This window comes from Phaethon aethereus (genome assembly GCF_964289735.1).
Source record: "Phaethon aethereus genome assembly, chromosome: 15".
Lineage (NCBI taxonomy): Eukaryota > Metazoa > Chordata > Aves > Phaethontiformes > Phaethontidae > Phaethon > Phaethon aethereus.
The window spans coordinates 12385722-12529900 of NC_138591.1; the positions used below are offsets into that span (position 1 = coordinate 12385722).

The 144179-nt window shown below is 38.3% G+C and overlaps 3 protein-coding genes across 3 annotated transcripts; 1 reads left to right on the plus strand and 2 right to left on the minus strand.

The window, feature by feature from the left end:
- Positions 1–6563: 6563 nt before the first annotated feature.
- CLEC16A (C-type lectin domain containing 16A) lies at positions 6564–87588 on the minus strand (the record flags this gene model as incomplete). The annotated part of the gene is made up of 24 exons (XM_082006537.1): positions 6564–6904; positions 11385–11504; positions 17401–17547; positions 27947–28117; positions 29475–29679; positions 30408–30559; positions 45205–45325; positions 49116–49244; positions 51514–51564; positions 52199–52243; positions 52746–52855; positions 54493–54615; positions 58864–58964; positions 62630–62759; positions 64194–64422; positions 68944–69057; positions 71628–71681; positions 73288–73462; positions 74381–74504; positions 76400–76505; positions 77185–77333; positions 78098–78231; positions 79424–79552; positions 87509–87588. 24 exons carry the CDS (start codon positions 87586–87588, stop codon positions 6564–6566), a joined length of 3240 nt encoding a protein of 1079 aa, XP_081862663.1.
- Positions 87589–89672: 2084 nt separating this feature from the next.
- Positions 89673–89954, plus strand: DEXI (Dexi homolog; the record flags this gene model as incomplete). The annotated part of the gene is made up of 1 exon (XM_082006611.1): positions 89673–89954. One exon carries the CDS (start codon positions 89673–89675, stop codon positions 89952–89954), a length of 282 nt encoding a protein of 93 aa, XP_081862737.1.
- Positions 89955–104954: 15000 nt separating this feature from the next.
- Positions 104955–137062, minus strand: CIITA (class II major histocompatibility complex transactivator; the record flags this gene model as incomplete). Its single annotated transcript, XM_082006705.1, has 18 exons — positions 136024–137062; positions 126665–126808; positions 124822–124950; positions 124335–124394; positions 121409–121492; positions 120745–120804; positions 117589–117750; positions 116260–116382; positions 113874–113939; positions 111716–113423; positions 111429–111602; positions 110473–110544; positions 109071–109151; positions 107548–107640; positions 107153–107236; positions 106242–106325; positions 105670–105753; positions 104955–105027 (listed from the first exon to the last, which is right to left on the minus strand). The coding sequence occupies exons 1-18, from the start codon at positions 136322–136324 to the stop codon at positions 104955–104957; spliced, it is 3582 nt and encodes a 1193-aa protein (XP_081862831.1). The 5' UTR covers positions 136325–137062.
- Between the last annotated feature and the right edge of the window lie 7117 nt (positions 137063–144179).

The window sequence follows — 144179 nt, forward strand, 5'->3', positions numbered from 1 at the left end:
TGCCAGCAAACAGACTCAGCTACAGAAGTCTGAATTTCAGAAACATACACCAATATTTGCTAATTTCAGTCCCTTCCCAGACACTTACTTACATTTTTCTTTAAATTAACATAAGATATTGTCACATTTACTCCAAATGTCTAACATAACTTACATTAAATAATTAACACTTATTGCCTGTAGAAAGACATTTCAGAATTCAATTCAGCCTGCATTTGGGCTTTTTGCCATTTAAATGTAAATGCATGTTCAGGACTTGTTAGTTTTTTGTTTTTCCCAAATGAAGTACATTTCAGACACAACTTTATTGAAATATATTTCATGGGAGGACAGTCCTTCATGTTCATTACATGTTTTATGTAGTGTTTAAATCCCAGGTACATTCATTCTTCTAGAAAAATACATTTCCCCCTCTTTGCACTTAAAACAATCAAACTTTCAAAACAGCTCAAAATGAAGTACGAAGTTTGCAACAAAAATATCAACACACCTATTCACAAGTGGAGATGCCCAAAGTTATCCCCTAAAGTTTAAAATGCTTCCAGCACGTCCCCTAGAGCTGTAACAATGCATTATTCAGTGCTATCGCTGGGTGAAACAAAGCTCCTGGAAATTCTAATAAATTCACACTCTTGAATCTATTCTCAATCCTTTTCAAAATTACCTACATGTTCATTGTAAATATTTCTGCCAGTTGGTCCTTAAACACAAAACCTGAGACCTCCTACTCTCCTCATACGTACTTAAGTTATCAGATTGCAATTATGATGTCTTAAACTCACTTTAGAGTGAGTTACCAAAAGTAATGGAGAACAAGATGAAAAAAAACCCCACCCACAACTCACATATCTTAAGATTACAGTCTTAAAAGAATCCTGGGAACGCTATATACTAGTCTGAACCTTATTTAACTCTAACTTTTGTCATCAGTAAGTATTCTTAGTCATTACCTGCTTCTTAAGCCCTTTTTGGTTATTTTTTCAACAAATGCTCTCCACACATTTATTTATGCTGACAAGACAGTCACAACAATGACTCAAGTTTTTCCTTTTCATATTAAGAACCAATGAATTCAAGCTACCAAAACAGTAAAACAGATACCGCCACAGTGCACATTTATTAGACAAGCAAAACTTAGCTTTACATTTATAATACATTAACAAACATAAAATACATATTTTATAACACCTTGCAAAAGAAATCAAATCTGAGCAATGCACAAATCTAAAAATTTTGGGAGATCAAAATAGGGAAAATTCTGTACAAATGTAATATAAAAATAAGTTTCCATATGAAAGAACCTTCTGTTTGAGACTCAAGTCCAGAACTGCATCTCCCATGTCTTTTTTGCTGCTCAAAAAATGCTGAGCAGCAGGAAAAAGCCCCAAGCACTTTCCCCCTCCCATCCCCTAAAAACATCCCACCCTAGCAAGCCCTGCTTGGATCATCATCTGCTCTTCTGAAGCCAATAGAAGACAGTAAGAGTTCTTATATTTGTTTCTAATTCATGCTGCAAATGTTGGGAAAGGTCAGAGCAAGAGAGCAGCCAAGCACAAGGGAATCACTCCAAAGACTTCCAGATAACAGAAGTGCAGTGCCCAGGTTAGTGATATCCTAGGGTAGGCCAGTGACGGTTAAACAGTGACATACCAAAAAACTCTTTCAAGAAGAATGACAGTAACAGGAAGAGAATTTTCAACATATATTTAGATGCCTAACATTGGGTTGCCTGAAAATAAGTAGAAGACTCATCAAGGAGACTCGTTATCTTTGAGGCAGAATGTCTAGATCACACTGATGCTCCCATCTGATGTCTCTTTGCAAATCTTTGATTCGGCTATAGGATTAAAACACTTAGTTTCCTAGATACAGCTGCCTGTGCAATGTTCTTTTACAAGCAACTCCCCATTTACCTTTAGCTGGTTTGTGAAGACATCAGAATGTTTAGCATGGTGGTGTTTCGTTTTCTTTTTTTTTTTTTTTTTTTAAGAGCACTACATGCAGGTTAATGAAACTATTCATCAGGCTATTCTGTAGTTATTTACCTATAAAGCGTGCAGCGAAAAGAGTGACAGATTACACTACAGCGCTGACAGCACCATGTGATTAAAGTTTTTACTTTTATGAAGTGGCTTCATACTTACACATACAGTTTGACCTGCTTGTCTGATAGCTTACCTATGTCTTCAAGCATACAGTTTTAAGTTTAATTTACTACTAGTAAAGTGACACTCAATTGCAGGGCAATTAATGAATTACTAGATTTCTCCAAGTAATCATCCCAGGCCACTTGCAGTAAGTGTGGAAATTATAGTCACTCATGTCTTACTGCTTAATTAAAAAAAAAAACCCCAAACAACAAAAAACCCACAGTACTTTCAACCCTAAAGATTGCTAATTTTGCTATAAACAAACTATTTCAACCATCAGTTTTAAAATTCTACACACAAGAATATATCAAATCCAAAAAGGAACATCATTTCCCCCAGTATTCTCTCTCTGTTAGGCAAAGCATTCATATGAATGACTGGACATTGACTTAAACTCTGAATACTGATGTAGATTTGAGGATTTCTGGATACGGAAGAAGAGTTTTTAAATGTCACATACCTGTCCTTTAGCAACAATATTGCAAAAGAATAAATGAATTCTGGAAGATATTCCCAATTTTTCCTCACCAAGGACTTCAAGGATAATTCCAACTGCGTTGTAAAGCAAAGAACACTGAGGAGCTTCTTTAACAGGTGTAATTGTATATCTTTTTTTTTTTTTTAAGCTCAGCTTAATTTAAGGAAGAGAAGTCAGAATTTTAGTTTATCATGAATTAGCAGTGGAGAATACAAATGAGCTTAGTCCTTATATTGTGTATAATTCATTACTTCACACACAAAATACAGCTTTTAGAATTAATATATGTGACCACATTTCTAATGAATTTGGTTTAATACACACAGCTTGTAAAATTAAGTGTAGGAAGCTTAACCTTTGGTTTCTTTCTATATCAAAGAATTTCTGCAGAACAATTAATTTTTGCACACAAGGTTTACACTGCAAGCATTACTTCCATGGTGAAGCAGACATTAGAACTGGGCAGTAATGTTTCCTCCTTCCCCTTATTTACCAAATTACCAAGTGTATGCTGCCATTACTCTCTTCACAAATGAAAAGTTCAAGTCTTTTTCATTGTTGTACACTGGATGACAGAAAAGCAAAGAGGACCAGCAAGAAGCAGTGAGACCTAACAGTGAAGGCAACACATAGTCCTGTAAAACAGGTAATATCTTGGTAAAATTTGATAAAATAAGACACATAGATCATAAAAGAGCAAAGTAACATTCAATATGCCTTAGCTTCTTTGGCTTCTCTTCTCAAAAGAAAGAGAATAATAGAACTGTTTTATGTCAGAATATGGCTGAAGATAGGCATAGCCTCTATAAACAAAACACTGAGAATTTAGCAACTCTCCAAAATTTTGGCATTTTGCTCTGGAACATTGCTATATTTATTTTAGAGTGATCCTAACTCCCTCTGCAGTATTACACTGAAATAATGAGCCTTTTGAACGGTCAGTTTAGCTGCTGCTCTCAATTGCCACTTGATACTTGCATTTGGTTAAAGAGAGAGTGATGTTACAATAACTCAAATCAACTTTTGTTTAGAAAAAAATACATTTGTGGCTGATCTGCTAATGCTTTCTTGGTTGAGTTTCCTTTTTACAGTGAAAGGGGGATAAGGAAACAGCCCTTGAGTTTTTCTGATAAGGACGAGATAGATATGATACTCTTCAAGGAATTGTAGATGAGTAACACCATGCTTGCAAAGATAAAAGACTGACGATGACAGATTATTTCAGCATCTCTAGAGCTTTTACAATCAGAAATCTCCTAATGCAGCATCACAGTCAAATTGTATACACATAAGCCTTTAATATTAGAAGCAAAGAAGTCAAAAACCAATTGCCTCTGTGGCATAACGATTCAGAGATTTAGGTTTGTCTGTACCAGTTGTGGCATTTATATAACACCACAACATTGGTAGAGCTGGTGCAGACAGAGCTTTCACGGTGTAATTCCATCTTTGCAGAGAGATTTTGATAGAACTGCTAAAAAAATATCCCACCTTACCACCCGTTGACCAGCAAGGCTCTGCCAGCAGCAGACCAGATAGGAGACCCAGTCTTCTATTTTCCTAATAATAGTATCTATCTCAGTCATTTCCTGTGAAGCTCTCAGTAGACAACTGGTCATGAGATTTAAAAGCCACTGAAAGGCAATGAAAAGCACAAAGTCAGCTTTCTTTCCCTTTGTCCCATTTCTTGTGCAGTATGGCTCAAGGGTGAGATTATGCATACCCATTAAAAAGACTCCTTATGCATGGTCCTAATCTTGCTAGAACTGAATTTGAAGTTAGATAAATAAAGATCAAGGTTTTCCTGTCTAAAATCAATTCTATTTTAGGGAACTCAGCCTGCACAGTGGCATTTTGTGTAATCTAGGTCAAGAGTTAATGTTAAGAACTAACATAAAATGCTTTCAAATTAGGTAAAGCATCATTTTTTACAATGATCTTTAGAATATTACTGAGGCTACAGTGTAATGCTGCAAAATATTAGAGGAATCTAGACTACAATCAGTTCAGCTAATAAAAATTTATGTGGTCCTTGTGCCCAAATTGCTGCTGGTTTAGGAACACATACATTAGCTGCAACGGTGACTGCAGTGTAAACTCACCCTAAGCATATGACCAAAAAAGAAGGTAGCAATGCTAAATTCTCATCCCATCTCCATAGCAGCGCTCAGAACTCATTTAGAGTTTGGGCCACTCTGGAATGGTGAGAATACTGGCTAATTCAATTTGAGACAAAGTAGAATCACAAAAAAAAAAAGAAATTAACAAAACTGTATGTAAAAGCTAATAAGGGAAGAAAAAAAATTGCTGGCCTTCAATAGCAGACACAACCTTGTATACATGTTTTACAAAGATTAAGTTGGTACATGAAGGAAAAGATGGAAAAAGCAAGCAAAGTTATACTTGTGGATTAGTCAATCTCATATACAAATATAACATTTCAAATCACTGCCGAGTATTCCATCTGACAGCCACGAAGAGGTACAGTAAGAGACTGGGAAGTAGGTAATAACTTTTCAGATTCACCTACTTGGTATGAAATCACTGCTAGTAAAGACAGAATGAGAAAAATTGCACTGATGACTGAAATCGAAATACCAAGTAAATAGTAGTCTTCAATCTTTGAGAGACAGAAAGGACTCAATGTTATGAGCGGACTAATAATGACAATATGCTCATTTTACTACTAATTTAAATCAACACACATGGAAAGTGATGAGAAATCTTAAATTCCATTCACATTAAATTACCTATCAAATCAGCAAAGAACATTCCAAACTTTAATCAACACTTTTCCACTACTTTGTCAACTTGGTATCAAGATCTAGGAAGCAAAGTAAGGCAAGCATAAACTCAGAATCACTTTTATGTAGCAATGTTGTTTAACGGTGATACTATCCCAGATAGGAAAAAAACTACACAATACCTTTCCTTTTGAGTTTCAGACTTGCAAGTATTATCACTTAGATGTGGTGACCTTCTTCCTACATGAAGATGAAAAATTTAAAAAATCTCTTTAGAGTAAAACTGCTTCTGTCTGCTTCTAGAAGTTGTCCTTCAGCAGCAAGGATATCATCATTCCTCAGAGGTGTAGCAATTTGACTGTCAGAAGCAAACAAACAAGCTATAGCAATCTCTTAAAATATTTCACATTCCTCTGTAGCTGGTTAAGCAAAGACTAAAGTAGTCTCAAAAATCCCTTATGTTAATTTGAATAAGCATTTGTCATCAAATTTCAGGTTTTTACCTTTTGAAAAATTGATACGTATCTTGCTTTGAATGAAACTTTGAAATAAGTATTACACATGGAAAACACAATATTGATGTCTGGAATCTTACAAAGACAACACTGAAAGTGGCCAAGCCTGCTGGTATCATGCAGACCTCCAAAAGATGGATGAGATCAGGATTTAAAAACAAAACAAAACAAACAAACAAACCAACCAACCTGAAAAACACACCATGTCTCAAACGGAAATGTTATCTCTGTACTACGATATATAATTTTTTCAGGTCAATGGTATGTCTCCAGTTTCAGAGAAGTAATGATACAGTATTCTGAAGTCAGGTATCCAAAAGTTTCTTCACTTTGCCATAATACTGTAGACCTTTTACAATGAACTTAGTTCCTGCAGCTGGAACTCTGTAATAGAAAGAAAGGAGGTGCTCTGAAATACTTCCATGCTCATGTATAATACAAATTGGTAGGAAACCACCAGTCCAGATTCAAAAGTTGTGTTTTTCTTCTCCAGTTTAAATATGCTGAGCATCTGATGTTTACTCTAAAAGCTGCCCACATTCTCTTTCATCCGTGGGCCCTTTCTTGCGACCAGATGGCCTCGCAGGCTCCAGGAAGTATCTGCACTCCCCAAGTAAAAACAACGAAGAATTTGGTTGCATTTGCTTCACTGTTTAGCACAGTCTGCAGGTTGGCTTTAGTCAGAACATTCTTCCTCTACCTCTTTTACCTTGCAGACTTCAACTTCAGATTGCAAAGAGGACTGAGGAATGCAGCTGAATGTCCGAATGCTGTGTGGATCAACTGGTGGCACCAGTGTAAGCGACTCTACACTTAGTGCATCTGTATTGTCATCTGTTATTAATGATATTGTGGGCTGCTGTGCAGGAATCAGGCTAGGAGACAGGTTTGCTGTTTCTATGTCACTGTTTTTTATAGCATTCTTGCTAGGCCTTGAGACGGCTGAAAGAGTTTCATCAGTCAACATCATCTGACCAGAAATGGTCATCTGAGGCTGCTCTGGAGCTGAAGCATCATCTAATAAAAGAAACACCAAGAAACAATCAATGTTCAACTTAGTATGTACATTAAGCCTAACAGTATACTGTCATTTATGAATATTTAAGAATAATTGTGTGGAAAATGCAGTTCTGTGAAGCACTATGCTTATATATTCACTTTCTAGTAATTAGAAATAAAACAATTATGATGGCATAATATAAAATGCCAGCAGGAACCTGTTCAAATTAGGAACCAGAAAATTTTACATATTTAGTATTAGACTACACAGCAATATCAGAAATCTTCCTAGAGAGAGGAAATTGAGGGAAAGAATAAGAAAACCCCTCCAGTATTTAGTATAGACTAAAAGGAACAGCTACCCCACACCAGGAAGCTCTTTTGAAAAATAATTAAAAGAAAAAAAAGAACCCCTATATAACTGGTTTTCACAAGAGGTGGCTTGTTTCTTACAAAAATTTGGAAATCATTCTCTCATATCATTCTCCAGATTCACATTTAAGTGACACCTCAAACACAGAAAGCAGAACTATGGAAGAACAGGAAGGAGAATAATGTGCTTGCTGTAACTGAAAGGTACTGCAAAATAATTCTGGTTTTATACAGGCTTGTGTTGTATGATTTTTTTGTGCTCCTAAGCATGGAGCATACAACACAGATAAAATTGGGAATAAGCATTACATACCACAGAGAACTGATTGCTACTACACCTTCCCACGCAATGAAAAAACCCAACACATTAACAGCTATTCGTACTGTCCTTTTCCCCCTGAAAACCCTAGCTAACCATCAAGTAAACTGCTCATTTGGCTCAGATGGATAGTGAATGAAAGGGATGAGGCAACACAGCCTTATATGAGCAAGTATACACCAGAAAAATCAGAGTTTTTTACTTTTTAGACTAGAGCAATAAATGTCATTAAAGTAACAGGTATCCAGCTTCAAGACAGACCATTTTTAGAGCTCTTGTAAGAAACAGCATGTGTTCAAGTGTACAGGCATCTGCCGTAAAGTCTACAAGGCAATGTAGTGAATACAGAAGCCAAGAATTAGGTTCTGTTTTTAATACACAGTAACCTTAAAAATATTTCAGTTTCAATATGATTCCAATTAAACCTGTAAAAGAACAGAAAGCATGAACAAAAGGCAAAAAAAGAAAAACAAAGCTGAGAATGGAATGGATATCAGTAAGGTATCAGTGGGATAACAGTAAGATTATAATTTTTTTTACCTTTCTGCTAAGATAACCCAAATCAATGGTGTACTCTCATTTCGTAAAACCACTCAATTTTACTTTTTGCTGAATCGATGGCTAAACTTTCTCACTTCAATTAAAAAAAAAAAAATTATAGATTGTAAAAAAGTCTCCTTTCAAATAAAAGGGACATCACTGGTTATTCTTGAAAAATAAGGACAGATTCAAAGTAACTCTGCAGATTCTTCTTTTTAGCTGTCAAGAAGCTTCAGTGAGAATGTAGCGATTGATAACAGAGGAAATGATGCAAGACTTGCATGGAAAATGAACTGCTAAAAACACTGAAATGAAGTCTCGTTTCTCCGGAAGTTTTATAAAAAGTTTCTATAAGTTTTATAAAAACTTAAAAGAATATCAAACTTCTTTACCAAGATTATTTTTTATCTTAATTTTAGTATGAATATTCACCAAAACTCAAGGTTCAGAAACCTAAGATTCTGGTAAATAAAGTATTATCAATCAACAGCATTCTGCTCAGGAATGTTACATACATCACATTTCTACTGCAGTTCTGCTATTTCACTTCTGATTCTGCAGTTCATTTCTTAAACCATTCCTCCCTCTACCAACAAAATAATAATATATTTTCTCAATATTTTCATTTACTGAAATCATGACATACATTTTTTTTTTTATTATGCTGTATTGTCCCCAAATCCTTCCACGTAGGATCTAAACTAATGCTGAAGTGACTTCCTTCTTAATGCCACAAGTATTTGAAAAAAGGCTCCTTAAAAAAAATCTGGAGTCAACAAGCCCAAATTTCCTATCCAAAAGTCTGAAAAAACATTCAGAAAAAAGTTATCAAAAAATGTAAGCAGAACAATACTCTGTTTGGTATTCGAGCTACAGTATTTCTAGAAAATACAAAATTGAGCTATTCTGTGTTTCCCTCCTGCTTTTATTTACTATTGATAGAAGTAAGTCTCTCTCCTCTACTTTCAATATTTCATTAGTCACTGTCAGAGCTTCACTTCTGTTACTCTGTTACTCTATTTAAGGGAAGCAGTGACAGATTTCTCTAACCTAGCATGGCATTACAGCCAAAATGACTAGGTATTCACCAACTGCCACTAGTCCCTGCAGAGGCAGAAAGCAAATACCAGTACACAAAGGGGCAGGCGAGGAAGACTTTTTTACATTGTCTAGAAAAGGTCAATAGCTCTCAGCATTATTTTGCAATATATGATCTCTTCTGGACTAATACTTAACTAAAAATCTTACTCAGTCACAGCTAGAAACTGGCTGTGAGAGCAGTACTTAGCATCTTTGTGACCAAGCTCTCAAATCCATAGGCTACTTGAGGTGTATACTTAGCTTGAAACTGCAGCTATAAGCTTGTGCTAAGTAAAGTTTTAGGCATGATCATCTCCCATACCTTTTGGATACAAAGACAGAAGAAAACAATCCTAGACTACAGTTGAAAGAAACTAAACAGAAAAGAGAATATAGAGATACAGCATCTTGGAATGAAAATTTGGTATATAAGAGGCATTACAGTGAAAAAATCACATCACCCTCTTGATGTAAAATATTTTCACATATAACACCTCTGAGTTAATTGAATACATGGCTTCAGGACAATAATTACTAATGAGAAAATCTTTGAGGCTCAAGATTTCAAAGACTTTTGAAGTCATACTCAATTCAGAGAAGGATCCAAGTAGAGAAATATATATCTATGTATGATATGAATTTCTAAACTTTCTGAAACTGGAATAAACAACTGGCAAAAAGATGCACTCTAGCTGAAAAAAACCCCACCAAAACTGACAAAGGGATTATTACAAGAACGCCTGTCTCTAAAATCCAGATGGGTACCAAGCTCTTGACTCAAAAGAGTTTCAAGGCACCCAGTATGTTTAGAGATTAAGTTCTCTACCCATTATCTGGAACTTCTGTCTATGTATCTATAAAAATGGCTTTCAAAAAAACACAAACTCCTAACACTTGATTCCAGTTTGACTTTTGGATAGAAAGAGCAAAAATAATTGTAATTTTTACCCAAATAAAATCACCAGTCACTAAGATATGGTCTACTCTTGAGTATCAAAAAATTATCATCTAATATGGGAAAACAGCATTTCTATTTACCTCTCCCTAACCCCCATGTATTTCAGCAGTGTTCCGGCAAAAAATAGAAGCCAGATCTGCAACAAAACCAGGGAGAGTGAAGTCAGTTTCTTAAAACAGTTGTGATGTTAACATTTAGTTCTAACAAACACTCCCCACATACCCTCAAATTTAACTACCAAACAAGGCTTGAGAGTGTAATTTTGCAAGTTTTTGGGTATTACTAGCGCTCGCTGACTGAAGTGGCTTCAGCAACCTTAGGTGTTTTTCAGCGCTTCTATAATGCTACCAAGGTTATCATTACAGCAAAAAAATCCAAATCAAATCACTCAACTTCTGTTACATTAACTTAGGTAAGGGTGATTATTACTGAAAGAAGATAGAAAAGAACAGGAAAAGGAAAGAAAGAATATCATCTACAAAGAAGTGTCCTAAGCTGTACAACAACATACATGAAAAGATAACAAAAATATAAACAGGATATTAGTGAAAAGATACAAATTAAATCTATAAACATGAAAAACGGTATTTATATAATATTAAACAGAGTAAAATGTCTTCATGCCATGAGAGTAAAAAAAGAGAAATTAATTAGATACAAGTTAAAATAGATTATATAAATAATAAATTAGCCTGAAGCATATTTTAATCTTTTTTGCATCTGCTTCCCCTCCTCACCTCATCAGGCAATTAAACAGTTCATAAAGCCATCTGCCCGAGTTTGATGATCATAGAAATATTAGGCTTGTGCCATCACAGTCCAAGGACAGTCTTATGCTGAAGGCTTGTCCATTTTACGTGAGTTATAAATAGATTTCTTGCTGCTAGCCAAGTATCTGCATTACTGTCCATCCAGGAGCCTGTGCTTACTAAGTTCCACTACAGCCATGGCTGCCCCTGTGCAAATGAAGACATAGCTGCTTTGAAGCTGGAAGCTCGATAGCAGAATTTCCTTCTTGGGCAAGAGAGCCAAGACACATGGGAGAAACTGCAGATAAGGCTTTCAGAAAAAGCTAATTATTGCTTCATAATTCTCCCCCCAAAAACAGTAGAGACAAATATTTATAATGCTTTCTTCAGTCTCCTACCTCACTGTCATTGCTGTCAGCATGGAAACCAAACATGTTCTATTAACTATTACGGCTTTTGAAAGCTTATGGAGGAACCTGCCTGAATTGATATTGTGCGAGTTTCTGTTGCAGCTGCTGCTTGAAGACCTAAACCCAGTGTCCACCGTGACTGTCAGCCTCCGACAGACTAAACACCCGCCGACGTCCTTTCCTGCCAGACCTTACTAGAGGAAAACACAGCGATATATCATACAAAGGCTTTAACAATGAAACAAGGAAGGGAATTTGGAATGAAGACAAAGGATAAATGTTAGAGTAGCAACAAGAGTAAGTGACAAGGACACATCTGTAACTGCTGGTATCTTGAATGCTATTTGACACGACACCAAGAGTCTTACAAGTTTGGGAAGTACTTCTGAAGCTGGAAGTATTCTTTCTTTAGAAATAAGTGAGAGTAACGGAATTTAATTTTTTGCTTACCTATCTGGAAATGTTCATAATACAGTTCAGGCCATGTGTGGCAATACCAACAGCACTTAAACTGAGGAGGGGCTGGCAGGCATTTATGTGCATTACAATGTACTCAGACGCTTTAGATATCTTGAGAGAAGCTATTTATCACAAATTCTGGTGACACAGAATTATTCTGATTTCCACTGTCCATAAATTATAAGAGGTGCACTACCATGCAGATGACAATACTTCAGACCATTCAGCCCTACTATTCTATGATATGAAACTGAAGTATTAGATTTGGTTTATAATAAAGCCAAACACACTGTTTTAAAAGATAGCAGCAGTTCAGATGATGATGCTTGGTGCATAGGAAGTTTCTAGAACAGAAACTTCCTAGAAACAAAAGTACTCCTCACCTAGTTAGAAAATTACCAGCATCGTAGAACAGAAGTGATCAAACCACATTTACACTACTGATTATAGAGGGAAGAGACAGGGATGGTTTCAGTAAGATGGCAGGCACTGCTCTCACAGGCTCTCCATGCTTGATTAATCATCCTCTCCTTGGAATATATGAATTTTATTTTACAGCCTGGAATCCAATATATTCTCTGCAACAAGGGACAGCTATCTGTACTTATTTTAGACCTTTTATCATCAATATCTGCCAGAAGTGTGAAATACAGCATAAGTGGCATAGAAGATCAATGCCTTCTGAAGTCCTCAATATCCATTTACTCCAATGTAAACATTGTCTTAAGTATTGAAGCCAATTGCATTTTAAACCTTAAGACAACTTAAAAAGTGATATAGTACAGCACAGAGGACATTACACATACATAATTCTGGAAGACTGCTAACTTACAGTAAGAGAGCTTCTTTATCTTAATCCTTGGCATATATAAAAATAAGCACTTTAAAGAAGTGCATGGTTCCAGCAAGTGTAGCCAAGAAGAGACTGTATTCTAAGGTCAGAAGCTTGATGATTAAAATCTGCCCAGCAAAAGAACATTTTTATCTTATGCATAGCAACACTTCAATTGGAAATATTAAAAAAAAAAATCATGTAAATACAAAGAAAAAAACAACCTGACAGCAGCATATGCAGAATCTGATACTGCTTTTTCTGTCTTGCTAGGGATTCTGCTTTCTTTAAGGGATGACTTCTGCTTTTTCAATTTTAAGGAACAGAAATCTTGTAAAGGGCTAAGCTTAATTCCCAAATACTGCAAGTGGGGGAGCTGCTAGGCTTTAAAATATCTGTGCCATGAAGTACTGTGACAATTATTCGGTAGGATAGTTGATAAACTCAGGAATCATAAGCAGCTTATTTTACTCATGACAAAGCAGTAAATGCAATTATTGTTCTCTTACAATGACTGAAACATGCACAGCAGTCATATACTTTCATGTAAGTTCAGTTAACCTCCCTCCTCACGTTAAGATACTGTGTGAATGTTTGATGCAAGTAGGAGTGATAGCAAGTAAAGCATTTTTACAAAACAACAAATTAATTTTTTCCTATGATACATTTTTGAAAGATCTTTTACTGTTTAACTATTAATATATACTCTATCTTGTAACCTTGTTTTCTCTCAACTAACAATTATGCAGTTTGTCTTTATTTTGTTCTCATCTATTACTGTTTAATGTAAAAGTCAGTGTGTATGTTCCAAATCTGATCTCCTGAAACAACTCTGTGAAGATTACAGGTACCATCTCAAATATATCAAACTCTGAACAGTTTAAGTCTGTCAATTGACAGTAGCTTAGGACACTATAATCACAAGTTTACAGTAGAAACAGCTGTCATGGTTTAAGATGTTGCTCTTAAGGAAGGCAGTTGAGGTAGTTTCCTTCAAGTCCACAGACACATGTCCCCTTTATGTTGTCTGGCCTTGCTGACTGAAGTTCCTGAGCAACCTGACATGTTTCCCATGGTCATCAACCTGAACAGTTGCCAGAACAAACAAGGGAGCAGGGAAAGAGGGAGGGACAGAGAGCACTTATGTGTGCTCACCTGAGTGTGTTGAAAGTGGAATGGGAAATGAGAAGGGAGATTCAAGTGCGAAAAAAGGTGGCAGCATTCAAGTGCTACCTTGGGGCATAAACCAGATCTTGATAACCGCTTGTTGTTCATCACTACTTGTTACTTCCTCCTTGAAGGAGACACTTCACATCATGTAAGCCTCCTCTTCTGCTTCACAGCAGAGTAAGGCAGGTTAGTTTCAATTGTCCTCAACAGGTTAAGGGAAAAATCACATTGTTTTACATTAAAGTGGGTGAATACCAACAATTGTTTCCCTAACTCAGCTGAGTGGTCTGTAGGACCTGATATAACACAGACAGTGGTCAAGACATTCTCACTTATTTCAGCAGTGTACTACTTCTGTTCATGCCGAAGCCTATGGAACAGCTATCTGGACATACCAAACAGATAACTTCTTTCACAGTTATGTTCCTGGCAACATTGTCCAGTATAGATCACAATTACATATATACACTATAAAAGCGAGAGCATTCATTACAAACTTGTAGTAAACTGGTCAAATCAGTTAATGCAGAAACATTGTTCCCAGGAATAGACAACAGTACCGATCTGACACTGAAGATTAGCAAAAAGTGTCAAAGCAGCTCCCTAGGTTGGAGAAAACCCTCCCCATGCCCCCACCCCCAAAGACCCAGCTCCAGGGCTTTCAGAATCTTCCCTGGTCTATACCAAGGACCTTGAGACACCATCAGCAACTCTGCTATAACTATTTAAAATATTACTTGCTCATTATTGGCTGCAACTACATTAGCAGTTTGGTTCAGACCAATAGAGCAGCTTTGAAGAACTATGCAGACTTACTGCTTTAGTCTGATTTTAAGAACAGTTTCTGTGCGTTAATGAGATTCTTTCACATGGAAACCAAACTATAAGATACGCTGCTTCGAATATTAATAGCAACATACGTCTGAACTTATAATTGGTCCTTCTGACAATCATACATGGCATGGATGCTTGGTCCTAAAGGTCAGAGTAAATATGGTCCACAGCAAAATCCCTAAGCCACATGCAGAATAGATGCATGCACATCAGTACCAACTGTTCATTGTCCTATTGCACCAAATTACCTGCTCATGCACATACAGCCACTGTCTTCCTCTTTGTTACTGCTGTCTGACTAGAGTTAGCAAAACAAATACAGGAGCTGAGCTCAAAAGTCATCCCTGTAGCAAGTTAATGGAAGCTGCTGACTTGGGATTGGAGTAGCTGATGCAGAGTCTCATGTTCATTTCTACTGACTTTGCTGAAGGTTACTATGCTCATAGTGGTAAGGCACAGAGAACTACATCCTCACAACTACATTTGCTAAAACATCTTCATCAGTGCACCTAGATCCTGTGCAAAAAACCAAAACCCACCCAAAGACTGTTTTCCTGCATGACATGTGGCATTTTGAACATACTTTATGATTAAGCCACAATGAAGCAATGAAGGTCATACTAAGTGTGGACAGTTCATGCAACCTAACTGGTAAGGTGCAGACTGAAACCGGGCGTTTGTAAAAAACCTTTCCTCTGTTTATTGGGGGTGTTTAGGTTTGGTTTTTGTGTTGGTTTTGTGTTTGGGGGTGTGGGTGTAAGTTTGGTTTTTTTGTTGTTGTGGGGTTTTTCTGTTTGTTGTTTATTTTTGTTTTGTTTTTTGAAACAATGAGCAGCCTCCTGTCACCAGGCTTTTTAAAATTGCAGGAAAAATAAACATAAAGTTATGTTATAAAAACACCAACATACTGCGTAAGTAGATTTTAATTTTGTTAACTACAGTCTATGATTATTCTTCAATAAGGCACTATTTTTATGCTAGATGAGGAATTATGTGCTCTGGATCTACTCAGTTTTTCATAGAAGTCAGACTATATGCACTTCAAAGACCTCAGTTTGAAACGTAGTAGAATCCTGCATCTTGCTTGATATTTCTGTGAACTAGCATGTTGCTTACAGCAACAAAAATAATTTAGACTTTTTGCTTTCATTTACTTTACCACAGTTTTCTCTTAGCCACTGTTGCCAAGAACTTGTAGTTGCATTTCACTTCCTGACCACAGAGGATTCAAATACAGCAAAGGACACCATAGATGAGCCTTTTTACACTGCTAAGGAGAAACATGTAGTCAAACAAATGTTTTCCTCTGGTGCCAATCTATAGTGAGACTTTTGACAAATGATACCCCTTCTCTGGGTAGTCACCACATATTAGTTAGGCTGTCAAGACACTGGATAACAGCAATCCCTTACCGAGAGAGAAAATAAAATTAGGTCATTCCAAAGTTTTGACTAGACTGCATATAGAAAAACATTCCAAATTTTATTCTGAAATTACACATATTGCAGGAATAATTTTACTGTATGTTAGTCTCTCACAGTAATCAAGACTCTTTGTGCTAGAAAGCTTTACATATCATTCATAAGTTTCATAAACAGCCTTTGCTTACCCTTTCCAGCAATACTTCTTGCAGGGATAGTCACTTTGGACATATAATGGATATTGATCTCCTGGCACTGTTCAGTGAAACCCACAAAACACTAAATGCCTGACAAAGATTACATAATTTCCCATAGGACTGCAAAAAAGTTTAGATCTACACGAGGCTTCCAAATAAAGGCAAAATGTTGTGTCTTAGAAGGGGGAACCAGAACAACCACTTCAAGGAGCGATCAACAATGGAAGTGATTGCTAAAATGAGGGTGCTGTTTGAAATGCTCTTGAGAATCAAGTTACCTCTATTGTTTTATAATCAAAATGAGGCAGAGCAGGTCAGTTCTAGCCTGAAAGGATTTCACTATGCACCCTTCAGGATTTACTTCTTGTTTAGTCTCCATCTTAAGGCTTTACCTCACACATAATTTGCACTCAGAACAAACAGCATTACAAGATTCTCTACAAATACTACACAAAAAAAAGGAGGAATCAAGGTGTTCTAATGCAACAGGAGTCTCAGTATAAACATACCCACTAAATATACTGACCAACACAAATACATGGTAGCTACACTTATGAAAGTTTACTGTCAGTCTATTTATATAGCAGTTTCTTCTGCACCAATGAAACAGCCTCCTCAAATGTGGTGTTCAGCCAAAAGAGTGTTATTGCAAAAGCCTTACAATATTAACATCCTAAATAACTATTTTAAAATATTTCATATTTGACCCATTGTTACAAATTAATATGAATATCAGATAAACATACAAAAGCAAATGTCACCCAGTTCATAAAAAGATGCTTCATGTGGAGATCAACTTATCCACTGTGGTGAAAGGCTAACAGCTTACATTACAAATTTACCAAAGCAATACTTCAGTTTAAAAAACAAAACAAAAACTAACAATAACATTTTAAATTGTATGTGCTAGGAGATAAGTCAGATAAGCAGAACATTATTTCACCAGTACTTAAAAACACTGCTGAAAGATGCCAAGTATTTTTTAGAGTTCCAGAAAGCTGAAGAGATCGTTAAAAGTTGCAGCACAATTTACTTTAACTGGTTTAGTTGAATGATCAAGTTATCTAAAACCAAAAAGTCCTACTGTTTTTAATCCAATAACACAGTAACTTAATTTTACAATAAACTACTCTACATCCCTTAGCACCTAGGCCAAAAATCGCAATTTAATACCTGATGGGCTCTGTGCAGCAGAAGGAGTGGATGTTGAGCTTGCAGTCACTGAATCACAGCGCCCTGTACTCCCACTGCCACTGGAAGGTGATGGTGATGAGACCGGTGACGGATTGTGCTGATTTATACACTGGGCTACAGCAAAGCCTGCAAAACAGGACAATAAAGTTTATGACTTAATAATTAGCTTGACAGAGTTAACCTACACGAATGAATTGAGAAAGGATAAGAGCAAATATGGCAGCAAAGCAGTGCTAATTCACATAGAGTCCCAGAGGATGCACTTGCTCCCACCTTCATCTTGCAAGCCTGAAAATCTGAATGCATCTCACTGAAAACATGCTATACAAATGCTGATTAACGAACAAGAAAGTAAATGTTAAGGGATTAAAAACATTTTAAAACTTACAGCTTACAGAAACAGTCAAAACATGTCAAAATTCTTCAGTTTTTAATATATTCAATAAATTCATGGGTCACAGACCTTAATGTGATAAGGACATTGGTTAAGTCAAAAGTGAACAAAAAACCTCTTGGATAGAACCCTGGGCTACATTTTTTTATTGCAGAGATAACTTCAGAAAATTTTAATCAGTCAAGTCTAATGCTGGCATTGGATTTCATCCACCTCCTCACCAGTCAAACTTTTTCCAGTCTGAAGACTGGAAGGGTCTATAGAATGTCTGACAGCACTTATAAAATAAGTCATCTTCTGGCTTTCAGTCTAGTATTTCCTTAAATGCTTTACATTGCAGCTTCCTCTTCTTTCCTAACATAATCTTGCATTCATTCCTTTTTCCTTCCTCTGCAACCCTCTGCTTCAGTCTTTGACATGCCTTAACAAAATTTTCCTTTTAGTTCCTTCCCTCCTCACATACAATGACTCATGCACTTTCTCTTTCAAGATGCAATTTCAGAAAATATTGAGGACCTGCAGCACAGGGAAATCCATTGGAAGTATGCAATTTGGGAAAGAAGTCCAAGGAAGGAATTAAAATCCCTGGTTTCTCAAACCCAACATCTCAGAACTGAATAACCTAAGAATGAGGTACTTTGCAGTATTTAATTTCACTGATTTAGTCAAGATGAGAAGCCATCAGTACCCGGAATCTACATCATGCATTCACTGCATAAGACTACACTGAATCAGAAAGTAAACAATAGTTATTCCATTTAATGTTGTGCAAAATATTTTGTGCCGAAGCATCTTGTGAGCCAAAAGACAACTGAAATTTATTCTTTTGGTTACTCACGAATGTGTTAGTTTGCCATATGTTCAGTCACATCCTAGTAAAATAAGTGCCTGCAAAGGTTTCTCCAGTGGAAGTCCAGCAGCACTGTAAACAGATGCTGAACATGTAGTAGAAGTGAACAACTAGTACATTTTTCTTTTATGGGTAAGAACGATTATATGGTAACTTTGTACAAAACAGATACTACATTAAAAACTTATCTGACATAACTAGCTTATATATATGAACATTTTTTATATTGCCTTATGGCAATGTGTCTGGTTGACACGCTCTACTTGTGACAATTTTGAATTAAATTTAACACTAAATTTCAGACACGTACAGATGATAAATGCTGATGGCATACAATTGACCATTATTTCACCTCAACATAAACATAATACAAGAGCATCTTCGGAAGAGTTAGAACGCTTTACAACATCAGTCTTGTAAGAATGTAGTTTGTATTTGAGAAGAGAAGCTGGAATATAGAGCAAAAGAAGTAAATAAAAAAAACCCACAGTGTTTCAAGAGCCATGTTACTTTAACAAAGTTTTTTTCCTTTTCTTAAGTAGCCATGTTCTATTATATCTGAGAAATACACTATTGTTTGTTGTTTAAAACGTCTTGTGTTTTCCAGCAACTGTTAAAACTTTCTTAAAGCTTCTATTTTCATTTAACAACAAAATGAGTTTATCATTGCTGGGTCAAAAGCAAGCAAGCATGCTCTGGCTTTCAGCAGACTTCAGATCAAAAAAGTCAAAGCTGTTAACTTTTTTATCAACCCTCTGCCAGATTATCAGAAAAAATTTGTTCAGTGACACTATAAGGGGTTCAGGCTTGACAAGTTTGCTTTTGTGTTGAATAGTAAGACTTGCAGTGAAAATACTCCAGTTCTGAAAAACTTCACAAATTATTTTCACATGCTCTGTTGATCCCCATATGTTGAAGACCCCCACTTCGGGATGACCTGCAAACTCACTTGTGGTTAGACTGTTTGAACAAGTCAGGATATCTCCCATGAGATTAAAACCAGCAAGTTGCCCTTTATCTTTCACTCAGCAGTTCTTTTCCCCCTTTGCTCTGATTTCTCAGCTGAATTTTTAACTTATAGTTTTCATAGTTTTGTTGTTCTAGAAGTCAGTGATTTATCTTGAACCACACTGGTATTATAAAAATGCAGAGGAATCAAAACCTTAAAGGTCTAGCATCTACCAGCATAGTAGCATTCTGCCATTAAAATGCTATGGAATTACCTGCTAGAGTTTATAACATGCTCTGAAAGAAAAGTTCATGAACTGCCCTTCCCACACAAGTCCAGTGGAGGCAACTACTACTGCATGGTTCGTATTTCCTTGATCTCTTACGTCTTTTAGAAGATTACATCCTTCTTGTGGTTCTCAGACAACTTTCCTCACGACGACATGCCTATAGCAATTCCTCGATTTTATTCGTAAGGCTTTCCTTTGGCAGACATTCCTCCTCGTACCTGGAAGCTTTTAGTCATCTCTTCAGGTTTTGATAGCAAGCAGCTTTTTAGAAGTTGAAGCACTTCTTACAGCAAAAGAAATATCTTCAATATGGGCTGTATGTCAGGTGGTTTACGTAAGTTATCTCCTTCTCGAGTGAGCCCTCCTTGCTCTCCCGTGGGAAAGTATTAATGCAAAAGTTTACTTTTTATTGGCAGTCCCCTGAATTATTGAAAGTAGTCATGATGTCCATTATGAAACACCTAACAATATACTACTTCTTGCCTTCATTGCATAGTGAACAGTGAAAAGGAAAGTATCCAACGATCAGGTACAACAAAAAGCAAATGCACCACACAATTTTTTATTCTTTTATATGGGTAACCTCCCATGGCAGTGGATGGATGATTTGCTCATTATAGAGAATGTCCTATGTGGGGAATTTGCTGATGCCATGCAGCAGGCAGCCCGTCAAGACTCAAATGGGCTTGTTACAAGAAGCATATTAAAGCTTTAAAACACAGACATACCAAGTCAGGAAAATGCTGTTAGCAGAAACATATAATGACAAGTTGCATTACAAGGAAGAAAAAACCAGAACGTATGAAGAGAGGAAGACACAGGGGAAAAAAGCTAACAAACATCAGTCCTGTTAATAATTTGACTTAGTCTGTGGTCCTACCTGTTACAGTCTACATCCCATGCTTATACTCAAGAACTAGACACAAAACCACCTGCAGAAACACAAGGCTATCTGAATTGCTGTAGTACTTGCATAATAGTTTTAGATGGGTGAATGTCACTTTCACCAAGCTTTTCTCTTACTTTAAGTTACAATTCATTATGTCCAAGATGAACACCACTTGAAAGAATTAAGTACCACAAGAGCAGGAGACATCTATTTTAGTTAAAACCAAAATAGCTTGGTAAGTAGCTAATTATTCCATAAATGTAAATAAATCCATGTACTTTATTTCAGAAATCAAACTGATTGATCTTCTACAATCATTTAAATCAGTTAAACTGAGGTTACACACAGCAATGCCTGATAGTCTGCAAAATGTTAACCACAAACTACCTCAAACGTAAAAGTTTATAGCACTCAGGGACACTGATACATATAGTTTTTAATATAGCAAATGTGCATTAGGTTTCTCATACATACTTCATATTTCGAAATACCAGTTAGGATGGGAAACAAGGAATAATCTATGGGCTTGGGACCACAAAAGTGAGGCAAAGCCATCTGTTAAAGTGAATGAAACTTGTTTTTGGAACAGTTACTAAAAGCCACTGTTACACAAGTGCTTATATCAATATATTTCATCTCCCTTACGAGTGCTGGAAAAAGTTGTACCCATCCAAGGCATTCTATATCTACCGAAGGTTTGCACTTCAAGGGAGGAGAAATCTTCCATCCCCACCAAAATGGTAGAAATAGTAGAAAAAGTAAACAAGGTCTACTGTGACTATCACAGGAAAAGCTGGCCTGCTTCAGCAAGATTGCCTGCCTAAAGGTTCTGCAGAACGGTGCTCATGGCTTCATGTCCTTACGCTGAAGCATTTGCTTGCAAATGATCTTAACATACCTTCTCTCCCAATACAGCTCCAGAGGAAGGATTTTAAGTGTGTTACAGGAAGGTAATTTAGATAATAGGGGAAGGTAAATAATTCTTATAATAATAATCTCTAAATAATTCAAAATACTGTAACTGGGAAACTAATGACCAAGAACAAATACTCTAACCAGGAAACTCCTTCAAGAAATAACTGCAAAGAAAAGGTGAGCAGAATTAATCATGACTATGGGAAGTAAAGTAACACTCAAAAGGTTCTAGAGGTGCCTTTGTTACTGCTTTATGACTCTCAAGTTGTGATAGAGGCTAGTTACAAACACAAATATTTCATTTCACTAGTCATGATTCTGCTTCAACATAACTTAAATCTATTTAAGACTCAGCAAGGTATTACCGTAAAGAAGTACCTTCCCAGTTCCTTGGAGATGATCTTATTTCCATAATCACAATGTTTCATAAGGCTGTGTTTCTTTCATAAAATATGTATCAACAGTTATCCTTTTGCATGTTTTACATAACAGAAGCAAAATTTCATGCCAAAACCTGAAATAGGTTCTTAGCTTTCCTTTAAAGGAACTTTTTCTTAAGTAATTAATGCAAATCCTTCTGCTAAATTGAAGAAAACCTTCCTACTGTCTTATAAATTATTTAATGTGAAAGATGGCCTGAACTATAAGATTTCCTAAGAATAAAATTTGAAGGCAAGGGGAAGGGGAGAGGGTGGTGGTGGCAGAGAACAGAACAAGCAAGAAAAAAAAAAAAGCCTGAGATACAGAAAGAAAACCTTGGCCAAGAAACAGAAACTGTTTTCTCATTGTAAACAATATCTTCATTATCCCAGTGTCTTTTTTTCTGTATTCAGATTTTTTCTTTTTTATTCTTCTAAGTATAGTTGTCTCAAAAAATTCTCATGTCTCTCCATGTTTTGATCCCTAGTCAAATCAAAGCAATGATGAACTTGAGCTTTTTTTGCAAGTATGAATGAAAAAAAACACCCTCACATGCCTGAAAACTATTTCTTTCACTAGTTATTTTGCATTTTTGCAAAGTCCTATTCTGCCTCAGAGAACTTGATGCACTTTTTAAAAAGTTCAACTTGTAGAGATTGTTTACATTTAAGAAACTGTTACAACCTCATAAAACTGTTTTAGAATAGAAAGAGTAACTGTTTTAATGCAAAAAATGTTTTTGCTGCCAAGAAAAAACATGTACAAAACAAATTGATCACTTGAAGCTCTCTGCTGCCAGTAGCTGCTGCAACTTCCAACCAGCATTAAAAAATGGATTAACTGACATTTTTAGCCTCCCCATTTGCCATGCAATGCCAATATATGGTGACTGTAGCTTTATTCACAGTTCTTCTCAATGTAGTATACTTAACAGACTAGTTTCAAGTCCAGTGATCAGGGGACTTAATTCTTTGCTATGGCTGACACTGCTTATGCCTTGCCAGCACATCCTCATTATGAGTGATACTTTGTTGAGACAGCATTCATTTTGACTGTCCTTTAATACACAAAGGAACTCTAATATTAAAGCATGCCACAATTTCTTCCATCAACCAGAAGTCCTTTCTACCAGTTGAAAGAAATTAGAATAGTTACTGTAGTTCAACTGGCATGGAGAGAGCTAAAGCTTGTCAGCACTAAACCATAAGACTTGATAATTCTCAGTCTCAGAATGTGCTATTTTGAAGCGCTGTTTTTTTTGCTGAAAATAATCCTTGAGAATAGTAAACTCCCCAAATGGTAATAACCAAATATTGGTTTCAAACCTGTTTCTTCTTAAAAAATAAATCTAACTAGCAGTCCTGCATATTTAACTCTGTTTCAACGCTACCTTTCATTTCTTGCTCACAAGCAGTAATTCACATTACATAAATCAAGGTAGTTGTATCTTGTGTAATCTTAGTGCTGTCAAACTACCTTAATTAGGCACTTCTGCTTGAATACTTCTGCACAGAAATGATTTAGTTCTACCTCATTCTCATGACACAAGATTAGTATCTAGTTCATACCCCACAATTCTGATGACCAGGCAATATAAATAGTATTAAAAAGGCAGCAGAGCTGGGTCTTTAAAAGCAGCAGCCATAACTAAATATCAAACTTTGAATGGTTGAAAGAATATTAAGAATAAACAAACTGAGGTGATAAACTGAGTTAGCAGTTCTCCTCCATTATTCTTGGATAGAGCAAAGGAATTAAAAAATACTTTAAATATACTTATGCGCTATAAAAGCAACTGTATCCTAGAATCATGGAGCGCGGGACACTTCAACCACCTGACACTGGAAGTAACATAGTACTAAACTATCCCAATCTGATGTTCCTACAGTAGCTGTGGTTGATGATGAACATGAAAGAGTTGATCAGAGTCTCACAATACAGTTCTAAAATAACTTGCATAGAACATTCAAATGTGCTGAGCAATCTAACCTCATAAAATTAGTAACAAGTGCAAATGATCATCAGCTGTGAATGTCAAGCCCCTCAGTACTTTGATCAAAAGGATCTGAAGGCACTTAAATTACAAGAAGTTATACACATTTCAAGAAGGCATTAGTATTATTCTTTAAAAAAAAAATCTATCATTTTATACACACCTGTGGTGACCGGCTAAAGAAGGACATATCATTTTTTACAGTGTATAATATCCTTTTAGAGTGAATAATATTGACAAAACTAAAATAATTTTTATTCACATAAATCTGAACAATCTCAAAACACTGCTTAAACATTTCTCGGGCTTTGTTTAAAGTTTTCTTATTCCCAAGAAGTAATGCAAACTTTATATAGACTTCTCAGCTACATTTTCTTTTTCATTTGAAGCGTTACAAAACTATAAAGGACCATTTTCTTCCTCCAAATTTTAAAATATACTTTGCTTGCAATGGCTAATAGTAACAAGAAGTTTTTTCCCAAATTTCCCCCCCAAATCCTATCATCATCATCATATACTAAGGTATTAACAATGGAGAAAATAGTAAGAGTGATCTATTGATTCATTTTGCTTTCCAAAATAAAATTCCTCAGTAGGAAAGTGAGCACACTTTTAAAAATACTTGAGATGTAGGTTTTGCAGGAAATTGTTAATATTTCCCTTAAGACACACTCAGCATATAAATCTCAGTATACAGCTGGTATTTGAAACTAATATTTGCATTTGCTTGGAGAGGAAGTGATTATTTACTTTCAGTAGAAGACCTATGTTCACAGGACACTTATGAAATCTGATTGTTTCTTTAAAAACAATGTAATTATGTACATAAAGAGTGCTTCAAAAGCATCATATGAATACACAGCTAATACATAAGATGATGAACAGTCCAGCCAACTAAACTACCCCTAAAATGCTCTAACATTCTGGCAAAGGCCATTTACCTAAAATAGACCCTGAAGTATATTCATGGTCATGACTTCATGATAAAATTGATCAAGTGAAGGATTTTGCTCCTGTTCTTCTCTGATAAGAATTGCCCAGTTTATCAGGCCAGTCACCTGGGATGATTACATCATTACTCCATTTGCATAACCTGTACTTTTTTTATAAAGAGTATTAACAGGGATGTTCTGAAGCATGATATGTTATATTTGTCACCTTTCGCCCATCTTGCACAAAATCTGGTTTTAAGCTATAATAACTCTCACCCTCTTCCCCACAGATACCAAGAAGCTGGTATTTTCACTTTCAAATTGAAATATATATCGCTTTCAAAACAGACTTTAACTTTGGACCATGAAACAATAAAGTGAAGCACAGGTTGACTACAGTAAGGTAACTGTATGCTCTCTAGTGAAATACGCAGAGCTTTATATATGCACTACAACAGAAAATGAACAAGACCAGACTGAAATAAATGTTCTTTAGACTTATAAATTCATTGAGAAGATGTGTTGTGGTTTAGCCCCAGCCAGCAACTAAGCACCACGCAGCCGCTCACTCACTCCCCCTCCCGCAGTGGGACGGGGGAGAGAATTAGGAAAAAAAACCTCGTGGGTTGAGATAAACACAGTTTAATAGGACAGAAAGAGAGAAGGAAACAACAATGATAATACCAACAAAGGAATGTACAAGAACAGGTGATGCCCAATACAGCGATTGCTCAGCACCTGGCGATCGATAGCCTGTCCCCGAGCAGCGATTTTCGCCCCCCAGCCAACTCCAGTTTATGTACTGGGCATGAATGGTATGGTAGGGAATATCTCTTTGGCCAGTCTGGGTCAGCTGTCCTGGCTGTGTCCCCTCCCAGCTTCTCATGCACACCCATCCTTCTTGCCAGCAGGCCAGCACGAGAAGCTGGACTGTCCTTGACTGCTTAGCAGCAACTCAAAACATCAGCACATTATCAACAGTTTCTCATCCCAAATCCAAAACAGAGTCTCATGCTAGCTTCTGTGAAGAAAACCAGCTCTATCCTGGCTGAAACCAGGACAAGAGGGATTAGGGAACTGATTCAATAGTTGTACTAAAATTCTCCAGACTTAAATTTGCAGGAGGACTGAAAACGTTTTGATCATTGTCAATTTCTTAAAAACCGCACTGAATGTACAGCACTGACAGCTACATGGTCCTACTAAAAAAAGTGATTACTCTTCTAAAAATATTGCTAAAAATATATCTCTCCTTTAAATCTACAAAAAACGCCATCACCAAGGGAAAGCGTAGCTTGTTTCTTACATGTACAATCAAAAATTAGTAGACTATATGAGCTTTGCAGAACTCTTAATGCTACAACTTTAAGTGGTGTTTAAGAAATGAATACATGAAGCTGGTAATTTAACTGCAACTCATTCAATTTTTTTTTTTTTTTTAAAGGCACAAAATCTTCCTCTTAAAGTAAAAATCATTCCAAGACTGATTAAGGGATAAACACAGATTCCTATGAAAATCACTCAGAACTAGGAAACTTCATTCATACATTACTGAAGGTAAGAGGAGAAGGAAGAGGCATTTGATATTTATTTTGTAATCAGATATAAAGCAATATAATAATCCATTTCTATTATATTACTGGCTATCATAAAATGCATTTCAAAACCACAGCATTTGAAATACTTCACGTTCTGTGCCTAGTTTCTCATACTTGGTATAAAATAAAAGCTTCAAAATACTTTTTCCTCTGGATTTGCATGTGCATACAGTGGAAGTCTCCATTTCCTGGAATTCAATGTAGTTGGTTGAACAAACTACCATGTTGCACCACCTCCAATACCACCCCTCCTCCCTCCAAAAAATTAGTACATGAAGACACTTATTAGGAACGCAAGCTCACTCTTACAGAAGGTTGATTCTGAAACAGTAACATTGGCATCTTTTCAACCACACCTTTTCCATGGAAGTCATGTCAAATACGGAAATACATTCCAATCCTACAACAGACCCTTGTCTTTTGAAAAAGCTGGATGGCAGCATAAATGCTTTTAAGATTTCTGTTCCCCCAACTCAGGGAAGCCGAACTCCAATTTAGTCCTAAGAAACCAGATGTTTTACTGCCTAAGTAGGGCATTTGAATTGTGAATCACTGAATCACATTTAAAGAGAAATGTTGAGTATTGTGAAATGATTGGCAGAAAAGGGTAACAAGATTGCATCTTTTTGTATAATACAGCAAAATTAAGTACTTTCAAGCAGTATGAGATTCAACTTTAAAATGACTCAATCCAAAAGGAGAAATGTTCACCATCTGGAAAAGAAAAACTCTGCAGGTAAATTTGTGAAACAGACAATAAGGAGACAAAAGAGCAAAGAAAAATTTCATTGATTTAGAATAATTCCTTTAATCCCAATTCCAAGCTAATGTTTTAGGAGTAGCTGTGGTACTTTTCTGACTTACTAGCTCCAAGGCAGACAAAGCAGTGCACGGGGTTTTTTTTTTAGCTACTTTTTTTTAGCTACTTTTACAAACTGGCAAGAAAATGATCATAATCAAAGGAAGAACTATGCACAACTGACAGATGTGTTGCGTAAATACTGAGTATGTGAAACATGATTTAAACTAACTCAATTTGTAAAGGCAGGCAAAGTATTACACTTCCAGTGTATTTGGAGGAACTGCCATGGATGTATTGCTCCCAACATACCTGGAATACACACCCAGGTATTACTTGTTTCTCTAGGAGTAAATTTTTCCATAAGCCTCATCCTGGAGTTGTGTGTTCAGAAATGTATCACAGTAAGCTTTTCATTACTTGTACAAGTTACAGTTCAGCTTTTGCAGCTGCAAATCACAAAGCAAAAATTGCTTGATATTGAATGCTAATCTTACCTGGAACTTTGTCAACAGATGCAAAAACAGAGCGTTGCACTGTAGGATCACTGCTACCACGTCGTGACTGATCATAAAATCTAAACGGAAGGTGTTGGGCTGTAGCTGCAGAGCTGTGTCCAAAACCCATAACAACTTCAGTTGAAGGCTGAACAGGAAGATCCAGGAGAGCTATGTTTAATCACAATTGATAATTTTCGTTACTCAAAAATACATAAAAGGAAAAATAGAACTGATAGTTTGCTCAGGATCTTAAGACTAAACCAGATTGTTTAACATAACTTGCCTGCATTTACCTCTTAATTATGGTTACAATTGCATTGGAAAAAAAGAGACACAACATTTCTGGCAATCTTTTCTACCATTGCAGTCCACATCACATTCACACTAAGGAAGGCTCAGAATATAGTGGAGGAGAAAAAAAAAGGATTACAGTAAGTTCCTTGCATTAAACAAGCCATAGGAGTTATTAAAAAAATCTGGTTTTCCCTGTACAAATAAAGTAATTAATTAGCTACAACTAAATACCGCAGAAAGCCATTTAAAGAGACAATCTGCTTTAAACTGGAAAAAAAAAAAAGCCTTTGCATTACAATTCAACCTAAAATTTTAATATTAAAATAGATCTGTATTAATCTCAAACTTGCTTTAAATTTTTTAACATGAAGCAAGCCATAAACGTATGACATATCTACTTTGTAAACTCAAAGCATAAACCTCTTTTTAGTTCGCTTCCTACCCAAATGACACTAAAATAATCTTAAACCATCTACAATCAGAATAATTCTCTGGCCAACTCAGTAATTTTAATACCAGTTATGACTTTGTTTTTCACAACTCTGATTAGTTCATTGTTGCTCTTGGACAATCCAAGTACCCGAGATAAGAGGGCAAATGAAAAAGGACACCAGCTATTTTCCTTCCTGCATTTCAGAGTTTCCTTTTCTATACTCACTAATTCATCCAGTTTACCGGTAAGCTTGCATTTATTCTTCACTCTCAATATTCAGGTAATACTTGAAATCATGCTTCGCTATTTACTCAAATTAACATTTTCCTTCATGTCTTCGCATGCATTTCCTCCAAATACAGAAATCTAGCTGCTGATACTCCACTTAACGTTTTGGATGGTTCATCAGCACCACATCCAAGCATTAAGCATTATCATTGACACCATCCAACTCAGGAGTCAAACAAGCTGAGCTCCAATTTAGTCCTAAGGCAGTAGAACATCTGCTTTCTAAGTAGGGCATTTGAATTTTGAATCACTGAATCACATTTAAAGATAAATGCTGAATTTTGTGAAGTAATGGCAGCTAGGGGTAACAAGACAGGATTCCTTCTTTTTCACCCTTTCTTTGATTGTTTATCATTAAATATGAAAACATATTTTACTCCAATAAAACCTATTGCTTGGAAACTAGACACTGGTTTACAATTCTCTGCAGCACACCACTTAGATTTTTCTAATACATCTTTAAGTTAGAGTGACTTGCCATACAACTCTTGTTTCTCAGAATCAATTCACCTGCTATTCTCTGCATTTTCATACGCCGAGCTTGGATACGGCCTTTTGCAAGACGTTGTTTTGCAATAATGCAGCGAATGTGATCAGAAAAAATAAATGTAGCTTGAAGGATAGGGAAGGGCTTAGAATGAGGACTTGAGGCAGGCTTATGAATTATTATGTTCAGAGCTCTACTGTCATCCTCTACTCCCGTCACCTGCATATCCTAAAAAGAAACAGAAGGCAAGTTGCTAGTGAAAAAGTTAGCATTTTTGAACTATAGATTAAATATCAACATTAAAAGAAAACCTTATGAATGCTCCACCAAAGCTCCTAAAAACCCTACAGTTTTCATGTTAAAAAAACAAAAAAAAAGAGAGGACTATGCAAGTTGTACAACCTTGGACTTAGTTCTTCAGAAATTGGTACTTGTAGAGACTAAGTCAGTTCAAAATTCAATTAAGTTACTTGAGCATGCTGAATTTTCAGGAAATAAGTGTTGGCTAATGCAAGACAGACATAAAAGAGAGAGTTCTTAAAGCTTTTGAAATCAATTAGATAAGTGCAGATCATTTTGAAGTTACAGTCACCTTCCCTACCTGTGCAGCAAGATTAGAACTCTGGGAGAGTTCATTGCTGCGCCACTTAAGGAAACTGCTTGGGACTCAATCATAATTGTGTATGATTTCAGTGTTCAAATGAACACAGCCCAATATATATTGGGGAAGTTACCTCATTTTCAAGCGTGCCTCTAGTTAGCTATGTAAACTTCTTCAGAACACTAGAAATAGTTTAGAAGGAAAGAACTAGAAAAGCAACCAGTAACAAAAGAAACAAGTAAGCATGGCACAGAGCTTAAATATATAAGCTAATATTGGTATTACTATTTATCCAACATAAATGTAGATTTTCAGCTGAGAAAAGAGTAACCACCCAGATTAAAACTTCTCTTACCTGCAAAAGGCCTGCAAACTTAACTACCCCCCATCCAAGTCTGGCAACATCTGGCTCAACCAAACTCATCTGGTAAATATCCACAGCCAGGAATCTTTGAACTTGACCCCCATCCTTTGTTATGACTGTACAAGCAATTAGATCACTGTTATCTGAAGAAAAGGAAGGAAAAAAATTACATACCTACTGAAGTTAAGGATTCTGGGTTTTGGTTGTTTTATATAATGTAAAATGTTAACATATAAAAATGTAATCATCTTTACAACACATGTTTAAAGTTATTCAAGTGTTTTGGTTTTTTTAATATACATTTCGCATTTCCCTGTCACATAGTTACACAGAAAGGGCAGGATATATTTTAACAACAGTGTTTCAGATATCCTACAAGTTACATATCAGATGCATATTATATGCACCTTGCTTTCTCTTACCACCGTCACTACCTTTTAATATAAAAGGTCATTTCATTTCAGGGGTGAAATTGCAACAGTGTTGTTTTCTCTCACTAAGTGGAAGTCTTAAAGAGTCTTGTCGAAAGACCACACATACAATCTACACCACTGCAGGCAATTATATCCACCTCGTTATAAACTTAGGCTCCATTCTCACACAACTTACATTTCTACAGGTCTGAAACCTGATAATTCTGACTGTTGGAAGCCTTTAAATTTCAAGGCTATATGGACTCTCCAGGCTAATTGTAACAGTTTTTTGCCAATATTTGTTAAATGAGGTGACATTTTTTCCTTTACCCACCCATTTTATTCATTTATATTGAATAAACATATCCTCTTTTAACCATTACTCTAGGACCTGTCAAACAAGCCCCAAAATATAGATCTCAAGAAGTAAATGCACCATTCCCCGATCCTCCTGCATCTCCTCGTTGCACTGTTCAAGTTCAAACCCATCATTCTGGAAAAGTGACTAAATCACCTTCTTTACACCAGCTGAAGGCTACTGAGCACCCCATAAACTGGCACTGCACCTCCTAGCAAACCTTTGCTAATCTTACTAGAGTTGCTTTTTTCTTTGCTTCAGATTGATACTTTCACTCACATACTTAATACATGAAGGTCTTTTTCCTCTCATCCAATGTAATTTATAGCAAGTAAAAGAATCTATGACCACACACATTGTCCTACTGAGTTGATCATCTTTGCAGCTCTAGGTAGTACTCCACATGATTTGATGGATTTAGCCAGCTAAGTTGCAGCATTTTAACTATTTCCTGCAATAATCTTGTTTGGAGTTTGGTGGGGGTTTTCTTAGGTTTTTTTGTTTTTTTTAAGGACTGGATAGAAACCATCCAACTTGAAAGCAGTAAGTTCTATATTGTGCTTCTACCTCAGCCATAGTTTTTCAATACACTCATTCTCCTTAGCACTCTCATTCCTTAGAATTGCTGAGGCATTGATAGACTCAGCAGTTTGGAGTTATTCATTCACATAGCCGCTCCTAAAACAAAGGTTCAACGCTATAGACATCAATTGATGTTAAGATGTACGAGGCTTTTTTCCCCTCCTATTCCACATAAAAACATACTGTTTTTAAGGATGCTCTATTTTTAGACATGTGTCTATATACTGAAATCAGTTTGATAAATGGTATCATTTACAGTAAGGTAAGTACCTGTCAAAAAGACTGCCTTCTAAGTCCTTTTTTTTATACCTATCTGAAGGGAGCTATTCTGACACACAGAATTCAATGTATATAGAATATTTACAGCCGTATCTCCATACTCAACACTGATGTTAGGTGCTCTTGCAACTGAAACCCAGCTGTAGCATTTTTCACGTAATTTACACAATGCATTAAAAATAATCCTGCTAAAGTTCAAGTCTACGTTCAGTATCTGAATTAAAACAATGGAAAAAAATTCTGACTACTGTTTTTCTCCTCTTTAGTTTCTCATGAAAAAAACAACCCCTAACAATAAAAGTAGAATTAGCTAAATGGATAAGAATGAGGCTGTAGGTTATACAAAACAGTAAAACTTACATTTACTTACCTCAATATTTTAACAAGTAGTTAAGACCATATTTCATACTAGAAACATCTGTGGGATAAATATAAGCTACAAGTGGAAGCATACAGCTCTTCGCAGTGGCAGGTCATACAACTAGGGACAACAGTCATGAAGTACAGTTTGGGAGGTGGAAGAAATTCTTTTATGCATAATACAGCACAGCAGGTTACCCAGAATGGTTGTGGAATTTCTATCACCAAAAGTTTTCAAGTTTCAAAAAAATAAAAACAAGCACTCCTCCCAAAATCACCCTCCTCTTCCCCCCCAAAAACCCACACACCACAACCAAGAGGTCCCTTCCAACGAACACCTCTCTGATTCTACCAATTATCCTTCAGCAGCACGATCCATTCAGAATTGTTTGGGTGGTAGGAGAGAAAGGGAGCAAACAGGGAACCCTAATACAATTAGAGAGGATAATGCTAATCTAGTGTGAATTTCGTGTGAGCTTTTGAAATCTGAGAAAACAAGTTTAATCAATAAATACAACACTGCTACTTTTCTGCAGTACATATAAGACATGATTCAGTTACATGAGGATAGATTGCTATTACCTTCTCACATGCCCTAGAAGGCTCCAGAAATCCATATAGGATTGGCAAATATTACTATAGGAGCCTATGGGAGATTTATTTCTTTTTAGAGAAAAAGCTGAGACTCTAGGCAGAAAATCATAGATCTAAAATGTCAGTGTAGGCTACGTTTAGCCAACAATCCTACTCCAATATTATTGTACCAATGTCATTCTAATAATGTGAACAATAAAAGATAACAATATATGTTAAATCCATCAAAAGCTCTATCTAGATTTTTGATCCAAAAGTATATCTGTATTCGTATATAGTTTACACATACACATCTAGAAGTGGTAACAGAAGTATAGGTCTAATACACCCCTCCAGAAATTACTTTCTAATACCCAAGTTATTCCACCTTTTTGTTTATAACTGGAAAGCTTGAAGTTATTATCAATGTTTAAGTCATGGGAAAACAAGAATAATCTAAGTGTCCTTTATTCTGAACTGCCTGTGAATTTAGGCATAAAAGACCCAAACATACTTGATTGTTTTGAAATGTGTAATATTATATATGTCAGGGAATGAAAAAATAGAAGTCTTCTAGTAGGAAGGATTGTAGCCAGGATTTAACTTCTCTGAAAGAGACTTAGAATTAGTTGTGAACAAAGTGAATGTATTTCTACAATAAAACGGCAGACATGATCTCTGAATGTCCACAGTGGGGTAACTGGTATATTACTGTAACACTGTGCCAGCTGAAGTATGCAGAGTTTTAAAGACGCAGGCTGAAAGAAACTTGAAAGACCACAACAAAAACTGACATGAAAATTAGAAATACCTTTTTTTTTTTTAGCAAGCAAAAAGCTTAATAATTTGACTAACTTAGTTTAAAGAATACCTGGAAGGCAGGAAGATTTTAATCCATATATAAATAGTACAAACAGATAAGAAATCTAATACAGGGCCAAATCTAATAGACAAAAGCTACAAATGGCAGCACCAAGTCCATGGTGAAAATAGTTGACTGATTAAATTAACACAGTTGGTAGCCTGTTCCTTCACAGGACAAAGTTTGTAATCAAGAACTAACATTTTTCTAGGAATACACTTTTGTTCAAACAGTACTAGCTTCAGGGAAGTTGTACATAATGCACGGGATATATGCAATGTTTTTTTACGTGCCATAGAAAAAGAATAAAAGAAGAAAATCCCCTCACCTATTAACTGAGAAGGAATTAATTCTTAAACAGTTGGTATGCTTAAACAAGGATGAGTTTACTATATGGCCTATCCTCTATATCGCATAAACTCTTAACTGATACCTTTTTTGACGCAGTTCCAATAACAAGCATAAAGTGTAATCAGTGTTAATGAGCCTAGTTCAAAACAAGACTCTGAAACATGTCTGGCTGCTTAACTTGGGACCCTGTATTTATTGCCTCTTTTGTTCTTTAATCCAATAGTCCATCAACATATGGACAACATAGTCCAACCAACAAGTCGGTACGAATTCCTGGAACAGCCCTACTCTTCTCAAGACCTGAAGTAACTGGATTGGACCCCTGCAAATACATCATGTGAGGTTGCTGAATTTTGTGAATAATCTATTGTGAGATTCTCAACATATAGGTCACAACACCAAATAGAGTTGTAAAGTATCTCAAATACTTGGTTTTGTCCAGTATTTATACAGTTTTTAGTACAACAGCAAGCAGATTAGAATACTTTGAATTACTGCTGTACAAATTCAACTGCCTGACTACAAAAATGCAGTACTTAAGGTAAAGAACTCAAAGGGCTGAAGTTGTTTCCCAGAGCAGAAAGCTTTCATTTTAGATCTGACAAAAACTTAAGTAAAGCATTACGGTAAAAGTTTATCAAAGAACAGAAAGGAAAATTACTCATTTTTAGGCAACTGTTACAAGAATCTTTTGAGTTTATACAACTGAATGTACCCCATTTACATGACTGTTTCTAGTTCACAGCTGCTGAAGAGTTATAAGCTACAGTCATCCTTTATGACAAAAACAGAAGTGGTTAAGCACATTTCCCGTGAACTGATCTGAGCATACTTAACAGCTATGCTATAAAACACTTACAGATACCCAACCACATTTAGATGAAAGAATTTCAAGCCCAGTAAACTTCAGTACTATCGAAATCTGATCTGGGGATTAAAGAGAACCACAGACTGAATGGCTCACTGATGCAACACTGCTGCCAAAAAGTGTAGTGTCATTTTGGAGATCAACAGCAGTGCTTAGTTTTTCCTCATGGAAAATTAAGCTTGTAACCAGTTTGGACACTACACCTCCAAGACATGGATCCAAGATTTCTCTGGACCTTCTCCAAGAAAAATACAACTTTTAGGAAATACAGCCTAGGAAGGAGAGTTCAAAGACTTTGGCTGCTTGCAGCAAAAAAAATTTAAATTAGGTAAAAATATTGCACAAACACAGGCAACTATTTGCCTGGAAAGATTGTGTTATATGAAGTCTTTACAAATATAACAGCTACTTTAGGAGATGGTCTATGTACCTGACCTGCCTCAGGGCTTGATCTTTAATGATTTTATAATTTACAGACATCACAATTCTAGAAATCCTCTGCAGACATTTAAAAGCTCTTACAGAAAACTTTTAGCACTTTGCATGCATATCTGGCAGTCCAAGATAAGCATTAGGCTGCAGATAGTTACTGCACCACCTGTCTTTTAAAAATCACTTTAAAAACTATTGTTGACAAAGTATGTACAACCGTCACTGTAAGTGTGGGGGGAAAAAAACCCCAATAGTTAGACTGGATTTGAGCATACTCAAAAAGTGGAAGAAAGTAGCTAACAAATACATTTACAAAAATAACATTTACTCTAGTAGCAGTCATAGAATTTTGAGAACACAACTTTTCCCCATTACTGTTCTTGGTAATTTTTTTCCTCTGAATATGAAAATTTATTTCTGTACACCTCTAAATAGCTAAAAATAAGAGACAACTTATTATAAATGCTCATCACACACAGGGTACTGCAACCAAGCCCAGGCACACTTGTTCCTAGAACTTATTTTCCTGTAAACACAAGATTACTGATTACCAGTCAGAGGGACTCTGAATTGCACCATCGTTTTCTTGAATTGTCTCAAGATTGTCATGCTGTACTTCTGACAATATATTTAAAAAAATTATTTAAATACCTTGATTATACTTCTTTTAAACAGATACCAATTTGTTAAATACAAATCTAGCATTTGCTCCTACCAGGCAGGCATATTGTAAAAATATTTCAAACCAGTACTCATAAATCTAACAGATAAAAGATCACTATCACATGTAAAACATCAAATAATTACCTATTAGCAAACACAAAAACAATCCAATTAAGACACCATACACGCTACAGATGAGTTAGGCCACAAAGTCCAGAAAAAAATCTTGCCTCCGGATGTTATTCATGTACAAGTAGATGTTGGCATTTAAAAGGGGTATCTGTTGCAATTTCTTATTAAAGATGTGATTTCCTCTCAGATGCTTATCAAGTTTCAAGCATACTGAACATAAGTCATTTTATTGTATCCTGTGTACTAGTACTCAACCAACTTAATATGTAGTCTAGTGAAAAAATTTAGTTGTCAGTATCATGAAATCTTCACACTCATCTCAGTGTTTCATGACCATCTGGAAAATGTTCAAGACTAGTGTTTACTAGCACCTACAGTGATGCCGGAAAACAAAACCAGATATTATATTCTTTTCTGCAAAGCGTAAACCTAAAATGACTAGCTATTTTTGCTCAAACCGCTTTTTTTTTTTTTTTAACATCAGTGTACATGTCATTCTTGCGTGTGTGTATGCACGTATAAAAAGCATTTAAATAGATGCCTTTAAAAAGATATTTTGGTCTCAAATGCATTATAAAAATATTAGATGTATGCAGGAAAATAAGCTGCCATTTCAATTCATCTAAAAACCACATGATTCTGCAGCAAGTGAGAACCGATAAAAGCTTCATTTTCAGCTTGTAATGGGTATCTGGATTCTAACATTGGCATAAAGTTCAGACAGATCAGTTTTCAAATCAATAAATCCAATTCACTGATGTTTGCTTTGCCATTAAACACCTTCTTACTGAAAGCATCTAGCTGTGACACTACAGAGAGAAAAAAAATTGAACTGTGTTGTTTATTAAGCCATATATAAACAAACTTCAGTGCCTGAAGGTTCACAACACTGAACTGGAGAAGCACTAGACTGATTATGTTATTTTGCTGTTATTATACTCTGACACCAGAGGGAAAGGCTGTGTGCAAGAGAAATCACACTTGCCAAATCTCTCAACTGGACAGGATCTGTAATGAATTCCTGAATATGCCAATCCAGAGAAAAAAAATCAGAAAAACTTCTGGCAAGAAAGCTTTTCTGAGAGGAAGTATCTGCAGAAGCATGAGGAATGACAAAGACCTTGTTTTACATGCCGGTCGTCATAACAGCACAATAGCCTGGGAACAATTAAATTTTTAATCAGGAAATGTATGCTCGTCTTGCTCTGAAATAATCTCTTTAAGCCAATACCTCACTTTTAAAGTGAAAAGGAAATGCCACTCATTCACCTCTGAAGAAAGCTTAGCAACTGTACACTCTAAGACCTCCAAAGCATCTGTTAAACTTGGAAAACCCTGGTATTTCACTCACAGAAGTGCCATTATTCAGGAAATCAGGGGGATGGAGATCAGTCTGTTATACAGCTTTACCCTTCGTAGACTAGGCAGCTGAAAGACTATGCAGAAGCATTTGCATCAAGAATGCAACAAATCAAGCATCTACCTAGGTCTTCCCAAGAAGTACATTTAGTTGAAATTAGAGGACGTGTCTCTGGTCATACACTTGCACCGCATTCTGGTTTACTCTCTTTTCCTCAAATATGTCAACATGTTTAGGAATGAGATAGACAAACCCCAAACATCAGTACTTTGGAAAGAAAACTAAACAAAAAATCTCTTTTAGCATACTTAACATAGTTTTGAAATTAAGGGGGTTTTTTAAATAGTCATAAGAATGAAAAGCTAAAAATTTTAGTATTATTTACCCACAGTGAAATTTCTACTAAACTATAGAAGGAAGCTTTCATTTGCCTAGGCAGTTTATGTTCAAATTAAATGCTACTTAGGCAAATAAACTGAACTGAATTTCATTTTCCTGACCATAGGGTACTGTTTATGTTCACTGAACAGACCTGCAAAGTAACTGGATAAGGACTCAAGAGGTAGGTTATATTCCTTGGAAGATATTTAATAGAAGAAAAATTTATATGCCCTACGATAAAACCTCTTATCAACATCTGGAATATCTGTTTGGGAGGAGTAAAGAAGATGAAGCCTGTGTATCCAATAACAAGACGAGAAGCACTAAGCACAAACTGAAATACAGGAAATTCCATGAAAGAATTGGGGGGAAGACCACCAACAAAACTCCACAAACCTTTTTTTATTGTAAGTGTGATCGAACACTGAAACATGTTGCCCAGTCATGCTGCAAAATCTCCATCCCTGACGATATGCAAAACCTGACTGGTGAGGGCCCTGGGCAACTTGCTCTAGCTGACCCTGTTTTGAGCAGGGGAGTTAGACTACATGATCTCCTGAGGTTCCTTACAACCTCAACTACTCTATGATAAATTTTCCTTAAATCTTATTAAAAAAAATGTTGACTATGATAGCCTTTATAAAGCCTGTATATTTGGTAGACAGATGTTACTTATAATGTTACTTTTTTTAGTTTTAGCAAAGAAATAATGGTTTAAATGTATCATCATTTACCTCTTGGCCATTGCACTTAAAACATTCTCACTAACAGACCCAGCAGCCTGAAACCAAGCACTGAGGTGGTTAATTCAAGCTGCCAGTGAACTTCACACAAACAGTGTGCCCCTGAATAAAAGAAGCCACCTACATCAGACACCTACAAACCCACACGCAGTCTAAGGCAGGCAGTTATCACATGAGTGCTTAAAAACTATTTACAGTAAAAAAAAATACTGAAAAGTAACAGTATATATCATTCTGGTGGCAGCATACCCAGCAATACAGAATGAACCTTCTGTAGAATACCTGACTCATTACTAAACGTAAAGTCATATAGAGTGCTGACAACCTTGCAACTACACTTAAAGGTTTACAATTAACACGCATCAAAATATTAAAACGCCTCTTTACACTTTCTCATCACGCTCCCATAAAACATCAGCATTGCATTCAGGAAAAAAAAAAAGCCATTTTGATAAGGTCAGTTTTGCAGTTTTTTTTCAAAATCAAAATAGTAGATACACTAGTTACTGGATCTTGTTAACCTCTACTCTTTCTTGATATGTATACGAATGACCATAACCCATGGAGGCATCTCAATGTTCAGAAAAAATTAAAAAGTATTATGATAATAATATAGATTAAGGAACATTTGTTAGATCAAAAATATCTCCAAGTGATAAATCTCCAAAGTGGTAATTAAAAAAAGGCATACAGTTACAATTTTTGGGGTCACATTTTACAAACTGCTAAGTCTCCTACCAACAGCACCTATGCAATGGTGCGTATTCCATATGCTTTACGCTTAAATGCTGATATCCTCTTGTCTCTCTCAGGCAATGAAAAGATTTTAACTGTAAACTATGTCTTTATACTGCCACACACACTAGAACTTCATCACTATACTATCTCAATTCATGTAGTTTAAGTAACAATAGCCATAATAAGCAGTTTAGAAAGCGTGACCAACCAAACTACATAACCTGACGCACATGTAAATGGGGAACTTCACTCAACGGCCCCAATGAATGCAGAGTATTTGCCAATAGCCTTACAAATATTAAAATTAACAATAGAAATAAAAATCATAAACCAAATTTGATTACTTTGAACAAAGAGTATGCAGTGTTGTAGACAGGAAGAAGCGATGGAGGGGAAAAAGGTAAGCATCTTAAGGAGAAGGTTAAAAAAAACAAAACAGAACAAAACAGGAAAAAAATCAACAGCTAATACCAACCTCACAATTATGGATACCCAGCGAGCTACTTGTTAAAACCAAACAACATCTATTTGCTCTTTGGATCAGTCCAAATATGTGTATCTGCTACACAGTATTATTATAGCAGTTTTAGAAAAGCTCCTCCCAAGGAAACACTTGAAACATGGTCATATTTTGTGGACACAGATACTCGTGCCACTTCTTTGGAACAGGTCACCCTGACAGAACACCTGTCAACTTGATTTGAAGATGAAGTAAGTCTATGCTTTTATAGCTAAGCAGGAAAGGAAAGTCTTTTGAAGCCAACATATGAAACTCCACATCAGGCACTGATTGTTCAAGACAGATTCTGACTCAAAGACAGGATATGAGAAAACTCCACAGGAAGGGCTTTCACAGCCTTTTTCAGTTTATTTCCGTTTTTGGAAATAGGCTAGAACTCTGTTCAAAACTTTGAACAGATACCGGCTGCTTTCACCAATAGTCGGGTAAGCAATGTGTTTAACTGAACTTCTGTAATTCTGCCAGCTGTAGAAAAATTTGTGTTTATTAATAAATGCTGGAGTATATAGAAAGAGGCATGCTTTGAAAAGTCTATGGCTGTAATTACATATTATGGTCCCCAAAATAAAGACTAAAACCTTCTGTGAAAGCATCTCTGCAAAAGGTTCGGGTTTAACTCTGATGTAATCTATATATTCTGTGGACAGATGGGAAGCTGTTAAACACAGACACACATCTTTGTGCATTCAGACATTCTGCAGGTCCTCTATCAATCCTTCTGTCTTCTGATTTATGTCGTACTGAAAATTGCTTTGGTTGTTAACGCCTCGTTGGTAAAAAAAAAAGCAGTGATCCGAGTTCATAACTAAAGATTTTAATAAAAAAAAAAAAACAGCTCAAGGTTACCACTAAATTTCTAAAATAGACTGTCTTGGGAAAAAAAATTCTCTTTTCAAACTTTACAGTAACACACAATGAGTGGCAGGGATGCATAACAGATTATCTAGTTTTGAGTGACCTGTCCCCGTCCAGGAGCAGCAGTTTAGAGAGGTTTCTTCTGTAAAGGTAAACTCAGTTGCTTGAAGTCTACACTAATGAAAATTTAGCCTTCTTCTCCAAAGAAGAATGCATCTGTTGTCCAAAATTGTGTGTCAATAAATTGTAATTGCTATTTTCAGTGAGTTCCTGGTTTTGTAATCAAAGAGCTACCAGCAAATGGCAATATGCTTAATTCAAATTGTATTACAAAAAAATTAAAGTGAGTGTAGCCTGGCAGATGCTTATCTACAAGATCATTTCTAAGCACTACTCCACATTTTTGGAAAATGTCTTCCTGCTTTTATACAGCAGTTGTGAGACTTCATGAATGCTTTCCTAACACATCAGGTAATAAACAACGTAGTTAAGAATTCCACATTGTTACTATTATAATTTTGATACCAATAAAATATTAATTGTAGAATAATCAGCGGATTAAGATGAAAAGCTAGAAATCACTATCTAGAAATCCACGAGCTCTTCTAAAAAAGAACACTGGGAAAGTACAACTAAGCAAAGGTGTTGGGAAGACTATCAGGCAATACTTTAGAATAGAACAAAGTAAAATAAATTAAATAAAATGTTAATTAATATGAAACTATTTCAGTTCTCTCCTGGGACATACTGCAGTCATGTGGGCACCTCTGCTGCCTTCCATTAAGAAAGAGAAAAAGCACAGGTATGTAATTACTCAAAGAAAAAGCACCTTGAGTCCTTTAAATGAATCAAAGCTAAGTATTCAGTCAACCCCAATGTTGTTCTTTGACATACTGCCATTTACCTTCTCAAAAAGCTGAATGCTGACTCAAAGGAGAATTCTAATCTTATCTCAAAAAAAAAAAAAGAAGCTTTTTTAACTTCCATTTTTTATTTTAAACTTGAGTTTATGCTTACTGTAGTGGAAAGGATAAAGTATTCTGAAAGTTAAGATATGAGTTATCATATAAATTACAGGAAAAAAAAGATTCTTATATAAGGGTTTCTTCTCATATAAGGGGCTATAGACCCCCAGTACATAGGTTCCATGGATAGTGCAATGGAACCTGTTTTTCTTCTCTACTTCATACCGTACGTGTGCACACACCTATGAACGTATATACACATCAACAATATCTTCATGCACATGCATACAAGTACCATGTGACAGGCAGTTCAGTACTATTGTTGCCTTAGTTCATACTGGTCAGTACAAATTTGTATTTTAAGTTAATAACTGTACAGTTAAGGATTATTAATATTCCTTAAAGCAGAAAATAAGTTTAAACCTTAAAAGGGTGATATTCTAAATCAACAGTAAATTTTTAATTTAATACAACTTCTTAAAAGAAACTTTTTATAGTGGGCATTACATCTTTAAATTTTAGAACACTTTATTCAAATTGAAGCAGATGTTTTTCAGGCTAATAGCTTGGGCTTACATTCTTTCTATATATAGACTCCTTTAACCACTTATATCCAGCATCCCACACTGGAAGAAGGAAACAACCTTGGATATCACTAAATATAAAAAGCACAGACCACTACCTTAGCAATTAATCTGGCATTATGGACATGTAGTAAAAATGACAAACAATTATACATAACAGACTGAAGTATTAATAACCTATGGTCTAAACCACATGTTCCAAGAACAGGATACCTTGTATTCTGTATGAAAGCAACTGCCCTTTGAAATGAAAAGTCATAAATAAAACACCACCTGCAATGAGTTACACAATACCTGCGGTGCAGTCCACTAAGTTTTATAATGAGAGCGATCAGCATTTCTCTAGACTAACAGATAAGTAAGGACAAGAGGTGTTCTTTTTTGGGAGGAGCAGGGAGGAGGAACAAATAACATTTGGAAACAGTATTTCAATCAGATCTAACTTTTTTTTTCAGTATGTTCTTAAAAAAAATAAGAACTCCTTCATAATCACATTTCTGGTTTATTTAAGAAAAAACAAATTTTTTTCCCAGTACAAATGGATTCATTATTTCATCTCACCCTTGAAAAAGAGCCAACATTACAATAAATACTTAACTCATTTGAAACAGGAAACTGAGTTAATACTGTATTACTAATCCTTTAGCAAATCAACAGTAACTAAATTGTGGACATAATTTTTTACCTGATAATAACTGGGTAATGTAATTAACCAACATCTTGTACTTTTCATTCTCTTTGGGAAAGCCCGGAAGTGATGAGTTTGCATTAAGGTCATTCCACTTAATTCACCAAGCCAAAACAATACCAGTAGGAAGAAGACTGAATATAACTGTTGCAGAACACATTTTAACAAATCTTTTCCCTGTACATTTTCTTAAATCTTTTAAATAATACAGAAATTCAACACATGGAAATCGCAATGACTTGTCAGACGTCTTCCACATTATCAGCCATGTAGCTACCAAAAATACAAACATTGGACTAATATCTTGGTATCTTCTCAACTATTGTAGCCTAATGCTTACATTTACTTAGTAAAAGCCTGTCCATAGCCTAGACCTTGTACATATTTACAAGTTCAGTTAACTGCTCTGACAGCACTCTTTCCACATTTACAGATAAATGAATTTATTCTCAAAACCTTTCACTGCTCTAAGCTGCATGGCTTGGACTTTATGCCAGAGGGAGTGTCCTCTGACATTTTCTAAAAATTAAATGTAATAAGTTTTTAGTAATTTTGAAAATACATTATTTGTTTAAGGTTTAATCTGCATTTCATCCATTAAGCTACTGCACAGCAGCTCTGATATCACAAAACTTTTGCTTAGCTCACTTGATTTCAGTGTTTTCCCTTCACTCATATAATTAATATTCTTGATTGACTTGAGGCACAAAAAGGTCTCTCAGATACTGGACAGAATCCCGTAACATGTACTAAGGCAACTAGGGCAATTTTTTTTTCAGTTGGAATTAAGACCAACAAACAATTAAAGACAGAATCAAAAAAATCAACATCTGAAACATCAAGCATTTTTTCCTTCTTTTGTATTAAAAAAACCCCTTCAAAAATTAAAACCCTAGCAAATACATCCACTCTATTTTAGTGATCACATGCCCTTTAAAGCTACAAATGGTACCTGCAAGTTCTTAAGACAACTGGCCGAACAAAAGTTAACTACTTGTCAGCTAACACCAATATGTCAAATTCTTCTAGGTCTTGATTACAAGAAATAGAGTTAGTAGTATCTATATTATCATGCACTTTCAATTCTAGCCTAAAAGCACACTTCTCTACATACTCTAAACCTTTAAACAAAAAGCAAATGTCTCTCACTATGTAAGGTTAACAAACAGTAACTTGTCATGTTTTAAGTTAAACAATGTCAGAACTGGAGACAGTTATGATTTAGGCTAAAGTTACTCTAGAAGTTGTACTGTTTAGTAACACATAAGGTCATCTAGAGACATGTATTTTGATGTTAAATGAACACAGGTATACTGAATTTGCAGACAAATAGCATACCTCATGATTCTATTCCTTCCAACTTTTTTGTTTCTTCAGTATGGAGAGTGCAGCAGTATTCTATGATAGTGCAGAAAGAAGGTACTTTGCCTTTACTTCATAATAAGTACTACTTAATATCACAAGGTCAGACTGATGACCCCATAATACTCCAAGGTCAGTCTGATTTACAGACAGATTCCCCTTGGGAATAGCTCAGCATCCTGTTCAACTATGGGAGTAACAGCTCCCATATACCAACTTTAAAATGACAGAAGAGATGTGAAGAACAACAACTCCAGGGCAGGGGACAACAACATGATGACGACCAAACCCCATGGCTGGTAAAGACAAGCACGGTGCAGATGTTGGAGTAATTACCTCCAGCCTCTTCAAATTCATGAACGTGCATTTTGAATAGGTGAAAGCAGAAAGAAGAAAATCCTACTGGGATCAGTTCATTTAGAAAACTAACATACCGGGAAACCGGATGCAGGATTCTCAATCCTTTATGTGCTCATACTTAGACACGGGAATATTTATTAACAGTCTCTTTAAAAAAAAAAAAAAAAAAAAAAAAAAAAAAAAAAAAGGAAAAGAAAAAGCCAAAAAACCACAAGAAGTGTTCCAAATCCAGTAGAAGACAAAGTCATCCTTGGTAGTCAATTACACAAACAATATAACTATTTGTGGCTTTTAACTTAAAAAAAAGCCAGCAATTTTTCTATGTCATAGACTATTTGGGAAATTGAGGGACTACTTACTCAAGTCAAGAACATCATCTGTCTTTATCAGATCTTCCTCCCTTGTGAGTGGTAACTGAGTTTCTGGCTCATCTCGCAAGTGCAGTGATAGCGAACGGAGCATAAAGAAAACTCTGATTGCCTTGACAAATTAAAAAGAGAGTATTAAAATAATGCTGCACTCTGTACTACAAATCTTAACAAATGTATACTCACTTTTACAACCCCCGAATTGGTTGTCATGTGGTAAGTCTACTTTTTAAATTGAAAAAGTAGAATATAATTTCAAAGTTAGTTAAAAAAGGATATGGAGGAAATTTAAAGATGCTATTTATTTTCAGTGAAGTAGAAGTAGCAGAGCTTTTATCCCACTGGCATGCTTACACAGCTTGTGACTGACAGGAAATGATTACAGGAGCTGTTAAGCAAAAAAAAATCTTGGATTTTTTTTTTTTTTTAATCATTATTTTAAGAGTGATTGTATTTACAATACCTGTACACTACAGACAACTACACAACCAACAGTCAAAGACTCTCATATTTTTAAGTTAAAACAGTAATAACTTTTCTGGCTGAGTCTAGCTAAGATGTCTAGAGATTAGAAAGAAAACAGTGGGGATTTTTGAGTTTTAATTTGCTGTGTTCATCAAAGCTAACCATATGCAATACAGCATTCTCTAAGTTCTATATTCTCAGGTGGTCTGCATCAGGTCAAAGCATTCTGAAAGCTGCACCAGTCCCAAAGCACTTTCAATAGCTGCTCTGTGAAATTAATATTCTTGGTTTTATTTAGAAATTAATGACATATGGTATGCAAAAAACAGATAAAATGCCAAAGACCAGTCATAATTATTAGTCACATTTTATAATCCTCTTCCACTACAAGAACTGTATTTTCAGTACAGCAAATGAAAAATCATTTTTTATTACTTCCAGTGTTTTGTTTTTTTAAAACAGTTTTCTACATAGTAATTCTGTGGCATACTGTAAATTAACTGTAATTTTACTGTAATGCCTTACAGTAAAAGCATCAAACTCATGGAACAGCTGCAGTGCCCAGGAACTCTCAGCTTGCCAGAAGTATTAGGAAAAACAAATCTCGACTGTTTCAAGGCAAAATGCTTCATCCCTCTATTTTTAAAATCAACAGAACTGCGGCTTCTGTGAACCAGAGATGTGAGTGCTTGGCCAGCTGTCATACTGGTGGTGCTTCAGAAACTGCTGGCAAAACAGGGATGAAGAGAGAGAAGTCATGTATCTGCCTCTTCAATGAATTGACACTAAAGCAGATGAATTTGGTATGCCTAATACAGCAATATAATTATCAGAGCAAAAAATGTCAAGGGTATCCAACAAAAATACGGTATTAACACTACCTTGTGAATAAAAGCAGAGTCACTTTATAACGAGGCATGATCTTTCCCATTTAGGCAGACTGCATTCTAATGTATTGCAGATTTTGCCCTTTTTATTTTATTTTATTTATTTATTTTTATTTAGAGGGCAGCCATCATTCAGCCTGCCTTCACTTATTTTCCCCTCAATCCTCTTTCCCTCCTACACAGAGCATTACTTTTCCTCATGTACATACCCTATAAAACTGATGCCACTCATCTCCAAATATGTAATCACACTTACTGCAGGAGTAGGGAAGAAAATTAGGACTTTAGCCTTTGCAAGAAAAGAAGAAAAAAAATCACTAACATCAGATGAAAAAAGGGAACTACACCATGCTTTCTGCAGTACTGATAGACCTCATTTTGCTAGTAATATCAATATAAACCCAGAAGCATGTGATTTGTGACTTCCTGTAACATTTTATTAGATCTCAATAAAACAGCAGAGCAGTTCAGTGGCCTACAATTTTTTCAGTTGAAGTCCATTTTCTTGATTAAGTAGGAACAAATATGAATTCCTGTCTACATTAGAGCACTATGCATTATGATGAGGTATACTTCGTGCTGATTCCTTCATTTATATACCCATACCATGTGTAAAGAAATAGCAATTTGCAGAGAAACCTACCAGTATGGTATTACACTCCCACAAAATAGAGTTCTCACAGGTAGTTCAAAACCTTCTCCAAGGTGCAGAGTTCAAGACTCTGTTCATTACTTCCCAAATAAACAAATAAATGAGTTCACATTATTCTAGGTGACTGCTAAGCAGTGCCATCTTTAGGCACTATAGAAATCAGAAGGAAGTAATACAACCAACAAGCAGTAACTGAACTATCAACAATTCAAAACAGCATCAGATTCTGAGCAGAAGGCTTCATCAAGCAGCAGCAACTGATTTCAGAAAACACCCTAACAACTTCTGGTCATTTTAATATTTTAAGTCAGAGGGGTTGGCTGTCTGGATTTTGGAGATGTGCCTTTGATAACTCAAGAGATTATCGCATTTCTGAGAGTTCCTCCTAAACTTAAGAGGAAAAGATCTGCCACTTAGAGGGACTTTCTACAGCAAAAGAAGTGAGAGCCTAAAAAGATCTGATCTCTAAGAGATCAAGAAGAACTAAGAACTCATGATATAATCAAAGTATGGGACTTCTTCACTTGCTAGTAAAATAAAACTCGAGAACCTTTTTAGAAACATGCCATGGGATGCTCAGAATTGAATCACTACCCATTTGAAACTGTCAGCAAAAAGGACCTCCAGCAGGTAAAGTGGCAGCAGCAATGACACAAGACCTGAAGTTCAGCATATTGTTATAGCAATTCAACCTAAGAGAGGTAGCCTAGTTGGGAGAAAGTAGCACAGGAATTCTAAGAAATTCTAAAACTTGTGGAGCAATGCGATCAGGGGAAGGAGGACCAACAAGAAAGCATTCTGGGAGTTCTTGCTGATGAAAAAGATCCTTCCATCCCAAAGAATTTACAGGAATATTTGTATTGAATTTTGAATTTCCACCAACAGAAGTTAAGTTATTCCTTATTTAGCACATGAAAAACCATAGAGCAGTCAGTTTCCATTAACGTGCATTTCTAAGTATCATCCTGTTAAATGCCTCAGAGAGAATTCTAGGAAGCATTCTTGCTTTCTAAGAACAATACTTTTCAAGATAATTCACTGTACTTTATCAAACTTAACTTGCGATAAAAGCTGTGTGGCTTATAATAAGTAATGAAAACAAATGTTTTTTGAAGATTCCTAGAAATATGTTTTTTCTTCAAGAGTACTTGAATATACTTACATATACACTTACATAAATGCAAAGCTACCCGAAGAACACCACTTTTCAAATAATAATGTCATGCAGTAATATATCTTTAAGACTTACTGGCACTGCAAGACTTATAAGACACTGCTAGATAAGGGCCGAGAACTGATTATCCCAAGAATGCAGATAATGATATTGTTATTCAAGTCAGTATCTCCTCTACAGATTGTGTCAGTCATAAAAAACATGTATTTTTCTGTTTTTCTCCTCACTCTGAAGATCTCTATCATGAATTACTTCAGCAAGATGAACACTCCTGAGTAGAATTATATTTTTTGCTATGTCTAGAAACACAAGCAATATGAAGCCAGCCAGCCTTCCAGTGGAGATTCTTACTACAGGAATATAATGACAGATAGACTGAGATCACAAAAGAAAGATCACAAAAGGAAGCTGACAATACATTAATGAGTATCATCAAAATGCCTTTTTATGTAGATGTCTCCAAAGTCTAAAAAAATTAAAACCCCAGTGCAAAAACATGTTGAATTGACTACACACGAGAAATCACAGAGAAAAAGTTTCTCCACTGGGACAGGTAAATATTATATACTCTATACACAGATCTGTCTTCATCAAGTCTTTATGATTTTATGGATGAAGCTTCCCATCAAGCAGCTTTCAAGGAAAAACACTGGTATTTCTAGAATTGTTTAAAGCTTTTGGCATCATTGTCATGAATGAATGTAAGAAAAATAGTCTTACTCACTCTTCGTGTTCTCTCCACATCTCCACAAGGCAACCTTTTCACAAAATCAATACCAGTCAGTGGTGTTCCCGTTGGAGGCAACAAGATTGAGGCATCCATCATCAAGTACTCTACATTCATGGGTTTAATCTATAAAAATATTTTAACATTGATTACTATACAGAACAATAAGCATTTGCATCTTTACTTTCAAATACGACTCATAGTTGCATATTTTAAGAGGAAAGAACTCAGAGTTCTGAGAATTTTTTATACCATCCATCTTATTTTAAGGTCATTACATGCAATCTCTATTTTATATTTGCTCATCATTCCCTAACACACTTGAAGTTTCCATACTGAAAAAAACACACACAGTAAAAAACTCTGAAAGATTACAGAAGAAAAGCTATTGCAAGAGTACTAAAAACCAAAGTGTGCTAGGTTTGATTTTAAGTTTTGACTCAAACTTGTATGTACTTCAATCCTAAGAAGAAGTTTTCCCATATATTTTTCTCTCCAGAAAGAACTCTCTAGTCTCTAATAATGCAACAGCTTTCACACTACACCATTCCCTCCCACCTTGCCACTAAGAGAGTCTCTCCCTTACATGGTTGCTTATTTTTTGAATAAATGATGCCTGAAATATCTATCCTTCTGTGCCTTTGGGCAATTTCATCAAAATTCTGTTATATACACATGCACTGTAGACATCAGCTTCTTTTTGCCAGAAAGACCACTGGAATGGCTAAAATGTATAGAAGCCCTTCCCATAGCTTGAACAATATTCTGCACAGAAGAAAAATGCAGTCACATGGGCATTCCAAAATAGCAAACTCTAACTGGAATCATTCCTGGACACTTTGCAATGGTCTGATACCACTGAAGTAGCAGACTGAAACAAGGTCCAGAATTTTCACAGTACAGTCTTGAACTGCTGCCTTGCACACATACAACCTCAAAAAATAGTCTTTAGCAAATTTCTCTGATCTCAGAACAATTCATCTTCAGTGTCTAAAACACTGGATTAACAAATTCAATTAATGTGTATGTAGATTTTTCTACACATTTTCTACACAATAACAACACAGAACTAACATTTCTAACAAGTAAATAACTACTTCAGATGTAATTCATGTGAGCGTACCCCGATTTAAACAACATTTTACATCATAAAGGTGAAGAACATTAAAAAAGAAAACTCACTGCTGAAGGCAAAAATATTAAGGACTACACTGTTCTATTTAATTGCTTCTCTGAACTTCTCATTTATCATTATATGAAGACAAAATTTTTTCCTTCCTTTGTCATTCAGACAGAGCAAGTATACTTCCGCCTTCATAGAAGCTCTATACCATGTTATTTCCACAACTCATCTGATGAGACACCATCAGTGCTAATTAGCACTTAAATCAGCCCTCTCAGCAAGTCATTTGCTAGCTAGGCAAATAAATATGCTTTAAGGAGAACAAAGTTCAATAATATTCAATATTGAATTGAATATTCAATAATTCTAGGATGTAGGTCTGTCTTATGGTAAATAAAAAAATGCAGTCTCAGAAATAGACATACAACAGAAAAACCCACATGTATAGTGAACCTGCAACACAAAAATGATGCTAGTATCGGTGCCACTTCTCAAACTAAAAGTACAGCAATACTTAACTACTAAAAAAATTAAATGTTGCACTAAATATTTCTATTATTTAGGCTAGTAAGATACATGCAAGATGCTTCCCATATTAAACGACACATCAACTGCAGATTGTGCTTCTTCAAAAAAGACAACTAGTGGCTACTCATTAAATCCCTGTACCACTGTGGGGAAAAAACCTGTAACTGACTACCCATAATATTTTGATCTGAATTCTAACCTAAGGATTGAAACACATAATTAGTTTTAAAAGATTTACAGGTTAAATACGAACTAAGATTAAGTTTAGTAATCTGTTAAAACTTTCACAGCTGGTAGTGCGGTGCAAACAGCACCTCTCCTAGATGAAACAAAAGGCCCTGACATTTCCTCACGAGAACCCTATTCTCTACTAGTAAGTGAGGTGGTACCACTCAAATCTGAAACAATGTTGGGCTTTAGAAAGATATAGGAAGATTTTCACATTGTTTAATAATTAGAAAAAAATGAATCCAACGTCTCATTTCCCAGGATAAAGTAATTTTTGTATACTCACTTTCAGAAAGTAATGGGCTTTTCACAGCTCCTTATTAAATAAATTTCCTATAAACAAAGCAAGCATAGACACAACTCCTCAGACACACAAAAACAACACCCACATTTTGTTATTCTACTCCTGGAAATAAAGATACCAGCATACTCAGTCATTATCAGTAAGTACTTGTTCTTGCTGCTGTGCTCTATCTGGGTTTGAGGATTTGGCAGGGCAGAAGGGGTGTCACTTACTGTCATACTCCGGTATTCATCTTCAAACATATCCAGAAAAATTTCTTCTCCCTTCCAAAAAAAGGGATACAGACATACCATGAATCCTTACGGCTACGGAGCCATGTCTGTTTGGTTTTGTTTCGTTATGTACAGGGTGTTCCTGTCCAGGACAGGGCGGCAGGGCTGCAGGGGCCTCTGTGAGGAGAGGCCGGGGCTGCCCCGTGCTGGACACGGCCGGTTCCAGCCGGTTCCAGCCACCTCCAACAGCCCCACTGCAGGACTGGGCCCCTCAGCAACACTGACAGCACCTCTGGGAAAACATGTTTAGGAAAGGGAGGGAGATTCCTCTGCAGCCTGTGGAGAGGACCATGGTGGAGCGGATATCCACACTGCAGCATCAGAGCAGGTGGGTACGCCCTGAAGGAACGGCGGTCTGTGCGGGACCCACACTGAAGCCCTTTTTTTTTCCTGAACGACTGCAGCCAATGGAGGAGAGCACTCACACTGGGGCAGGGGAGAAGCGTGAGGAGGAAGAAGCAGCAGAGATGAACCGTTAAGGACTGACCCCAAGCCCCCATTTCCCATCCCCCTCGCACCACTCAGCAGGAGAAGGTGGTAGAAGAGGAACGAAGGAGTGAAGTTGAGCCTGGGAAAAGGGAGGGGTGGGGAGCAGGATTTTTCTTACAGCGTTCTGCATATATACCTTATAGAAACGACGAAGGAGATGAACACTTTCTTCCCTTGCACCCTAGAAAAGATAAAATAGCTGTGTTTCAGAGTAAGTACACCATTTACCCAAAAATCCCATTTAAAAAAACCACACCCAAAAACTCATACAGAAGAGACTGTCCGTTAGTATCCTCATACTCATAGTCTTCAGCCCAGAAGTTGATAGAACACAGATCTTGCACTTCTGAAAATACAGCTTATGTGAGCTTGTTGGTTTCAAAAGCACTTTTCTTTACATTGTTGAGATAGATAACATACAAATTGCAGGGAGAAAATTAAGCATAACCCTGCTAGAGAAGTTAAGACTTTAAATAGCAAAGTAACAGCAAAGCTGAGAACAGAACATGGGGTATTGATTCTTTACGTTCACCGCAGAGAACCCCCAGTGGAAAGATGTTCTAGAAGCTCAAATTTCACATTTATGCTTATTGCAATCAGAAATGAAACAATTTTATTCAACTATACTGCAAGACTCAATGACAAGTAATTCTGTGACTAGTAATTTGAAAGAAAATACTTACCTCAAGGCAAGCAAGGTGAACATCTTTTATGATGCTGCCATTTTTAGAAAACACAAGCTGCTTCAACAACAGGCAGCCAAGTTCTAAAGTTGCCAAACGAATTTTTCCATCTATGAAAAGAAAATTTCAATATAAAAAAATAGTAGCAGTTTAAGTATTGCTCTTCTCATTAGCCAATGTTCTTAAACGTTTCTACTCTTCTCTGCAACTGTCACAAACTTTGCTCCTCTGTCATACACACCCTATCTGACAAGGATGAGTGCTGATGCTGGCTTACAATGCTGATGGCTATAAAAAACAGTTAAAAAAAGCCCAAAATTGTAAGAATGATTTAAAGCAGAACCATGCAACAAGAAGGCAATAAAGATTAATACTATTAGAAAAGCAGCTGAAAACAATGCCTTTATCAATCTCAAATCTCAAGCACAGGTTGAATTACATTAAAATTACAAAAGAATCACAGACACTTGGCATGGATAAAGTTACAAGATGAAAGTAAGTTTTGTATACAGCATACTAATAAGGCATAGCTTTTCCTTAAAAAAAAGTCCAAAGGATTCAGACACAGCCTGGATGTGAGAATCTACCAAAGTCAAAGAATGCACTGAGATTTTAAGCTTATAGTTTCAGGAGGAGTAAAAAAAAAAAGTTATTAGAAATGTACAGTCTGAGCTCAGTGATCAATGCTAAGACAATATACCCAAGAGACAGACAGACATCTTAGCTTTTGACTCCAACTCCCATCTACTAATTTACAAGTTAGCACTATGCTGCCAGAAACTAAAGATACAAAGGTCAGTACCCCCAAAAAGAGAAAAGGAGATGTTCTGCAGAGAATTTAGCAAGCTTAATTAAAAAAAGCTATTTCCACACCTTGCCATAAGTGCTTTTGTTTAAATAAATGTATTTCCTCATCTTGCACTCTTTCCTTCTGCAGTATATACAAACTCTTTATACATAAACATGCTTTTAATCTGTGACTGGCACATCAGCATAGGAAGTTAATACTCCGTAGATCAGTCTTGTGAGTCAAACAAGCATTAGATTTTATTTTGCAGACACTCAGGAATTTGACAGTGCATCAGTTTCAGGGGAAAACCAGTTCTACTCATTTGAAGTTTTAAGAGGGGAAGTGCAGGGAGAAGAGCTGTGGCTTAAACAAAAAACATGTTTCCGTGGAACATGTCACTAAACCTTGCATCCCTCATTTCACAAAAAAGTTGAAGTCAGGAAAAACACCTATCTTTTCTGCAAAACAGTTGAGAACTGAACATACAATCTGCAACTAAAAAAAAATCATGGGAAAATTCACTGTCACCTCTAGAGAAAAAGGAATGCTATAAGCAAAGCGTACCATATAGTTTAAGATGACTACTCCACTGGAATTACTTTTTACAAGCAGAGGTGCCACAGACCATATTTTCAGGATGAAATGCTACATTAAGCTGAAATCACTATATGTATCATCATTTTTGTTTATTCAAAACCACAGAAAGCAGGAATTAAGACAACAGATCCCTGTTCTGAGTATAAAAACAACTATTCAGCAGAAATCCAGTTTCTGGTTCCTCAACAACCAATAAAAACCTGACAGTTGTCTTTCACAGATCACATCTACTTAGTGTTCATCAAAGAGCATGCTAAACAGGTGTTTTCCCCTCAAAGACAAGAAGCTAGGTAGCATTTTTTTTTTTTCATCTTCAAAAACTTCAGGTTGGCAAGAAAACAAATATTGGAAAAGTGATACCTGGTTGTGCAGCATAATTCATTATCCTGATGAGCCCTTCTGCAAGTACATGATTATATGAATTTCTCTCTTCAGCATGTTGAGCTGGAAGTTGAATTCTCTCCAGCTTGACTGGGTCAATTCCTTTTGTGGGGGATGAAGGAAGAACGGTAAGTTAGAAAACAGGAGTATGCCTCCTGAAATGAAGTATTTAATAGATCATAGCAGCTTTCTCAGAAGAGTGTAATTAGCAATATGAAACTGGGTGAGTTAGAAATTCAAAACTATTACAAGGAAAAGGAGGAACAACAGAAAGACTAAACACATTTATGTATCACTGAAAAATCTCATGCTTAAATGAAGCCTACTGGGTGAAGACACTCAAATCCCAAAGTGGTTGGTGACATCCAGACCATTTTGCTGCATCCGGAATTCTCAGACTATTTGTTCGCATCTAAATCAAATCAATGTCAAGCCATACATCTGAAGAGCATAACAGCTAAAGGGGAAAAGATGAAAATCTGATTTTAAATTCCGCTTTGGTAGTAAGTGATCAGCTCATGTATGTTTTTAGAAAAATAGGAGTCTTATTTTGTAACTAGTAGCCTCTTATTTAGTACCCTCCCCAACACAAATCACAGATCCTCACTGACTAAACCCATCTTTCTTCCACCTATTCCTCTAAAACAGCAGTTACTTCTCAGAATAGACAGTAAGACCTCTTAGAACAAAACATAGGTTGCTGAGGATCAACCTGTCCTTGTTCTAAAGAATGGTAATAAACAACCCCACAAAACATCAAATGACTGTAATTTCAGTTTATAGTTTCTTCCAACTCTGAACTTGTAGTTAACTCTACATAACAACGCCATTTGTGATATTCATTTCTTTACTAAGCATATGTATTTGGAACAATTAATAAAGGTCTGTTTGAAGATTACTGACAGTGACACAAATGTTCTCCATCATGATGAGACTGAAGAAAGGGGTGGGGAGGGAACAGAAGCATTTAAGGAACCAGGGCAATCAGAGTATTAGTGTTCACAACAATCTAACAGTTTAGTAAAGAGCTACAGTTTTCCTTCTGGAAAGGAAAGTTGCTTATGAGTGACATTTCTTAGAGAATATCTATATGCAGATTAAGCTCTCACAGAAGGACACAGTCATTAACCAGTAGAAAATCATTAAGGAGACTAAGAAAACATGGGGGAGGAATGAGGCAGGACCAGGCAGGTGTTCAACAAAGTGGCCACGTTGAAATCACTATAAAGGAATTAAAATTCAGCATCCTTCATTTGGTTGTCTGCCTGCCAAGGACACAGAGCTCTGCATTCTTGAGATGCAATACATGCTCTAGCAACATATATGAAGGGCTCCTTCTGGGATTAAAGATATCTCAGATACAATTTGCAACAAATCTATTTAGCTGCATGCATGTACCTCTTGGGATTCTTTCTTCCTGTTGACACGGATATTTCTTGCTGGTGAAAAACAAGCATATTTTCTTTAAGTTTGTTCAAGAATATGGTACAAAACGCAGACCCGGTATCCAAATGGAAGGAGTCATGATCAAAAGCCTTAATAGGGTGTCTACATTTAGTGACAGAGACTGAGAAGGCTGCACCCTTAGAAGTGAGGCCTGAAACCAACGTTCTTGGTAAAGCTGGGGCAATTAAGATTGTTCTGAATGTGTTCTGTTGTAGTCTTCTCCACAGTGCCAGAATGAGTAGGATGAGAGCAAAAGGTGAAATTCAGATTGCCCAGCTAGAAAATCAGAAACGTACCTGAAACAGCCAATATACTGAAATAGAAAACTGCAACTCCTTTTCCTGGGATGTAGAGAGGACAAGCTTGTGTTGCATTCAGTCACAAGAAATCATCCTAAATATCCAATTCATTACCTGGTTGTTTGAATGGATTGAAGTGCTCACTAGAGCATTCACTACCTCTGTCAGATAGTAAATAGATAATCAGATCCTAGACATACAACTAGAGATTTATTACTTCCTGAAACTAGGGAAACAACTTCGCCTCTCCGTGTTTGCAGAGAGACCTTCATGCTTTTTTGTAAAAGAAAAGGGTCATTGACACATACTTTGAGGAAGTCTGTAAGCAGACACGTCTCTTGCATTATACTGAATTCAGACATAAACATTGGCCCCAGCTCAATCCTGAGGCACCTTCCATGACTGACACTCAATTTGGTGTAGAAAGGAGCAGCTACACAGCTCCTGAGCTTTTAAAGAACACTTCACTCCTGCATCAAACAGGGGCACTAAATCAGCAGCTTGTAAAACCCCACCTCTACAAGACAGAGGCCCCCATGGCTGAAAGCAGTCTGTTACAGGGCACAAGGAGTGGGTTGGTGAAAGACAGTGAAGACCAAAACTGGATGTCATTATCTGTCTAGCACCTATGATCTAGGGTCAAAGATAGGGAGAGAAAGGAAAATAGCTTCCAAAGAGCAACAGGTTAATGTAAACTGTTAACAAGGAAAACCAATGAGTATAGCCTAAAGAATTTTTTCATTTAGAGAGGGTTGACGTGACCACCAAAGAATGAAGTAGATTCTGATCCCTTAAATGTATGTTATGTCCCATTTTAGGGCCAGGATACTTTTAGTCTCTTAAAAGGTAGATATTTCACTGCCTGTTGTATTTCTCTTGGTAACCCTGGATATTGGGTGAAAAATAAACACCACAGATTGCAGAAACTAAGCAGCAAGACGTTGCATCTGCTGCATTCCTCACTGTTTACAGCAATACTATAGATGTAAGCAAATAATCTTTGAAGCAAGAAAGGACGTAAGACTTTTTTCTGGGAATGGGATATTTAAGAGTGACTAATTACACTGAAAGCAAATATAGTGGTCTGAAAGACTATGGTCTTAAATAGAAGTATTCTTAAGAAAAACAACCCTAGAGTGCAGGCTTACTCCTTTACAATGATATTGAAAGACTTCCAGGGACTCTCTGAAGCTGCAACAGTGACAACTAATGATTTTGGCTATTCACAGCTTCAGCTAATAAATTTTAAAAGAAGAGACTCCATCTCTTACATCAAGATTTTCTAGCAGAGCAATGCTCAAAAGTCCCTTGGGGAAAGATATTTTCTGGAAGAAATATACTAGTTGCAGGGCAGGGGTGTGTGTGGGGTGCGCACGTGTGTGAAATCACAGATGCAAGTCAGAGGGCTACAGCGTGGCAAGGCTGTGGTGCTATCTTCAGTGATCCTAGTTGCGCTATTATCTCTTGTCAGAAAAGACTGTGAAAGCCCTGAAATTGCCTGCAAATTATGATCTCAGAGAAGCATTCCTTCATTCCTGGAAAAAGATAAAGCCATCAAGAGGGTGGAGGAGAACAGGAGGGACTCACCTTACCTAGTTCCCTCAAGACTCTCATATCCACTCTACTTGCCCATTAGAGGTACCTTGAAGCTAGAACAGAATCTTTACTTTTAAGCACGCCATCACACCTGGTGCTCTTTTTCTCAGTTTACTGTAGCAGTTGACTCATTTAAATGACTACATTATAGAAACTATCCTCATAAGCAGCAAATAAATTAAATTCAGCTCTCGATTCCTGAAACATGATTATTCACACGTATGAGATGTTTACATTATTGCTCCATAAGGAATGTATTTAAAATGCACACAAAAATAAACAGAAAAAAGCTAATCATAATCATGCCTTAGAAAAGGGATGTTTGAATTAGTAATGAAGTACACATTTAACATAGCTTTGCTAGTTTATAAAATAGTCCAGGCTATTGGAAGATTTACAAGATGTATTATGGCATAGAACACTGACAACTTAAACAAGCTTTCAATCGATTATGGCACAATGGATCAGAAGGCTGTTGAGGAACTGCACAGCATAAAAAGAATTACTGAAGGACTGCCAAAGCTGAATAGAACCAGGCAATACATGACTTCCATAATCACACCTGATTCTCAGGTCTTGTGCATTATCTGTATGTTTAAAGTATACTAGGATTTCATTTTAACATATAGGGACAAGTTTTACAACATTTTACACTTGGCTCACATGTAGCAGTCACAGTATATGCAAAGTGGGAGAGAACTGGATCCCATATATATGTAGATTGAATATAGTAGGCTTCAAGTGAAATTAAGAGATTAAAAATGAAACAAAATAGCCCTATTCCAATGCCAAGAAACCTATGGAAGAAAACTTATCTGATGTTCACAAAGCTTTCTACCAAATCGTTCTTAAAAAGCAACTGTTTTTTACTTACAGCATACTTATTTCTGCCTCCTCCATGTAAAGAATTTTTCACCTTTTAAGGCATGCATAAGTTACAAACAGATCATGCCTGTCTAAAACCATATGTCTCATTTAGTTTTCTGTGGAAAAAGAAAAAATTTCTTACCTTTGTTGTGTGACATTGCATATAGAAGACAGAGCACAAAGAGCGCATAGTAATCGTCTTCAGCACAGTCCAGTGCATTATAGACCATATCAAGAAAGGGCCTGTGGAAAGGAGTAATTTTAAAACGCTTAAGAAAAAGACCATATCTACAGAAAAATGAGAACTATCTTGTTTTACATGTAGCTAATAGAAGAGGCAAATTTACAATAGCGCACCTTTTCAGGCATTATACCTGTTGAACAGCCCTCAGATCATAGCTATGCCTTTTATTTACAGTCTCACATTAATTCTGATGTTTTAACAGGATTTGTTACATACGACTTTCCCAAGAACTGATTGTTCGCACATTTACCGAGTTGTTTGTAGCACTTTTAGTATGTATGCAGAAGCATTATACAGCTTGTTTTCACTGTGTACATTAGTAACTTCAAGGAACTGCTATCTCTGTTCCATAAAAAAAAAAAAAGACTACCTTAAAACTTGTGTACTAAACGGAGTTGAAAAGTTTTTACTATTGCAAGAAAGCAGTTTTCACCAGAAGTTTGGAGGAAGCTAGGTTATTCTAAGACAATCAGTCAAAGACTTTACTGTTGAACAGTTATAGGACAGAAAATATGAACAATGAGGGAACATGTGAATGGAAAAAAGCAAGCTTTGGACTGCAGATGAGCTTTGCTTTCCTGGGTTTAAGCATGTGTGACCTACGACACATATGCAGGAAGCTATGAACAGTGCCAAGTTCACCTTTCACCTGTACCCTGAACAGACCAGAAAAGGCAATTTAATCCAGAAGCCATTTGGACAGATCAGATATGGCTGAGATTCAGCTGATATTAGCACAAGCCTGATGGCAAGGCAACTTGGCTTCTTGTCTTAAGCTGGCTTGTATCCAATCAGTTCAGAGCACAAATAGAAATTAAATCCATTTTCACAGGTGGCCCAGACAGACAAAAAAAACCCCCCAAAACAGGGAGGTGTCAGAGTCACCAAAAGAAAAGAGTTTAGAACCTTAATTGAAAAGGGATAATTCCTACCTCTCTTTTTAACAGTGAAAGGGGATAAAAAATAAATCTTTACATTATCTAAATTACATCCAAATGAAACACATTAAAATAACATCTAAAGTCATAAAAACAAATACATTTTTCTTTCTTCAGACTTAGCAGACATGAACCATCCACTACAAACTCATCATTGTGGTTAGCTATGGGTCAGAAGGACTATCAATGATCAGAACACAACATACTTCTATACCTATTCCAGACCTGTTGTACTCTCATGGTCACACTTAGTGTATCCCAGTAAGCAACTCAACTGAAGTCATAACAACGTATTTAACACTTCCCATCAGCTCCACACACATTTCAACAACATGTTCTCTTTTACTACAACAAGACTATGAAAAGAATAACAGAACATGCTGTTCTTCTGCTCAGTTCATGCCATTGCAGTCATATGTTTGTGCATTTCTGAAGCTGGATTACAAGCACCCTTTATGATATACTTAAATGCCCCTGAGTTATGATTCCTCCTTGCCAAGTTCAACACTACTGTATGTACCTAAGCTAAGTTTCCTACATGATGTTCCCATTGTAGATCTCAAAAGAACGTAACTGTTAAAGCAAAAACAGCCTAAAAAATTAGCAATGTCAAAAATAAACCAAGAGTGCCTTCAGTCTTCCTAAGCATTAAACAAGCCCTACAGGCCTCGTAACATCCTGAAACAGAGCGCTTTACACATAGTGAAGGGAGTTCAGCTTCAAGGGCTACAGAAGAAAGAGGACCAAGATATCCAGTTTCAAGATTATTAAAATACTTAAATGCTAGATAATACTAGGTCTGTTGTCAGATGGTAATTACCATCAACAACAGATGGTAATTACCCTAAAAACTGACCTATGATATAAAAGTAATATTTATTTTCATTTTATTAAAACCAATGTTTTAGGAGCTCAAAGCTGCAGAAATATCAGTAGCTGTTCCATTAACACCAATAGTACATGGTATTAAATGATTTCTGTAATCTCTAATGCATTTTTCATTGTTTTTCCCCCCACATATTACTTAGATTTGTGAAGTCACATAACTTCAATAAAATATGATTACAGCAGTAAGAAATAATTTTCATTCCAGATGCTTCTTCACAGCATCTATCTATCTGCATTATCAGTGTCTCAATAGCAATAACCTGAAGCTGAAACAACTTCTAGGAACCCCACTCATCAACAGATCCTCATATAGACTAAACATAGGATAGACCCAGAATAACTTCAGCAACATGTTAGGAATGACTATCATCACAGTCATTAATGATTATTCCAGTTATGAAAGTCTCCCCCACTTGAACCATGGAAAAGATAACTGCATTTTCCACTACTACATGGCACCTTCTCCACATGTCTCAGTGATGCCAACCAGTTTAGGAAAGAAGCTATACACGCTTGAGCAAATTTTTTAAGAGAGTTAGCTACTGTTTCAAATACTACAGTTGGCATACAGAATAACACAAAATCTTTAGGTGCATAAGCCGCTATAGCTTTCTTTCAATAAAATTCATATACAAAACTAAGGCCAGAAGTGACCTACACAAGGTCTATCCTTATTTTTAAAATATTTTTAGCTCTGCACATTCTTTGATGCTGTTTATTTTTAGAAAAAATGCAGGATGCCATCAGATCATATCTGCAGATCAATAGAGTCCCGAAAAGCAGACATTTGCCAAATGCATTGGCATCTCACATCTAAGTATTTTGCACGTTTTGAGACCTGAGCATCCTAGTTGCTTTAGTATTCAATGCAGTCATTGCCAGTTTCTTTCTAAAAGCCATTTGGCACATATTTTAGTCAAAATATCAATAATTTAGAACAATGTATTTTAAAGCCAGTTCAAGTGAAGGTTCAATTTCACAATGAAATTAAATGTTACCTTTATTAATGAACGTAATCTAAGCTACATCAAAGCTATAATGGAGACAGAATGAAATTCTGGGAATACCGGGCAGCATTTCCCAAGTTTAAAAATAAATTTGAAATCCTATTAAACATGTGCATTTCCAAGGGACACATTTGCAATTACTTTCGTGTCAGAGATGGCACGTTCGGTTTCTTTTCTTTAGCATTCTAATAACATCACAACAAAATTCTTATTGAGAAAGTGTCTTACAGGTATTTATTATATCCAAGTTTAAATTTTGAAGTCAGGGCAATTTCTGCTCCCAGAAACACTTAAAAACTGCATTTCCAAGAAAAGTTTTCAATAGCCCTGAAATATATTAATGAACCTTAAAAACTGTACATAGGTTAGTAGGGTTTATTCATACGTACTACAACTAAAATTCTGCAAAATTCAGCCCTGAACTGAGGAATTTTTCTTGGCTTTTTCCCTATAGGTGTATACAAAATTGACAGATGTGACTATAAATATCTTTAAGAAAATTTCTTCTGGCTTAATTTAGAAGTCTAGAAAATTGTGGAATGAAAATGTTTTATATTCCTGGTTTATTGTGTTACTACTCTGTAATTTAACTTTACCGACTTAAGGCACCACAATTGCCATAAAGGCAAGCACAAGCTTTAGAAAAGGACAGGACCATTTCCGAAACTGATCAGCAGAGAAGCCATATCCCATTTTTTTGTTGCCTCACTTACTTGTGATCCACAATAATCCCTTAGTTTTAATTGGGGGCAGATTTGAAACAACCCTTAAGAAAAGTGAGAGTTAACGGGAAGGCAAGTAAGGAAGAAATCCAGCAAAATTCCTTTATACCTGTTCCAGTTTGTTATCTCACTCCCAGAGGCAGCTGCACTCTTTTCTTCATCTGTTGTATTCTGTTCGGTCACAGCAGAAATAGACAACTCTGACAGCTTACATCTCTCCATGATTACCATCTCTATTTCTAAAAAAAAAACCCACAAAAAACCAAACAAACAACAAACCCCCAAAATTTGATATTTTTAACAAACAGTTATCAAACTCTTTTGTATTTTCCGTTTTGCATTAAAAGAGACTGATGCAACTATATATAACAGGTATAACTATAACCTCAGAAAGGTTAATGAATGGATGCAGGCAAATTTTCTTCCCAATAAAACAAAAAAGTTTGCTTACATTTCTTTAAGGAATTTAACTGCTATAAGAAAGTTATACATATACGTAATATACGGGAAGAAAATATACAGATTATTTTAACATATAAACAAGCAACAGTAATCCCTCTCCCTTCCAAACCACAGGAAGAAAAAAATATAGAACCTCTTTCTGGAAAAAAAGATTCTTTGTGAAAATGCTGGTGACACTGAGGCATCAGTGGACATCAAGTTTAATAGAGGATGTAAATAGGTCTCTACAGTTACAGCAAAGAGGATACCTGGTCCTGAGTGCTTAATACCTATTGGCTTTAAGTAGAAGTATTAGGACCAAATCTAGGTTTTGGTTATGAATTTGGACAAAGATGACTACTAAATGCACCAGTTTAAAAAGTAGATCATGCCATATTTCCCTCAAATTATGATGGACAATACATCATCAATATTTACACCATTTCAGGAAACCCTTCTCAAAGAAGACTGGTCACCTAAAATCAAAATGCAACTATGTTTGGAGAGGCTTGTCAAAGCATAAAGGTCTTCTTTTCAATTGCTTGAAAAGCAATTCTGCCACATTTTTCTCAATTTATGTCTAATGTAAAGACTAATTTCTGGTGTACATCCTTCTAATAGTTACTAACTAGTTAAAATAAGCAGTTACGATATGCCGTAAGAGCACTCATCCTGTAGAACCCATTATTAAGGTTAGCATTACGTCAAATATCCTGAAAACATGCAATTAAAAAAAATCTAGAAGTTAGAGATATTAAATAGTTCAAAACTGACGAAAACACCTTCTGCCATGCACTGTCACTTTTAGCACACTTGTTGAATTTTATCATTGAAACATGCATAAAATACTCCCAATCGACTTAGAAAGGTAAAGTGCCTGCACCATTTGCCTTACCACAGAAGGAAGAACTACAAACGTGTGAAGGCTACTTATAAAGTGCCCCATAATCATGTACAGCCAGGTGCAATACATGCATTTGTGGTAAGGGCCAAAGACTACAGGAAGATATGAATACACTTTCATAGTTTTAAATCAGACTAGATGTACATGTTCTGACAGAATGATTTAATACGTGAAAAAAATACAGCCAGAGACTGAAACAAATTTAAATAGCCCCATGTTTACCTAGTGCAACAAAAGAAAAAGTCATGTAACGGATCACACCTAGGTCCATACAGTAAATAAAAGTATCCAAATTGTAAGCATCATTTTTATTTGCTGATATACTCACCTTCATTTTCACTGCTTGTTCTGATGCCCTTTGAACTCGCTTCTGTACCTTTAGTTTTATCTAGGTCATCTTGGTTATCTTCAGATGCTCTCTCCTCTTCATCTTCTTCACCAACATTTTTATAGTTGGGTCTTTTCTGCACCCTCTTCTTCCCCTTCTGTTTGTTAATTTCAAGAGACCTCTCAAGTGTTTCTGTTGGTTTTATGAAGCACCTGATACTTGACTTTGCCTGTAAATTTGAAGAGTTTACACTGAGTTACAGCAAGACATTTTTAACTCTAATTGATAAAGAAACTTCAGTTCATATAAAAGAGTTTTTAGAATATAAATTAGCATTACAAATATCAAATCCATTTTTAAATACAAGAAAGCAGACCTCAAGTTGTATCATATCATCATTGCTATGATGATATCATCAGAACAATTATCCACAAAGTAACATATCCTGAAGATCTATCATTAAAAAGTATGCCATCTTTGAGACAAGAAGATCTAGAACTACCTATTTCATCAATAAAAGTTGTGTGTTTTTTCCCTCCTTTGAACTTTCTTAATAGGCGAGACAACTCGTACATACAAAATTAAGATGCTTTTTGCAAAAAGGATAAAGGCAGCAAAATCCAAAGTGTGTGTTGACAGCAACGTATTAATGTGAAATACACTCCTTAAATGTCTTTGGCAGTAGTAAGGACAAAAAACAATGCTCTATGCTATGAGCTTTTGTTGAATCTTAAGCTTCCCTCAACAGCATACTAGTCCTTGTACCAGCTAGGAACAAATGGCACTGACGTCAACCTTTTTTGGACCTCCAGGCTTCTTAAGTCCAGAAAACCAACACCACTTAATTTGTTAGACTTTAATATACTTGTGTTCTACCCAAAGACACCAGTTTATCTTTCAAGTCAAAACCCTAGTTTTGGACAAGAAGGAAAACAGTATTCAATCAATACCCGATTTTCCTGATAATTAATTTATAGAACAAGAAAATAAATTTAGGTGACAAATTTCTCCCAGAAGAAATAAGTGTTCCCAAGAGTCTGTGCCATCCTAACAACAGAGAACAATGTATTCTTGCAGAAAGACACAAGACACTACAATAAGTTCTGCAACTAGCAGGACTAACAAAACTTGGTTTCCTACAATTTTGCAGATTGTTTCTGAGCTGTGATGCTTTGAGCTCCCTTCTCATTTGTTATGCCTGCCAACTGAATTACCAGAGAGCAGGCTCTCCCCCACCCAGAGCTATAAATACTGATCAGCCAAACCTCTCTGAGAAGTAAAACACATGGTTTGGGGGCTTCCTGCCAGCACAGGTTTATGCTGAACAAGACTGCTACAGAAATTTCATTACCTTTCAGACCTCAATATTTCAATCGCATTTAGCTGACGCTGGCTAAAGGGTTAAAAATCTAAGGGCAAGGGAGAGAAAAGAAGACTAGAGTAAATACAAAACTGATTCCTTGACTTAGGTGACTCAAGTACAATAAGCATTGAAGATGAGTGCAAAGAGACCTCAGTGAAAAAGTTTGGAAAAATCCCTCCTTTCACTTAATAAGGAGCACCTATACATAAAAAAAAAATAAGAGATTGGGGAAAAAAAAAAATCTGTGAAGAAGCCTTCTACAAGTCAAAAGGCCAAAATGTCTCTCTGAATCTTCTGACTTTTTAAAAGGTTTCGTAGAAATCTTGTATAAGTCACCTTATACTTAGCATGGAAACAAACCATATAGTAGGAAGAATCTCTCACAATACCACACAACATTAAATTTACCACACTTATGTCCCCCAGTAACCTCTTTGATATATTTTTAGTCTGATCAAACTGCAACATAGGAAGGTTATAGAACAACAAGAGTTACAAACAGCTTGTAACTTTTATTGATGGCTTCTGGTCAGAAAAGTCGTAAGGAAAGGGAAAAACATATTAAGTCCTATTCTTTAAGGAAAAAAAGAAAAGTAGCACGCAAGTTGCATTTTCACCTTCCTGTATTCACTTCTTACAATCGCTTCCTAGCATCCTGTAGCTACTTTCTTTATGAAGAATGCAGTACTTAACATCCTTGTATTTCTAATACACTGTTAGCCATATGAGCAACGTAACAGAAGAGACCAGCAGATAGTGATGTGCTTATAAACATTGAGCCATGGTCTAGTCCATCTCAAAAAAGGAATGCTGAGAAAAAGTCAACGTATATATTCTGTTCTGCTAAATATAATGAGGCTATATATTTAAAACATTCTAAAATCAGACTTAAAATTAATTTACATAGTATATGGTTTATCTAAGTTGATTATACAGTTTGAGATACTGCTACTTTGTACTTTTAAAATGTCTTTGAACTGTATTTTCAGTTATGGTTTATCTTGTGCAACGCCTGCTGGTAAAATAAGGCAGTACCAGTCACAACTTTTGCACGAAGGAGGAAAGGAGGTTAAGAAAGAAACAAAGAAACATGAAATAGGTAGAACTGGCCTACATCCAAATTATGAAGGAAAACAGATCTCACAGGAAGTAAAGTAAACCTTAGCGTGATGACTGCTAACAAGTTTAAATATATTCTGTTGGCTACACATATTCAACTCTCATCATGAGAGTTCATCAGATGAGCTTCTGAAATAGCTTCCGTTAGTCGATAAAGTATGTCATTTCTTTGCAATGGAATACACTACAGTAATAACTTTGCAATGACGCCGATACACCTTATAGTCCAAATAACAGCCCCTGAAATGGCTAACAATGCTCAAAAATCAACTTTCTGCTCCAAGAAGTCCTATCACAGAGCAACAAGAAACTGCCTCACCTTTAAGCTATCTACGCCTCCAAATCTACAGCTGACTTTAGCCTCACTGCATTGAGTTGTATTATCAGTAGCAAACACCATGCAATATATGCAGTAGTTACTCATATCCATCAACTGAGAGCAGGGCACTTGATAGCTCCCCTCATTGGAAACAGAGCATGGAGCTCTTCTGCTGAAGAGCTACTTCTGCTACTCCCTGCTCTTTCTGCAAATAACCAACCTCCACCAGTAGGCTTTCTGACAGTACAGGTTTTCCCCTCCAAGGTTTCATTGAAGAATATGGTTGAATTTACTAAAAACTGAAGTTTCTCCCATGGATGTCTTATCCTTATCCATCAGGAGTGCCACCACTCTGCTCTCCCTGTAACAAAGATCCACCTCGAGCAGTTTCGCTAAGTGTCTATCTTAGAAAGCCGATACCCCTCTGATTTACTACCTGTTCAGGTGTGACAGAACTGCCAGTTTACACACCATGAAGGCACATCTTTAAAACCAGTAAGAAGCCGCAACCTAAGCAGTATTACAAACATAAGAGAACAGATGAACAGAAGCTTATAGAAAACCCCTAATATTCCTAACATTAGTGCAAGCACACAAACGTATGCTACAGATATTTTGCAACTCTGTACAGTAACTATGACAGGAAAAGAAAATCTCACTTCTGCAACAACTGGTGCCCCACCCTCCTGCCACAAATTTCCTAGTAACAAAGCTGCTGCTGCACAAGTAACACAAACGACATTCAGTACACAGCCAGCAGAAGGTCATACATTTGCTAACAGAAGTCAGAGATTGCTCTACCTTAAAGCATTCAGTCAGCTCTACCATTCCACTAGTTTTTTTTCTAAAAGAGATTAGATTCGGAATATCAAGGTCAACAGTAAAAAATACCAGAACTCAAAAGCTACTGGCTAAGATCAGCCCACACAGCTTCCACTGCACAGTAGGAAGAAATCTGGAAAAGTTGACTCCTATCACAGAAGAGTTGAAGTGTATCTCCCCCTTGGAACTCTCAGAGCTATAGCCATTGCTGGGAAAGAATGCGTGTAAGAACCAATCTACTGCTTACTAGAAGTTAAACCTTCCGTCAGTAACTCTTTGCCTTCCCAGTCAGACATTAGAGGACATGTTCAATCTTTAGACAGAACTGAAGTCAGAAGCCTCTTAACCAAAATAAGGTCATACCCCCTTTCTTATTACCATCCCCAAACAGGCCTTTAAAAAGTTACAAGCAGCCATTTTACAAACTGTGAAACCCACAACAAAAGGGGAAAAAAAAAAATCATATACATGACACACTTAGAAAAAAACACTAATAACAGCGTCTAGCAACATCTACACAGGATTAAATCTGAAGCTACAAGGGCAATGACAGCACTCCCATCCATTTGTGGCTGGTCTGTATCCTCTTATGCACACTGACGCACACTTTCAGAGGTGACCAGTTTCACTGATAAAACACTGGGAATATTTCCTCCTACATCCAAAGGGTTTACCATAAGGTAATAATACCACCAGATATTTTTTTTAAGTCTCTCACTTCTACTACAAGCTGTGTAAGGAAATAATTTCACAGGAAAGTTGCAATGACTCGTTTTTATTCCGTTACCAAAGAGCTGATAACAAAAACTGAATACAGAAGACTGGATTACAAGAGTGTCCCATCAAAATGATGGAAGCCTTTGCAGTGTCTGACTCGCGCAGAAGCAACCAAGTATTCTAATTTGTATCCTACACATTCTTATACCACTATCTGAAATATATACGCATGCACAAAAATAGTGCAACTTTGACAAGAACATAACACTAAGTTGCAGAGCTGAAATCTATTGCTGCTCGTCTCCTAAACACAATCACCTTAGCTTACCAGTTTCCAGATACCCGATTTTGTTTTTAAAATATTTTCTTTGCCTCTAACAAAAAATATTAGAGATTAGTTGGCCACTTACCGAGTTTTTCTGTATATCTTGCTCAACTTTAGAAGAAAACACCGAGAGGTCACCATTAAGTATAACCTCAGCCAATGAGTTCACCAAAGGGGCGTAATGTATAATTAGAAAAACCTATTAAAAGAAGGGTGGAAAGAAATATCAGACATATATTACAGAACACATACAGTTTCCAAGTTTCAGTCACTGAACATACTTCTTTGACCTTTTAAAACTGGTATCTTAAGTTTACATATACAGTAAAGTACAATTGGCAACACTGATAGTTCACGAAATCTACTTCAAAACACAGGAGACCATAATCCTCTCTGCAGATGTTTGACCTTTTGCTACATTTTAAGCTACCTCGTTTTAGTAATTCTTCATACTCTTCCCATTCTAAGAAATGTAAATTCTCTCTCCTCATCAGCCTTGAGATAAATGTTGTATGATATTCTAGCAAGGAACCCAAATTAAAACTGCTCCAGAAAATTGTTTTTTTGAGAAACTACACAAACTGATTATGGTACACAGCATCCACTGACCTTGGATGCCAATGACTGGCAAGACGCCAGTTAAGTTCTGTGTGGGCACACAATTACTTTGCAGTGATTCACAAGTAAATGTCATGCGATAGGCCGAACTGGATCAGAAGCATTTTTTCTGGCTATGAAATCACAATGACTTATGGTCTAGCTATAAAGTTGCTACATAACACAGGAATAAGGGCCGCACTGCCTATAAAATGAAAGCACAAAGGGCTTTGGAGCTTTAACAGAGTTCTCTGTCTACACTAACCACTCTATTTTGAGGCAAGGCTTACATGGTTTGTCCAGCAAACAATTGGCTTCTGGACAGAACCGGCTCAGGCCCAGCTGCAATAGCCCTATGTCACCTTATATCCATTCTCTTCACAGGATGAGAAGCTGGATCCCTCAACAGTGGTTCTAGCTGAAAAATCCCCAAATAATTTCTAAATCAGTAAACCTAATCATTGTTGTGAAAAAATTTAGCTAAACATGACCTCCACAGGTGTTCTGATTAACATCAGAACCATTCCAGACCATGGAACCATTCCATTCAAGAGTAGAAGTAATTTTTAGCATGTGGTAGTGACCTGTGTAAAACTTTGAAAACTCGCAACACACTTCAAAAATACTTTGAACCACCTCACAAATCACTCAAGCTTCTTCTAATTCAAAAAGCATCTCTCGACTGTACACAGGCATCGTTGGGCGTAAGTATGTTACATCTTCACTTTGTGAGCAGTGGGTGAAAATTCTCATCTGCTAGGACGAGTCTCTCAAGCACTTGTCTCTAATATATGAGTAATGCCTAAAGTGTATGCCTGGTATCAATAACAGAAATAGTTAAGGTTTTTCAGATACTTGGTGTACACTTTTTCAGATCCCACTCCATCAAAAGCAGACTCTAGGTTAAAAAGAGGTGGAAGAAGTTGCATTTCTGCCAGTTAGAAAAAATAGCTTGATTTTCTACATCACATCCCATTCTGATACACAGAATTTGGAACAAATTCTTTATGGTTAGGAAAAAAAGTTCCATTTTCTTTATTAAAAACAATAAAGAACATAGATGCAAATCTTGAAGCGATACCTAGCCAATACTCCTGTTGAAATAAAAGAGGTTAAGAGACATCAACATATGCAACCCTGCGACGCAGATCCCTGTAGTTAACAAGAAGCTGTTGCTCCCAAAGTTTTATCTGTGGTAAATAACTCCCACACCATCACAATTTTTTAGGTTTAAATTAAGAAGCATCAAATTATATTATCCTGAAAAAAAAAAAAAAAAATCACATTTTTCAGAAAAGTTGTTAAAAAAAGATGAAATTATGAGCCACACCATAATAAAATGACTAACGTAAAATCCTAAGTTCAGAGAAAAAAAGAAGTATAATTTCTATGAATACAAGTCAAAACTATTTTCAGAAGATGTAATTTAAGAAAACCAGTCTCACAGCAGCGCACCGAAGACTACAGAGAGAAAACATTATTTTTCTCTACAATAAAAAAAAATCCACTGTAAAACCCTCTTCATTTGAAGGTTTCAAAAAGAAAAGGAGGTGGGACTGGTAAGAATAAGAAATAACAAGTACTTAATTATAGATTTAAGGTATAGGCATAATGAAATTCAAATTGTGAGAAAGTTTGACGTTTTGGTGCTGGTCGTCTTGCGTTCTGGGGGTTTAGTTGGTTTTGTTTGGTTTGGGTTTTTTTAATTAAAAAAAAAAAAGTAAAAAACCCTGAGATCATTGCTCCCTCTATCTTTCAAAGAGGAAAATTCAAACCTGGAATCTTCCATAGCTTAGATGCTATATTGCACTTTCAATCTGCCTATCTAAATTTCACCTGCAATTTTGCTAAATTCTGTCCTACCATGTTGCATGGCTCTTTTATGCATCATTTGTCAGGTGGTGTACATACACTATAATCACTGGATGCTCTAGAGGCTACCCGGTGCTATGGTACCCTCAGAAGAATGATACTAACTCAAGTAAGAAGCTGTCTGGTCTGTCCATAAAGAAGACAAAATGATCTTGCTTTTTCTTTTTTTTCCTAATGGAAATTGATAGGTTTAAAACTGTTTGCCAAATTTTCTTTAATGGCTTTGCCAAAATAGATGAAAATCATAATACTACTGCAAAACATGTTCTCAAATAGGACAAAATACTCCAAAATACTTACTTGAGAAAGAAGATAGAGAGAAACTTGGAGACTTATTTTTGGACGCTCTCCACCCTATGGAAAAAACATTGTGAAAAATGTTGATTTATTTATACAAACTTAAAGCATTTCTACTGTTTAATATTTTGTTTAAAACAAAACTTTTAATATTGTATTGTTCCACATTCTGCTACAAAATGTTCAGAAAGCACCATGTTCCTTAACATTCACTTCTTTTAAACTATTTCAAATGAAGAGTCTACAAATAAGCATATTCCTTACTCTACATGCTTAAAAAAAATCAACATTGATTACTGTCTTTCATAGTCACTTTGGTAACTTAAATGTAACAGATGAGTAAGTGAAAGCCAATGTACTTCTCACAATGTTACTATTCCTTCAAAAAGTACTTCTCAGTTAACATTCTTTAAAGTCTGCTCTAAAAATTAGCTTGTCAGAAACAATGAAATATTACCCACATAAAACCACATTTTTGAAAGACACTTCTCTAAATCAAGTAAATCACATTGGACAAAAGTATTTGAAGTATAACTTGAGCACAACAGTGCTAAATTTATATACCAGTAGTAATGAAAAATGTTTCTAAAAATAAATTAGTGGTGATTTAAAAACCACCACCAAATAAATTCATCAGTTATCTCAAGAAGTAAGAACAGCCCAATTTTATGATCACAGGTACCTCTGACCTCATGATAATAGACACGTGTGCCTGAAAACAGGAGGGCAAGCAGATTTTTTTCAATGTATAAACAGAAAGCTTTAGAACAGCTGAAATTAAAGTCAGGAAGTCTGCTTCACCCTATTTCAATGGCCTTACCAATGGCAAGAGAAGAGGCTGATTATTATTTAATCTTTAGGGCACATGCAATATGCTGAATTCATTAACCTGCAAGAAACCTGACTTCTGTTTAATGAAGGTATGCTGAAATTCAGAGCACTATGTATCTAAAGAACAAAACACCACTACAGAAGATTAAGAAGGGGGAAAAAAAAAAAAAAAGAAGAAAAAAACAGAAATAAATCAAACCGCTGAATTTTTTTTTTTTTTAAAAGACAAGTAAATACATGAACCTGTACAGGTTTTAAAAGAAAAGCTTCTATTTAATTAAAAATCAGCTTTCCACTAGTTGAAAGGTGATACTTTAAAAAAAAAATTCAACTACACCACATTCAAATACAGCTTATCTGAAAATAGAAGAATCAAGTATCAAAAGCAAAAGTTTGTATTTTCTACCTGGAGTGGATTTTTACACCATGGAAAATTTGCGCATATACTGGGAAAAGGTATTATAATCTGCTTTTGCCAGGAGACAAGTTACCATATCAGAAAAGGAAATCACACATGTCCCAATGTCAGAGAAATTTAAACCGTATTACAAATTTGCAGCTCTTCTCATTGCCACTATTGTTAGCATTTAACAACCATGTGATTCAAAACAGTATTTGTTTGGTGAATAAAGTTTCAGCTATTCTGTCTTTAAATTCAGTCTCAGGGTACTTCCACTACAGTCACCTTATTTAAGCTGTTTCATGTGAAACACACAAACATAGAATCAACAGTATTAACGGTACTACAGAATACACCTGCTGAAGAAATCATTATGCATACTGAAAGCAAGTAATACCTTTAAGACTTAATTGTTTGTAGGTATCAGCTTACCTTATCTTGATTTACTAAGGAATACACATAGAGGGGAAGAAAGAGCCTATTAAGCAGGTGGTCTGTCAACACATCATTTAAAAATTCGCAATTAATGATAAGGATATCATTAAGATAATGTAAATGATCAAGATGTTCCGCTACCAGGTCACTCAGTTTGCCCCTATTTCTGTGCCTGAAAAAAAGAGCAGAAAAAAATTCCCAGATATAATTAATTGTCAAAGTCTTATACACATTAATTCTTTCCCAAAGTTTTTAACTTTCACAAATCACCTTGTGCAGACTGACTGCCTAAAGCAGATGTTCTCAGTAAAGTTAACTAATGCAGCTAGCAAACAGTATTCAGGCTATATGTGCTTTAGGATGCACATATCAAGCTCTTTGCCAAGTTTTCAGAAGCAATGTTTTTACAAAACCTCACTTTCCACCGCCACAGTCTTTTCACAAGCCAACCATAAAAAATGGCAAGATTTGTTTCCAAAAATAAAAGAAGAAAACTATATTGTATTTAACACCTACCTCTTCACTTTAAGAAAGCAAGAAACAGCTGCCCATTTTAAGGGGTGGATGGGAAGGCAAACCAAGAATAACCTCAATCAACAAAGTATTTCTGTTAGTTGATAGTGGAATATTACAAAGGAATTTTAGGTCTGACAGTTCACATATTAAATAAAGTTCACCTTTCCAGTTTAAATTTCTTTCCTAGAGTCTTTTCAGAAAGCTGTTCTACTGAGATGATACACAGAAAAGAAACATTAAAAAGACAAAGTTAATAAGATTGAGAAGCACAAAATACCTTTTGTGTCTTCAGGTTATCTACTAATTTAGCAGAATTAAAACAAAGATGAAGCAAAAGCACGTTGCCAAACACTAATTTACTTGTACGGATATTAGCACAGATAGGGAACACAGCACTAACCACTATTAATTCACAGAATCACTAAAAAACTCCGCAAGAATTAAAAGCTTGAACTGTCTACAAGGGAATGTATTCAGAAACTAACTTAACCGGACTACTACAGACAAACTAAGGAGAGGATTAACATCTGGGAAAAGCATTTCCATTCAATACCCATCATTTGTAAAAGCTTACTCTTCATCAGTCTGCACACAGTTATCCAGTTCTATCACGTGGCTTCCAATGAACCAAACAAGGTTGGAGAAATAAGGGACTGCAGTTTTATCTCTAATGTAATGCAGCATAGGTTGGTTGTCCACTAAAGAGAAATTGTTAAAAAGAAAAATCAGTTGCCTTTTTTCAAAATTAATTTTTAATATAACAAAGTATCTTCTGAAATTTGATTACATGCTAGCTTTTCATACCAGTATATACCTGACATGATCTTATGCATGAAATGGATAGGTACAAAAGCATCATATCAATTTTTAATTAGCTTGAATGAGCCTAATATCAATATATTTACATAGGTCTGAAGATACACAAATCTAGTGGAATTCAAAAAGGTTTTTTTAGCACATTCTTTATTAAAAAGAAGAGGAAAAAAGCGTAAGAATAAAGCAGTAATGCTGAAAGCCAAGCTAGTTAGACTTACATGACACTGCATTAAGGAACACAGGAATCATCAGTGAAGGAAGGGCAAAAGAAACAGACAACAGTTAACAGGATTAGGAACTGGGATAGTGACATCCTCCAAAAGGGTTTAAAAAGCTAAAGCACAAAGCATCTAAACTAAAAGATACAGGGTAGGTGTTAGACCAGAATATATGCAAATGGATAGTCAGAAAATTATGAAACCTGAAAAACTGAGCTGTGTTTTTCTAACTCTAACCTTTATATCACTACAACATTCAATGAAAATTCTAGACAAGTACATTTATTTTACCATAAAAATATTTAGTTACATAAATATATAACAAATAGGATATGAAGCCTGCACTTTGTTCTTTTTGTAAGCTCATATTTGGTTTTACAGCTCCTTGAAGTAAAAAACAAGTACCAAGTACCCATTTCCCAACATACAAAAAAAGACATTTTGTACCTCACAGTCAACACTATAAAGAACCTATCTGCTATGCAGGCTATCCAGTTATTTACAAAGCCATGTTCGTTGTTTTAAAAAAGATCTTATATTCTTCTATGATGAAGACTGTCATCAAATCACTACTTCTCTAATTGAAAGTTGTGCAAATTCAAAATGTAATTTAATTTAAAATGGATTAAAGAAGCCCTGCATGAACGTATTCCATAACGCATACCACTTTACAGCACGCTGATTTCAGAGGTAGACGTTCTTTATCAACATCAATTTTTCTACAGAGATCACTGTGATATTTTCAGTATATTACAGATTTTATAGACCCCAAGAAATATTTAGGGGAAAGTGAGTTTTTGACATTTTCTAGTCCAAACCCGTTCTCAAAGTAGCGTTAACTTCAAAGTTCAACCAGGTTGCTAAGGGCCTTATTGAGATGTGAAGATCTCAAACATTGCAGGTTCCCCAGTTTCTCCAGAAAACCTGTTGCAGTGCTTAACTAATCTCACAGTGAAGTTTTTGGGGTTTTTTTCCTTATGTCCTACTGGAATGTCCAGTACAGGAACTTGGCGACTGCAGCCTCCTGGCCTTCACTGGGCACCTCTGGGAATGGTCTAGCTCTTCTTTAGACAGCAGTGACTGCAGCACCTAGGAGCTCTACATACCATATTCTAATGTACCTCAAAGCAAAAGCAACTGATGTAGCCAGCAAGGTTACATTATATATACATTATATAACACCCTATAAAACTTCATAAAGTTCATAAGTAAAAAATACTTGATATTCTTAAAGCACTTTGTTTCTGTTTGTTTTTTAAATACAGTCACATTCTGATCTCTGTGGGAAATGAAGCTGAAGTTCCTGGTGTACTTTTGATACTCTTGCTTTTTTTTAAACTAGTTTCATCTATGAGGAAACAATACTATTTACAAGCACATACTGTAGGACTGGGGTTCCGTTTCATAAAAACCGAAATGTGCATCTGAAGCACGTACACATACTAAGCTTTTCAATGTCATAAAACAGACAGAAAATCCTTAACCGTAAATAACAAAATTAAATTACAATGAAACAAGCATTTTATGCACATACCTTTTTTAATATATAAAAAGCATACCTTTGTAGACATTTAAAGTTATAGTCCTAACAGCAATCCTGACCATGCTTTCTGGGTGATTAAAAAATTTAATAGCTTCAGTGTACAAAGCGAAGTCATTAGTATGCTGTAAGAAGAGGAAAGAAAGTATTTATGAATTAACCAAAACACATACCAAATATTTGTTTGGATTCTGTATGAAAAATGTTTTCCGTGTATTACGTTGATATTTTTACCTTCTACAGAAGAAACTGAAATGATTTTACAATGCAGAGTCAGCTGCATTTGTAGCTCTGTATTAAAAAATGAACTGCTTTAAGAGTCAGAGCTTTCCATGTTAACTCCGCACATACTCAGTGCTTTAATGCCCTCTTCTGGCAAAAAGTGGAATGGAGTGAGGAAAAATCCATTTCAACTTTGGCCTTTGATTACTCGGGCTTTCTAGATTTTGACTAAGCCTCTTAGAACCTAGTGACGCAACAGAAAAGATCCTGCTTATAAAAGTACAAGAAAACAAGGCATAAACAGGTTGAATTCTCAGTGAAGTAGACTTCAGAACTACTGAAACAGTCCAATATAACACTAACTTCCAGATTCTGATTTTATTATATAGGAGGAGAAAGACCTTCTTTATCATGCTTTTGCAGAGATTCCCCACAAACTGATTCTCAATCACTGATATTACCGTTATAAAAATAAATGCAGGACATGCCTAGACAAGAGACTAAATAGAATATGTGCCAAATTGCTATCAATTTCTAACTAAAGTCCTCTTAAGATTATACTGCAGTTCTTTCTTCACTTACCTCATTGTAAAAGAAATGTACAGTATGATTGTTGAGTTTCAGGGAAAGAGTTTTCAAAAATGATATGTAATATGCCATGATCTCCTCATCAGAAAAGTCAAATTTGTGGACAATAATAGAATTTACATAGTTATTAGAGAGCAGGTAGTCTGAAAAATAAGAAACATTACACAAGTTAACAGAAAGAAAAAAAATCACTATGCTAGCTAGCTCTATTTAAAGTACCTGCTAGCAACAAACTACTTGATGCTTGAAGATCCCAATTTTTAGCCAAACTCAAGTGAAGGCTTCAAGCAGTAATATAAGGAAATCATTCCCTACAAAGGTCTTTGCTCCCAAGAACAAGACAACTGAGAATATACTTCACCTTCCTCAATTTATGTAGGCTTTGCAGCTAATAACACTTAAAACAACTCTCTCTTCCTCCCAAAGTCATAAACTCTCAAAGGCTTGTATTTGACCTTCTCTTCATGATAGCTGTGAATTAAACTATTAGTTCTCTGTCCTCTTTATACATTTCTAAAAAACTTGAAGTAAATGGCTGAATGCCAGCCCCAATGATGTCACAACAGTTCCAGTACAAACTATACAACAGAGTTCCACCACATAATCTGGGGCAGCAAGGCGAACATTTCAGACCACAACTAATTTGCTGACTTAAAGAAGCCCTTGAAATATGCTAAGTAAGTGTTTCAGTAGTACCAAACAACTACTTTTGTTCTACTGAAAATTTACATTAAAAGGTATTTTGTAGTCAAATTACACTGTATTTTCAGAGGTGTACAATTAAAAAGACTTCAGAACTCATTCACTTCTTGTGTGAAGAGGCACTAGGACTAAATTTCATTAAATGAAAGGGAAATCAATCAAATTTGATCACTTCATCCTTAACAGTTTAAAACTGTGCCCTTACACAGTGATGTTTCATGACTGATGTTCTCAAAAAGGATGTTCAAAGTCTGCAGCAGCTGTACACACACATAACGACCAGACTTCTGACGCAAGATGTTCAAGAAGAAAACAAACATATTCTTCTCCAAGAAAAAGCTGAAATAAAATAGAGGTGTCATTATATCACTTGCTGTATTTAACAGCAACATAACCTTACTAGGATCAGGGCAAGACTTGGCAAGTTTGACAAACAGCATGTTTTACATTTATGAAGAATTATTTTGCAAAGTTTTATCTGTATAAAAGAAGAATATCTTCCAAAAACCTTAAATGCTAACAAGGGTCCTTAAAAAATTATGCAAAAAAGGGATGTCAAGAAATGAGGGCCTTTTACATTACATATACTAAAAATAAAATTTATCAGGCAGCTTCCCTATCTTGCAATCATAATTTTGAAAGGGAAAGCCTCTAAATGAAGGTTCACTTGCCCCTTTTAAGCTAACATGTTTTTTGTCTTCAACACTGTAGACCTTATTTTTGATCCACTTGAATTATTTTTTTTCCCCACACCAGAAGCAAGCATTTAATGGCTTCTTGTACAATTCAAACAGAAGTGAATGCTTGCAATGTTTTTAAACCAGAAATGCATGCAACTTAGAGAACAGTGTGGACTCTTTCCCACCAGGACATGACAAATATGTATGTATGACAGTTGTTTTTACATTGATTGCAGAAAAAACTCTGAATTCCTAAAATTTTCCCAAGCAGAGAAGACAGTGAGGAACGTGTTGGAGTTATGGAGACATGAATAATCAAAATAAGTTGAATTTCTTAGTCCACATTATAACCCAATCATGCTGAAATGATCTTGTAAAAATAAAACCAAGCACTCCCTAAGTAAGTAATTAAAAACACCAAACACCTTATCTTTACCTATCTCAATCAAATTGCCTTTATAAAAAAAGCAAATGTCTTGAAGCAAACAGCCAAGCAATGGCTTGAAGTAAACAAATTAAAGTCATATGATATTAATAGATGTACTGGATAAATCTGGACCCCAAAATACATTAAATTTTGTAATTATATCAAAGATTTGACAGTCAAACAAAAGCAGTACATGAAAGGGGCTCTGGACTTGGAACACTTTTTTGTTAACAGAAGCAAATCCTCTGTTTCTTCATATGACAAGAACATGATCCTGCTTACCCGCCTACTACAGGACATAGCTTTCTACCCACGTGCATGAAATAGAGTCTTCGAAGACTTAACCCTTTGAACTAGCTCTCTATGCAAGTCTAATAATTCTTCAAAAACAAAACCAGAGTCAAAATTTCTTAGAAGTACTTACTCAAATACTGAGCTGTCATTCTGATCCCCCCATATAAGGATCTCTGTTATAGAACGGATAGTCTCTACCAGCAGGTTGCGGTTGTGATCGGTTACTGTTGTGTTTTTAGTCAAAACATGATACATGTACCTAAAAGAAAAAAATAATTACAAGTAATACAGTATCCTGCCACTTTAACATGCACCATGTTTGTCTTTAGTCGCTGTAACTTAATGTAGACACACACAATGTCTACTCATTGTACAATTTTAAAATGCTAAAATCATCTTTTAATAATGATGCAGAGAGAAAAGTAATTGTTAAACAGAATATGTGACAAACTAAACAAATCTGTAACTAGCCAGGTGAGTTATGAATGCTTATGCATATGTTAGCATAGGACTAGAAATTATGTAACACTTGCCCGGTGGTGCTTCTTATGGCAACCTAATGAATTTCTTTGGAAGCATGTTAAAGTCAAAGGAGTGATGAGCAAGAAAAAGAAGAAATAGAAGAAGCAGGTAAGCATGCAGTAGCTGATATGGGAAAGTGTAATTGTGGACAGAGGCACACGCAGATCTAACTAGAAAAGTTAGATCCCTTGTCTTGGCTGCAGAGACACTCCACAGAATCATGTCAATTTGGTGGTTAATGATCAGGACTGTCAAAGACTATTCATTCATCTTGCCAAAGCTTAATCATCAGGTCTCAGGCCCTTCAAGCATAGAAATACTGATCGGAAAGGTAGCAAATTCCAGCTTTACCATCTCAAAGGGCAAGAGTTTAAGGCTGGGTACTGAAGTTCAAAAAAACGTACATCTGTATTACAAAACAATATTACACAGCTAAATAAAATTTAAAAGGCTTGTATTGTAAGCCTCAGAATTTTAGTCAGTCAAGGAAGCACACTTCTCTTTTTTTTTTTTTTTCTCCCCAGAGTAAGATTTTACATAAAAAATTACTTCCCTTTGTCCTAAAAAAAAAAAAAGTGTGTGGGAATTTCTAAGAAAAGCCCAAGAATCACCACGGCTTTTTTCCCCTCTGTTTTTTCTTTTTTTGCTTTTATATAGTAATAAAGAAAAAGGGTTTCTCCCTCTGTTTTTCTTTTTTTTGGTTGTTTTTATATAGTAATAAAGAAAAAGGATGGATGTAAGAAAGGTGCACAATTATGAAAGTAATTAAATAAAATCAAAGAAAATCCATGCCATTTTAAAAGTGCAAGAGTTCAGATCACTAACCACAGACCATGCAATGCTATACTGCAATCTGTTGAAAACCAGGACTAACACCTGAGGATTCAGGGATATGTGGCCAATATACTCACAAGTGTTCAGGAAAGAAGACTAATTTTCTATACTATCAACCTTCCCATGAGAAGTGGAGTTCATCAAAACCCCCAAGATCTATTTTTGGGAAAATACCCTGCGTGTCCTGACTCTGCGACAGCCTATCATTACTGTTTCAGACAGCCTATCATTATTGTTTTGGATTCCATTCCATTCCAAGTTCGTTCAGTGACTCAGGTTGAAATTTTAGGAATCTTACTAGTACGATGCAAGAGTTTAGAAGTTCAGTAAGCCATTTTTTAAGCAACAGACTGAAAAGACCTCAAGCAGCTATTATGTAAAAGATAAAAATACCAATTTTGCCACGCTACTGTAGTGTTCCAGGAAACACTGGGCATTTCTAGAACAAAATTTTGGCGTGTCTGGTTTAAAGTAAGTTTCAGAAGTTTAGGTCAAAATGAGACTTGAAATCACATTTCAAAAAACAGTATTTCCATCAATTTTATCTACAATAAAAAACGGAATCACTGCACAGGGCAAACATGCAGTTGGAGACTAAAATGCCATTTAACTGAACACATATCAGGCTGTTCCAACTATTTATCAGTGTCCTGGTTTTGGCTGGTATAATTTTCTTCCTAGTAGCTAGTATAGTGCTGTGTTTTGCATTTAGAATGAGAATAATGTTGACAACAGACCAATGTTTTAGTTGTTGCTAAGTAGTGCTTACACTAAGTCAAGGACTTTTCAGCTTCCCATGCTCTGCCGACTGAGAAGGCTGGGGGTGCACAAGAAGCTGGGAGGGGGCACAGCCAGGACAGCTGATCCAAACTGGCCAGGGGGATATTCCAGACCACAGGCCATCGCGCTCAGTACATGAACTAGGGGAAAGCTGGCCGGGGGCCACTGCTCGGGGACTGGCTGGGCATGGATCGGCCGGTGGTGAGCAACTGCATCATACATCACTTGCTTTGTATATTCTTTTATCACCGTTGTTATTATTATTATTACTATTTTATTTCACTTATTAAACTGTCTTTATCTCAACTCACAAGTTTTTTCACTTTAACTCTCCGATTCTTGCCCCCATCCCACCAGGGGGAGTGAGTGAGCGGCTGTGTGGTGCTCAGTTGCCAATTGGGGCTAAACCACAACAATCAGACTTACGAAGACAAAGTAAGGTATTACCTAGTTTCAGAATCTTTTTCACACTTGAATTCAATTAAAAAAAAGTTTGACCATATTTTCAGTTTGCTTAAAATTTGCAAAATTTGGTTTGGGTAATCTTCTTCAACCCCTGAGCTGCCACTCAGTGGGCCAGAGCTTTGCAGGACTTGTTGCAAGACACAGTCTGTCCTCATAAGCCATGCAGGAAGCAGAAGCTATTTCAGAGAATTTTATTATGCTGTTATGGTAAAATGCTATACGCTTCCTGATCTTTATATTGCTTAGTCATCAAATAATGATTTTACTGTCTTGAGTACTGCACAAGGACAGCGAGAGGTCAACAACTCTCAGAAGTTCACAGTTTTAACAAACTTGAGATACCACATGCTTCCTTCTCTCCCCCCCAAAACCAGCAATGTGATAAAGCCTACATCATATTAAGGTTAACCTACCAGACAGCAGAGGAAAGAGCAGGAAAAAAGGGAAGAGATGGCAGGAGGAGGAAAAAGATTGGCTTTTCATGCTCAGAGTATGAAAAAAAAAACCCCCACCTCTCCCCCCTCTTCATACTGTTTCCCCGCCCCCGTAAATCAATACTCACTTTCCAAATCCAGAACAGAAACTGCTCAGATTGAAACAAGTTGATTCATAGCTATCTCCTAGAGTAATAACTGCCTGTTCACATGCCCTACCGTAACAGAAGTCACCAAATAGCAAGTCAAAGAGCACCCGCAAATCCTCTTTAACTAATCTGAGGATCACGGTTCAAGATTCCTTCTACGGAGGCTGACAGTGAGATGGCTCACACTGAAGACGCAAGAGTTCAAATCTGACCACCTATGAGAATCCCCGGGGCTTTCTAGAAGAGCACATGGCGCACAAGCCCTGCAAAACCTTCCGATTATGGCACTGTCTTTTGATTCGCTGCCTTGATAATATATACAGAGCAAAAACTAAGTCACTGGTCCGAGCAGGCATCAGTTAATGGAACAGTGAACAGCTGAAGAGCAGAAATTAAATCAGAACAGTTCATGCCAGAGCAATCTCAATATTTTTCCCAAGAGAGTTAAAGAGAGTAATTAAAACTACTTCACATATTTTAGCCTATTTATTTGTAGTCATATATAAATTATTGCATCTATGAACATATATTTCTCATGAATAAGTTATATCACGCAAACTTTGCAATAAAGTTTACTCCAACAGTGGAACTCTGGGAACAGAAAGCCGTGGGAAGAATTACATGCTACTACCTCACCTCGGAGTCTATGGAAGACAGAGCGTTACAGATGCAAAAAGCAAGAAACATTTAATAGTCAGGAATACATAAACTCTAAGTTAATTTACTTAATATCAACATTACTGCAAAGTTCCTTGATTTGATAACACACTGATGCGCTTAGAGAAAACTTGGGCTTCACTTTCAAGCTATTCCTTTATCTACTTACTTGAAAATGAATGAGAAAGCATGCACATGCTTGTTTCTCTTAGCACACATGCAACATACCATATCATGAGAACATCATAAACTATCACATAAAAACAGTATTTTTCTATTTACATAAATCCTTAAAGCTTAAATGCTGGTTACAAAGGGGTCAAGTTTGTGCTCCAAAATGCTAAACCCTCAAAGAGAAAGTTTTTGTCATCTCCATCTCTCTACATCTGAAAACTGGGTTCAAACAAACAAAAACCTAACAAAAACCCACCATGCAGGAAGTGTCAAAGCACCTGATACCACCAAAATCAGTGGGAGATTTTGCCAGAAAATTAACAAGACAAATAAAATTCCGAACATTTTCCTGGTAAGAAACCATGCTCAGAGGGATAACATAGCAACTCATGGATATAGAAAGTGGGCATTAATGACTTACTACTTACAAAAATACACTAAAATAGGTAGGAGTTTAGGAAGCCAAGCACTCAAATTTAAAAAACCCAGACTTAATCACAACATGCTTGCTTCTTCATGCTGCCTCTATGTAATTACATATTATTCTCAGAGGAAACTGGATGTATAGCAAGGACAGTACTTCAGGAAATGAATCAGCTGTGAAACAAGTTTTCAACCGTACACGTTTATGGATGCTGCATCTGACCAAGTCATGAGAAATGTTCAGCAGCACCCAACTCTAATGGTATAAAACCTTTTGTGCAATCGTTACGCAATTAAAACACCAATGTAAAAGCAACAATGGGAAACATACTTGAAGCGACAGGGCTATGTAAAATAACTCTTAGAAAAGTAGGGAGAAAATTGCATGTAGAAACAAAAATACTAAGCTTAAGTTCCAAAGCCTTTCACTTTAGCAGGAACACCAGAGATATTATCAGATGAACTCTTCAGAAATGGTTAAGATATCGCCACTTACATATTGGGAGAAATTACATAAATCCTCTTCCATCCACTCCAATGGGAAGTCAAAGTTTGTAGACGGGGAAAGAAGATACAGTTATGCTCTCAAGGAGATCCAACCACGCATCTGCTATCGTTAGCCTATCCTCAACTGGGCAATATGAAAGACTTTTTAGTAGTTTAACCACAGGTCACAGCTCCTATGGCGAGGAGCTGCAGAAGCAGAGTACAGCGACTGCCACAGTCAGCAGCTGCAGAGGTGTAAGAAGCCCTGACCGACACAAGAACGCCCAGCTTACGTGCAAAGGTAGGCCAACGAGAAAGAGAGGAACACGCAGCTCATGAGAAAGCGCTAACTTTTTCATTACTTTGCGTAGCAAGGCAGGCCATTGCCTAAAACTGCCTTGATGTATTTGCTTTTAGAACTGGAAGCATATAATAAACAGAGCAGAGGACTATATAAAGGGAGGGGAAAAAGGTCTCATTTTAAACTGCTGGATGACACTTTCAAGAAGCAGATTCTGGCCTAGTTTCAGATACAGTCTCCCGTAAAGATAAACAAGTCATTTCAGACGACTGTCACAAGCAGTCACTAACATTGTTCCTGTTTCCAGAATATTTAGGCTTTCTCCATTTAAGTTATTGACATTCCCTCAATTACTAACCAAAGGGCACAAAAATATCAAGTTCTCTAAAAAAATAAGTCAGATGCACTCAGGCTGCGCATAGTAGTGTTTCATAGACTCTCTAGATAGCAATTCAGCAAGGTATTAGAAAGCTGGATTAAGTTGTAACTGTTTTCACTAGACTAAGAGACTGTACACTTAATACAAACAGCCTCACAACGTTTGTTTGGCCAATCCATTCTACAGCATGTTTGCAGAAATACTGAATAGTAAAATTTCAAAAGCAAGCCTCAAACAAACACATTAAAGCTGATGGGAAAGGAAGTTCCAGATCAAACAGTTACAGACAAAAAGCAGTAACCTCCTCATAGTTACTAAACAGGTATATTGTTTACAATTTAGACTAAACTCTACATTATGCATGTTAAAAAAACGAAAATATTCCCAGGGCTAATTTCACTCTTGTAACATAGCATAATATGCTGTTATAGGCTCAGCTAACCTGTAATAGCAAGGTTGGTGCGTGCTACTCAACTCGTTCACATGGAACAGAATATGAGTTTTTGACAAGTTGAAAAGATGAGAATGCAGATGCTCACAAGGTGGTGAGCCTACCAAGACTGATGTTCTTTCATGACCCTCTTTGCTCTTTTTCCTTCTGTTGCTTTACCCACTTCAACTGCAACCTTAGAAAAGCCCTAAACTTCACGTTACCACTAGGTAAGCTACCTTTGCTATTGACATCTAGCTAGAAACTGCAATTCATACAGCCTAACTAACCACTTAAAATATACAGTCTAAACAGATTGGTCTTGGCTCTCCTTTACATACTACCATTGTAGATTTCATAATTAAAAAAATCACATGCAAAAAAGCAAAAGAAACCAAAGCCAATATTTTAGTAGCGAACTATATACTTCAATTCTCAGGTAAGTAGTCAAGCACAAGCCACAACACTTCCAGCCTGCTTCCCTTTTGCTGCAAATCAAACAGGGTATCACTTTTTCTACCCTCTGTGGCCCTGAGAGAACATATAATCACATTTTTCTTGCCTGAAAGATTCTAACGTCCTAAAGCCTCCCTCTCACCAGCCTACTTTTTCTAAACTTAAACTCAGTTTCTTCAAATTTAATCACCTATCAGCATTCTTGTGCTCTATCTTCAAGTGTAATATCAAAACCAGATAGATCTAAAGCTCCATTAGCATTGAGTAGTATCCAATGGCTACCCCTTATATAGAACATTCCCATGTTTATACCAGAGCATGACTTTTTCCCTTTTTCCTGCAATGCCAGATCATGTTGACTTAGTAGTCTGACCTACCATGCTTTCAAAATTACTTTCCGCAGTCCTACTGCCTCATAATTTTTGTATTTATGGACTTGATTTCCCTGTCTTTGGTAAAAAGTAAAACATTTCAATTAGTCTTGCTAGTTTTGAACATTTTTCCAGTTTAAAGGCAAGGACCAGAATCATCTTGATAAAGTAACTGCAAGATCCAAATCTTGTATAAGTGCATCCTGCTCATTACTGTCAGACCCCATTCACGTCCTCCTTGTAATTTGACTAATTGTTGATAACTACCAGCCACTTATTTCTCAATAAGCTATGTATTCACAGTGATTTCATTTAGAAAACACTTCCCCTCTTAATGACCTCCTTTTCTTGTTCAGTAGAAAAAGAAGCTATAACAGTGGATCTCATTTTTCTTGCAATAGTGGAACCCTTAAAATGGAACAGTGAATTTAAAAATGTTTTATCCCTTGCCATCCTTCCAACTCTCCAGTGGCAGAGCTAGAGAAAACTATTCCACCTTCTGCAGTCAGCAATAACGCAAAGACATCAGTCCCCGGAGGCGGATGTTACAATTCTCAAACTCAACAGCTTTACTTCTATGCCAGCTGCTGAGCCCTCTAACCAGGGTACATCCCCTGGACCTGCAAAACCACCATCCTGATTGCCATGAACTACTGAGTTCTGACTGGCTGACTACTAAGATCCACCCCCCAACCCCCCCCAAAAGGTCTACATTGCTTACGGGCTGGGACCAGGCTGCTCACTTCCCCATCTTCGCCACTACCAGGAGACAATCAAAGTCCTCCCTCAAGAGAAATGTGGTATTTCTTGTATTTTTCACGTCTTGCATTCTACTCCACTGAATGAGTCTGCGACATTATTAAAAATCAACCAAACAAACACGTATCGCAGCCATGAGCGTGACACGACATGACGGAATTGCGTCTGCCCTGAAGACATTTTGGGACGAAGGGGCAGACTGCCGCGAGGAAGACACCAGCCCACACCGCCCAGAGCGACTCCCGCGCCGCTGCCGAATTGCTCCGGCAGCTTTCGGCTCGGGAGAGCACGCCAGCACGCACAGGCGAGGAGGGCGCGAGCGACCGGGCAGCGCCGCCCGCCTCCCGCCTCTCCTCCGGGACGTCTCCGAGCCACCCCGGCGCCGCTCCGCAGCCCTCCCCAAGGGACAACCCTGCCCCAAGCAGCTCCGCAGCCGGAGTCCGCCCGCCCCCGCGCCGGCTGGCACCCTCCGAGTCCCCTCGCAACCTGGGAGAGCCGCCGCAGGCACGGCTCCCCGCGGCAGCCCCCGGCCCCGCCCGCCGGCTCTCTTTCCCCTCACAGCTGGCCCAGAGCCCGCGGCCGGCTCCGCGCTTACTTGAGGTGATCCAAGGAGTGGATGCTGCGGGCGGCCTTCCCGTGCCCGCCGCCCACCCAGCTGCGGGAGCGCCCGAACATGCTGACGGCGAACAGTTGCTACGGCCCGCGGAGCTCTAGGTCTTCATAGCCCCGCAGGGAAGGGCAGACAAGGGGTGAGCGGCGCCCGGGCGGGCGACGACCAGGAAGAAGCCCCAGCGGCGGCAGCCACCGGCGCACATAAACGCCAAGGCGCATGCGCGGGCGGAGCACGCTGGGAAGCGCGGTCCCGCGTCCCGCCCGCGCCGCGCGGACTGCAAGTCCCAGCAGGCACCGGGGCGGGGCCGCTGTCCGTCACCCGGGCGGGGAGGGGAAAGCGGGGAGAGGAAAGCGGGGCGCGCGCCCCCTCAGACTCCCGCCTTCGCCCGTCAGGCCGGAGCCCGGCGCTTTCAGGGGACGCCCGTTCTGCCGGGGCCCCGGGCTGGGAAGGCACCCGCCCGGGACCGGCACCTGCCGCGGCCCGCCACCGTCATGGCCCGTCCCCCGCCAGCCGCCGCGGCCCGCCACCCACCTGCAAGGAAACGGGACAGTCCCCGGGGACCCGGAGTTTTCTCTTTTCCCGTCAGGATTTCCACAGAAAAGTGGAAACACGTGCCCTAAGCCGCCCGCCTCTGAGGGCTGCGCTTCGGCAGTTTGTCTCGAAGTAAACCAAGTGACGCTGTCGGGCAGGTGCTCAGCCCCTCCTGCACGCCATGTCTGAGCAGGACAGCAGCGATGGGCCTTGAGGGCTGAGGGACGCCCGTGCCTCCCAGAGCCAGAGGCCTTGGATCAATTTTTTGCTTAATTGATTCCTTCCCTCTCTTCGGCAGTTAGAAGTTATATCTTGTCAGGTCCTGAGAGGACTGTTAAATTAGAAGAATATAAAGGATTAAACTTATCCTAAACAAAAACTCAGCCTTTTCATGTCCGCATGTACCTCCCAAATTCATGGTAATTTGAGACAAAAGTTGACGTTCCTTGTTCACCATCCGTAACTCAAAATTAAGCAGTTCTGGTGGGGTCAGTTCTGACCAGAGGAGAATGGGATGCTGCAAGATGCAGCGATGGAAATTCAGATGCTGACATCTCTCTTGCTAGGGTTTTTCCAATAAGGACTGCAACACTTAGTTTTGAATCGGCTTAAAAACTAACTTAATTAAAGCAGAACAAAGAGAACACGATCATTACTGACTGCCTTGACCTGGTTTTATATTTTTTTGCTTTAACCATTGATTAAATCTAAGTAAAGCTAAAGAGTTTGTCAGCCAGTATCAGAAAAACCGCCCTAATTTAAAAGCACACCTTTGATTATATTTTGATCCAGCTTTTGCTGACCTTGGTCTGCAAAGAAGTGCCTCCACCGAGGTGGGAAAGGGCCCAGGCCCGCCCAGCTGCCGCGGATGGGCCTTGTTCAGCAACCGGGGAACGGCAACAACTTCCAGCGGCCACGGAACAGACAAAACCCGCCCACGCTGCTGCGGGGTGCTGAAGTGCTCTGCGAAGGCGCCGCGCGGCTCGGGCACCGCAGGAAGCCTCCTGGCCCCTCAGCCCGGCGCAGCCCGCCCGCGGCGGAGGCGCCGGCGCCCGGTGCCGCTGCTCCCGGCCGGCCCGCAGCGCCAGGGGCGGGCGGCGCTGCCGGGGGACGCGGCGTGGGGCGGGGAGGCGAGGGGGCGGGCAGCAGGGGTCCCGCAGCGCAGACCGGGGCTGGCGAGTTCGCTGACGGCGGCGGGTGATCCGCGCCGACGCGCTTGTCGGCTGCTTCCGCAAAGTTTGCGGGCGGGAGGAGGAGGGGAGCCGCGGCGGGACTGCAGCAGCCGGGCTGGAAATGCCCCTGAGGAGCCTCCTGCCAGCGGCGGGGCTGCGGCAGCGCCGCTGAAGCCCGCGCTGGCTGCCCGCCCGCCGGGGCGCCTCTTCCTCCGGGGAAGGAGGGGACCGAGCGGGCCGCCCTGCGGCTCTGCCGCCCCCGCGGGGCTCGCCTCTTCCCAGGCTGCGGCTCTGGGGTTTGGCCCTCGCCTGCCACCGGGGCTGCGGAGTGCGGTCCTGCGCGCCCCGCTCCCGGCTCCGCGCCCGCCGCTCCCGCCGGACAGGCCGGTGCCCGCTGCGGCGCCCCCCCGCCGCCGGAGCCCGCAGCAGCCCCGTACGGCTGCATGCCCGCCGCGGTCTCGGCACGTCTGGATTCGCTGGAGTCCTGGGCCTTCCATGCGCTGCTGGTGCTGCCCTATATGTTTTACGTGGGCTTGTTTTTTGTCAACGTGCTGATCCTGTACTATGCCTTCCTAATGGAGTACATCGTCCTCAATGTAGGCATCGTCTTCCTGCCCGAGGATATGGACCAGGCTCTGGTGGATCTGGGGGTGCTCTCCGACCCCGGCTCCGTGCTCTACGAGACGGACAGCGAGCTGGATGTCTTTGATGGGTACTTGGAGTGACGCCCCGGGGCGCTCCGAAGCGACTGCGGGGTGACGCCGCCCGGCCCGGGGCTGGGGCCGGGTGTCCCGGCATGGCCGTAGCTCGGGGACCGCCGCGGCTCCGGGATAACCTCGCTGCGTCTCAGCTCCTTCTGCGCAGCATCTCCCCCCCGCCCAAACACCCAGCACGCCCCCCTTCCCCGGTGCAGGGCCGGGGGGGCAGCCGGGACCCGCTGCCGCCGGGAAGGAGTGCTCGCCAGGCCGGTAAGTCGCTTCCTCGGGCTCGGCGGGGCGGCGGCCCGCGGGGCGCTCCCGGCGCGGCCCACCGCCGTCCCGCGGGCAGAGGGCCGGGGCCGATGTCCTCCGCGCGCAGCCGGGAGAACGCCTGCCCCGAAGGACTGATTCCCACCGATGGCGCCGCTGCAGCGCTAGGTGTTGTGTTTCCAGCTGGTCAACAACTTCGCTAATCCGGTCCTGAAAGCAGCTCTGAATCTAAAGAACATCCAGGCGAATAGTTACTAGAACTCAGAGGCCGTACTCGAGCCAGGAATACTTCTTAGTCAGGTGCCCTTTAAAACCTCCGTCTCAGATAATAAGAAACCTACCGAGCTCCTCATTCTTCCCCTGTTAATCGTAGCACAAGGGTTTGCTTGGTCAATTTGTTGCTGTAGTTTTGAGTGACACTAAAACTCTGGAAATTTTGTAAGGCTTTAGCATTTTAAAACACTGAAGTGCAATTGGGAAGAAAATCTCTATTTCTAGCTAGGACTTTCTGTGCCAAGTATATGTTAATGAAAACATTCACAGTTTAAATTAAAATGTGTTAGCAAATCTGCCAGTAGAATTTTTAGCAAAATATTGTCTGTAAATTTGAAAAACAGTTCAGGATACCTTTTTATTTTCTATTTGAAATTATGGAAATAGGAAATTCTGTTGTAAGGTTACAAACAGAACAGGCCAACAGCATCCTGGCCTGTATCAGGAATAGTGTGGCCAGCAGGAGTAGGGAAGTGATTGTGCCCCTGTACTCGGCACTGGGGAGGCCGCACCTTGAATACTGTGTTCAGTGTTGGACCCCTCACTACAAGAAGGATGTTGAGGTGCTGGAGCGTGTCCAGAGAAGGGCAACGAAGCTGGTGAGGGGTCTGGAGCACATGTCTTATGAGGAGCGGCTGAGGGAACTGGGGTTGTTCAGTCTAGAGAAGAGGAGGCTGAGGGGAGACCTTATCGCTCTCTACAACTACCTGAAAGGGGGTTGTGGCGACGAGGGTGTTGGTCTCTTCTCCCAAGTAACTAGCGATAGGACAAGAGGAAATGGCCTCAAGTTGCGCCAGGGGAGGTTTAGATTGGATATTAGGAAAAATTTCTTCACTGAGAGAGTGGTCAGGCATTGGAAGAGGCTGCCCAGGGAGGTGGTGGAGTCGCCATCTCTGGAAGTGTTCAAAAAACGTGTGGACGTGGCGCTTCAGGACATGGTTTAGGGGACATGGTGGCGCTGGATTAATGGTTGGACTTGATGATCTTGAAGGTCCTTTCCAACCTAGTGATTCTGTGATTCTGTGAAACACAACCTTGGTGAACATACTACACAAATACCATTTAACATCAAGCTATTTTAATCAGTCTTCTAATTAAAAAAAAAAACAAACAAACCTTTCCTGTAGTGCTGTCCTTCATACAGGTTAAAACTATCTCCTAAATATTTCTATTCAGATTCCATATGAAGCAACAGTAGCTGATTTTGGTCAATAGTTTAGGAGGAAAAACGGAAAGTTTTGGTGCTGGAGTAGCACTGATTGCACAAACAGCTGAACAAAGCTTGTGTGTGTGTGAACAGATCTTTGTTGCTACTGAAGAAATCCCACTGCATATACAGTTACTGCAAATGAAAGTGACCGTGCCAACATTTGGTGGCCCATCCCAAGCAGCTGGATTAGAATCACTTCTGGATTAGAATCACTAGAAGGTCTGGAGCAAAACTAAACTCCCCACAAAACACTGTTGGCTAATTTTGTGGCTGTCTCCTCCTCTCCCTTTTCAGCTGGGCAAATAACACACATGCTCTGTATTGCAGGAAAGAAATTAATAAAAACACATGGAAATTTAAGCAAAATCTGTGGAGCAAAAAGCCTTAGCCATTTTCTCCCCCAAAATACCTTTCCCCAAATTCCAAATCCTATTACTCCAACACCATATAATACAGGGATTTAAAATATTTTTTTAATATTTTTTTTACTGACTAGGATTTGTCATGATGAGTGGCATCTAGTTTTCAGGAAGACCTAAGGAGGACAGACATAATTTTCCTCGGTGGATTTTTCCTACTACATGAACGCATAGTTTGATAGAGCATAGGGTCTGAGCACAATTCTGTTCAGTGTAGGTAAATGAGCTCCTTAAAATTTTCCTTCATGTTAATAGGATAAGCAGCTCTGCAAACTTCTTGATAGTCTAACTATAAAACCATGTCACCTCCCTGTGTAGAAATCAAAATGCAGAGGTCTTGACAGAGCTCAGGAATAAGTTTCAGTCTATATACACCTTGAGCTAATGGAGCTCTGCACAGCTACCAACTCCAGCCTGGTTCCTTTAATTTGGGAGTTACCATGTTAGATGGTGGTTTCCACTTTCTTGCTTTGTGAAATCACTTTGTGATTTCAAATCACAAATCCCTGAAGTTAGATCAATTATTAGAGAGCAAAAAATATACTATTACTGTGATTCATCTATTTATACATTTAATTATATTTATATATGCAGCAACCAGGCCACAAATTGCATAATTATTTAGCTACCAGGCAAAGACTCAGCGTGTCGCCATGAAAGGAAATTTGTGTTAATGTCCTGGTTACAGGTTCCTTCACTGTTCTGAAGAGGAGGCTGAGGGGAGACCTTATCGCTCTCTACAGCTACCTGAAAGGGGGTTCTGGTGAGGTGGGTGTTGGTCTCTTCTCCCAACTAACTAGTGATAGGATGAGAGGAAATGGCATCAAGTTGGGCCAGGGGATGTTTAGATTGGATATTAGGGAGAATTTCTTTACAGAGAGAGTGGTTAAGCACTGGAACAGGCTACCCAGGGCGGTGGTGGAGTCCATCACTGGAAGTGTTCAAAAAATGTGTGGATGTGGCACTTCGGGACATGGTTTATTGGGCATGGTGGTGTTGGGTTAATGGTTGGGCTTGTTCTTGAAGGTCTTTTCCAACCTTAATGATTCTGTGATTCTGTGCCATTCCTCCTCACGGGTTCCCTAGCAAGGCAGGCAGAGGGGGCCCTAATTTGGAGCTGTGTTTTCTGCTTTGGGAGCAGAAGTAAGGCACTGAAAGGGAAGATGTAAATCCCTTTGGTGCCTAGCCTGCAGCAACCCCAGTTCTGTACAAGTGTTAACCCGTGCTCTCCGTAGGCCTGGGAAGGCTCCCACCTGCCCCGTGCGCTTACATTCTGAAGTGCTGAGGATTCACAAGACACTGCAGGAAGAATAAGTCTCAGTTTTACCAGCAGAGATGAAAAATACATAGGTATACTCTTTGCATTAAATTTAAGAGTGTTCTTCATGTGACTCACCAGTGATTACTGAGAACAACTAAAAAGCTATGATTAGCCTTAGCTGAAACCTTGCAGTGTGCTCCTTGCATTTAGAAAGCGATGCCTTGCACCCAGGAGGTGAGTGGCATGCATGACAGGAAAACAAAGGGGAGAAATCCCAAGAGGCAATTCTGAAAAATGTGGAAAGGCTAATTTAGGTGTAAAAATAAAAGATCGTGTGGATCAGAAAAGCTCTGTTCCCTCTTGCAGCAAAACTCACTTGAATAAACTCAATAGGACCAAAATTATGTCCAGGTTTGTGAGCATAACTGGTGGCAGAGATTGAAAGCAGACAACTAAGCAGCTCCAAGAAGCTTCCTATCCTATTCAAATGGAGAAATCCACCCATGTAAACTAAGCAGGACTGAGCTTGCTCATGTCATCTACACTCTTTTAGTGTGAGTGTGCCAGGTTCTTTATCATATTTGAAGTCCCCTGGAATAGGGTGGTATGACTGTTCTCCTTGTACTTTCTTAAAATCAGATGTGACTCATCATGAAGTACTCTAATCAGAAAGAAAATGAGGAAAAGTAATCAATAATGAAAACTGAATAGGAAATACTGTCTTTATTTAACCTATATTTTTTCATCAAAGTGAATTATGATGAACATCTTCAGTGAGCAGAATCCAGCACTCAAAAACTTGTGACTCAGCACTTCTGTCAACTGCCAGCATCTAAATCCTGTATCAAAAAAATATCTTTACTCACTAGCTCATCAATATAGTGCCAATTAGAAATGCAGGGTCAGTGTGTGTAAGAGACAGCATGGCCCAATGGAGGCGGAAATAAGCGTGCTGGACTCTTTCATGTGTCTGCTGCTGATGTCTTCTGTGAGCCTAACTCAACTTGTGTCTCCATTCCATGTCTAAAACAGAGATGACACATGAAGGAACAGATCAGAAGAATGTTATCACTAGCGGTGTCAGGATACACATAAACACATCAGAATCCACCTTCCTTTTCACACTCTGAATCTTAAAAATAATGAGCACAGTGATCTGTTACTTATTTTACCTTGCCGTTTTTCACTATGCTCTTCCCTTATTTGTAGAAATCTCCATGTAAAAAAAAAAAGGTGGCTTGTTGACTCCATGATACAGATCAGCTGGCTATTTTATATGAGTTATAGTACCAGCAGGATTAAGAGCAATAGCTCTGATTTTTAGAACTGTGTTTTGAATTCTTAGATGTTACTAAAATTAATAGAAGTTGAGTGCTCAAATTCACCTGATAACTCTGCTTTAAAAGGGACTTTTGTACTCTGACTCTTAATAAGAATTCCATTCTAGATGGAAGAAAGACAGAATTGTGGTTAACTGTCCATACAGACTCATTAACCACAGTCCTAAATGATTTCCTACCAAATGCATTCATTTATATAATGCAAAGAGAGGAGGCAGATTTTTAGAAAAGTTTTCCAAAAGCTGCTGATAATAACATGAATTAAAATGAAGCATAGAAAATAGAGAGACATTCAATTTAGGATAGAAATAGTTCAGGCCTGAGTATTTAATGTGTTAAAAGCCCCAGTCACATGTGATTTTAAAGAATAATTAAAAAAAAAAATTCTGTGGTTCTTCTCTACAAAAATGAAGCTTACTGTAGTCAACTTGCTTCAATAGGTGGCAATAGCCAATTATCAGTTTAAAGCTGTCAAAGGAATTAAGCAGCGGATCCAATTTAATTCTTCGTGTTTGTTTCCTCTGGAGGAGGGGCAAAGTGACTCTATAGTTCAGCTAGCAACTAGCAATCCTAAAATAGAAGAAAAGAATAATTTGTTTAGAGACATGTAGTTCGTATATTTGGCCAATCCAACTGTTTGCGTTTGTCCCCTGGTAATGATTCTAGTTTATATGGAGTACAACTGTCCCAGAGAATTAATTAGTACACAGAAGTAGCTAAATCTTTCCATTTCTTCAGGGAAACTGTCAAACTGTCGTTCTTTTCCCAGTTGAGTTTTAGTACTTTGGCCACAAACTTGGGAAAAAAATAGCTGAATAGTTTGAATGATGCTCTCTGAGGACACAAACATGTTTCTAATATATGTGATAAAAAGGGTAAAGACTAATAGCAGCCATATATGGAAAATAACAGTATAGTGGAAAATGATGACGTGCACTGAATGATCTATTGCTGGGTAAAGCTGTAGTTCAGTTAATAGACTTAAGGCTATATGCTCTTTGAAGGGCCAGAAAAAAAGACGCAAGGCTTGCTCAGACAGTAGAGCCCAAACAGGCCATGAGATCTGAAACACACTCTTGCAGAAAGACAGGAAACAGAAAGCAGACAATGTCAGGGTGTGAAAGAGTCACGGTGTTTCTTTTGGTCCAGCCTGAATTGTGAAGAACAGTAACTTCACAGACAGAATTACCAAAAATACCATGACTGAGTTTCTTCTTCTAATACTGGAGTTATGCTATAATAGCCATACTGTTAAATGCTTACAGGTATCTTTGAGGCTATTGGAAAACTACAGTTCTGAGATTTTAAAAATATTTGCTACCTTTTCATTTTCCATTGGTTTTTGAAATTTTTGAAATTTTCTGTTAAAAATTAGGTTCACATGAAATTTGAAGGACAGACTTCTAATCAGCTGAATAGAAAGTCAAGACTGAATATCCTGGTCAATTGTATCATTCACACCCCATTTAGTATCTGCCAGTACAAATTACAGTCTTGGACTAGCAGCCCTACAGCAATATTTGAAACTTCCATTAGGCAGCTTTATACTTTGCTTTGGAGGCCCAATACGTTTTGGTGTGCTATTTTTAAGTCAGCCTAGAGTTTGATCTACAATACAGAGTACTAACAATCTCCCTGAACTGTCTGCTGTAGATCAGTTTTTAGTTCACGTTGGAAAGCAGTCATAAAAACATCAAATGAGTAACCTGTTAGAGCTGCTGTTTCCCCTTTTCTTGTTCTTAGTTTAAGAGACAGGATTTTGAGCATATGATTAATGTTAGCAGGGTACTGTTGCTGATAGACACTTGACAGGAATACCTCACGGGACAGATAAGTGCTCCTTGTTTCTGACCTAGCATCTACAGTAAGTGGCACAGAAGAATGTACAAAATGTCATGACGAGTCAGACCACCATCACCCAGCCCCGTGTTCTGCCTCCGATGGGCAGGGGATGGTCTCTGGGAGAACATGTGACCCTGACCAAAATCTGCAGTGCGTTCTCTTTGTGCTTTCCAGAATCCACAATGGCAGAATGAGAGATGTTAGAGGGCACATTTCTGCCCAGCCCTTTAGCAAATGTTTTCCAAAATCACCACCTTTTGCCCACTCAATGTTACAAAATCCTTCTGGAGTTCCTTGCGGTCACTACAGCATCTGAATTCCTGAAAGAATGCACTCTTCAAGATTTCTTCATTCACTCTCTTCTCTGGGTCACTAGTGGTGATGTTGAATAAAAATTGGTCCCTGGTATACCCTGCTACTGACTTTCTACTTACCAAGCCTTATTCTTTGCTTCCTATCTTAACCTGTTTTCAATCCATAGAAGAACCTTTCCCCCAGTACTGTGTCAACCTGTTTGCTTTCAGCTTCCCGTAAAGCCTTTGTTATTGATACTGTATCCCTCAGGCTATCCACGCTCACGCAGAATGTGACCATCGCATTTCATTCTTCATTCAGACTCCTCGTAGATTGTTACGCCTTCTGCGCCTGAAACGGTGGCAGCCCTCCTGCCCCAGGTCCCCTTGTGCCAGACAACCTGACATACGATCTGCTGAGCCTCCGCTCCACGCACAGAAAAGTGAAGACAGGAGAGAGGCTGTGTTTTGCCCTGCAGCCCAGTGAGAGCCTCTTCATAGCACTCCATGCTTAAAGCACATCCGTTAGCAGGTCCGTCACGGCTTTGTACCACAAACTCCCTTCCCATTATCCAGCCGGGTTAGGCCGTGTACTGCGTAGGTCCCCTGCCTTTCCATGCTGTGCAGGAGGCCTGTAACACCTATAAAGGGGAAGGAGGGAAGAACTGCTCTTCCAGAGACTTGCTCCACACAGTGCAGGTGATCTCCTGAGCTGCGGGCAGCCAGGGCACCTGCTCTTGGTCTTCTGTACCTCGACTCTTCTTCAACAAAGATCTATCCCCAGACAATCATGCTCTCTCAGAGCTGCACCGTTCTACACTGTATTTAGACATCTGTAAGATCACAAGACCAAATGGATACAGTCACTAGTGCCCAGCACCTCCATAATCCACAGCTCTGGTTCTACTTAAAGAAAGCTTCTTGGGCCTTGTGTTCACCTCTGATGATAGTAAAAAATCACCTTTTAGTAGCTGTCAGATAGTTTGACCCAGTCAAGTTAAATTAGATAAACTGGGATAAAGCGATATAACAGTAATTTATTCTTGTCAGTAGGACCAAGAAGTTACCCCAGCATGTTATTTAACTCTGTAACTACTCACCAGTGGATCCAAAATGCTTTGAACAAAGTGAGTCTAAAGAAGAAAAAGAGAAGGTGACCAAAATCAGAGACTATGTCAAACGTAGGCAATACATAATTGATACAATTATATAAAAAATAACAACAGTCTAATGAACAGTATCTGTTAAGAAAATGTAGGCACTTCAAACATCAGTTTTAATAGGTAGGTCTAATGATATCAAACCTAGCATAAAATAGGCTCTCCTACTGTATGTCACAGCTGGTTGTACTCTCCAAGAGCAACCCTTACTAGTTGACGTGATGGACTGCGGTTGACAGCTTATTCTCGTACCCCTCACACTAATATCTTCATGCTTCTGTTAAAATTACGTTAAGGACTAGTGTGCTCTGACATTAACAGAAACTGTTACATTCATTTCTGTGAAAGGTTGTTCAGGCCTTTACTTCTCAAAGAATTATTATCTATAGTCACAAAAGGTTTTGGTTTTCTTTTTTTTTTTAAGAAGTCAATGGCATGGTGCTACATCTAACATACATGGTGACTTCTCTGTTAATTTTAGGCATAGAGGGTTACTCTGTATTTATGTGTTTTCTTTTAAACAGATTCATTAAACACCTGAAATGGATTATGACCAGGGTAATGGATCAAGTCATGGAAAGAAACTATACTCTGAAATGTAGAGATGAAAAGAAGGACAAGGGGACAACAAGAAGAGTTGTCATCAGACCTTGTGAGTTGTGACTTTTCTCCATGGTCATTGCCTCTTGAGTGTGCACTAACTGCAGTGATTCAAGCACCGTACTGGGCTTCCATAGGTAGTTCTGGGATGGACTGTATAAACAAATAATATAAGCTATGTTCTATTATAACAGAAAATCAAGATGTTACTCAGATTTGATAATATTTTGAATAAATACCATGTCACCCGAATGGACACGCTCTACATACTGCTTAAGCAAGTTTTACAATCACACATTGAAAACTCTACCAGCCAGTAGTTCAAAGACAGTGCTCTCTCAGGGGAAAATATGCAGGAGTGACTGCAAGCAGGTTCTGTTCAGGGCAGTATTACGGCAAGAACTGTGCTAGTAAGGTATTTTATTTAAATCATGAGTTTTGAAATAGATCAGAGAGTGAATTTTATATGTCAGGTGGATTCATTATCTAACACAGGATACTTTGCAGATTGGTTAAGCTCATGTTCCTATGTACAGATGTGAAAGCAATACAATAAAGTCTGACCTTTTCCATGAAAAAGTTAAACAGTTGTGTTGGAGTGGTTATTCTTCAATTTGAACAGAAAATAATTGAAATATGCTTTCCAGGAAATTCCAGTTTCCCTACAGGTACCAGCAAATAGTTCCAGATTGTTGAGATGGCCAGTATGTAGGAAATCCTTCTCATGAACAACTACCTAAAAAATCAGACCTGAACTGAAACACCAGGAAATGCGTACTGTGGCGGGGGGCAAAATCCACATGTTATTGAGGGCAGGTGTTTTACTGGTTTTGTCTTCTTATATTTTTTAGAAAAGTCTAATTTTGGTAACTGTGCAATTGTTAAGCCAAGTTGATGTATCAAGAACATTTCTGATAAAGCAGAATTGAAAAACATTTCTCCCGAACTCCCTCTATGCATTACGTCTGTCCTTTGCAGTCTGTGTCTCTACCATCTGCTCCCAGCTCAGGCTTTCGCATCCAGACAGATGGAGTCATGAGTCTCTTGACAGCAAGTATGAGGGAACTGTTTAGATCTCCCTTGAAACAATGACAAAGAAACTTGCATATCAAAATCTTTTTTTCCTGATACTCTCAGCGTGTTGCACTCAAATGGCATTTTTTAACTCCTAGTGCAGTAGAAATTAGCTCCCAGTCCCCAAAATTCTGTGCCGCAGATGCACTTTTCAGCTGCTCGTGCAAGAGGTGAAGCACTGTAATTGAACTCAGTGGCTTTTTCCCACGATAAGTTCCATCAGATACAGTTTGGGGCCTTGAAACTCTGACAAGTGCTTTGTTCCATACAATCCCTGGCCTGCAATTCAGGGATGAAGTCACTTAGGGCACAATTTTCTAACATGTAAAAATACATTTAGGGAACTAAATCCCCATTTAGGCACCTATATAAAGAATAGCCCAGATTAAAAACTTGTTAAGCTTGTGTTCGCATGCCCGTTTGGTACTAACACAAGAATGGCTGAATTTTGCTACCGAAGGCGGCATTCCTGCTGCCTATATAATTAGAAATTCATCCTGTTCACAGAGATGGCTTATACTAATTCTTCAGGGTCACATGTATGCCATTTAAAGACATGGTTCAGTTTGTCGTTATAGGTACTTACTGCAGCATCTACTAGCTTGTAATCATTTCCCTGCAGTGGGTTTATGCCACACAATGCACAGATCAAACAAGACAAATTCCACCAAGTAATTCACTTTGACAATTCTGAATCTTAGATCAAGATTTCTGATTTCGCAGAACAGTCAGCTTCATACATTTACAGGATGGGGAGAGTACTCAGATTACAGGATCTGACTACCACCATAGCACAAGCCTTAGCATTTTAACAAGGCTGCTTTGACAACAAAAGGAGCGTGGGCATAAGGAGAGTAGCATTTTTCTCATCCTAAAAGATTTTTACAACACAGATTTGATCAGAACAGCTCTTTTAGGGTAGCCAGTGAATTCAGTCCTCTATACACAAGGCCCTCATTTGACAAAAGCATTTTGGATGAGCTTTGTGCTACAAGAATATCCAGATTTTGAACCTCGATTAATTTCAGAACTTTCAACTGCAGAAAGTCTAAAAGGATGAAAAAAACATTTTGCTGTGCAGTCAGCACTTCTGTATCTTCTAATTCTGGACTTAAATTGTGTCAGTTGGCATTGCAAGATCCCATTGCCTGCTAAGCAAGAATTATTTCTCCATTTCCAGACCACTGAACTGGTAAATGCCACCAGGACCAACCTGTCTCTCTCGCACACAGTGCTTTCTGTTAACCTACAATATGAAGCCCTGAGCATGTCATTATGTTCAGAAGCCAGCAGTGGTTTCATAGTGTTTCCAAGAGAAAAATCAAAATAATTTTCAACAAGTACTACTACAAATCTACTGTAAAAAGGAATACTCACTTTTATTAATACTTTAAAAAAGATGTGTAAAGACAGCCAAAACACTGTATCACAATTTACAATCTGTAATTTTGTATATGTACATTATAATGTACATTATAAACATACATGTCCCACTAACTCATAGAAAGAGAACAGCAGTGTACCCAACATGATTTTATCAGTCCAGACAGGGTCCTGTAATACTCAGCTGCCTGTGTAATATTTAGCACATTCTCAGTGCCAGTGACAGTGAAGTGTAGCTGCAGAGTATATCCCTAAAGGGGCATTTGTCATCCAAAGCTTAGTTAAGGGAAGCCAAGACAAGGGCTTACCATAGATCTGCATGGCTGGAATGCTGTAGGCTGATGGGAACATCACACAAGATTTGGTTCAAACTACCTCCCATTCGAGCAGCTGAAAGAGGGGAGCGTAGATGAGATTTTTACCATGACTTTGCCTAGAGAGAAGAACCATGCAGATAACTAAGAAAAAAGTTTTTGCACCTTGCTCTCTTGTACTATTTCCTTCATGTACTGTACTGGTTCCCTGCTCTCCTTTGATTAACAGAAACAACAATCCAGACATTCCTTCCTTCTTTCTTTAATTGGTCTGCCCTCCATCCCTGCTGTCAAGATTCCACAGGCACTGAAACTTTAGCAGAGAAGCATAATTTGCTGGAAAGAACATAACAATTGTGGTTTTGATCTGTTTAAATTGTGGACTTTTTAAAAGCCAAGTAACAGAGTATTTGAGAGGTTAGTTGAGAGCTTCTAGTTTGTATAGATCCTTGGGTCTATTGTCAATATTGTCAGTGCTTCCTAGCAGATGAGATTTCAAGGAGGTTGTTGAGCTAACCATGAAGTAGACACCTCCCTTCCCAATTTGTGGCATATCCAATATTCCTAGCTTTTTCTGTCCCTTTTTGGTTTTCTGTCTCCAGAGTATATCTGGACAGGGAGCCAGAATGCTAGTCCTGACAATTGTGTCTGTACAATTGTAAGTTCTCTCCATGTTCACAGAGCTGAAAAAAGAAAAGAAAAAATGAGACAACTGGTTTGCTATCGCAGTTAGCAGGGCCAGTATTTGGCCCACGTATCACTGAGATCAGCAACACAGACACATGATAATGCTTTGAAATATGTTATTGGCTGTCATTGCCTACTTATTCATAACTGTGTAAAAGAAGGCCACATAAACCACACACAGTAATGATTTCACTGTCAAGTATAAAATCGATGCTTGTACCTTTATGCTGCTACCTGCAAAGGAGAAACTAAATCCCAATCCAGGCATATGAATCTAAAGTTCACATGTGAAACAGTAAAAACCTTTGAAGATTGTCACTTGGAGGATTTTTGTGCAATAAACTGAAGCTATTTGTATGCATTTGGATTTCTGCCATAGTATCAGAAAAATCCTTAATAGTCTTCCAGTTTTAACTCCTTTCTTCCCTTTACTACTTTCTATTTTCCCAATCTTTTTGAAGGATTCTATAACAAGAGAGTGATAGAAAATATCTTTCTATCACTTGACAGCATTGGTGATTAGCATCAAGAAAAGAGCCACTTCCAGATTCTTGAGGCTAATCTTACAATATCAGACTGTTTTCTAAGACTGATCATTCTTATTTATGCTTCTGATCCTAATGCTTCCAATCAGTCCAGAGAGACAGGTGAAATCTGTAACATTGAGCTTTTGAAGTCCAAAATCACCAAACCAAATTTGATTGCAGCTATCACTGGCACCATGAAACAATTAGATTTGATCTGTCACTACTTCAGATGCTGCAGGTCCAGCAGCTTGCAGTCCACTCTCTGATGAATTAATGATTTTCGATGGAAATCAAAATGGAAAATCGATGGAATTTTATACTGTTAATATGCTGGTGACTCCTGGTCACCTTTAACAGTGATCACAATATCCAGATGCTCTTTTCATCTTTGAAACTTGGTGGTGTTTAACTCTTCATCACTTCAGTACAAACACAAGTGGGTCTTTGAATAGCATTTTGAATGACTTTAAAAAAATTGAACTCCATCATTCATGCATCACTCAGAAGCTTAAATGTGACTTTTTTTCATTTTGCCACTATCATGAACATCAGCCACCAATTAATAAAGCAGCAAGAAGATAGGAAAACACAGAGGACACCTTCCCCTCTTCTTCATGTTACCTGCGAAATGATGAAAATGGAATATTAGATGTATGCCCATCAGCTTAATCACCATTAATATCACCAAAGCCATATATTTGAAGTGCTCTAAAAACAGACAACAGTGACTCTTAGATGTTGGATGTTTCATGTTTGTGAGACAGGATCCAGACTTCCTGCTGCTACTTATCCTCAGTGCTAATGAAGAAGAAAGTTTCCTCATATGCTCAGATACTATACTGATGTAGTAACTGGTGCCAAAGGCATGTGCTGCAAACATGAGAGAACAGCAGCAGAGGAAGATGCAAGGGGTTGTTTATGCCGAGTTGCATTCAACACATCTTCTGCTTGGTGTGAAAGCTGACCAGTGTCCACAAATCACTGACGTTCATGGACCGGAGCTCTCTACCACTGACTGCCATCGCTCGGTGTCCAGAGGAGAACCAAAAAGTCATTTGAGAGCTGATCTGTGTGTTCAGAGGTTCATGCTCCCCTTGAATGACAGACACAGGAGGGTTACAGAAAGCTTTGCTTTTGTAAGGCAGTGTTCATATCCCTAACGTCTTCTTTCCAAAGTAGGTATGGCTATTCAACAAGACAAAAAGTTAGTTGTACTGCAGGCTATTAAGGATCAGTACAATTTTTCACTGCTGCTGCATAAAGCCAGTCTGTGAAGCTGGTATGGCACCTCAGTCTTCCACAGCCTGTAGCCTGAGCAGTGGCATACATAGAGCCCAGTCTACATCCGGTGATGAGTGCAATGAGAGCAAGAGTCATGCAAAAGCTTGGCTCATGGCATGGTTTAGGGAACCACTGGCAACTGCAGCCATTGCCAGGACCATTCAAGCCACAGCCGAAGCAGCTGGCGATCACTCTGCAGTGTGCTTTTTGCCATTTGAAAGAAAGCTGGAGGGCATCCGGTGGCTGGCTTGACTCTGGCTTCTCATTCTTCACTGGGATCGTTTCACTGATGCATCCTGCTTCATTTTTTTTACAGCAAGAGAAAGTACATGGCAGAAAACTGGGAGCAGAAATCCTACACAAAACCCTAACTCCCTGTGCCTGCTGTAGCTCCTTCAGTCCAAGAGCATCAAGGCGGTCAGATCCTGGTGATCATTAGCAAACTGTTAGCAAATTGCTAATGACAAAATTATTTCAAGGATCCTTGAAACTGTGCAGGCAGATTCAATGAAGTAAATGTGTGTGTCAGTGGCTAAACCACACAAAACAGACTGAGAACAAGGAATGCAGGAACCACTGGTTTGCTCGGCATACAGTACAGGCACAGCTTCATAGTGAGACAAGCAGCCGTTGAGGATTTGTATTAAACAAAGGAAAAGTGAAAGGACTTCCTAAAGATAACAGAAAACAATCTCTAAGGAGTACAGAATTAATCTATTAAACATGAGAAGTACACAGAGCTATTTAGTTTTCTGCAAAGAGAAAAGAGAAGGTAAGCGGGCCAGCTGCCAGTCACTGAACTGGGCTGAACTCGGAGTCCTAGAAGAAGTCCATTCGTGTTGATGCAGCTATCGCAGTCTGCTAGCACTGGTGCCAGGGAGATGGGGGATGCAAGGGGAGTGGGGGGAAAGGGGGCCTGATGTGGTATTGATCTGTGCCACTCTAGGGCAGCGTCTCTTTACTCAGCCATGTAGGCATTGGTGCTGTTACTGGGCCTGCTGCCAGTGAGACCAGAATCAACAGCTGGCACGGAAACAAATCTTGTTGTCTCAGGGAGCCAGGGTTTATTTTACCTTTATGGGATCATCTGAATCTACACACTGATCCTAGAGTCCAGCTGCTGAAGGTGTTCAAGAACTCCATAGGGAATGGTGGGATTCCACATCCTATAAAGGCAAATTCAGAAAGGAGAGAGATTTTAAGAAGCATAATTTGCTTCACAGTTTTTTTGGTGTGTTTGATATATTTGTGTTTTGTTTTGTTTTTGAAGTTGCCTTTCCCTTTTGAGTATCATTCTATAAAAGTATTTAAGCTATGTAACAACTGAAAATGCATTTTTATTTAGAAGAAAGCAGTTCACTCCTCCATAACCTGGTTGACTCTGGTTATAGGACACACTACAGTCCTGTCTCCATAACTATTCTTTAGCTTTCTATCAAACTCCTTTTCCCCTGAATGTCTACTGGCAGCTTCAGTCTATTGAACCACTAACGATGGCTGCTTATTGCTTATCCTTCAAATACAAGTACTGCAGCACACAGTAGGTCAGGTACTCTGGGAAGGTAGAAGATTAATAAAGGAAGGCTCAAGGTAAACCATGCTCAAAGCAGGACAAGCTTGCTTGCCTGGGATGATTGAGAATTAAAACCAGAGACAACATTTCTAATGTTTCTGTGATTGCTTTTGTATTTTGGTGATGTCTTTTTTTGTGTCTCTCATAATCTGACAAATATAGAACACACCTTAGCATGAATTCTAACCCAATTTACAGATTGAAGATACAGCAAACAGCATATCAAGAGACTTACACCAAGGTCTTTATATGGGGACATTTTCGTAGGCTGTCAGTCAGCTGCTGGGCTCCAACACCAGTTATTTTGTTATATTGAACACTGAGAAAAAGAAAAAAACCCAACTTTGTTAATCCAGATCACATCACATAGCGGTGTAATCAAACAGTTCATTCAAAAACAAAAATACTATACGGACTTATCTGCAGATGGGAGACAAAAGAAAAAGAAAACAACCAAAATAAATCCTTGACTCAAAAAACCTGTACTGAAATACTCAAAAGGTCAAATGGGAACTTCATTAAGTTAGTTCATCTGAGGGATTCCTTATTCTATGTACCTGAGGTCCTTCTCCGACTCCCCATGACTCTATTCTCCCATCTTAAAACCAATTTTTCAGTTGTTATGGTGAACTGCTCCTCAATCCTTTCTAACCACTGACTATCTGGACTCTGCATAAGTACATTTTCCCTGTGAAATTTCCCTGGACTTTTCTTCCTCAATTCTCTACCCCAAGCATGGAAGATTTGATTTTTCAGTATCCAAGCAAGTTAGCTTTCCTGGGCCATCTCAAAAGTTTTCATACTCACTCTAGCACTCTTAAAGATGCCATCACAGGAAGAACTTTCGCAAGATTTTCTGCTCCAAAATCACAAATGCTATTATTGTATAAGCTGCAGAAAACCAAACCGGTATAGTCACAATTGAATAATGGATAATGTAAACAGATTATATATCAGATCAAGGAATTTCAGATATGGTTGATATATCTTAACTCTGAATTTTTCCTGATCTATTTGAAGTTAATTTTTAAAACACAGTTTCATATTTTCTTTATCAAGTAAGGCAAATGGCCACATCCCTTCTTCAGCAAGCACAGTTACAGCAAAAATAGGTCTAGATTCTTAATGAATAATGAGAACATTTCTGTCTACATTAGATCAAATTTAAAATTTGCACGAAAATGAAGCTCAAAGATTTGGGGCATAGCACTCAAAAGATTTCCACGTGAGCAAATTATTCCAGAATTGCACACCACGGTTTCTTGCATTCCCTACTGAGATACTTCATTCAATGCCAGACATTTTAACGAAGTGGGATGGACCATTGATCCCATATCAGCAAATACACACCACCTTGTTGCTGGCTTAGGCCTTAGCACTGCACTTAGCAAGCACCACGTAAGCTTGTAGTAGATCATGGCCCTGGGTGCACATTTGTACAGGGTTAATTCATATTCAAATTATTCATAAGTGTGTATTATGGATTGGATTTAAAAAAAAATTAAGAGTCCTCCTTATATTCCTGAGATATCCTTCTGTATGTCTACACTGGGTCATACATTTCTCTCCTCTCCTCTTCTCTCTAAAGGCTTTATGCAAGAATGAAGTCAAAAGCTTGGCTGCTGCATAGTGTACATATTTGTTCCATGTTCAGTAATTTCTAACAGAGATAGCAAGGTATGTTGTATAAAACAATTGAACAGGATACAACTACTTACCTTAGTGTCTTTAACGAAGACAATGAAGGAAGAGCTGTAGCTAGTTTCTCCGCACCCACATCTGTTATCTTATTCTGTGATAAGCTACAGTGAAATCACTTTGTTAGTTGAGCACATTTATTCTGATTTATTACAGTGTGGGGAAAATTAATTTGCAATGTTTAGTCTGCTTAGACCAAAGGCAGGGAAAAAGACAAATTACAGCCCTTGAAGGCAAATAAGGAATTGCCATAGGATTAACCTATTTCTTTAATGAATGTACAGATTAAGTATGTCCATAGACTCATTGGTCTTCCATGCCCATGGGTTAGTTGTGCCCATAGTTGCTAACAGACACGGTTAGGTTTAATCTATTTCTTTTCAAAATTTCCCAGAACTGTTAACCTTGCACTTACTTTAATGTTTCCAGTGATGGCAGGTTTTGAAAGACTTCAGATAGACTCTTTGCTCCTTCATCTCCTATGCCATTTTCACTCAGAGCATCAAGGCTGGGTGATAACAAAGAGAGATTTAGCTTCCTTTTTAATCTAAATTTGTGCAGTTTATTCACCTCAGAGACCACTCTATCTAGCTTGAGAAGCTCCTTCTCTGCAGTAGCCTCAATCAGCAAGAAGCATCACACAAATTACAGCTTCTCTAATAAGGAGCTTTCTGCTTCCCAAATTTACAGTCTAAGAATCTTTTTTTTAACTAGTTGAATGGCTTGACCCATTTCCTTTTATATGCAAGATTATTAAAATGGTTATGAAATAGTTGTGTTCCAGCCATGCTGAAATGAGATTTCCTGTGCACACAGAAATACAGAAATGACAAAATCCAGCAGATGCTGTAAATCCCTGCCTAAACAGCTCCTTCTCCAGATAGGAAGTATTAGAAATGAAGTTCTTTCTCATTCAGGTATCCAGATGGAAAGGGTTTAGATGATAGTCACTATTTAGATACTGGATCCCCTTCTAATCTGACAGACAACACTGAGATACATAGGACTCATTCCAAATTTAGAGCTTTATTGTTTTCCCAAAATATCATGAAAAGGCCAGATACAATACAGACGAATGTCCAACGGGCTGAGCCAGTAAGGCCAAAGGCCCTCTCAAAACCCAGTAATCTTCCCACAGAGATGATGGCAGTATATGGACTATTGTTGCTAAAATTGTTTCTGGTGTAAAGAGCTTAAAATTCAGAGACAGCTGGTTTGTCATGGATACAAGAGAATAAATAGTAACTGGAGTTCTTAAAACTCTATTTCTAATGCTGCTCCTGGTAAAGGACAGGACAAAGACTGTGCAAAAATACATGGGCAGAATAAAACCAGGTACTACTGAGTATGGCTTTTTTATACCTTTTATATGAATCAAATCCACAAAGCTCAATCTCTTACACGTTCTACTAGAAGTTCAGGATGCTCGTTGGCGCAGGAAGGCATACAGCACTGGTACAAATACTGAAGTTAACACCCAAATTTAACACTGCTGCTCGTTCAGGAGGGAGCGTGTTCTCTCCTGGGGCAGACACAACCATGAGTCCCTCAGAAACATCACCACAAGGGAGCCTGGGGCTCAGACACATTATGGAGCTTGAATGAAGCAGTACATAATCCTCAGGCAGTGTTGATTAGTGCCATGACAGGAAGGGGAAGCATCCAGTGGGGCTCTGCTCTAATCCTTTCCCGCAAGCTTTTAACCACTGAGGAATGCACGGGGAAGTGACTGAAGGCGTATCGAACAAACCACTACCAAGTGTCTTACGGGAAGATGAAGACCACTAGGTTTTAGTCTGCTGTTATATTCTCTGAATGTTTTTGCTGTTCAGTTTGTTCATTAAAGCAGGAAGCCTTGTTTCTTGGGTACGTGAGCTCCCCATCACCAAGGGCAACTGAGGAGCAACCTTAGCAAAGTTAATCTTTAGCATTACTTACTCTAAATGCTGAAGTGATGGAAATGCTGCAAGAATTTCCACGAGTTTTAGGAATCCCTTGAGGCCACATACTGGACCCAGCCTGGAAGAAAATAAATACAGACATGCAACAGTTTTTTCATGTGCTCAGAAACAGAAAAAGCTATGAATTTTTAAGTTCTTCCCCTGCAGGCCCAAATGCAAGCTAGTTCACACTTCTCAGAAGCTGTCATTCCCTACAGTCTGCAGCAAGGGTTTCTGCTTTGAAGTCTCCAGATGAGGACCCCACAAGGCTAAGGTGCTCAGACAGAGCAGAGATGCTTGCATAGAAGCAGCAGTACATGCATTTGCCACTTTTTTGTTACTCTTTACAAGAGTCATCTCACTCATTTTAGATTCCTATATTTCTGTTCTTTTTGTGGTTTTTTTTTATTTTAAGTATTATAATCTTGATAACTGAGATGAAAAAAATATTATGGGCTTTTTTCCCCCAGCTATTGGCAAGTCAGACTAACTTAAGATCAACATTTTACTGCAGCTTAAAGCATAAATTGAACTTTAATATTCCAGCTCCAAGCATTTGTCCCTCAGACACTAACCTCATGTTTAGAGTTTCCTTGGTATCAGAACAAGTTCAGCCTACTTAAAAGGATTGGAATTTTAACCAAAAATTTAAAATAAAGGGAAAGTAGGAGAGTACATGAGAAGAGAAAGCAGCATAAAATCAGAAGTGAGGCCAAGCATAGCAGTTCTAGACTGGGTCAGGTGTGAAAAGCAGGAAACAGATGAAGACCTGATGAGAGCTCTCCACTGACTGGTGCAATTTCTGCCCAAACTAATTCACACGCTATGGCAGGATATTTTAAGCAATAGAATAGCCTTGGAGGCTGCTTACAGTTTGTGGGGAAGAAAGAAACGTTACCACACCTCATTTTTAAAGTCAGTGTTTCCAAGTCAACCTTCATTCTTCCAGGAAAATGCTGCTAAATATGTTACTTGGGAGGCATTCTCTGACCTTATTGTCTCATGGCCTAAGCTCTGATAGGGCAGAAAATTACATCAGAAGACTCAGATAGAAAAGTTGAGCATTTCTGGGGAAAAAGTATTTCCCAGGTAGTTGGGTCACAATCAAGATACTTTATACCCTGTGGCACAGGATCTACATCTGGTGATAAGGAGCTAACTTGTAGTAATAGAACCATGTTGGTCTGTATCACTGCAGGAGCCAGAAATGATGTTTTTTGAGTGCTGGCCGTAACTTAATAAATCTAATTGAAAAAACCAAAATAGCAATAAATGGGGTTTACTTAATGCTTTACCATAAACTAGCTATACATCAGTTTAATGACTGTAGCCAATATCCATGACTCTTCTCAGTCTTACACGTAATCATATATCAATCAACAGAGAGGTATAGCACTTACGCAAATTCTAGTTTCCTGAGTTTTTTGATGGCAGGAATTTCACAGCTGCTGCAACCAGATGCATCTTGCACACTAAATAAATCACAGTAGAACTACAGTATGATAAATATTTTAGCAACAAAAACAGTGCTTTAAAGACAATTTATTAGTAAACTTTTACAGGAAATAAATCACTGCTGCATTAACTGAGGAACCAGGAAACTTCAGAATAACTTCTGCTCCAACCTTTCTTCATTCAATTCATTTCAATCTGATAATTGTCTTTCATAATGCAGTCATTTGCTCTTTTTCCAATAAAACTTAGAAATACATTCTTCTAAATCGAGTATTTTCTGTCAAACACAAAACTTATTTTGTGTATATTTTTAATCAAAATACTCTGCCCGTGTTAAAATGTAAGTCACCATTTTTATTTAAAAAAACCCCCAACAACCAAAATACTTTATTTATGCATGCTTTTCATTGCAACCAATCCCCTACCCACAACACGAGCAGGGATGAAACATGGGGTTTATAGATCACACAACACAAGCTTTTACCTCCTGAGCTGAAGGACTGACTCAGGTCATTTGTGACCGGTGCAAAATAAGCCTTCATACGGCTCAGATGCTATGGGGGGCTGGGGGGCAGGGAGTCAATTAGCTCAAGTTATGTACCTGAAAGCAACTGGAAGATTGCGTACTCAGAGATTAAAAAGAAATCTGAAGAAAAAAGTGACAGCTGGCTTTTTTATTGGCAGTTTTGATAGATATGCTGCTGTCACTGCTCCTCCCTGCCACGACAACCACCACAAATCAGGGTAAGAGAACACTCTGAGATGATACAAGAGCTTGCACTACCTTAGTTACTTCTCCTTTGGACAAGCAGAGGACTCCCTTCTCCAGCACTGTCAGTGAACCCACATTTTCTTAAAACACTAGTATATTACGAGGACTTTTGATCATAAATGAGCCTACCAATTGATCATCTTCTCCTGCATCTCTACAAGGTCTGAAAGGTCACTGATGTCCTTCATTGTTTTTGCCTTAAAGGGATCAAGAACAAATTTCTCTGTTGATGCTCTCAGCAGTTCGTAGTCTTTCGTCTGTTCTAAAGATTTCCAGAGCCTGACTGTATCACTGAGGGAGGCCCTGTGAAGTGACAAAACATGTGAAATCAACAGATATGACTGACGTTGTTGCATGGAAGTGTCATCTACATACACTCCTATGAATGACGCTACTATCTACAAAGAATGACCAACCTGAACGATGCCACATTCTTTAGGCCAACGAAGTCTTTTAGCCCTTGCATGTCAATGCTGCTGTTTCGCAAATCCAAGGAAAACTCTTTTCCTGACCTTTTCAAAATAGAGTGCAGTACATGGACATCAGGTGGTGTAAGAACTACGCCCAGAAAAGACAGGTCTGTCTTGAGCCTTAAGGCCACATGCTGCAAAAGGTAATTGCTTTGTGTTTCGTAAATACAATGTAAAAGCTCGAGTAACCTCTCCGGACAGAGCTCATCTATCTGCAGCCTTCTAATATATTTCAAGAGTCTTTTCTGCTTCTTGATTGATTGTTTTACATCCTTATTTGAAAGGGAGCAGAAGTAGGGGTCATCCTGGAGGAACAACAATCCAGCCAAAAGTCGAGGGACTAAGTCTAACCAGCTATAAGGTTTTTTCTTCTTGGATGGAAAAGACAGGTACTTTGTTAGACTTTTATCCTTGATCTCTTCTGCTAATGTAAGGTGAAGCGCACCCAAGAAATTCTGAATGACAAAATCAGAGAATGTGCTCCCAAATTCCTCTTCTCCACTACGTGAATGTCTGGGGAATGCAAATGGCAGGAAAAATCCGTATTTCAGAGCAAATTCTTTAACTTCCTTAGAAGGAAGAAAATCACTTTTCATGGCACTTTGGTGCTTTTCTCCAAGATACCAGGCTATACGGGCTAATGTAGCAAGACTCTCTTGATTTTGCATGGCTGTAACATCTGGTTGCAGAGGTATTATCTTTTGCTGAACAAATTTCAGGAAGACTGTAGTAAGAGTTGAAGGAAGGCACTTGTCTCCCATTTGAAGTACTGTCTCACAGAGAAAACAAACAAATCGACACATAACAGGGCTGTAGCAATGACTGAACAAGTACTCACACTCTTTGATTAATTTCAGGGCATTATCACAGTAGGGTAATCCTTTGAAGTATTTGGTTATGTACAATTCTCTCTGCTGAGGGGAAAATCCTACTATTTCAATAGTCTTATCCACTTTGGACACATACTGGTTCACCTTGTCTTTTGGTCTTGCTGTAAGTAATAAAGTACAACCATTAAGTATCTTCTTTTGGGTGAGTCCTGAAAGCAGCTCCTTGATACTGCACAAGTCTTTTTCAGGCTGGCTGGCTGAGCAACGAGGAAGATTCTCATGGTCATGCAACCCTTCAAAACCATCAAAAACCAGAAGGACTTTAGCAGGATTTTGCAATATATACTCAAAGATCTCTTTGCTTCCCTCTTGAGGTTTCACAAAAAATTCAAGCAGCAGATCCTTCAGGCTATATCGCTTCTCAGGCAAGCTTATTTGTTTGCAGTCAAACCAAAACACAAATTCAAACTGAGAAAACTCTCCATTGGACCAGTCCTGGCAGATCTTCTGAACAAGAATGCTTTTGCCCATTCCTGCTTTTCCCAGCACCACAATCACTTTAGTCTCTAAGTCTTTACCTGCTGGGATTTGAAATATTTGGCTTCTTTTAAGGGCTGCCTTTTCCTTCCCTTGCAGGCTGCATGTTACCAGCTCCTTTTCCATTGCTTTTACACTATTCTTCCCAGTCTTGGTTTCAGTTTGGCTTTGAACAAGTGTCCCATCAATAAACAGGTGATCGAGAGTTACTTCACGCTCCATGGCCACAGATTTGCACACATCTCGGAAATAATCCATAAGTGATGTACAGAAAGCTTCCACTGGCTCTAGAGAAATAAAAAGCATGCAGAAACTGAAGAAACCAGTCCACAAATTACAACATTGCTTCATGGTGGCTTAAGTACATAATTATAATATGGTCAAAATACATCACTTCCCATAAAGCATGTAGGTCTGGATTTATCCCGTGCAACTGCAGGTACTTAAATTAGGAATTCCAGCACAATAGACACTTTTAGACCTATAAACTGAATAATTTTGGAGGTATCTACCCATATGATAAAACCAGCTAAGTACACTGACCTTCTAAGTAGGTACTGCAGCTAGCTATCTAAAGGTAGGCAAGTCTAACAACTTAAAAACAGGAATTATGCTCAGACACATCTTCACAAATTGTTGAATGACAATTCCTACAAGCAGTTTTTCTGTATGGAAAGAAACACAGAAAAATCATCCAAAAATATGGGAAGTTTTAAGTTCAAGAGATCTAAACTCACTTGGCCTTTTGAAAGGTTCTTCAGAAGGAATCATGGGAACTCGGACTTCTTTGAACATTTCTAAACCTCGAGAAACAAAACAATGTACTTGAGGAAGACACCTAGACAGTCATCGATTCAGCTTTACTAATTTTAACAATAAGGCTAATGCAAATTTTCAAGTTCATTGCAACGCATATTATGTATCATTCAGAGAAAGAGATATTTTGTTTATTTTACAAGGGAAGGGAAAAAAAGCCTCACAAAAGTACAATTCGGATGACATGAACTGTTGCAGGCAGTATGACACCAAGCAAGATGACAGCTGTTCCAACAGTTGTATGAGGCAGAAGACCTATCATAACAAGGTGACATCCACTGTTCTTTTCAAACGTTCGTGTTTTGCATAAATTCACATTCACACATAGGACTTCTTTATGTCATCAAAAGCAATAGCTTCCTTTTGTCACTCTACACCTTGTAACCAAGCATTAAGAATGACAGTCACAGAGAAGTGGCTATTGGTAACGGAATTTACCCATTGCTCTTCCTGACAGAGTACTGTCACTGTCCAATTTTCTTTCTTTTTGCCTGTTTGTTTTCAAGCTACTGCAGACTTTTGCATTTGGTCAGATGAGCAGTGTCTGCCGTACAAAAAAAAAATGTGAATTTGTCAGAGAAAGCATATTTTCTACAGTCTGGTAATGACAGAGTATCAATTTTGACAAAACTTTTGGTAGGAAAAGCTTTGCAGATGCAGGACAGAATTTAAATTGACAGAGACTGTTACAAACCCAACCTCATGAATAGTCTCGTGGTAACGACACTCAGCAGAGATTTGGAAAAAAAAAAAGAGGTTAATCTCCCTAGATTTGTACAAATGTATTTATTACCATAATATTTGGTTCATCTTGATGTAAAATGTGGTTTAAAAAAAATACAAATCTCAAAGTTTCAGAGATCTGGAAATCAGTTCCTAGCCTGCATGCCAGCAACAGATGGAATGCTTAGAGTTCAGTGTTGCTTCTAGCAGGGAAGCACCCACAGACTTCTAATAAGCAAGTCCTTTTTCCAGTGAAAGAATACATTTGATATAGAGATAGTTCTCCTCCTCACAGAAGACAAATCAATTTAAGACATTAAATAAAGAGGAGACATGCCTGTTTTCAGGCAAGGGTCTGGTTTTGGTTTACTATTAATTTTATTTAATAAAAACAACAGAATGGAAAACCAAGAAAAGCTGTAAAGAGACATTTAGATGGGAAGCAGCATTGGTCAAATCAAACAGCTGTTAGCAATTTTTAAAAAAGGAAAAGAGATTGGCTTGGTAGCTTATGTGCGAAATTTTCTGCTGCGTTTGGAATTCTGAGGTTTGCAACATGGTTGCACCCGTTGTGCTGCTGTAAATAATCTGGAATTATTAGTATTGTGTATTCACATAAACAGTATAAATCATTTACAAATACTTCCCTAACCCTAGGGGTATTTGCCTATTAACCCTCACTTTAAAATTTTGCTCTTTTGGGTGGTGTTAGCCACCAGAGGGCAACAAAACGCTTTACTAAACTGCAAGCAGCTGTAATCACCAGGGTACAGCGAGACCAGAAACTAAATAACGACGGAAATCAAACTCCCTGTTCTAACAGCTCTCTGAGGGCTGGAAGAAAAGTGTCTGAGGAAAGTTTGCTACAACAGGTGGGACTGTTATACCCTGACCAAGGCTCTGATTTCTTTATAAGCCTTTCTATATATTAGGCTTCTGTATTGATGATACGTCATCATCATTTTGGTTTCGGGGCTTCCGCGTCAGCTGACTGCAGTCTGGCTTCCAGCCCCAAGCATTTATGATGCTGAGGCCATGCCAGTACCAGCACAACTTCCACTTCTGATGGTGCTCAAGCACACTGGGCTTTTGTATATTTTTAGCTAGACAAGAAGACTTCCAGAAACTGGATTTCATGGCAAACACAGTGGATTGGCTGCTAATACATAGCTGAACCTGTAGCTCTACAAGCCCTTATCTGCTCTGTATTTTGGACTGGACTAAGCAGCCAGTCATCAATACAAAGAAGGAAATGCCATTAATTTTTATTTTCCTCAATAAGGTCAATATAAAGAAAGCCTGGAGGGGAGAACTGGCTTTGGGTAGAAGCAATATGCTCCCTCTCCCAATCCAAAGTACTGTATATATAAAAATTGATTTTCTAGTTACCACATAAACTAACTGGAAAACTTGGGGATATCAGTGTTTCCATGCAAGAAGTCAGCACTGGTAGAAAAAAAATTATAGTTTTCAGCCTATTATAGCTATAAGTAACCGAAATGAGGGAACTTAGTACTTTGTTGACAGCATTGATTTTCCAGTACTTTCTGCCTATTTATGTGGATAAAAAGTTATTGCTCTTACCTGGATTTATTATAATATCAGATGTGCCACTTCCAAGAACAAAGCTAAGTATCTGCTGAGGGGGATCTGCAAAGCCTGTATTCTCTTGGCTCCCTTCCACATTGACAGGTAGTGCTGAAGATCCTGAAATGACTGCAGAATAATTACTCTTCTGTTTTTAAAGGCTTCTGGTTTCTAAAGGTTTCTAAGAAAGAAAAAGCTTTCCAAAAGCTACTTATCCTTTCTGGCAGCTTCTGGGCAAATATTCCCAGTGGAGAGTTTATGAACCAGAATTCATAGGATCACATGAGGTCCATAGAATTCATAAACCAAAAACTCTTAAAAGGTGCAATGAATGTGAAATACAAGGAATTATTCAGCTTTTAGTGACCACTGGTTTTTGATAATCCAAAGAGAAATTCTATTAACATAAGGAAAAGTGCTTAAGGCAAGGTCTGTAAATGTATGGACCAGAGATACAGAAGAGAGAAAATGTGTAACTATTATGTATCTGAATTAATTTTGCCATCCTTTGCACTACATATTTCCCACATAATTGCACATCACACAGCTTGTACAAGCAGCTAGCAAGCATCCTCCCTCTGAACCCAAACTGGGAAATTTTTTTGATGATGCAGTGCTTGCAATTTAATCAGCCATAGCTCTGAGTTTCTGCAGGTGTGACAATTTCTGCTACTTTGTGCTGTTTCAGCTAGCATCAGATGCTTCAAGACTTGTAACTTAGCCACTGCTTTCTGGTTCCTTTCCAGCATAGATTTAACAGTGAAAGGTGTTGAATTGTGTCTTTGCCATTAGCACTTGCCAGTGTACCAAGAGCACCCTGCTACACAAAATGATCAAGGCAAGGTGGCTACACAGCCCATCACTTGGATTAGTACTCAGTTTTTGTGAACAAAATTCCAACCTGGATTTTGCTCTCCTATTGCAAATATAATTATCCCGCAGTCCTTTACAAACCTCTGGATGAAAAAGAAACTGGAACTAAACCCAAGTTTATTAATTAATTATTTCATTAATTATTAATTAATTCATCATTTCCTATTCTTAAGACAAGTAATTATTTAGATCAGCATATAGTAAATAACTCTATTCTCTTATTTATTAACCTGCACTTCACCAGTTAAATGAAAGACTTATTCTATTTCATTAGGGGCAATGCACTTTTAATTTCCCTTGAATATTCTTCATTCTTTTAGTGAGTGCCACACTTTCAAGTGCTTGATTGAAACAGCTGCCATACTTGTTTTCCTTGCCATTGTTCATGGTCAATGACCAGATTTATGAGAGAGTTTTTCCCTTGTCTAAATCATCCTGCGTACAGGTGCACACCTATAGCTGTACTGTACATACCAGGAATTACGAAACTTCTTTCCAACGCATTGGTAGCAGGAACAGAAAAAGACATGTGCTGGTTAGTTAGTGAGGTGGAGCTAGCTGGATGGCTGTTGAGAGGCATAGCTAAGAAACTGCCATTCCCTGCAGGCACTTCCACTTGAAAAAAAAAAGCAAGACAAAAGGAGAAAGTTATTTCATTGCTAGAATTTAAGGGGGCCAAAGAAGAGGTCTCAATAGGTATCATAAACCATTTGATTCTGATCAGTTGTGTTTTGATTTTCCAAAAGCAAGAAAATTCACAATAGCTTTCTGAAATATAATCAGGTCTCAAAATCTAAAATGTATTTATGAAATTCTGTAGTAGATCACTTTTTTCCAGTAGTTCAGTCTTCTCATTATCTTTTCCTTCATCTTTCCTGGCCTGTCTTCTTTCTAGAAAACATCAGATGTGTTTAGATGTAAATGATCTTACACATGGATGATTGACAGATAAGACATAAGAAGGTCTTACATTGGCCGTACTAAGTTTCCTAAGCACAGTTTGTTACCTTAAAATTGCACAAGATTAGAGAGGCCCAATAACAATAAACAAAGCACCTTGAATCTCCACTTAGACACTGCATTGCTTGTAAGGATAACTAGTCTGTGTTAAGGTTAAGAGGGTTTCCCAAAGAACAGTCTGAAACACCTGATCTTTTAAAGATGCAACTTGCCTGAAGCACTTGTTTTTATCAAGAAGAGGACAAGTGGGAATGGAGACTTATGTGCATAGTATGATTTCATTGGCTTATTGAAAGTTTCTTACAAATCAAGTTAAGATACACTTGCTTATTTTGAACTAGTCTGCTAGTTTCCTTGGTTTTGCCACACCCTTATTCTCAGAGTCGGTTCTGCTCTTGTTTCCCCTTCCTATCTAGCAGCAACAATTAAGTCTCTATTTCAACACTTTCTGCGGTCTAATGTTTTATGAGGACCTACAAACCTGTGTGGGGTTTGTGCCGCTGTAGTGTACACTGTCATCTGGAATGCAAGCTCTTTAGGGTGGAATGTGTTTACGTTGTTTATCAGGAACTAATGTATTATTTTGTTATAGGAATCTTTCATTTTTACTGTGGTATAAAAAACAGACTCGAAAAAGTGTTTTGCAGGTTGTGTGTAAATCAGCATGTGAAATTCCCATTTCTATCCAAGGATAATTTTTGATCCAAGGATTGTTGCGTTGCTACAGTCAGATAAGATCGGATACTGTTATAGCTAGCCACAAACAGTTGGGCAAATCTAAAGTTTAATTTCATTCAATTCCTGTGAAAGAATCTCATCCTTGGCTTACCACTCTGAAATTTAGTACACATTATCCTCTTTACTGTAGATAGTCTTACACTTCTGAAGAGTCGATGCATTTTCCTATGCAGGATCACACTGTGACACTTATTTTATGATAGGTTAAATAAATTCCTGATTTTGTCATGCAGCTCATCTTTCTGTCAATTAGATTTTTTTGTACCCAGTACTTACACTGCCTTATGTATATATTTCTTTCCTCAGCACGTTCATGGGGTCAACTAAGGTAGAAAGAGTGATAATATTCTGAGCACTTCCCAGAAAAGGAAAGGTGCAGCTTTACAAAGCTGTGATGATACTGCAGACTGGAATGCAAGTTCTGTAGGGTGAGGCATTTTTACTCTTTTGTTTTTGGTTTTTTTTTTAAATCAGGAATTGATGTGGCATTTCCCTTATAGAAAACTCGCATTGTTAGTGTGGCATAAACAGAGGCTTTAAAAAGCACCAAATCTATAAAGGATTTTAAGCAGATAGAAGGTAATCCACCTTTAATGGGTACTAACTGCCAGGAACTTTATCTGTGTCTGAATAACTACAACTGGCAGGTACCAATTCAGTAGGAGCTCTGATTACCTTTCCACATCCAGCAAATATACTTTTTTCACAGCTAATTCTGCTCAATTCTGACACCCCCCCTGTCGAGGTCCATGTGAACACTGGAAAACCATCTTGGGTCACAGTTCCAGGGCATGTGTGTGTTCTTTATGACTTTCATCCAGTCTATGCCAGTTCCTTAGCAATTACTGGGCAACTGCCAGCCTGAATTTTGCTGAGGCACAGCAAAATGACCCCATGGTTGGCTCTCTAGGTTACATGCTGCTTTTCACTGCCCACCCCAACATGTACACAGCCCATGGGGTTTGGTACAGTCAGAGTTCCCCTTAGGAGGCTTGGGAAGTGTTCTAGCATACAGTAATGCATATGTCACTTCAAAACAGTGTATAGTATATTCATCCAAAGATGATTGCTCTCACATGGATTTTGGAAGAATATTTTGCTGGTCTAGCTATGCCCGAGACATCCATTTAGGCTACAGCTGGGTAAAAACTTTAGCACCAGTTTACACCTAGGGAACAAGTTACAGCCTGCCTGCTGGCCACAGGTACTGCTTTGTAGATGGTCTAACAGTGTGCAACACCTAGAAATTTCTGTTTCTCCCAGTCTTACTTTGGTTTAAAGGACTGTATAGCATCAGCTGGGACAAGAAGCCAACTCTTCACAGTTACTATTTTCACTAGGATGTTTCACTGGATTTTTGGAAATGTCACACTTAGAACCAAGAGGATCAAACTCAGAAAATGCCAAACTATGGCCTGAGTCACATTACCCATCATAAAGAAAAGGTGTACGTGATAAAAATTACAAAATCTGTCACTGACCCAATTCTCCATTGTTTTGATTTCATCTCTCAGATGGATTTAGAAAAGCTGAACTGTGCCTCTGGTGATGCTAAGAAAGTAATTTTTCTGTCACTTGGCAGGAACATGTGCTTTTGCAGCAGGAGGATCCAGCTGTTCCCAGGCTACCATGTAGTTGGTCCTAAGATGCACGGTTTAATAGCTACTGATAAGAGGGCACAGATTTGTTGCATTGTGAATTAGTCAGAGGTGTATAAGAACGTGATTCTACAGTGATTTCTACTCTGCTGGAAGTAGAAACACGAAAATGCATTGATGATGCTGTATCATCAAATCTATGAGAGCAAACTTTCCCTAGAAGGTAGAGTTACAATACCTAACAGAGGATGAGACTTTGGAACATTAGACAATATATGTTCAATAATATTTTCCTGTTCAGCCGATAACTCACCAATTTTTTTGTATTTGGGTTCTGAAGCATCAGAGCAACTCTCTGCAAAGCCCGGGAAGGCTGAAAGAAAGCAAGGTGATAGTAAGTGACAAAAATGGAAGGAGTTTGGTAATTTTAAGTTTCCACCATGGAAATGTATTTTAACTTTTTGAAGTAGAAGGGGGTGTTACCAGTTTCAATTCAGCTATTTCAGAACTGTACAAGTCCAATGTATAAAACATGAATGTGAAAAGCCTCATATTATTTTACTCTGCCCGTGAAGTTTCAATTAGGCTGCAGATTTTTGTGCCAGTAATCAAAGATTTTTGGTGGTGTTCTTGCTAGTGAAGAGGGAATTGTTCAGCTAATGTTTCCTAAGCTATAGATAAACTGAAAACAAAACTAACACTGTCACACAGATGACAAAAAACAGAGAAGAAATATAACATGCTTAATGTCATGTTACAGGAAAACAAATTCTGCAAATTGTAAAGAATGTGCCTGGAGGAGCTGTTTTCACTTCCAGCCCACACAGGATGAGCAAAGTCAGAGAAAGCACATCTGGTTGTATCAGTGAAGACCTACATGAGAGATGCATTGAGGCTGTGTTAAAACCAAAGTACCATAATATAAATTTAGAATTCAAACACTACAGCCTTTCAAACTCTCACTGTTTTTCACTTACTTCGTTTGTGACATTTCTGCATCTTTATGTCAGTAAATTTCTCAGTGCTTTCAGCGGCCATTTCATCCAAAATAAGATTCCCTGCTAAAACCAAGAAATATTGCCAAATGTCAACCATTGTTTTTCTCAAAAAATTATAGAAAGAGGTAGAAGCAAGAGAAACACACCAACAAGAAGCAAAGATGAAATATGCTCCAAATAAAAGATAAAAAACAAATCACACAATAAAACACATATCTAGATTGATAGGATTTAGAAAGCCCACAGAGCTCTGAATGCAGATTCTGTCACCCTGTGTTAGTTTCTGAACTGCAAAATATTAATCTACTGCCATAAATTCAGTGGCTAATAAAACATAAATACTTCTCAACACTCTAATGATCAGCAAAGGATAAAACATCACAGCTGTATCACAGTGTGATCTCAGTACTAGTAAAGTTACTTACTCATTTTATGCACAAAAAGGATTAGATCCTTTAAGGTTCTAAACAGATTTTATACTTTGTGTTGTAAGAACTGTGAAGTTATCCACACCATTCTTCTACTGGCAAATACTTAAGTACTAATACTGTATCTCGTTTCCTCTAAAACCAATGTAAATTTTGCCATTAGATGCAAAACCCCCCAAATTCTAAACACACCAGGAGCAGTAACAAGCATTTAAAAAGTCATGTGAGCTTCCTGTAGCCAGAATAGTCCTAGGGAAGGACTGACCTTTGGTAAGTTATTCCAAATTACTTTGCTCAAACATAAAACAGGATATACAGATGTCTTGGTTTCAGCCGGGATAGAGCTGATTTTCTTCACAGAAGCTAGCGTGAGGCTATGTTTTGGATTTGGGATGAGAAACTGTTGATAACGTGCTGATGTTTTGAGCTGTTGCTAAGTAGTCAAGGACACTCCAGCTTCTCATGCTGGCCTGCTGGCAAGAAGGCTGGGGGTGCACAGGGAGCTGGGAGGGGACACAGCCGGGACAGCTGACCCAGGCTGGCCAAAGAGATATTCCATACCATATAACGTCATACCCAGTACATAAACTGGAGTTGGCCGGGGAGTGGAAATCGCTGCTCAGGGACGGGCTATCGATCGCCGGGTGCTGAGCAATTGCTGTATTTGGCATCACCTGTTCTTGTACATTCCTTTGTTGTATTATTATTGTTGTTATCATTGTTGTTTCCTTCTCTCTTGCTGTCCTATTAAACTGTTTTTAACTCAACCCGCAAGTTTTTTCCCAATTCTCTCCCCCGTCCCACTGCGGGAGGGGGGAATGAGTGAGCGGCTGCGTGGTGCTTAGTTGCCGGCTGGGGCAAAACCACAGCAACAGATATTCTCTGAATCTTTCTGAGTCTATGGATTTCCCAGCAGCCACATATCGCAGAATCACAGAATCATTAAGGTTGGAAAGGACCTTCAAGATCATCAAGTCCAACCATTAATCCAGGGCCACCATGTTCCCTAAACCAAGTCTTGAAGCGCCACATCCACACGTTTTTTGAACACTTCCAGAGATGGCGACTCCACCACCTCCCTGGGCAGCCTGTTCCAATGCCTGACCACTTTCTCAGTGAAGAAATTTTTCCTAATATCCAATCTAAACCTCCCCGGCGCAACTTGAGGCCATTTCCTCTTGTCCTATTGCTGGTTACTTGGGAGAAGAGACCAACACCCTCGTCGCCACAACCCCCTTTCAGGTAGTTGTAGAGAGCGATAAGGTCTCCCTTCAGCCTCCTCTTCTCCAGACTAAACAACCCCAGTTCCCTCAGCCGCTCCTCATAAGACTTGTGCTCCAGCCCCCTCACCAGCTTTGTTGCCCTTCTCTGGACACGCTCCAGCACCTCAACATCCTTCTTGTAGTGAGGGGCCCAAAACTGAACACAGGATTCGAGTGAAATCACACAGTGAATCACACCAGTGCCAAGTACAGGGGCATGATCACTTCCCTACTCCTGCTGGCCACACTGTTTCTGATACTGGCCAGGACGCTGTTGGCCTTCTTGGCCACCTGGGCCAAGAAAATATATTAATATATATATTCTGAAATAGTAAACAACTGCAGTTGGGCCACTACTAAAACAATGATTTTGTACCAAAAGCCAAGCAAATATCTCTGGTCAAGCACTGAATGAAGGAATCATTTACCATAAACTTTTTAGCAGGGCCTGCAGCAATAGGACAAGGGGTAATGGTTTTAAACTAAAGGAGGGTAAATTTATAATAGCTATAAGGGAGAAATTTTTTTATAATGAGGGTGGTGAAACCCTGGCCCAGGTTGCCCAGAGAGGTGGTAGATGCCCCATCCCTGGAAACATTCCAGGTCAGATTGGATGGGGCTCTGAGCAACATGCTCGAGTTGAAGATGTCCCTGCTCACTGCAGGGGGGTTGGACTAGATGAGCTTAAAAGGTCCCTTCCAATCCAAACTGTTGTATGATTCTATGTATATTATACCATTGCTGGATTGATCAGGGAGAGAAGTAAAACTTGACATTCTTCCTCAGGCAGCTCTGTGCATCCTGGACAGAAATAAGTGTGCGTGAACTGCATTTATAGACATGCTAAGTCCTCTGGGTGAGTCAGGTTTAATGAATTTATGTAGATCATCTGTGTTGTGCTCAGAACAAGTCTAATGCTAACTGAGGGCATATACTGCAGTAGACAGTTAAGCTGTGCATACACTATGGCCATGGTAATGTGGTCAGCAACTTGGTCAAAGATAAAACTGCCACCTTTGAGGAAGGCCTGCAAAAATACAGAAAATCTTCGAAGTTTGCCGAGAAAATCCTGGGACACAGTTCCCAGCAGGGAAAGAAGAGGATGCCAGATGTATACAAACGTTACTAGTGTTCAAATTGTGGGGATGAAGTACAGTGCAGATGTCAGTCAGAACACTGTCATGGAAAAATTAATCTTTGCCACATAAATCTTACCAAAAGTGTCTTCCACCTGCTTCTCCTGCTGATCTTTGAGCACATATTCTGCTAATTCAGCTACCAAGAAGGGAAAAAAAAAAAAGTAACACAGTAATGACACAGTAAATGTCACAGTAAAACTCTTGTAAGCTTACCCTCATTAACAGAATTCTGCAGTATAAGTGAAATTGAAGAGCTAAATAAAGTTTTTCTTGTAAATTGTTGTTCAGGAAATAAAGAACACGAGAAAGGAGAAGTTGAGACAGGAAATATTAAGCAGAAGGAGCCATTAATAGAGATATTTTCCCCCAACAACCACAAGCTACTGTTCATCTGTTTCCCCACAACGTACAGGTTTAGGTACCCTGGCGAGATCTACCATGCATGAGGGACAGGCCACTTGAGTATATGTCACTGCTTTAGACTGAAAATAGAATTTGTAAGAAATAGCTATAAGCAAGCGATGAGAAAATAATGTTTTAAAAACCAAGGATTGCTTTCATACCTATTCTAGCATAAGCTTCTATGGTGTTGGAACAGAGATACAATTCATCTCCATTTTCACCATTTTCCATCGTACACAGGAAATCTGTATTATTGAACTGATCATAGTTGCTGGCATCAACTTCAGGATCTAGAATAAAAAAGGAGTACATATTGGGTTCATGAATACCGTAACCAAGAAGTAAAAAAAACCAGATAGCAGGACATGCAGAAAAGGCAGATTTGTTACTTCAGCATAAGGCTTTGGGTCGGCTAAGTAGGAATGGAACTGAACTTTCAGTAATTTGAAGTCACCCAGAAATCAGTACTTTTGCTAAACTCTACTTCATCTCCCCTAGTAAATAAAACCATTCCAGAACCCATTCTATGACACATGGCCCTGATTCATTCATACTATTAAACCTTATTCTTCAGGATACGGTGGTACTATCCAAATTCCCTGTTCAGAAGGATGCTGGGTCCTTGCTAACCCCTGCAGCTACAAATTGCCTGTGAAGCTGCTAGTTGGCCAAGGCCAAAAACATGCCAGGGACCATGCTAACATCTTCACAGCAGAGATCCCCAGCTTCCAATAACTGGTGCCATGTCCTGACAATGTTCTATTTATCTACATCATCTCAGACATTCCTAAGGCTCAAAAGTATTCAAATCAGTGAAACATCTCTGATATAACAAGAGTCAGTCCTTGATCCCTAAGTCATCCTACTTTCAGTCACTGAGCAAGTGAGGCCATGGGAGTGAAGAAACACTCTTGCAAGTGTTACTAACAGCCAGAAGTTAAGAAAGCAAAGCTCAGCTTGGCAAATAATTAATCACAAAGATGATTCCAGATTGTGGTGCTCAGTTCTCCACTGATTTGCCCATGTACCTGCTGACACTGGTCACTCATGAAAGCAACAAGGATGCAAGGTGGTAGCCTCCAGTCTGGTAACATACCTATCAGACACAGAGCTATAGGACTTCATATCCGGCATACATCTGTTCTCCTTTCATTGCCACCTACAGTCCAGCTCATTTGTTTAAAATCAGCTCAGCTATTGCTCCACAACAGAGTCAGCAGCACAGATACACTTCCATACTTTTATGCCAGCAAACTCAGGGAGAGCAGAATGTTCCACAACCTCCACACAAATTCAGGACTGAAAGTTTGAGAGTCAGGGCAACCTCCTAATCTGATTACCTGTAGGAATTTATGTGCAAGAAACTATCATCTTTAAGCCTGGGCCCTTCTGTTTTCTCCTCTATCACAGAATCATAAAATCATTGGTCTGTGCCCCCAAAAACTGTAAAATCGCATCTGGCAATGCAAGTCCGTTGTGTTGGTGCCTTAGGATCTCAGAAGGAAATGAAATGCTAGTTTGCTTGCAGACTGGCTTCATCACAAACTCATCTAAAAGTCTGTTTTGCAAAGCTTTTGACTTGAAACTACAAAAATGTTGACAATTACACTTCACCAGCTTACGATAAGAACATCTGCAAATAAACTACAGGAATGGTACCCAAACAAAAGACATTAGCCTCACACCTTGATGAGTGACATGTATAGTCATATACTATATTTTATATATAAAATATATAAATTATACACATATATATTTGTTAGACTCACTGAGCAGGAAGCTGTAAATATGTACAGTTTTAAAAACATGACAGCTTCTGGAAGCAGTCACTATTTTATATACAGATACAGACAAAGTTATCGTATCATAAGACCAAGTGTCTGTTAAATTCAGTCCAGCCACCATAACAAACTGCCATTAGATGGCAACGTAATTGACAGGAGACGATAATAACTTATAGCATGATGACTAATCAAATCAAGCATTTTTTAGCATTTTACTAACCTGCAGAGAAGTCACCTTCTTCATTTCCAGATGACTTGGAGTCAAAGAGAGTATACAGATGCAATGGATCAATATCATTGTGCAGCAAATCAAGATAGCCATTTTCAGACACAAATGCTGAATCCATAATTTGTCTCTTGCTGTCTGTAATCAAATTGCAAAAGAGTTAGCTATGACAAACCACAGCTTTTGTCAACCAAAATTACAACTCCTGCACTGCGGGTTTCTTTTGACAATACAGAAAGAGATCTTAAGGCTGTGGAACTGGTATTGCTTACCAAGTCTTGCATTGAGTTGTAACCCTGAGTTACTTAAACTTACAGATCCAGACACAGCTTGCAATGAGACTTACCTATTTTTTACTCTGATCAGGGGAGTGGGATACTGCATTCTGACCACCTGGACCTAAAGTGCCAAGTATTGAATAAGTCACAACTCCTGTATTTTTTTCAGGATATGAATGATGCAACCACAGGTCCAGCAGGTATTGGGGAAATGAGAAGACTGCAGTGAAGAGGGTGGAAGAAGAATCCCATCAGAACAATTTTTTCGCAGGGGAAGCAGCTTCTGGCTGGGATGCTACACCCAGTTCCTAAGCCCTGGAGGTGGCACTAGGAGACATACCCTCAGCAGAAGAAGGAACAATGAAAAGTAGAACAATTATTTTATATAATTTTTTCCCTAACCATATGGTTGATTGTGTACAGAATGGCACGGTCACCTCAGGAATTAGTTTCTGGTAACAGGGCACTCACTGACATTTTGGAATCTATCACAATTATTTTTTAATCAATTTTCTTTCCCCCTCAGAACCCACGTGCATTACCTACTCATGAGTTGGGAATTGATATAGCCTTTCAAGGAGCGTGCCAGAGTACCCAGACAAATATGACTGATCTAAGGTGCTCCCTGCTCTAGTCACCCTCTTTATATAAGAACTGCTTAAACCGCTGCAGCTACATTTCTTGATAAAGTTTCTCTCTTCATCCACCCCATTTTAAACCCCTTCTATTTCTTCCAGTTACTCCAGCAACTAGAATAAGCTCAAACATTCCTCCTGGACATTCCACAGATAGTGGAATAACACTACTTCTTGGCTATTCATCATCTTTATCAAACTATTTCAAAACCAAATATTGGCTCTTCAGTGTTTCCAGATCACTGATATGAATGCCACCTGGGCTGGTGATCCAAGTAATTTACTCCACCATAATATCAAGATGCCAGCATGAAATGAACAACCAGCAAAATTTCCAGACCATACCCTGTTAAAATAGGTGTCCACACACCACAACCATGAGAAGTTTCAGCTTGGCATCAAGCACCATATTTTGCAACGAAGTATAGCTATAATAGGGCTCTCAAATATTCTGCCTTTAGCAGAATGCCGTTGATGTCCCTGGCTGCACGTGCCTACTTTCCTGAGGTGTGCAAATGTGGAACAATCTGCTGTACCATGAAGTCTACCTGCAACATGAAAAAAGATAAATACAGCTAACACTGCAGCTCTGATGAAAAAAGGCAGAGCAGACATAGTCACACACTACCACATGCTGCTTTGTTATGAGCTATTTTTCATTCCTCTTGCCAATCTACATGGTTGTCCCTCTGAACAGCTTGGAAATGGACCTCTCTGTATTCTGCTGCAGAAGACACCAGAATCTAGAGCCAGAATTTAGAAGAGTGGGTGTACACAGTGAGGTCCCATGAACAGGAATAATCTATACTCAGGTAGTTCTCCTTTTTCATGTTGTGTGGCGTTATTACGTTACCAAGATTACAAAAATTGGTATTATTGCCTGCCATGCTATAAATGGAAAGCAGAAGTTGACAAACCTGCGTGAGAACCAAGACTGAGGTTATAAACATACCGGATTAAATCTTCCGTTTCTTGCAACATTTTGCTTTGCTCCTTACTCCGTTGAATTAATGCAAAATCTGAACAGAGTTGGGCCTTTCAGAATGCCAGGTTGCCAGACTTTGTGAGTAAGTTGCTGTTGTAGCATTACCTCTGAACCAATATAATTCTGGGGTTAGAGACACAGAAGTAATTGGGCAGAAGCCGTAAAGGGAATGCAAGACAGACAAACGCATCACTCCAAGTTCAGTGATTAGTAAATGGCTTGATTACAGCAGACAAAGAAAAGGGCAAGCCCTATGGAAAGAGACTAAGAAGGCCTACTAATCTTCATGGAAATATTAATTAAGTCATAATAAGAGCTTTTGTTATTTTAAACCTTTCTTTCAATAATATTTCCCTGTGGATAAATAACATAAGTAATGCAAAATGTTTTCAGCTACAACAGTCAAGAAGTCAGGAAGCAACCAAGAGGAAGTCTTGCCAGTGCCAAGTCCAGCTAGGAAGCTGAAAATTAGAACATAAAAGGTGCTATTCCCCAGGAGCACAGCAGTGAGAGAAACATAGCCTTCTACCTTGGGAAGAATGAAGACTGACACTCTTTCAAGAATGAAAAGCTTGACTACTTGTCTTTTTTGTTTCACTGGTCTGAATGTCCCTCAGCTTACCCTCTTTTTTCTTCATTGCTGTGGTTTTAACACAAATCTATGCATAGCTGTCTTTCTATGCACTACACTGGATTTGGGATGCTGCGATTTCTTTCTGTAGCTGAACCAGCAAATTGTTAATAGCAGCTGTGCTTTGCTGCATTAAAATCAAGGTGCCACCATGGAAAGCACTCTGTCCAAGGGTGCAGGAAAAAAGAAGTAATTTTTTGAAAGATGAAAATTTCTACACCAAGAAAGGCAGAGGCAAAGAGAAGTACACCTCAGGGACAACGAGTGGTTTGCTGCTTGCTGTAACTGAAGCACACAAAACGAAACCAGATGTTACCAAGCTTATTTACAACAGCAATTCCTTTCCCAGGGCTTCCCATTTTTTGTCACAGCATCCCAGCAGTCCCCTGTCTGAGACCAAAGATGAATAAGCTCTACACTACTCACTCATCACTTTCTCTGTTGTTTCATACTTGATTTTAACTTAGTTTACTGATAGTACATTCTCTTTGGGTATTCCCATGCAGTGCTCCCAAAATAGGCATTTGGCACATTTTCACATCAGAGAACTAAAAAATTCCATAACAATTTCTGTGTCAGGGCTGTGAATACTAGAGACAGCTCTCAGCAGGAGGAAGACAGAGCCCAGATGGACCTGCAAGCCAGAGGACTGAAGTCCCCAGGGGTGTCTGCGCTCTCCTTTGCAGCAAGCCTCCATGCACAAAGTGCACGTGCTGGGCAGGGCGAAGACAGGACGTGCTTCCAAATGTATTCCTATGCCATTCAGAAAGTTCAATCCTTTGTTGCTTGGACACTGGTTAAGACAGACTTTTTTCTGTAAATCTTTAAATTACACCTCCTTTCTCCAGCAGCCTATACACTCCAGCTGCATCGCTATATTCTGTAGACCTGTGTTCCCTTTGTATTACCGCTGCAATCCTTCAGTGCATACCTGCTACAGCAAGGTTCTGCTTGGGATGCATTTGTTTTAGTGCTGTGCATATACGGCACAACAATATGATTCACTTCTAAGACTCTCAATGTTTTTTTCCAGTGCTCTTTTAGAATCCAAGTGATACCATATGAATTAAAAAAGCTCGAAAAGTATTAAAAGAAATAGTGAACATTACCGTACCAGGACAAAGAATCCAGTTAAAGGAGAAGTAGATGTTCACTTAAATCACATACAAGTCTTAAGAGTTGGATGGGGCATTTTAGACTTTGAAAGATAAGGGAGGTGTTTGTGATTTATCATTTTGCCCCAATAATTTGATTTAACCAGGTCTCATATTTGAAAGCATGAACATGTTGAAGACTACAGGCAATGGGGTCTGCTACTAACTAAAATCAAATGGTACCTAAGAGAGAAGGATTATACAGACAATAATGTAACATTTACTCCACAAATAAGGTGGATTCTTCTGAGAAGACTTGTTAGGGGATTTCCTTCCCAAAACTCTGTTGACATCTGAACTGACAGGTAATAAAATAATTTCCCACGTGAGTACAGAGGTTAAGAAAATGAAAATATGTAAAGTCATTTCAGGAACAGAGGAAACCCCCTTGCAATTTATTTTTTTGTACCCATTTAGGAAGCTGAGGATAATTCATAGAAAAGAGTAGTAGTGCCATGCAAATCACACATTTCTTAACCAGAGGATGACATAACATTACAGCTCCAAGTCTTAGATTACAGAAAAATAAGAGAGCAGGACTGCTGTGAAGACAGGAGGTTGAAAAATTAAACACAAAGATTGCTGAAAAAATGTTATTTTCTTGCAACACCCCAGACTCATTAAGTGCTACATATAAATCTGAGTGAAGCAAGCTGACAAAAAACAGATTATATCAAACTCTAAATAAGGAGTCCAGTGAAACACTGGTACTTTGAGCTAAAAGCTCAGTATCATCAGCCATAATATTAAAGCCTTTTTTTCTTTAAACAACTTTAGAAAGTCTTCTCTCTTCTTCTGTGCCCCCCAAAGGTTATGTCATTGTGCACAATACACGCACCAGAAGGCAGGGATGTGTTTCCTGGCTTTTAATGCAGGCAGTATTTTGGGGCAAATCTCTCTGGGAGGTGGCAAGCCAGCAGTGAGGAGGGATGAAGTCCCCTCTGTGCTACAGTCATACGCCTCCCTTTCCTCTCTCGAAATCCATCACTAACAATTCCTCTGCTCCACAGGTACCAAACAGATTTTCCTTTCAGAGATGGCCTGATTATTCGTAACCTTCAAGTAATGGTGCTCAATTTATATTTAGCTTTGAAGGTTTTAGTTGCTATTTCAGATCTATGAAAAGCTTATACATCTGAATGCCAGTTTAACTTTTCCTGTTGTATTACCTGATTTAACAAAAGATAGTACTTTTACCAACAGTCTTTATCTTGCTGATGGACTGGTGTGTTACTTTCCATCATGGGCTTTATAGTCTAAAAAAGAAGAAGAACAGAGATGATGCTGGAAAAAAAGCTGCTCTAGATCCTGCTACATTCTCCTTTGTCTCTCTTATAGATGAATTTAAAGGAGTTAGAAGTATAATTATCAGGTAAAAGGGGCTTCTGCCTTTCAATGAACTTAGCTTATAGTGACCAACACAACAGACAAAATAAATGTTACTAGCCTTGCACTGGAGACAGCCGAGTTCAGGCAGACTAATAATGTACTGTCCTGCAGGTGTCAGAGTTGTGATTCGAGAGCAGAATTTGCCTTTTCATATCCAGTATCGCCTGGTGTGTCACAGCTGTGCCCAGCTCACTCATCCCAGCAGTAAGATGAAATAAAGTGGCACAGCAGACCTGCCTATAAGATTTTTTGGCAGAAAAAGTACCTTTGCACTCAGAGACTTTCTTCAAGACAGAAACTCAGGCCACCTAAATGGGAAAGTAAAGCTCTAGGTTCTCTTGCCAGATCTGTGAAAAAAACTGAAAATAAGCCAGTTTCTTCTAATGATCCTCAGTTTCACTTTCTATAGGAGCAACATTTATACAAAAAACAAGTACGTTTTTAACAAAGTCTGAAACAAACTACAGCAACCTTTTGAGCAAGTAACAGGGCTAGCCACAAAACAAAATTGCTAAAAATTCCCTAAAATGTCACCCACATTCAGACCTCATCCTACTAATATTTCAAGCAATACAAGTCCAGATACTGACACACTGTAGCTACCAATATCTACAAAAGGTAAGATAAGATGAATTTACCATGACAGAAGCACTGCATTCAAGAGTTGAAGAAAACTGACCTTAGGAAACTGGACAGTTCCTGTTCTTTCACTCTGGATTCAGTACCAAAAACCAAGGAGAGCTGCTATCACTGCCCAGGGCTTATAGAAAGTGACACCAGAAAGGAGGAAATGAGCCAGACCAGTCACTGCAGAGTTAAAGGCTCAGGGGGAATTCCAAGGAGGAAAATTAAGAGGAATCTCCCTTCTAGCAACCCCTGTATTCTAATACCCCTGTAAGTAGTTACCTTTACTGGTCATTTGTCGCCACTAAGAAGAGCTTGCACTTGTCACTAGCTAGGAACAGATCAATTTATTCATTTGGAAACTGAAATTGGATGAAAGCCGGCGGTAACAATTTCCACTATTCCCCAGAATTCTTCCTCTCCTTTTTTATTCCAGTTCAAATCTGGCCCAAAGTCATGCTGTTAAACGGTCCATCAGTAGGAATAAAGCAAGCAGCATGCAGACACTCCTACCTTGCAGCTCGATTTGGTGTAACAGAAGTGAAAGTATTTCACATGTTCACAGGCTCTACCAATACAAAATTAGTTTGCTATCTTGTGCAAGTGTCTCTTGCCATTGGCTCAAAATGACAAGTAGGATGTTCTACGAAACAGGAGCTCATATACCTTGTCTGGCTTACACATGGTGTTCAGGATTTGCTTGTGGCAGCATCTGACAGAATGTTTATTCATCTAATCATTGCTCACTCTGTCAGCACCTACCTGGCGTAAGACAAAAAACCTTTTGAAAACCAACTTCATTCATGAGCGTTCCTATCATCATGCCTACAGCTGCTTCTGTGTGGCTCTGCAAGCTTATTTGCCTATTTTTCTATTTTTTATCATGCACAGACCTACACAAATTAAAAATTAATTATGAAAGAGAATATATTCTCAAGTGAGCAAATACTTCTTGCAGTATTATTCCATTGACTATAGCTTATAACAAAAGTTCCACCAGAATCTGAAGGAGAAAGGAAGGAAGTGGGATTTGCTGAAGTCAACCACATCCAGGACTTGCTGCTTCAGTAAGGCAAATTTTTAATCAGCTGCTCGGTAACAAATGGCTTCTGCACCAGGCAGCAGGTCCTATAAGAAAAGCAGCTGCTGACCAGTGTAAGCCTTTTCCCTTTGCAGATTAGATCCACGTCCACCAGCTTCCATGGGAACACACTCACTGTGAAGAGAAAGCTGTTTCCCTCCTGGGAGCAGCTGATCTTTTCCTAGTATTTAGAGATACGGGTCCCAGCCTGCAATGCAGAGCACTAGCCTCTTCAGGCTCTCCAACCAGCCAGGCAGCTGTGTTCTTGGAATTCCTCTATGCACATTACAAGAAAAGCAACATCTCAGCATCTGTAGAATAACAGCATTCAGAGCACAAAATAATGAAAGGCTGTACAAATACAGATTCTGTATTTTAGTGCCCTGTTTTGACAGGAGACAATAATACAGTCACTGCATGAGAAATCCCTACAATATTTAAGAGGGTTATTTGTTAGCCCTATTCTAAAATGTGTAGCACAACCCCACAAGTTATAAGCTCCTTTTACCAGCCCTGCAGGCAAATTTCTTTACCAGCTTCTGAGGCTGTAATCCTGTAAGGCAACCTATATACTTAAAGAATGAAAGTTGGGGGAACAAAAGAGTTCAGCTATTTACTGTGATTCCAGTTCGTAACTGCAGCAAAGACTGGTTGTCCACTTTTTGTACAACATCCATAGCTGCTTAGAAAAGGAGAAAGGAACTGCTGGAGCAAATCAGAGTACTGGTTCATCTAATGGACTAGTCTATAAAGATGGTCTTAGAGGCAGAGGGAAAAGCAGACTGGAAAACAAGGGGCTGTGAGACAGCTGAGAACTGCCTAAGCTTCTCAGATGACCATCAGCTGCTTTGCTTCAATGTTTGCCAATACTCTGCCCTACCACAAAAGAAGGGAACAGAACATATTGATTAGTATTGGAAGCACTTCAAAACGGATGTCAATAGTGCACTTTGCAAGAGGGGGAAAGCTAGGACCTTTTTGTCCAGAAATTGTAAAGATCTGTTTTGTGATAGAAGAAATAGTTGCAAAACTAAGTAGTTAGTGAGAAACCTGCTGACACCAATCTGTTTCTGCCACGAGTTTTCTTTGCAAGGCTTCTTCAGAGTGAAATGACAGTTGAACATAAGGCTGAAAAATTAACAAGTTTCAAAATGAAAGTCAGAAAATCATTTCCTTCAAAGGAAGCTGAAGTGTCTAATACAATTTGAGTCATTTCCTGGTGAATTAATGTCTCTGAAATCACTTTTTTCTAAGCCCATTTCTACTACAAAATCTAGAGAACAGTGACAATGGTTGAACATGTGATGGATGAAGACTAATGCTTCTTCTGATGCACTTCAGCTTCCCTCTGCCATGTCTCAAATAAACACAGGCTTTGTGACAGAGATACAGAGCCAGGCACGACAGGATCAAGATCTCTGAACGGAGATTTTAGGTGCTACCATTACAAAAAGGAGAAGGAGCAGATATCTTTTCAAGCACTTCATGGATTTAATTAAAAGTAGAAACCAGACTATATATACTCCCAGCATAAGTGACACTAGGCCACTTGCTATGATATTCTACATTTAAAGTATGAATTCTTGGCATTAATTTGAATGTCTCTAATAATAGAATTAAAATCTTCCAGGTCAGTATTTTGCCCTCCCATGCACTATCTTAATTTTTTTCCTCAGCATTTCCTCTTGTACTTTCATCCATGCCTTGAGAAGTGACGTCCAATACTATATTTTAGGAGAGGAAAAAATTTCTACCCCTCACTATGTAGCAGCCCAAGGTCCTTCCATCAGTTTTACAGGACTATCCCAATATTCACTAAGTATTTTTTTACTCTCCTTTTACAGTTGCTTGGTTTTGTAAAAGTAATTCTGAATGCAACAATTTAAGCTGGGGTTCTGTTGTTTTACACAGAATGCATGACATTAGGATTGTCCCAGAGCTATCCCTGTTCTCCAACATATACATTAATCCTCTGGTGGGACAGACAAAAAAGTGAGTTTACTACCTCAGAATTATAAGGTGTCTGCATTTTTATCTCTCCTGCTGCCCACTAAAAACCTCAAAACTCTTGAATCCAGCCTCATAAGTCACTAAATACTTCCCCTCCTTATATCTGCAGCAGTCTCTTGTAGACAGTGCAATTTCGTTGCTTATAGACATCTGGAATTTAAAGTGGAGAGCATTCCTCCCATATAAAATTGAAAAAAGTAAGAGATTTCCCTATGTGAGATGCCAGCATGCGCCATGAACAAATGCTACTCATACTATCAATGGTTGGTATGTCTGTTGAGAAAAACTGACCTTATCATGGTCTCTTTAATCTACTTTGCATTTCTGGTTCTGCAAAAGGTGGCAAAGAACAAGTTTTACTATGGCCTGGCTATGAAAATGGGTATCCTGTAATTACCCTGAATGGGTGGATCTCTCTTTAGCTGCTCTTGCATTACATTTGCTCTCTTCTCTTCCTGACCTGCTCTCCACTGATGTACTTTGCACTATGCCACAATGCAATCTCAAAATGCAATAAACAAAAGTAAATCTTTAACAAAGCAAAAATGAAAAAAAAGCAGATTTACCAGAAATGCACTTGCTTCCTGTTGGCTCATTATCTGTCATGTTTTGAGGCTTACTGCCATGGAGGTTTAAACAACAGAGGGGAACCAAAATGTTCAAGTACAGGTCCCATTTTTCCACAAATGTCAGAGATATCTTCCTTGCCAGGTCCTCTCTGTCTTTTTCGTGGAGCAAGGCTTGATGGTACTCCTTGGATATCACATCTTCTCTCAGCATGAGGTTAAGCAATGCATGGTCATCAGAAGCTGTAGCAGTTGAAAGAATCCTCCTTACTCTAGGCAGGATCTCCTTAAAGAGATTCATACTTGCATCTGAAGATGTTTGAAATAGGTCTGAACAAAATCTGAACTGTTTCTATAAAACAACAAAAAAAAATCCACTCAGCATCAAAAAGATGAAGTGAAAAAAAAAAGTTAAGAGACTTTGGCCTGCAATAGCAGAGATATTTCCTCATTTGATTCAGCCTTTAAATAACATTTCCAACAACAAATAACTTCTTGATGATATGACACAACAGCACAATTCTTCTGAGTATTCATAAAACACAATTTTCCAATTAGCAACATGGTCACCTGAAACAATAATTAAAAAAAATACTTATCCCATTAAAGAAGAATTGTTATAGGTGGATCTTTGTCTCCTGGCCAAGGTGGAGTGTGGGCCCAGCCATGTCATTGCTGAATCAGAACAGTACCCTAAGCTTCAGCACAAAACACATCCTCTGCAAGAGGGATAGGTTTAAAACCTGGAGACTCCGATGTAAGGTTAGAGAGTAGGTTGTGAATAAATTCTGCTTTCGTGAAACTCAAATGGGTTAGAACCAGGATAAAAACTCTGGGGTGAAAAAATGATACCAAATCTAGCTCTGGTTTCTGCTATATCTGAAGTTATTAGGAAGAAAAATAACTACGAAAGAAGTTGTATGTGGCTTCCATATATTCTTATTCAAAGTTAACACATTTATATTCAAAGGGGCAGACACTTTAAGTTAAATTCCTTAAACAGAAGAGTTTTCAATTCCTCAGTATAAGTAAGTAGCAAATCTTCCATACCACCGAAACAAAATGTTAGAATACAACTCCAAACCTACTCCAATCTGAGCCTTCAATTCAGCTCAAAACTATTAAGAAGTCTTTTTTAACATTGCCTTCTTGAGTTGTTTCTTGCTCTTCTGTTGCAGAGCTCAGAACTAGGCAACGTCTAATGAGGGCACTTCAAAGACTTCTAAATGCAATCAACAGTCTCACTGGGGGACGGGGAAGTGAGCAAGCGGCTGCGTGGTGCTTAGCTGCTGGCTGGCACTAAACCACGACAGTCCTTGGCATAAGAACATTTTATAACAGGGAGTAAAATAAAGAATGGGTGCCTTCAGATTGTATAACTTTAAAAACAAAAAACCCCAAGTTTTCAGTAAAAGCAGAGTAAAAGGAACACTGCAAATTTTTTCTCGTTAAGAGTGCAAAGATTATTAACCAGTCTCGTATATTGTGACTGCCTGCACAACACAGAAAGATCTACAAAGCCAACATCAAAAGGGAGAATATCAGTTACTAGAACATTACTGTGTTTAACATACGCACCTCTGTGCCAAATATGAATACCAGTCATGCTGTAAGCAAAAAGGGATATAATTTATGAGCTAACTAGATTATATTAACATGGTTCTTATTCATAGCAGCTACATCTGCTAACAAAACTTTGTTAAAGTTGCAAAGTAAACTACCAATTTTGCTGAAATACAAAAAAATATTGTAAATGAAACTTAATTTTCTCATCTGTACAACTTTTTAAAGTCATTATGTTTTACATTTCCAGATCTTTGATCATGAAAATGTGTTTTATGAGGCTCAAATATATAAAAATGAATATCTAAAATTAAACAGGTTCTATCCAGTGCTTTCTAATGCCTATTTATTTTCCTTATGCCTATTTAAAACTTTCTACTTAATGACCCTTACAATGTTTTGCAGTGGCTTGTGTTTCGGTATTGTTACTGTTTGGCGAAGAGTACTTCAGTGTTTTAGAATAGAAGCAACAGAGTTTTAAAGATGGCAGTGGCTAAATAAACAGTTAACAACTACTAACAATTCTGTTTACACTATATTTTTTTCTACTTTGTTTTTTAGATACCTGATTGTTATAGCAGAACCTACAGCCTTGAAATAAATACTGGGGCAAAATTTCTAGGGCTGTCTGAGGGCTTACAGATGGAATCTTTAAAATGCAGTCTGCTACATGGCTGTCTAAACAAGCCTGTAGGCTAAGTATGGGATAATATTCAAAATAACTAAATATTTTTCTCTTTTTTTGCCACTAGGTTTTACTACCTTGAATATTGCTCTGATTTCTTTTCACCATTGGACACAGCTGAAAGTGGAACAATAATTCCACCTAGTAAGAAACAATGCACTGAGAGGAACTTGCTAAATCTTCATAAAACTTTTAAGTACACTACTGCAAATTCTGTTTAAGAGCATAAATATCTTTGCAGAATACCAAGAATTTGCTGCTTTTTCTGAACATTCAATACTGGGAAGTGCATGCTAAACACTGGAAAAAGAAACTATCTCATTATCCAATTATATGATTTTGACTTGCAGTGCAGGTAGGTAACAAGTTTTACTGTAACTACATAAATGGCGACAGAGAAAAGCAGATAAATTTATTTTCCTTGTAGAGAAGTAAATCCCTTGGATCTTCCATGCATATTCTTATCTCACTCAGAATGTGTCTTTTAAACATATTTTCCTTTAAAGTTGCTGCCTACATTGATTCAAAACAGAGGAGACAACATTAGTTTTGTTGAAGTATGAGTAGGAATAAACTCTAACTCATTCAGAGTAGCATTGCTCCTGGGTTATTACATAAAAAGGATTGTTTCCCTCAGTTTTATCAACATAAAACTGCACTGAATAAGATGCCTCCACTTGTACTTCACCATCTTGTGGAGCTGTGTAAGTCTTTTCCCTTTGCAGAGGAGATCCACGACCACCATGCTGAAGGCAGCTAGGGGTTTGCCTTGCAGGAAGTTGGGAACTGCTTGCTATCACAGCAAATCTGAGTTTACCACAGCTTGGGGGAGAGAGACAGTCTCAATCTCAGCTTCTCCTGCAATCAGTGTGCTCTTGAATGGGTTCAACAGATTAAAAAAAAAAAAAAAAAGACAAACAAGAAAAAGTATTGTCTCCACTATTTGGCCAGGGAGGTTTTCAGAAACCTTTCTCAGATCATCAGTCACATTCAAGGCCCCTCTAGGCAGCAGTTCTCCTGACTAAGATGTCTCGTTCTTGACAGGAGGTGGAGAGTTCAAGCCACACAAGAAGCTGTGTATTGAAAGAAGAAAATCAATTTAAACTGTAATCCTCAGCCAGTCTCTGCAACTCATTGACCTGTGGCACCTTAGCTTTGCAAAAGCCAGGTACAGAGAGCCTTGCTCAGTGCTCCAGGGCATGAGTGTGTTTGACTGTGAGGGGATATAATAATGGGGGAACGGTAGACTTCTTTTTGTGGGCAAAGAACTCTCCTCCATAGGATAGTTCCCTCCAGAAGCAGACAAGCAAGTGAGCAAATACCTTGTGATACATCATGATTGCCACGTAAGCATGAGAAAAGAAGATTTTCTGCAAGTGTTTCACACCTTAAGCAATTTCCACCTGCAAATGTGCCCAGGCAAAGTTCACCATGAATAGGAGATTATGGGCTTTTCAATCCAAATACAATATTGTTTCTTCTGTTATGTCTAGATTTGAGACAGATCAAAAGTGGGATTGCTTTTGCATAGGTGTTAAGATATAAAGATTTCGAGTTGATTCCTGTTTTACTCTTTCCACATGTTTTAAGGATTCCTGAGTTTTCCAAACAGATCTGCAAGATCATCATCTGGGAGGAAGCATGGTTTCTATACAGCTGTCCCCAGCTTTTGCTGGGCTATAGGCAAACATACCAAGCAATAATATGCCAGAAGTACTTTTTCCTTGACCTCAAAACTGATTACCTTGTAGCTAAGGCCAAAATAAGGGAAAGGGGACTACAGTGGCTTAAGCTTTGAAAACTTGATTCAAGTTCTAGTGCTGCAACAGTCCTAATTTGCAATTTTGAGAAAATAATCAAATGTGATTTCTATTTCTGCTTTTGTTTTTGGATTAGTATAAATAATTTTATTTTTTTTACTATCTTGACACTAGATAAAATCTACTAAGGCTCATGACATACCCAGATGCCAGGTACTGAAGGACATAACCTGGCCTACAGTGGTACACATTCAGCTGCTTCACTGTCCCTAGGAAAAACAGTGAAATGAATTGCTAAGATTTTACTAAGATTATTTGGATTTCAAAATTAGCCGTAGACTTTGGACAGCATCATATTTACTTAGAAGTGATACTTCCCCTCAATGCAGTGAAATCAAAAGCACAAGTTCTCCTTTTTAACTAACTTTCCTCTTTAAAATGTATTATAGCACAAACAATGTGTGTGAAAAAGAGAAGTCAGGCTGTACATTTTTACTATTTGCTGCTTTTTATTTTGCTATTGTTTAGCAATTTCTATAGCTAAGGCATGTCTTTTCCTTTGGACTTTGAGAAGGCTACAATCACAATCCTTAAAAAGAGATACAGCTGCTGTGAAACATCATTCTTATCTACCTAAGCTGTGTGTCAGTTAAAAAGAATCCTTAGAACAGGAAGGGAAGCTATGCAGTTGAATACATACATTCATCTGTGAAGCAAAGTAGTGAAATGCTGATGCCTATACATTATACAGGCTTGAGTCATTACAATCGGAAAGTAGGGAAATTTGTTAAATAGACTTTCCAGTCTATGAAAAATTGCTCAACCAGCAGTACATCAAAGCTATTCAGTCTGGATAGAAGGAATCTCAAACAAAAATTCTGGTATTGAATCCAATTTATGGCCAGAGATGCCAAAGATACTAGCTGACTGCAAAACCAGAGCTCAAAGATAGAGCCAACAGCTCACAAAACATGAAAGGAATTTTCACAGAAGTCCAGTTCATTCATAATACAGTATCTCTTGAAACCAACAGGGACTTGCAGCAATGTCCATGAGCACTAGAGAATGCTGCCCTCCATGAATATCTAACGACCAGCCTATCCCCTAACTTTGTTATACGTGCAAAGCTGGCCTGCAGGAACTTTCTTTGGATAAATCTTAGAATGGAGACTTTGGTTACCAATGTTGTGTCTTTTGCCATGCATAAACACTCACACAGGATTTCCTAAGTAATTCTGCAAAGGTTTACAGCTCTTAACGTAAAATCTTTTATGTCTACTATGAAAATGACTTCCTGTAGGAAAGCAGAGGTGTGATATTTCGCAGGGCCTGTAGCAATAGGACAAGGGGTAATGGTTTTAAACTAAAAGAGGGCAGATTTAGACTAGATATAAGGAAGAAATTTTTTTATAATGAGGATGGTGGAACACTGGCACTGGTTGCCCAGAGGGGTGGCAGATGCCCCATCCCTGGAAACATCCCAGGTCAGGTTGGACAGGGCTCTGAGCAACCTGCTCAAGTTGAAGATGTCCCTGCTCACTGCAGGGTGGTTGGACTAGATGGCCTTTAAGGGTCCCTCCCAACCCAAAGATTCTATGATTCTATGGTGGACGGTGTTTTAAACATTAAAAGGTCTGTCTTTTTAGATTGCGGAGTTGTTTTTTTTTCCACAGAGCTTGTTTTTAAACTGTGTGATCAAATCTTTTCCGTGCTTCCTCACCTCAGAAACTAGCTGTGCTTCCATTGATCCGTAACATTCCTTCAGCATCCTTCCACACCTACAGTTGTAGTGTCACCTACCGTATTGCTTCCCAAACACTATGATGAGCCTCAGTAGTGCAGCATGAACACTGCAGGTGAGACATGGCATAGAGACCAAGGTAATGCACTGCAATGCTGCTGGTCATACTGTCAGTTTCCCCAGAATGTAATTTTCTCAAGTGAAGTTAGGAACTCAAAAGGTTGGGAATTTCCAATCTAGTAGGTGCAAGGAAAGATTAGGACTCAAATATTTGTAGTTATTCGGAATCTCACAGAATTTTGGACAAGCATTCTCATAAGGCTGACAGACCAAGGCAGAATGAACAAAAGATTTGTTTAGATGGCTGCTTTGCAAAATCCTGATGGACATCACTTCAAAAGGCATTCCTGCAGAAATGGCCTTGGTTTCCACTTCTATTAGGCTGGAGTCTCCAACTTTGCTGCCAGTCTTCCATAAACATTTAATGGCATTCTTATGTTTCTCTAAAATACTGGAGTTTAAAAACTCATAGCCCTCACATTTTTAGCTTAGTAACATAAATAACAGTAACATAACACCAATTTGCCATCCTCGTTTGTGCAGTCCAGATTCATTGCTGTGCCAAGAGGACACAGCTACCACAGAGCTCTCTGTGAAGAATTAGGCAGATATATGAAGACAAAGACATGAAGCTGTTTTCAGCAGCAAGGTATCAAATGATATCAGATTGGAGTTGTTTAGTCTGAAGAAGAGGAGGCTAAGAGGAGACCTCATCACTCTCTACAACTACTTGAAAGGGGGCTGTGGCAAGGTGGGTGTTGGTCTCTTCTCCCAAGTAACTAGTGATAGAGGAAACAGCCTCAAGTTGCACCAGGGGAGGTTTAGAATAGATATTAGGAAAAATTTATTTACTGAGACAGTGGTCAAACATTGGAACAGGCTGCCCAGGGAGGTGGTGGAGTCACCGTCACTGAAAGTCTTCAAAAAATGTGTAGACGTGGCATTTCAGGATATGGTTTAGTGGGCATGGTGGTGTTGGGTTTACAGTTGGACTTGATGATCCTGAAGGTCTTTTCCAACCGTAATGATTCTGCGATTCTGTGAAATATTTTCTAAACTATCTTTGTGTTGATAGGTCCACATTTAAACTATGAATTCCATCACTTTCTTCCTCACCTGAATACCAGTGATTCATTACTTTCACTGGCACTAGAATGATTTTGCTATGGTACATGCTGGAACTTCCCAGTGAAAAAAAAAACCCTGAAACAACTGAAAATTAAGAAAATATTGCCAGTTGAGCAATATTTTTCTAAAGCACTACTGATTTATAAGCATGCTGTTCTCCTATTACACTACTTTTACTACCACAAGTTATTTCATCAGGAAGCCAAGGATGGAGTATGAAGTGTTTTCACCAGCAGCTGGCTGCAGCTGCATGCTCTGCAAGCACGCCATGAGCACCAGGACCTGCAGCAACGTCCAGCTGCTGCCTGGCCTACAGACAGAGGAAAAGACACTGAGAAAAGCTCCTATTCATTGCCTTGGTTTTCAAGAAATCTATGAGCATCACAAACACACAGATCTCTCAGCAGTAGTTTTGGGACAGTGCACAAGATTATTCATCTTGTTAATAGAAGGACTTGACATTTATCTATAGCTGACAGCAATTAAAAAAAGAAAGAAAAGAAATTAATATCTTTTCTGTCACCACCACTGGACTTCATATAACTAGTCCAGTACACTGGTACATCGGAGCATGTGACCAAAAAAACCTGTGTATAGTCCTGCATTGGAACATGTGACAAAAACCCCTGTAATTCCCCTTACATTGAAATAAAATAGAGCAAGAATGGGAAACAGAATACAAATGCAAACCAAAACCAAGAAGGAAAAGGACGTGTGCAAAACCACAGCCTATGTCAAGTTTCAGAATGATGGAGGCAAGAAAACTGGGCAAAAATACTACACTGGCAGTTGAAGAAATCATGTATTTTTGGGGCTTCCCTAGAGCATTTCTGATTTCTGTTGACTGAAACACACATCAGACACAGTAGCTCTACCTTTAGTCACTTGACTAAACCAGCACTTACCACAACTTTCATTCCAGTAGCTGTGCTGTTATTCTTGTAACTGCAGACAGTGAATGTGGTATCATGGACACAGTCACACTGCCTTCTGTTTCAGGAGCTTCACATCCGTATTTCTGCAGCCCTGCAGTGTGGTCTCTGGGCTGCTCTGCCATGGGGAATGGGAACTCTCAAACCCTTCTGCTGAAGCTGTTCTACCCTGCATGAAGGATGAAAGCCAGGCAGTTAGTGCATTCTCTGAGAAACAAACAGATTTGGGTCCTTGCCCTTCTTCCAAGGTTTATGTCAGTATTTTTAATTGGTGATTATTTACAGAT